General features: G+C 38.1%; 9 protein-coding genes across 15 annotated transcripts; 5 read left to right on the top strand and 4 right to left on the bottom strand.

Moving 5' to 3' along the window:
* Positions 1 to 1,037: 1,037 nt before the first annotated feature.
* Positions 1,038 to 17,109, bottom strand: pgap6 (post-glycosylphosphatidylinositol attachment to proteins 6). Its single transcript, XM_066661610.1, has 13 exons — positions 16,941 to 17,109; positions 16,355 to 16,532; positions 15,082 to 15,292; positions 14,867 to 14,997; positions 12,607 to 12,875; positions 10,840 to 11,165; positions 10,306 to 10,399; positions 9,806 to 9,923; positions 8,699 to 8,838; positions 7,230 to 7,408; positions 6,166 to 6,312; positions 5,539 to 5,655; positions 1,038 to 4,601 (listed from the first exon to the last, which is right to left on the bottom strand). The coding sequence occupies exons 1-13, from the start codon at positions 17,002 to 17,004 to the stop codon at positions 4,308 to 4,310; spliced, it is 2,268 nt and encodes a 755-aa protein (XP_066517707.1). The 5' UTR covers positions 17,005 to 17,109; the 3' UTR covers positions 1,038 to 4,307.
* A 5,745-nt stretch (positions 17,110 to 22,854) lies between these two features.
* LOC136685978 (protein PERCC1) lies at positions 22,855 to 25,647 on the top strand. The gene is made up of 2 exons (XM_066659490.1): positions 22,855 to 23,030; positions 24,653 to 25,647. The coding sequence occupies exon 2, from the start codon at positions 24,654 to 24,656 to the stop codon at positions 25,377 to 25,379; it is 726 nt and encodes a 241-aa protein (XP_066515587.1). The 5' UTR covers positions 22,855 to 23,030; position 24,653; the 3' UTR covers positions 25,380 to 25,647.
* Positions 25,648 to 30,119: 4,472 nt separating this feature from the next.
* On the top strand, positions 30,120 to 39,517 carry pdia2 (protein disulfide isomerase family A, member 2). Its single transcript, XM_066659489.1, has 11 exons — positions 30,120 to 30,617; positions 32,709 to 32,915; positions 33,032 to 33,165; positions 33,629 to 33,766; positions 33,862 to 33,978; positions 34,241 to 34,366; positions 36,388 to 36,582; positions 36,697 to 36,817; positions 37,121 to 37,302; positions 37,452 to 37,697; positions 37,923 to 39,517. Exons 1-11 carry the CDS (start codon positions 30,374 to 30,376, stop codon positions 37,989 to 37,991), a joined length of 1,779 nt encoding a protein of 592 aa, XP_066515586.1. The 5' UTR covers positions 30,120 to 30,373; the 3' UTR covers positions 37,992 to 39,517.
* An 850-nt stretch (positions 39,518 to 40,367) lies between these two features.
* On the top strand, positions 40,368 to 45,630 carry si:dkeyp-75b4.8 (lipopolysaccharide-induced tumor necrosis factor-alpha factor homolog). The gene is made up of 5 exons (XM_066662356.1): positions 40,368 to 40,417; positions 42,142 to 42,258; positions 42,360 to 42,455; positions 43,850 to 44,069; positions 44,941 to 45,630. The coding sequence occupies exons 2-5, from the start codon at positions 42,144 to 42,146 to the stop codon at positions 45,044 to 45,046; spliced, it is 537 nt and encodes a 178-aa protein (XP_066518453.1). The 5' UTR covers positions 40,368 to 40,417; positions 42,142 to 42,143; the 3' UTR covers positions 45,047 to 45,630.
* A 3,810-nt stretch (positions 45,631 to 49,440) lies between these two features.
* On the top strand, positions 49,441 to 60,309 carry rnf175 (ring finger protein 175). 7 transcript variants are annotated; one of them, XM_066661949.1, is made up of 10 exons: positions 49,624 to 49,940; positions 50,448 to 50,669; positions 51,839 to 51,876; positions 53,266 to 53,407; positions 53,934 to 54,088; positions 54,190 to 54,297; positions 54,574 to 54,694; positions 56,311 to 56,444; positions 57,297 to 57,398; positions 58,178 to 60,309. In XM_066661949.1, the coding sequence occupies exons 3-10, from the start codon at positions 51,854 to 51,856 to the stop codon at positions 58,296 to 58,298; spliced, it is 906 nt and encodes a 301-aa protein (XP_066518046.1). In that variant the 5' UTR covers positions 49,624 to 49,940; positions 50,448 to 50,669; positions 51,839 to 51,853; the 3' UTR covers positions 58,299 to 60,309. The 7 variants fall into 7 exon arrangements, with proteins under 7 accessions (XP_066518049.1, XP_066518050.1, XP_066518046.1 ...); XM_066661952.1 differs by lacking the exons at positions 49,624 to 49,940; positions 50,448 to 50,669 and adding an exon at positions 49,441 to 49,466; XM_066661953.1 differs by lacking the exons at positions 49,624 to 49,940; positions 50,448 to 50,669 and adding an exon at positions 49,533 to 49,580.
* A 602-nt stretch (positions 60,310 to 60,911) lies between these two features.
* On the bottom strand, positions 60,912 to 80,905 carry trim2b (tripartite motif containing 2b). Its single transcript, XM_066658525.1, has 12 exons — positions 80,718 to 80,905; positions 74,265 to 74,403; positions 73,823 to 73,984; positions 70,765 to 70,916; positions 69,263 to 69,443; positions 68,225 to 68,987; positions 66,397 to 66,497; positions 65,880 to 66,047; positions 64,100 to 64,268; positions 63,820 to 63,890; positions 63,507 to 63,647; positions 60,912 to 62,671 (listed from the first exon to the last, which is right to left on the bottom strand). The coding sequence occupies exons 3-12, from the start codon at positions 73,925 to 73,927 to the stop codon at positions 62,519 to 62,521; spliced, it is 2,004 nt and encodes a 667-aa protein (XP_066514622.1). The 5' UTR covers positions 73,928 to 73,984; positions 74,265 to 74,403; positions 80,718 to 80,905; the 3' UTR covers positions 60,912 to 62,518.
* A 7,553-nt stretch (positions 80,906 to 88,458) lies between these two features.
* Positions 88,459 to 94,060, top strand: fgb (fibrinogen beta chain). The gene is made up of 10 exons (XM_066661698.1): positions 88,459 to 88,599; positions 89,238 to 89,255; positions 89,839 to 89,859; positions 90,207 to 90,227; positions 90,612 to 90,812; positions 91,480 to 91,663; positions 92,050 to 92,391; positions 92,661 to 92,783; positions 93,068 to 93,353; positions 93,518 to 94,060. Exons 1-10 carry the CDS (start codon positions 88,501 to 88,503, stop codon positions 93,747 to 93,749), a joined length of 1,527 nt encoding a protein of 508 aa, XP_066517795.1. The 5' UTR covers positions 88,459 to 88,500; the 3' UTR covers positions 93,750 to 94,060.
* Positions 94,061 to 95,931: 1,871 nt separating this feature from the next.
* Positions 95,932 to 100,602, bottom strand: LOC136673630 (fibrinogen alpha chain). The gene is made up of 4 exons (XM_066649222.1): positions 100,484 to 100,602; positions 99,060 to 99,243; positions 98,477 to 98,622; positions 95,932 to 96,966 (listed from the first exon to the last, which is right to left on the bottom strand). Exons 1-4 carry the CDS (start codon positions 100,517 to 100,519, stop codon positions 96,643 to 96,645), a joined length of 690 nt encoding a protein of 229 aa, XP_066505319.1. The 5' UTR covers positions 100,520 to 100,602; the 3' UTR covers positions 95,932 to 96,642.
* An 829-nt stretch (positions 100,603 to 101,431) lies between these two features.
* On the bottom strand, positions 101,432 to 106,484 carry fga (fibrinogen alpha chain). Its single transcript, XM_066661604.1, has 6 exons — positions 106,353 to 106,484; positions 106,140 to 106,259; positions 105,840 to 106,023; positions 104,967 to 105,112; positions 103,592 to 104,504; positions 101,432 to 102,320 (listed from the first exon to the last, which is right to left on the bottom strand). Exons 1-6 carry the CDS (start codon positions 106,404 to 106,406, stop codon positions 101,623 to 101,625), a joined length of 2,115 nt encoding a protein of 704 aa, XP_066517701.1. The 5' UTR covers positions 106,407 to 106,484; the 3' UTR covers positions 101,432 to 101,622.
* Positions 106,485 to 110,308: the final 3,824 nt, after the last annotated feature.

Here is a 110,308-nt window from a genome sequence, read left to right as displayed (position 1 = left end):
TCAATCCAGGCTTGTCCTGGTTTAGACATCTTGGGCAGTTTGGGGTGTAGGAAAAGGAACGAGGTGGGGAGCATAGCAGATCACAACTGAAATTAATGGGGGTTTGCTTTACTGAACTGTTTTTAGTGGTCCACTCGGCATTTATTAAAGTGTGGGGTACTTAGTTATAGCAGGTGGGGCACAAAAATCGGAAGAAATAAGCTTTTATATACATATCTTTATTAATAATGTTATGTTTTGCCAATAAAGCTTTCTCAATAAAAAAACAGGCTCATTGCAGTCACTGATGCTTAAAAGGCATAGTTATTTGTTCACTGGCCTCTGATTCACCTCGAGTCTGCTTTATAAAGTTAGTATTTACCAGCTCCAGGGACCTGGAGGTGGCTGTCTCTGAGGAGATTGGTTGTTTACCCTGTGTCCGCATGGGTTTCCTCCGGGTGCTCCGGTTTCCTCCCACTTTCCAAAAACAAACGTTAGTAGGTAGATTGGTGAGTCAAAAGTGTCCGTAAGATGTGTGTGTGTGTTACCCTGTGAAGGACTGGCGCCCCCTCCAGGGTGTGTTCCTGCCTTGCGCCCAGTGATTCCGGGTAGGCTCCGGACCCACCGTGACCCTGAATTGGATAAGAGCTTACCGACAATGAATGAATTAATAAATAATAATATTAAAACAATACATTTCTCCTTAAATATTGTGAACAAAATTTTCAAGTCAGCACTTTTAAGTAATAACTCCTTTATTTTTCCATTTGATCCATAACATACAGCTCTATATATGTTTTAACATTTTTAAATACATGTTATGTGAACAAAACATAAATGAAGAAATAAATGAGGCAAGTGCCACAACTCAAGCAATCAAAAAAGAGGCAATGTGACATGACAGAAACAAATGTTTGAAAATTGTGATAGGAAAACAGACGCTATGTTTTGTTCATTTTTAGTTAAAAAAAAGCCTACTGACCCAGTCTCGTGTGTGTGTATATATATATATATATATATATATATATATATATATATATATATATATATATATATATATATAAAGCCCAGCGCTTTAAGATATATAATGTAGTGACAAGTATTCATGAGTTACTTAGGAGGTATGTAGTAAACAATAATTTATATTAACATACGAGTATAACATATACATAGGTTGACAGTAGTGTAAACACAATATAAAATGCCGTTTCTTAAGCATATGCATCTTGCAATGCTTTCTGAGCTCAAGATGTTGTCATAAGCAACTACACAATATGATCAAAACTTTATGAACATCTAGTAAAAGTAGTAGATAGTCATAGCCATGATGCCATACAGTGTATATCTATGGTGGTATGGGGATGGGGGGAAATAGAAAAGAGTGGTAAAATTGTCTGTTGTTACCAAGTTATTGGCTCTTAAAGTTCCAGTTCAAAGCCCATAGCCGTCAAACCCATAACAACATACTCAGGCACATACAGTTAAAAGCTGAGGCTCTTAAAATGTACAATCTTACTATGACAATCTGTCAAAATAGGGTTTAAAAGAAGGCTGGATCACTAGCTGCCATTTACAGTACTGTGCACCTATCATTTATTTGATTTCCAGTGGGAAAAAAATGAAACAATTTAAATTAATATATATTAAAAGAGAAAGAGACTCTTAACAAACATGAGATAAACAGTAACTCACTTTGACAAAAAAAAAAAGATAAAATTAGCTTGGGACACTTTTAAAACTGAACTTTGAAAATAATTTTTATATCCTCCATTATTATCAGATTTTCAAAGAAATGTGCAGAGAAATTACTCACACTTACAAAGTATATTAACTGTAAAACTTTAAAATGTTTTAATATTTAAGAGTTTGCTGCTACATTTATTAAAAAGTGCTGAATTATTTTCATGTTAGATCAATAACTAAGGCAATTTTAACTGAACATTTATTAAATTAAGGGTAGTCTGATTCTGGCACAGTAATGTATTTAAATGGGGAAAAAAACAAAAAAAAAGATAAACGTGATAAGACCCCTACTAAAAACGAGCATGATCCAGAAGCACAATTACAAATTTGATAAAGACATTCTTCATTGCTGGTACCTTTTAGTTGTCTAAAAGCAATATATTACTAACACTGTACCTGCTAGCCATCAGTTAGCAAAGGTGACTGAAGTAAAATTACAACCTGAGTACGCGTACAAATTAGTAGTTTAGTACATAGTAACTTATAGAATTCATAATGTAAATCTCCAAAGTTAATAATGACATCACAAAGCAGTACATCATCATATTACAACAAAATTAAAGAATGGGAAATTAGTGTGCAACTAAAACTATAATGGAACAAAGTATATTTTAGAATATATCCATCAGCATTTTTCTTAAAGGCAACGTCGATGATTCTTGGGAACTGCTGTTTTCATTTGTTTATGTTTAGAAGCTCTTCATCTTTTAAGGTGACACAATATTTTGTACGTGGGTGAAATTTCACTTGTAAACTTTTATCCACTTTTTAAATTACCACAGAAAGTCATTTGTAACGAATTGTTTTGTTTTTGCCACTTTCAAAAAACCAAAAGTAGGTCAGTATTGCCCACCTATGGAGCAGAAAAAGAGCAATATTCTCATCTGTTTTCATGCTTTTCAATGTTTAGAGGTCTCTGCCATCTAGACGCCTCCATGCCGTTTCTCAGTTGTGGTTTAGTGAGCAAAGCAGAGAGAAATCCTAGCACAGGGGTGTCCAAACTTTTTTCAGGTGTCCAAACTGGATCATATCAAAAGGATCCGTCTTTCTTTCCAAGTATATTATTCATAACAGTGTATTCAAAATATGAAAAACACAAATTTACATAACAGTTTATATTTATTAGCTACTGAATTTCAGTTTAGAGCATTGACTGCTGCAGGAAATCAAAAGAGTGTAAAATCCAACAGTTTACTTCAAATACTTCTCTCTCACTTTATATGTTGTTGTGTTTTTTTTTTTTTTTTGCTGCAGCTATCACCAACGGTCGTTGTGTGAATTACTTTGCTGGCCCAGAGTTTAACGGTGTTTAAGTTTAGCTTTAGTTCATTAACAGGTGGTGTGATATCCTATACATTAGCGCACTGCTGCCACCGTCAGGTGAAAGAAAAAACTGCCAAGTGCCAGTGAAGCCGTGGGCCAATTAAAAGCTTACAGCGGGCCCCATTTGGAAACCCCTAGCCTAGCATATCTGACCGAGAACATTTCCCCTCATTTACTCGCACAAGGCAACGTAAACACTTTAGACCTTTTTTCAGTGCGCAAACAGACTGAAGAGCAAGCAAAGGGTGAGGTAACACCCTGTGGAATTGTTTTAATAAAGTGTTTAAATCGCCTTTAAAGGCGCAAACTGCCAATTAACTGAAACAGCAATATACTGACCCCAGGAGCCCAAATCTATGGCGTGTGGACAAACAAATCAGTCTGATCTACATATCTTAAAAGGAAACAATCTTGTTTGATGATTTTCATAAATATAATCATGTAATGCTCTTTTTGGTACATGTTCTTGTGTAAATGTAAGTAGCAATATTTGTCCTATAAGCATCGAAAACCAAACAGGTATGTCTTTATGCTTAATCACATGCACAGAGAGTCCTACACTGGCAATGCTTAACAAAATCACCTTTTTAAATCAGAAAGTGCTCAAGAGAACAGTGTTTCATTAAGGCTTGTAAAAGCCAATGGCCACGTGCCAAAAATCATGCCCATATCCACAATAAAATAAAATAAAATAAAATACATTCAAACAAAAGACTTCTCACACAAAACCAAACACCAAGAAGTGTTTGTTTTCTCTTTTAGAAAAGTGCATAAAAAGTCACAAAAATTGGATTACTTCTCTCAAAACAATTACTTCTCTCTTTAGGAAAGAGTGGTTGCTGGAGCGAGAAAACATCACATATCCTAACAGTAAATTTACAGCAGAAGGAAAAGTCATGTATAACCTGAATAAAAGGGAGAAAAGCCATTTCGGAGCATTACTATTGGTCCGTTCATGAAATTTTAAAACACTGTAGGACAAATCACATGGTCAAATAAAAAAACAAGTGGAGATATGAGGTTTTATTCCAACACATTAAACAATCTATTAAAATCAGAAGCTCTTGTTTTAAGCCTCTATTTTCTCCATTAACCTGGTAGAGTCTCATACATTTGACTTATGCACTTAAACGTGCAGTAAAGTAGCAAGTACACAGGTTGTCCCAAATTGGGAATGGGTCCCAAATAAAGCTAGACAAAGGATTACATTTGGAAAGCTCTATTGCACGTTACAGAAAGGGTATGTGTGTGTGTGTGTAAGTTTAGGTGACAGCGTAAAGCTCTTCTTTCTGGTTTCGGCAGATCTTGTAGCCACAGAGCTTGTGTGGCCACCCCCAGGGAGGCACGTCTTTCTCACGTGGCGGTAAAAGAAACACGACACTTGTGGCCACCATGATATGCCATATGGAGTGTGTGTAGTAATAGTTACTGTCAGTCTGTGCAAAGACGTAAACACAGACGCCAATCAGTGCTGACATCATACCCGGCAACAGGAAAAAGACCCAGCGCTTCCACTTCGGGGGGTAGCAGTGATGACGTTTCACACCACGACACACCTGTAGATGAAAGATATACATGCAAATCAGACACAGACATTCCAAAAATGTTTGCCGACACTGGCACACACTAAAATTTCTTTTGTAAGGAACATGCATTTGTGGAATGAGCAGTAGAGCAGAGTATTTGTGGGTTGCACCCATAAAAGCTGCCCCAAATCCTCTTTGCCAATGCCAGACAGCTTATTCTGTGTGATGGTGTGGGGCGGCATCTCCCTCACTGGTAAAACAAGGCTTGTCATCATTGGAGGCAATCTCAATGCAGAGATAGAGATGAATTTCTGCAACCAGTGGCAATCCCATATCGCCACAGTCTGGGACTGAACTCTATCCTTCAAAATGACAACGCTCGCCCCCACAGCGCGGGGTTTATCAGAGACTACCTCCAGAATGTGGGAGTGGAGAGGATGGAACGGTCTGGCAGCCCCTGACCTCAACCCCATTGAACACTTGTGAGATCAGCTTGGGTGTGCTGTTGGTGCCAGAGTGACCAACACAACCACGTTGGCTGACTAACGACAAATGCTGGTTGAAGAATAGGATGCCATGCCACAGCAGTGTGTGTCCAGGCTGGTGTCACCATCATCCAGTCACCAAACGAGTCAATGGCATTATAAGCTGTTTGGCATTGGCAGAGAGGATTTGGCAGATTTTTCATGGGCACAACCCACATACTCAGCTCTACTGCTCATCCCACAAATTCATGTTCCTTACAAATGTGGCACCATTCAAAAGGGAAATGAACAGGCTTTCCAACGGTATAAGAAGCATAGTTACAACAAAGAAATACTCTAACAAACACACATTTCCTTAGTTTTTGAGCTGTGTTTATGAGTGAGGGAGTGAATGCATGAGTGTGTTTGAATAAGTTAAAAAGGCATGTCAGTGAAGTACTTTAGATCTAAAAATAGTAAGGTGGACAGACAGGGTCACTTACCCAGGAAGTTACCATAATAATCAATGCAAACAGCACTGGGCCAAGCAGGTTCCACAGGCCCCGGCGGTCCAGCTGCATTGCCATGGCAATAAAGAGAGTTCCTGCCATGAAGAACACCTGCAGGCAAAAAATATACATTTCATAATATTGTAGTATTGTGAATAGAAAAACAAAACCAATAAAACAATACCAGCCAAAAATATAGAAATGTTTATTCAGAACTTATTTAGATGTTTTAATCTAGATTTATTAGTACTTGCGCTTTTTGTTATAGTCTGTTTACAATAAGTAGAGTGTAAAATAAAGCGACAGAACAATTTAGAAATTTTACCCCTTAATAGTCGTGCCACAAACCTTTCATTTAATGGTAGTGTGCTTTAAGTTTCATAACTGATGCTATATTCACAACTTAAGCTGAAATAAGCATACTGAAAGCAATAGGGACACACAAACACTGCCTGATATTGTGCAAGTTTCATGTTTATTGTCATGCTCATGCAATACCCAAGTCACCACTGTTGATGAGAACATTGTGGCCTTAGCAACCAATGATTCAATTACATATCTAATTATCATGTTATTCTCTGATGTCCTCTTTAACCTTTTCAGAAAAAGCACAGCACTTACATATTTAACAGGCTCCGGCATTCGTGCCATGCAGACAATAGTCACCCAAACGGCCACCACCGATCCCAGAAAGTCACAAAACTGGAGTGTGTCGTAGTCCATGATACACATCACTGTCACACCAGGCTGATCACACGCATGATAAAACTGCAAGAGCATACAAGTGGAAGCATTAGTGCTGTCTAACCAATGTCTAGCCAAACATTTGATGTTTACTTTATAACCCTGAAAGAGTGCAGAAACATGTAAAAACAATGCACATATAATGCGTAACACTTTACAGCACAAATACAAGAGTAGAGTGAGCTGAAACAGATTTGAGGGCACAAGTTGGAGTAGTAAATACCCTGCATTGTAACTTTCTTCATGTCTTGCAGTGTTAGTTAGTGATAGGAATGTAATTAGGGTTTTGAGAGTTACTGTGCAATGAGCCAGGGTTTGTGGCTGCTAGCTTTAGCGTGTTAGACATCGCTTATGGTAACAAGTGCTTTTCTGTGGGTTGCCGTGGTTGAAATGGCTAGCGTTACACTTTGTGTCGGTGGAACCCAAGCTTTTTTGAGGACAGTGTTACAGTCAGGTTTTTGAGAGTTAATGATGAACGAGGGCGAGTGCTAGTGCCTGCTAACTGCTAGCCGGATTAGCTAGACTATTCTTACATTGTATTTCTTTAACTAGAAAACAGCTGCTACTTTAGCAAAAGACTACAGATGCAGAGTTTAAAGGGGGAGGGAGGAGGGGTGGTTTCCTACCATCCTAAAAAAGTTACATAGTGCAGTGTCTGCAGTGCTGAGCCTAGAGTAGCAACAACAGGGGCTCTACTCTCCCTACTACAGTTCATTGAAGCATCACAATGAATTTGAAGCTGTAATTTTAAGGTAAAAATTTTACTTAGTATTCTTTTAACTGTAGCAGTCTTAAGCTTTAAATAAAATCAAATGCTATCAAAACTTCTTCCAACTATATGCACACAAGGATGAGACTTTACCTACCAGAAAATAATTGCATGAAAATCTGGTCTAAGCTATTTGGTGTACCCTTTCCCTCTCTCCAGCATATATACATACCGTAGAGAAGAACATGGTGAAGAAGTAGACAGTAGCCTCGACGTGGTAGCCGCGGTACAGTGCCACACATATAGGAGGGATGAAGAGCAGGTTACTGAGCGTGAGTAGCAAAGCTGCACTCAGCTGCCGAGAGAATGACAGAGCAGCCGATCCATCCGAGCAACTCCATCCTAGCCAACCTGTCAATCAACAACCAATATAAGCCTCGCAGTTTACAGGAGAAAAGAACATTAAAAAACAATTCACTATCACAAGTCAGACACTTCCTAAGTTTAGCCCCAAACCAAATGTTATTTGTGGAGTAACTTCTCTTAAAATTCATTACAGATTGTCTGCATTTCTTTTTTTATTCAACTACTATAAACTAACAAAGTACTTCTCACCACAATGGGTTATCGTTAAGTATTATAGTAGGAGCGGTTTTTCTTGGACTAAAATTGCCAAATTGTTTAACTTGTAAGATACAAAAAAGGTTTTGGCTGATTGAGTAAATTTGGCTTGAAAGTTTGTGAACTCTTAAGTAATTCCTATATTTCTGGATAAATGTGACCAAAAATTTCAACATACAAAATCTGCAAGCAATACACGGGAGGAAAATGCTCCGACATTCCTGAGTTGATGCTGTTTTTACAGAGGAATGAGCTAAAATTCCTCCAAGTTGATGTGCAGGGCTAATCAACAATTACCAGAAATATTTAGTTGCAGTTACTGCCGGGCCCGGACTAGCCACTGGGAGAACTCCCGGTGGCCTGGCCTGTCATCTAGTGTACCGCTTGTGAAAACACAAGGTTTTCCATCCAAAAATGTTGCAAATATGATGTGCAATAAAGAAATATTGGCAGAAAAAAACAGCTAAATGAATTGTGTTACCATCCACTCCGTTTTTGTAAATAAACATCAGATGATGGCTACGTGATCAGGGGCGGCGTCGAAATGATGGAGATGAAGAGATTTGAGTGAGGTTTTGCTTGGATCAGAATGGTTTTTACAGAAGTCTATATCAAAAACAAACTTTATATCAAAAAATTTGATATAATATTTACTTGTTGGGGCTTGTTTCTGACGTAAAACCTGTTCTGAATGTTCTGGCAGGAAAGTAAATTAATGTTGTGTGCTCTCTGACTTTAGCGCAGTGCTGTACATATGCACTAAAATACAAATCTCAAGTGGTGCTGGTGTGAAAACAGGGTGGTCCTAAAGTGTAAGAAAAAAAATAGAGAAAGGGAAGGATGGTCAGGGGAGTCAGTTATAAGTCTGTGGACAGCAGCTCAGTCCAGCGCTCCAGCGAACTCAACCAGTCGAAACATAATTCAGAACATACTTAATATGCATTTTAATAAATAAATAACTCAGAGGTCTCTCATAAACATCCCCTGCTCCAACAGCTTCATTATCTTTCCATCCTCTGGGCAACTATCATTTTATTAATATTAATTATTCTAAAAAGCATTAACTAATATTTGTCTCACCTGCTTTACACACACATGCAGCATACAGGTAGCTGTACGTTCGCAGCAGCCTGCACTCTCCGTATGGTCCACAGTCATCGATGCACGCACTCAGACTTACTGATACACTCACCACAGCTGATGTGTTGGTGCAGTTTGCACTGAAAAACAGCACAAGAAAGGAATGTTGTTGTGAATTCTCTGAAAACGTTCACTATATGGCCAGGGCAAAATAATGAAATTTAGGTAGTTACACTCTCAGCGCAGAGAAAGAGAGATCAGATAGTTTACACTGTAAACAGAATAAAAAATGAGTGAAAAGAATACGTGGCATGGGCCTGTAGTGTCTTACGCTCTAAAACAAAACACTAATACAATTACTGAATCTTTTATGTTATCTGTGTATGCATAACTCACAGATTCTGTCACAAGAGCAGAGAAAGGCATTGCAATCTAATGTGCTAACAGTTTTCCATTACATCCTGTAACAAAAATGCTAATTTGGCTAACAGTGGATAACAAGTTTTTTATCCTCGTTATGCAACACAGTGGGGCAGTGGGCCTTTGTACTCAGTGTTTTGAGACTCTCTTTACAGCAGGGAGAGGAGTTGTGTATCTGAAGACAATCTGGCCCTAATATAGTGTCCACACCAAAAAAATTATGCGACTGCAACCCATAGATAGGCTTTAGTCATGATTTAGCCTTATGAATAAATGCAGACAGAAAAACCTTATATGTACCTTATGTATGCAACAAAATAATTGCGATGATTTATTCAATAGATAAAATATTTTATGACTGATTTATTTTAGTTCTGTCAACTTGGACTGACCTGATTTTAAAATAGCTGTTAACAGAAGATTTAATCAACAAAATGTTTCACCTAGCAAGGTAGGGCTCACTTAAAAAAAAAAATAAAAAAAAAAAGACTTGAATATAAATGCTAAAGAATTACTGCATCTTATAACAATGACATATATGTAAAAGTATATAAACAACCAATGAAATATGCTTGCAATGAAATGTAAAGTTTAGATATAATAGAATGAAATAATAGAAGACCTCTATCTGTAAATCATGATCTCGTTGTACATCAAGTGATCCAGAGTTTGTGAACCCTGACTTACCTGCTTTTGCAGATGGTTTGCAGACTGAGGTACCAAAGTGCGGCTTGAGGAAAAGGAATCCTCAACAAAGCCTTTGTCTCATTGCTGCTCACTTTGAGAGAGTAGCCCTTCATGAATGCTTCACACATAAGCATACAAAAGAATGAGTTTAGTCTATGATTTACTTATCTAAAGCTCTGGTCCTACACACCATCACGTGTGTGTGTGTGTGTGTGTGTTTTGGGAAATACCTCTCTCTCTCTCTCTGTCAGAATATATATATATAGTTTGTGAAATTTTTAATTAATAATGTAAAATGTAAACAGATGGTAGGAAAGGGTTACTATTTTGCTAATGGAAGCTTACTGATATTATACTTGTATTAGTAGTAATGTTATTTAATTTGTACATGTGTACTCATTCTGTCTTCGTGAATAAATACAAATGAATAAACAATATATTCTGTTTTACCATTAAATAACCTATAAATGTTTAACACGTTTTATACAGTTGATACACACCTGCATCACATGACTGGCTTGTATTGAGCTGAAGTACAGGAGACGAAGTTGTGAGACATGCTCTGACACTATCAAATGCACCAATCAGAGAGCTCTGTAACAAAATTAAAGACATTAAATAGGCACACTCCTGAGGAAAAGTGATTGGCTACTCATTCAATTATTTTTTTTTTCTTTTTACTCCAGAATGTCATTAAGTACAAGCTTTCCATTTGTCAGAATTTTTTTTGAACGTAACAACTGTGGCATCAACAAGGAACAGACGGTTCTAATATGTTTGTATTTCAGCTTTCTGTTTCCTTTCCCTATTTTTTGTTTTTTTTTTGCCAAATTTCACATGAGTTTTGATTTCTTTTTAGCCAAGAATGGTCTTTCATCGAAGTGTTCATTTCTAATCCATCAACTTTATTAGCTCTGAACTAGTCCATTAACATTACTTGTGAAACAACATCCAGTGTATTTAAGCACTATTATATTATTATTATTATTATTATTATTATTATTATTAAGGTTATAGAATTCTGACACACTTACCACATTGACGTCCAGCTGAACTATAAGTGCCCCACCACTATCCGCTGCTGAATTCAGGTCCAGAGCAAGCATGGCTGGCACATCTGATGCTACTCTCACACTGTTGTTAGCAACAGAAAAACGTACAGAAAGGACATCTTGCTCCTCTCTCATCACTGTGGGGTTTCGGACACAGGCTCCATCTGAGCTGTTAGCTAGTGCCACATTAGCAGGTGAGCTGCTGCCGGGGTTACTGGACGTGTTGCTTGAGGAAACGCTCAGAGAAGAGGGGCCCAGGGGAAGAGAGGTATTGAAATCCGAAGGGACACTTAAAGGTTTACATCCCACTGAGTAGAAGTGACGAAGAGATATAAAAGGAAGAGGAAACAGAAAAAGAAACAATTGAGACAAGGCACACAGCGATTTATAACTAATGACTTAATAGTGCAGGTTTACATTTTGTTTCAAAGTTTGGAATCACTTTCCAAATGAATAACTGTTGTTATTTGTTCAACTATCACTTTGTACAATGATATTTGAGTCATATCAAAATCAGCAGAAATTACATTTATTTGGCATGGGACTGTTGTGTTGTTTTCTCATGTCACACAAATTCATATTTAATGTCAAACTGTGCACCGGAGATTGGTGTTTAGCTTATGTGTGTACATAAAAACCATGAATTTCTTTACAGATTTTTAACTTCAGGAAATAAATGTAACATTTCTTTCTAATACAGTTCCAATTCAAAATGCTTGAAGGGCAAATCAAATGCAGTGTTTTCATTATCAAAATTAAGAAATAACACAAATAAAAGTGGTCAACAATAGTGTGCAAATTTCTCAAGAGATAATTTGACAAAATATAAAAGTTCATAAAGATATTTACTCTGTATTATTTATCATTATATTAAATATTTATTAACAGAAGGCTTCAAATCAGAAAAACATTGTTTAAGTTCATACTAACTTATTTCCATGTGATCTGTCATAAGATTTTATCATAAGATATTCATTCATTCATTATCTGTAACCGCTTATCCAGTTCAGGGTCGCGATGGGACCGGAGCCTACCCGGAATCACTGGGCGCAAGGCGGGGATACACCCTGGAGGGAGCGCCAGTCCTTCACAGGGCAACACAGACACACACACACATTCACTCACACACTCATTTACACCTATGGACACTTTTGAGTCACCAATCCACCTGCCAACTTGTATTTTTGGACTGTGGGAGGAAACCCACGCGGACACAGGGAGAACACACCACACTCCTCACAGACAGTCACCTGGAGGAAACCCACACAGACACAGGGAGAACACACCACACTCCTCACAGACAGTCACCCGGAGGAAACCCACACAGACACAGGGAGAACACACCACACTCCTCACAGACAGTCACCTGGAGGAAACCCACGCAAACACAGGGAGAACATACCACACTCCTCACAGACAGTCACCTGGAGTGGGACTAGAACCCACAACCTTCAGGACCCTGGAGCTGTGTGACTTAATTCTAAACTTAATTTTAAACTTAATTCTTAAAACTCTCATGTTATTTTGTGCTCATCAAAATATACCTTTTTTTAACAGCTTGTGAAGCACCAAGTTCATATTAGAGTCATTTTAAACAGCCAGGTTGGTTTCATATTCTTTAAAATAGTGACCCCACACTTTTAAATAACTTTAGCACATTCTTACAACCAGTTGAGTGTTTATCAAATAAATAACATTAGAGTGTGACATGATCCTCAAGGCATAAAAATGTTTGTTATGTGGTCAGACCTGTATAATTTGCTGTGATGGTGAAGACTGCTGTGATGTTGGGCTGGCTGAGCTGCACAGTAACTCGCACCCAGCTATTCCATGGTGGATTGGACACAGAAGCAGAACATGGTTCCTTCCCTGAGCAGTTCACTGTCATCACAGAGCTCGACGCCAAAGAAGCAGAACCTAAAATTACTGACAGACCACAATCACTCGTCAACCCACCCTTCACAGAACAGCTGAGGATGTACACATCGAATTTGGAGGTGAACTCAGGAACAAAGAACCTGTAAGAGAAGAGGATCGAACTGTATTAGTGCTAAAAATGTTTGAGGAATACTATCCAAAAACAAGATGAAATATTCAAAAAGAAAACACATTCATATACTGTGATTTTTTAAAAGTCTTTCTGATGCAGATTTTCAGTAGATTCAGCTTTTAATGCTGAAACACAGATGGACCATGGGGCATGGCAAATAAAGGTACATCTCAATAAATTAGAATATCATCAAAAAGTTAATTCATTTCAGTAATTCAATTCAAAAAGTGAAACTCATTATATACATTCATTATAAACAGAGTGATCTATTTCAAGTGTTTATTGCTTTTTAATGTTGATGATTATGGCTTACAGCCAATGAAAACCCAAAATCGGTGCTTGGTTTTAAATATGGTGACCATAGTCTCATGTGTGGTAACTCCCGATTGTTAACCATGTTTTCTAAATTAATTAGATATGGACATAATCGAATGCCTATGTAGCAATTGGAATATTTAGGGAATACCTGATTAGTGTAATTAAGTGAATTACAAAAACATTTAGTTTAATAGCATAAACAGTTGAATCATAAGTTTACATACGCTTAGGTCAAAGTCATTAAAACTCATAATTATCCCTTCCACAGAATCCATTTCACGTATAACTCACTATATCAACATTCCCGTATGTCAGGCATTTATACACACCAAGTTGACTGTGCCTTTAAAACAGCTTGGAAAATTGTCATGGCTTTTGAGACTTTTGAAAGGGTAATTGACTTAATTTACGTTAATTTGGAGGTCTACCTCTGGCACTATTTTAAGCCCTAGCCTGCCTTCAAGGCCTACTTGCCTCTTTGCTTGACGTCATGGGGAACTGCAATTTCCAAAAGCCTGAAGGTTCCATGTTCACCTGTTTAAATTATTGTATGTGAGTTTAAATGTGACGGGACCATGTGGCTGTCGTACTGTTCAGGTACGTGAACTCTCTCCTAAAGATGAACATAATTTGGTGCAAGATAGTTGAAATCCGGAACAGCAAATTGCCTTGTGACTACACTAACAAATGTGTATAAACTGTAAAACATATAGTATATTGACATGACCTAAAAGGCTGCTCAGCAAGGAAGAAGCCACTGCTCCAAAGCTGACATAAAAATGCCAATTTACAGTTGCAGCTGAACTTGGGGACATAGATCTTACTCTTTGGAGAAACCAAAGTCCTGTGGTCCTCTGGTCCTAAGCCATAATGGTCATCGTTATATACCGTGGAAATAGGGGAGTAATGCAAGCCAAAGAACACCATCCCAACCGTTAAGCACAAGGGTGGCATCATCTAGTGATGTGCGGATCGATACTGAAATATAGATACCTCCGATACCAGATCTTTATGCTCTAAAATCGATTCTCAAATAAAAATATCGATACTTTTGATACGTCATTTGAGGTAATGTATATCGTTAACAGGAACACAGTGGAATGTAACTAAACTATTGAGATCTTGTCTAACTGATACGCGGTTGGTGGGAACTACTTTTTCTTCCGCCTACTTTGTCTATCCTAATTAAACAAGAAATAACACAGAGCACAAAGCCTGTACTTTCGACTAAAATTGGCGGTAATTATCAGTGTGACATTTTTTTCGTCTACGGTTGTGGGCAATCACAGTTCTCTCTGGTTGTTTACATTCCGAGCCAGTTATTCTTTTCACTCATTTACAGACACAGGGCATTTGTAAACATATTAAACTAGTTTCCAGCACACAGACAGACTGGAGAACTAGCAAATTGTGAAGAAATATCTTGTGAGTTTTATAAAAAGTGTTTTTGACCGCAGGTTTTAAATGTCAGTTAAAAATAAAAGAAATATATAATAATAAATAAGGTTAATGAATGTGCCTAAGCAGCACAAAGTAGTATGTAAACTATGGCTTCAACTTTAGTTTGCTAATAAATCAAGTGTGTGCATGTGGACTGCATGATTGTGCCTCAAATCAATTACACAGGAACACACAACATACTTGAGCTGAGCCTGATTGAGAGGTGCAGTCACTGTCTGAGTGAATGGAATGTTGTTCTGCAAGACTGAAGTGTCAGCTGCTCTTCTTATATATAACTGAGTCTGGAACAAATACGAACAGGAGGGCAGACCCTGGAACACACACACAATGAAAAATATAATAAACTACCTGAGTTAACAAGCAGAGAACCTTAAGAAATGTACACAAGTAAGTACCTGTTGTTCTATCTTGCCATCATTTTTAGGCAGGTGAGCAGCAATAAACCAATCTCCAGGTACAGGATTCGTCACATTAAACTGTGTGATGTTGATGGTCTGTCCACTAGGCACTCTCAGGGTCAGGTTGAATGCCAAGGAGACTGCAGTGGAGTTGGGAAATCCCATGAGGATGGGGTTGATGACAGGGGGAGCACCAGCCCGAAAGTGCCTGGATAAAGACAAGAGAGGTTTCTATCAAACAGGGGCCTAACTGTTAGACACTGGCACCTTTCTGTCCTCAGACACCCAATGCAACTTCTCTGCTTATCAAGTATGATGTACTTGTCTGACCACAACCTGCATGCCCAAGGTCAGCTGCTGCCTCTTCTTACACACTCTACCCCTTCCTTTCTCTCTCTCTCTCATGAGCTGTTGTCTTTTCTTTCACAGACCCTTAGACTATACGCTAGAATATACCTCCCCCTTTTCAATCCATGCCCTCAAGCCATTCCCCGTAATCTACTAGCTAAAGCTACATGATATAGGACCTATATACTCTGTGCTTTCTTCAATAAAGTGGAACTCTCTTGATTCACCACACTGCTGTCATTGTCTCTTCCCCAGATCTGGTTACAGAGGAAGGGGGGGCTGAGAGTAACTTAGAGAAACTGGAACCTGCTTATCTTGGTCAATTTGGACCCAATTCTAACATTAAACAGTTGAGAAACCACAGTTCCACTGCTCCAAAGCCCATATAATTGAATCTTTTTCTATGGAGATTAGACAAGCTGTGCATGCCCAACTGAAAGTCTGTCCTCTCCTCAGTGGGGAGAGATTATACACATTTTCCACAAGTTAGCACAATTCTGTGTTCTTAAAGAAATGTCTGTGACATGATTTAGCCCAAACAACACAGCCGTATTCTCCTGCAGTGTAAACAGCCCTGTTCAGAATGGTCAGTGTCAGTGCCTGTCGCAAACACACGTAGGTGGATTGGCAACTCAAAAGTGTCCATAGTTCCGGGTCATGGTGGGTCCGGAGCCTACCCGGAATCATCAAGCGTAAGGCAGGAACACACCCTGGAGGGGGCGCCACTCCTTCACAGGGCCAAAATTATTACTTTTTTTTCTATAATTATAACATACGGATTTGCTGTGTCGTTCAAACCACTGAAACAGACTTTCACGGACTAATTTTGCCCTCCTAAGAAATAAGGTTTTGGCTTTGTTTGTTGAAACAATGTTATTAAAGAACCACTCCAAATAATGGGCACCGTTAAGTGGTCACTCACACAGCAATGTCCTGGTCACCGCAATGAAAACCTGACCCTCGAATCGCAGTGAGTAGCCACCGGAGCAGGACTGTGTCCTCCGGGACTGTGAAGTGGTAGAGGCGGACATTTCCGAACCAGCTGTATTTAGCCAGCTTCTGAGGGGTCTTCGAGTAGACCTCGTTCACATAGGTCTCTCCTGCGGCACAGGAATGACGTCAGATGTAAACAACAACAACAACAACAACATAGAAGCATAAACAAAATGCACGCACAATATTCAAATCATCCCAAACTGAGCTACTGAGAAACTACGACTTAAAATAATTCATAAAGGTGAATTATTTTTATGTTTTTAATTATTAACGTTGACGCGACGTTACGTCGACGTAGGTGTAGCACCAGCGGGCGGTGTTTTTACAGTAAACTCGTAAATCACGATATAATAAATCAATAAAACTGTGATTTGATCACGTATTTAAATAAACAAACTTTTTGATCAGAACAAACAAGGAAGCGCTAACGTTAGCTGACATTCGCTAAGCTGGCGTTAATGTAAACGTACACTCAGAAGTCGTTAAAACCGTTAAAAACGTTAACAACTCACCGTCCACCGAACAACGGGAGACTGCACAGGACAGCCAAAGGCACAAAAACAAACACTTCGCCATTTTATAAAGCACAAGCCCTGAATCATCTCATATTCGATGTTGTTCAGACGGCAGCTGGTGACATTTCCTAGTCCAGTGAGGCTTTGGTTCCGTCCCAAATCTCGCCCTAAGACCTTAAGTACCTCCTTTAAGTGCACACTACGTCATCTACCTATGTGTTGCCGTCGATGGGGATTTACGTTTTCAAGACATCAGCGTGAAAACAGTTTGAAAGTCTCAGTTCATTCCCCGTTTAACTCTACTATAGTTAAGAGGGTTAAATTAAAGATCCACCCCAATAAAAAGACATTTTTACCTTTCCTACCCTCCTCCAGAAGATACATAGTGCAGTTTCTGTAGTGCTGAGCTTGGAGTAGTAGCAACAGAGGCTCTGTTCTCCCTATTACAGGTCAACGAAGCATCACAAAGATTTTGAAGCTGTAGTTTTAAAGAAAAATACTACATAGGGATACTTTAATTCAGTCTAAATCGTGTTCTTCATTCAGCGTGTTCAACTATATGACATGAGCACAGTTTTAAATGCGTATTACAACTCATTTTAATAGAAATGGATTGTAATTTATTTACTCACTTAGTCACTCACTCACTCAAATACAAGCGTATTCACACACGGTTACAATACAATTCTCTTCAAGGTGTTCTTCTTTTAACAATAGGTTTATGTACAAAATGTCATAGGGCCATGGAGAATTATGGTCAGTAGTCTTCAGTAATTTGTGGTCTGATGTGCATTGTGAAGGGTGAAGGGTTCATTATGCGCTCATGGGTCGTTTAAGAGCACCCCCTGCTGGGGAAAAGGGGTCGCTGTGTGGCCTGTAAATGCAAGTAATATATGGAAGCAAACCTGTCTCATCAGACTTTGAAATATTACCACCTTTGACTTTGTAGCACTGAGATTATGCTTCTGAATATAATTGCTCTTGAATAGAACTTTGAATTTTCAAGAAGGCTAATTGAAGGCTGAATATAACAGACTATTGATATCCTGAAGATGAAGAAATGTTACTGTGGAAATTTTGTAATGGCCCTGTGAACGTAGCATGTGATGAATGTGTGGAAACATGAACTGTGGGTAAATAGTCATGTAAAAATGAGAACACCCCATGAAAGCCTTTGTCTTTTTAAACATATTTAAACATATGGACATTTGACTTTCATTTGAACAGCACTAAGAAATGGAGCTTATACAAATAAAACTGAAGAAGTTACTTATAAACATTAGTTGTACAGTGCAATTGTCTTTGGCAGAGAGGATTTGGCAAATATTTCATGGGTGTAACCCACACACTCAGCTCTACTGCTCCTCCCACAAATGCATGTTCCTTACAAATGTGGGACCATTGAAAAGGGAAACTAACAGGCTTTTCAATGGTATAGAATTTATAGCCAAGAAGCACTGTTACAACAAATAAATAATGTACAAACACAAATTTCTATATAAATATTTATAATAATATAAGAAATAACCACACATTGTGAAAGTACACATACTGACATTCAGTGTTTAAACAAACACTACTTTATGAATTAAACTCTGCACTTTGGGATATTATATTTGTTCTAAACCTTCTGTAATATCAGTTTTAGATTCTTGATAATCTGACAATTAAAAAATAAAAATGCCATAGGACATTTACCCTACAGTTCATGTTTCAACATTCTGTCATATCACATGCTATGTTCACAGGGCCGTTACAAAAAAAAATCCATAGTAAAATGTCTTCATCTTCAGGATGTCAATAGTCTGTTACATTGTGTCTTCATCGAGACTTTCAGATTTTTGAGACACTTTGAAAATAAAGAGATAATATCCGCGGAAGGAAGGTAAACGTGTAGTTTTTCCATAGTATGGAAGTTGTGTTGGTATTTCGTCATCTAGCGGCGACAGAATAAAACTAGTGCAGCATTTAAGGTGAAAGAGAAAATCCAAATGAATCGATTGCTCATCCTTCGTGTCCCGGATGTGTACTCTGACTTTTTTGTAACTCGTATTTTGGTTTCTGAATTTCGTCTACCGAATTTGAGCAACTTCAAAATACATTGTTTGAATTTTTTTGAGCTTACATTTTTTAAATCTGAATTTATTAACCTTGAACAATAACAGTGAAAACATGCTCTTGAAAATTCACGAGTTCTATTCAAGAGCAATTATATTCAGATGCATAATTTCAGTGCAAAAAATTCAGTGCTACAAATTCAAAGGTGGTAATATTTCAAAGTCTGATGAGACAGATTTGCTTCCATATTAATAGGAAAGGATTACTTTTCATTTTCCATACCTAAATGCAAGAATTTTAATCAAAAAACACTTTAAAAAAACTTTTTTTTATAAAATTCTGAGGACGTTTCCTCACCATTTGCTAGCTCTCCAGTCTGTTTGCGTGTTTGAAACAGGTCTAATGTGTTATGAAGCCCCAGTGTCTGTCAATGGGTTAAAAAAAACTTTAACGTTAGATCCGTTATGCTAGGTTTTCTCTCTTTGCTCACATCAGAAAAACTGGATTTCGGATGGTTTTAGACAAGAAAGACACCTCCAACCATTGAAATGGATGCGCCAAGATAAGGATATTGCTCTGTTCCTGCTCCGTAGTTGGTTAATATTGACTTATTTTTGCTGAAGATGGAACTGGTGCTAAATTCAGAAAAGCGCTAACTGTATGAAAGTAAACACAGACAGTAAGTGCTACCAATTGTAACAACTGTTGTAAAATTGTAAAAACTGTTACCTCTCAAAGACCTTTAAGCCTTGTCGTACGTGATGGTATTAATGTCCAGTCCTCCAGGCAGACCTTTTAGCTCAGCAACTCTGGGAGTGGTGACACTTGTGGTGAAACAGAATCCCCCGGAAAACTGAAGATTAACTTTAGTGTATATATTAGGTCATGTGTTACATTCCTCACAGGTCAAATCATTGTATACGTCAATAGCCTTTACCATCTTTACCTCATCTGCTGACTGAAAAGGTCTCTGGGCGTTAATTTAGAATCTCAAAAGGAACCCAGTTTGACAGGCGTGTATTAGGCAATGAAAACTTGTGATAAATAATCATTTAGTAGTCCTTTTGATGCTTTAAGAGACAAAACTGGCTGTAATGACCAGAACACTGACCCCATTATCTCTCAACTGGGACAAACAGATGGAGCATTCTCCTCCTCAATAGACCTTCATCCAGAACTGCCAGGGAGTAGGTAGTAACCTGTTGTATGCTGCGTATAGTCATTTCAGTACTTCATTCAGACTATGACAACACTATAAAAAAATGAATTAATTGTTTGGAAAGTGTATTTTTATCATGTACATTATATTTGCTAAAGAAACAGTTTCAACTTTTGCAGGAAGGCTGTACAGACATTGGAACATTTTAAGAGTTCAACAGCATTCAGTATTAGTGAAGTCAGGTACTGATAACATCACAAACACCAACTAATCCAAAAGGTATACATTGGATCGCCATCACTCCAGAGAATACAGTTCCAGTGCTCCAGAGGCCACCAAGATAGTGGGCACGTTTGGGCCAAATCTGTCTCACTTCTTGTATGGGCTGTATATGGGCCAAATGCTGTGAGCCAGGCTTGACTTGGGTTATTGTATGTGTATTTTGGGTCATACAAAATGTGGCAGATGTGCCATATTTGGGCCATATTTTCTTTGCTATCTGGGCAACACTATGTTGAATTATACACCTATATCTCGGCTTTGAGCATAATGGCCATTAGTAGCTACTCTGCAGCGTCCTATTTACTTTTACGCATTTCTGTGAAGGCTATAGGAACTGTGTGCACATCTAAAAATATGTGTCCAGAGTGATTACACCTTAAAGTAGCTGAAGTCACTAACTGTGAGGAGGGCCTAAAGGTTATTGAGTAAAAAGTATAGCTTAATTTATCCACGCAATACTAAAAATCATATGTTTGAGTGTTTGTGGTTATGTGCAGATTCAGAACGATTGCCTTCAGTAAAGATTCATTTTAAGGGTGACTTAAATATGTGTCTTTTTTTCCTTTGTTTTGAATGTCTTTATCAATACAAACACACTTTACTCTGGCATATGTCGTACCAGATGCTAGCCATTTCTATGGCCTTTTTGTATCTCTCTCTCTCACACACACACACACTTTTCCCTACAGCCTCCACAAATGTTATTTAATTTGTGCGTTTGCTGACTAAAAGAAAAGTAACTCTGTAAAATCATAAAATCTCAAAATGTATTCGCCTTATCTTGTTAATGGGCTTTTATAAAGGGACCCATCCAAAAGTCAAAATGGTGTGAGATCCGATTTCACGCCTTTTTAGGTTCGCCCTTAAGTGTGTAAGCCGAGTGCGATAACGGCGGCGCGCTCCGCGTGTTTGGACAGCGCTGCGGCTGGGGTCCAGGGGCCTGGTTTTGCTTTCCGCCCATTTTCAGGCAAGACACGCCCCCCTGCGTCAGGAGTGGCCCAAAAAGTGCCTGAAAGCATAATACAGAGTATGTACCTTCACAATGAATAAAAACATATATACAATAATTTTTAAAGAACTGTTAGTTTATTGAGTATATTTACTGACTGAGGGGAGCTAGTTGAGGTCCATGAGTGATGCTCAAGAGTTTGTTGTTGTTGCTATGTGTTTTTATTGTTGATAATGTTTGCTGGGCTTTTTTGACTGCTACATGTTTAGTTACTCTCTTGTGGGGTTTTTAAGAGTTATTTTGATAATATTTATTTTGTTGGGCTGCATGTTTAAATTCATTTTGAGTTTTGCTGCTCTTTTGCCTTGCACTGTTCATTCATTCATTCATTATCTGTAACCCTTATCCAGTTCAGGGTCGCAGTGGGTCCAGAGCCTACCTGGAATCATTGGGCGCAGGGAATACATCCTGGAGGGGGCGCCAGTCCTTCACAGGGCAACACACACACACACACACACACTTTTGAGTCGCCAATCCACCAACCAATGTGTGTTTTTGGATTGTGGGAGGAAACCAAAGGAAACCCACGTAGACACAGGGAGAACACACCAAACTCCTCACAGTCACCCGGAGGAAACCCACGCAGACACAGGGAGAACACACCACACTCCTCACAGACAGTCACCCGGAGGAAACCCACGCAGACACAGGGAGAACACACCACACTCCTCACATACAGTCACCCAGAGAGGGAATCGAACTCACAACCTCCAGGTCCCGGGAGCTGAGTTACTGGGACACTACCTGCTACCCCACCATGCCGACCGCATTGCTCTGTTGTGTTTACTAATTATGGGAAACGTCACCAAAGAATTAATAAATAAAAATAAAAGAATAAAAAATGAATAAATATTAAAGAAATAAATCAAACAAACAACCCATAATAGTGCAAAATATAACAGTGAGAATGATAATGAGCCTAATATTTATGGCAGGTCATAATTATAACTTACTAACAGTAATCGTTACTGTAATTATGTGTTATTATGTCATTATTATTCTTTAGAATCTCATAATTTTGAGAATAAGAAAGATCTAATTTTCACTGTTACAATAATGAGATGCTAATTCATATTCTTTAGAAATTAAACGCTAAATCTTAATTGTACAAAACTGGTTTAGACAATTCTTACAGAAAAGTATTTTAAAAATTGTGATAAATACATTAAAAATAACACGTGAAGAATCTTTATTATTATTATTATTATTGTTGTTGTTGTTGTTGTTGTTATTACGGGGGTTTACCAATCCATGTAGACTGCGTGTATAAACCGATGGCCAATCACGTTTCTGTAAGGCGGGGCTTGTCTGAATACGGGTGTGTTTAAAACAACAGCACCGCAGCTGGACCACTTGAGCGTTCCCCAGCACTGCGAGCGTCGCAGCGCGCGCCTCTTTCCGCCCCGCTCTCGGGTTGCCGGGCGCCGAGGCTCGCGCGCTGTTTAAGCAGAACACAATTACAAATAAGCGCAAATATTTACACAGAAAATACACCGCGCGCGGGTATAAATGACCCTCAATGAAAGGAAAACTAGCACAAAGCGGACTGAAGAGTGACCTCCATCTCCATCACTGCGAGGTAAGGAAAGACCATCAGATAATATATAATTTCACTAATATACAAAAAAGCGTTTGTGGAAAATACATACATACTATGTAAATATACTCCATGGTTGCCATTTTAAAGAGAATTCCACTGCTTTCACAAATTATAAAACGAAGACGTTCAGATTTATTTGAAAAGAAATTCCCCATATTTAAATACACTTAAAAAACTCTGAAATGTCCACAGTGCTTTATAAATGAACGAGTCTAAAGTGGTTAACTATATCACAGAAAGTGAGCTATTGGCCTGTAGTAACAGCACGTGTGGTTTCTAAAATCCATGAATAGAAACATGGTGTAATAATAAATAGTGGCAAATGTTAAATTTAATCAGATTTACCCTTCTATTATCAATATTATTACTTATATATCACTATTATTAATATATCTTATTATGAATTATACATCATTATTATTACTATACCTCTCCTATAGACATCAATACCTGATTCCTGTCAGCACCATTGTCAAATAATAGCACAATGCTGCTGAAAAGTATTTAATGTAGTTCATGTCCAGGCAAATCGGTCCTTAAGAGTCCAATATTAATATTTCAGAAATCATGTCACAGACGATAATGTAGTATACATTTTCCATTTATTTATATCTGGTTTCCAAAGAAATCTGTAGAAATGTGCCTTTTTCTAAAGTTCAGTCGTAGATGTTGGTTGCATATTTGTTCCTTTTGTTATACATTCATAATTCATGCTGGTTCTCCTCAGAAATATCTCCTTTACACAATGGCCTTTTAAGCTGTAAATAAAATAAATAGATCATGGCTAAATTCTTTTTCAAGTAAACATTTCAGATTCAACCATTATAAAATATTTTTTAACTTTAATTCAGTTTCAGTATTACAGGACTGCATGGTGGTGCTACAGGTAGAGTCACTTCCACACAGTTCCAGGGTCCTAGGTTTGTGGTTTCAATCCCTGTCTCAGGTCACTGAGGAGGTTGGTGTATTCTTTATATGTCTGCGTGGGTTTCTTCCGGGTGGTAGTCCTGTCTCTCTCATTCCCCACCCACAAAAAACTAAACAAAAACATGTTGGCGTATATACAAATGTGTCCATAGGTGTGAATCACTGAGTGAGTGTGTGATGCTCTGTGATTGACTGTCCAGGGTGTGTCAGGGACCCTGAACAAACTGATAAACTGATTACAGGAATGTTTGAATGAATGAATTAGATCCCAGTATCTATCCTCTGCACTACCATGCAGCCCCATATCCATTCATTTTGTCGTAATATTTATTCATTCATCGTCTGTGACCACTTATTCAGTTCAGGGTTGCGGCGCATTCAGAGCCTACCGGGAATCATTGGGCACAATGCAGGGACACACCAGTGCTTGGCAGGGCGACACACACTCTCACATTCACTCACACACTGACACCTACGGACACTTTCGAGTCACCAGTCTACCTACCAACATGCAGGAGGAAACCCACTCAGACACAGGGAGAACCCACCAAACCCCTCACAGACAGTCACCCAGAGTAGGGCTCAAACCCACAACCCCAGGACCCTGGAGCTGTATGACAACCTGGTGCTTCACCAAGCTGCCCTTCTTTCATTATATATGATCAAATTTGTAGGATGGCAGCCAGCGTGATCAGAACCCTGAGCGGTTATGGATTGGCCAGACCAGTCCAGACCTGCTTTGTTCCCAATGAGGAAGAGGAGGCTGAGGAAGAGTATGAAGAGGACCCGAGGGAGGAGATGGAGGACAGTTTTGAGGAGGAGGATTCTCCAAACGCTCAGTCTCAGAAGGAAGAGCCTTGGGCTGAGGACCCCTCATTTGTCCACACTGAGATGACTGATCGTCTGCTGCGGTTCGCTGAGCTCATCAGCAGTGATGTCCAGAGATACTTTGGATGCAGTCACGATCCTGAAGCCTGTGATATTTATGCAGACAGAGTGTGTCCAGAGATCAGTGGCCGACAACGATACTATGCAGACTTCATGAGAGTGGCATCGTCAGAGCAGGGGCAGGAGCCTGAAAAACTGGGCCCCCTCGCAGAGCTCTTCAAGGAGGCCCACAGGAAGAGGCAGGGTTTACCCATGACCCAGCGTCGTCTACCCAGCAGCTTTTGGACAGAGCCACAACCTTTCCACCTTACGAACACACAGGATACCCTCAGTATCTCCACCGAAACCTCACTTTGTAGTAACAACAATACTCCAATAAGCACACTGAGTACTGCTACTCCAGTGACCACCATCAGCAGCTCCAGTACTCCGGATTTCAGTGACTTGCTCGCTCACTGGGCAAACGACAGAGACAATGGCAGTGAGTTCAGCTGTGATTACCAGCTTCCATAAAGCTGTAATGGAAATACAGAGATGTGTGCAAAAATGTGGGTATGCTTTGTCCATTGACCTGTTTGGATGATTTTGCTGAGGTACACAATCTCTACAGAGAACACTGCTGCTCATTTTAATACACAATAACAGTTTATTTGCTGAATTAAACATCTAGGGCTATGCAAAAGATACATACTTAAAGGGAGCATCTATGATTGTGGGGAAACTCTGTTTTCTGGTTTGTTTATATTCAGAAGCTCCACGTCTTTTAAGAAGGGGGTTTGAAGGGGAAAAAAAGTGTTGACTGTTGTTTGTACAAGGCTGAAATTTATTTAATTTTGTAGCACTTTCGGTCTATGTTTACTTTCTTACAGTTAGTTCTCTCCTGAATTTAGAGTCAGTTCCATCTGACGCAAAAATAAATCAATATTACCCACTTATGGAACAGGAATAGAGTAATAGTTTAAAAAAGTTTGAAGGTCTCTTCAGATGCAGTTTCTCTGCTCAGAGGAGAGTGAGAAAGCCTAGCATACCAGACAGAGACCCTTTGTTTTTTTGTTTGTTTGTTTGTTTTCTTTTAAACATTTACACACACTGGGGCTGTTTTCGAGCACACAAACAGACTGGAGAGCTAGCAACTGGTAAGGAAACATCTTCATTGAAATGATGAATGTCGCCTTTACTGTTTTATTTACCCCATTATGTTTAAACCTGGCAAATAAATATAAAATGTAATTTAACCTGTGGTGTTTAATGTTTATGTACAAATATACACCTCTATTAATGGAGGTTTTTAAAGTCTACCCATATTTTTGTCATCTCGGGAATGTCTACAGACATTGTACATTACAAGACTAGGCTCCCACTTCCATGAACATGAAGGTACCTTTAAAGGAACACTTGGTAAGATTTTGTGTATGGTTTCCTACCCTCCTCTCAAAGTTACAAAGGGCAGTTTCTGCAGTGCAGAGCCTGGACTAGCAAAGACAGAGGTTGAGTTCTCTTTGTTACAAGCCAGTGAAGCATCACAATGGTTTTGAAGCTGTAATTTAAAGCTAAAATATTGCCTAGTGTTCCTTTAAACATAAAATTAAAAACCAACATTTAAAAAAGCATGAATGGTTAACACAGTTTTTGGCTGAAATAATGCCATAAAAATCTTCTCAGCTTCTTCTAGATACTGTGCATGGGGTTCTAGGGTAGGGAATCCCTGCTTAGGGCTTTATCAGGAGGCCAATTAGCTGTTTTTATTCAAGGGTGGGACTTACCCTGTAAACAGAGGTATATTGAGTATTAAAGGGAATATCTATGATTATTGGGAAATGCAGTTCTCTCTGTTTTGTTTATGTTTAGAAGCTCTGCATCTTTTAAGGTGGGGTGATATGTTTAAGGGGAAAAAATGACTGTTGTTTAACTTGACTGTACAATTTTATTCACTGTTTTAAGTTACTAGAGAAACTCATTTGTACCTCGAGCTACAGCAAAAATACCCACGTATGGAGCAGGAATGGAGAAGTGTCTTCATCTCAGTTCATGTTTAGAGTTCTCACCATTGTCTAAAAAACCCTAGATATCTCTGCCATGAGCAGAGAGAGTGGAGAGAAAAAGCCTTGCATACGGTACTGAAACATTTGTTTTTTGCTCATTTACAGACAGGCTTTGTAAACACATTAGACCAATTTCCAATATTCAAACAAACTGGAGAGTTAGCATATGGTAAGGAAACATCTTAACTTTATAAAAAAAAGTATTTTTTGATTACAATCATGAAATTTGAACGCCTTTTAGTCTTTCAATCAAGTCAGGAAAGTAATCAGAAAACAATTATCAGGGAATTTAATTTCTCCTAACTTTGTCTTTATTGATTACAGCTGTCATTAATTTTGAGAAACATGCTTTCAGCTTTCTTATTTTTCAGAAGTAATCTGCAGGTTAATTTTTATGACATCAAAATTAATCTTGGGAATTCATTGAAATTTCTCTTGATTACATGATTCATGATTTTTTCCATGATTCAAGTGTTATAATTTTTTTCCTTTAAAACCCCATTCCAAGTTATTCCTCAATAAATTCCTGAAAAAAAAAGTATAACTGGTATAAAAAAGTATAATCCTTGTACTTTTATGCTATAAATGAATAAATGCTCTCTGAATAGTGTACGTTGTTAAACACATTGTAAAACACAGACATCTCGTTTCACCTTATTTCTTCTTCCTTTAATCGCTTTAAAAGTAAACATGCTCCTAATACTGCTTGAATATTTGGTTTATTGTATACATTGTGGGGAATAAATTACTATATATAAAAGTCTGACTGAAATCTAGTGCCTCATCTGTCTGATGATTCTGTATACACATATTCATTCACACATTCGTTATCCGTAACCACTTATCCAGTTCTGGGTCGCGGAGCACCCGGAGGAAACCCACGTGGACACAGGGAGAACACACCAAACTCCTCACAGACAGTCACCCGGAGCCGGATTTGAACCCACAACCTCCAGGTCCCTTTACACATATTACATATCATCATATCTGATGACAAATCATCTGATGAACATATCAAATATAAGAATTCAAACGATTTCTGAAAACAACAGTTGATTTTTCCAACCAATCAAGGCATAATAGTAGTATTAATAATAATAATATAGTTAAGAAATTGTATCAGCAATGTATATTTTATAGTTTAAATGACGTCACTGGAAATGTATTATATTAAACATGTTTAAATAACTCAGCTTAATTTAAATTCAATGTTAAACCTCAAATAATTTGGACATTTATTATATTTTAGTTTATGTTTTGACCAATTAATCACAGTTTTTAATATAATTCAAAGGACAAAATGGTTCACAACGAACAAAATGAGACAATTGTTTTGATCGTGGAAAATTATGTTAAACAGTAATATCATGTTTCCCTCTTCACCCCACCACATCCTGTCACTGAGTGAATGAAGGCCTAATTATATCTGTGAAATAAGAAAACAGTTCTATATAAATATATGTATTAAAGTCTAAATAAAAAACATTTCATTGTTAAGCTTCAGAATCAAAACATTACTTTTTTAATGTTCCCAGTGAAATATCATTTGATCAGGATTTCACTATTGTGTCTATGTGTGAAATTAGGCTCCAACATCTTTGGGAACAAGAAGGTGTCCCAAACTGAAGACCTAGGTCCAATGGATAAAGGATGCAATTAACTTTGTCAAAAGGTAATGTTTCATGAAGGCCATTTTTTCTTAATACAGCAAGGCAAGGCAGATTTCTGTTAAAGTGGCATTAATACTGTCTCAGAGAGTGTCATGTAATTCAGAGGTGAATAATCACTCACATCAGCCTTAATGCTATAAACCTAGTGTAGTATCTACCTAATATTAAAATATATTTTAAAGGAACAATATGTGATTTGTGCCACCAACATCTAGTAAACGATATGAATGTGATTATTTATCATTTTTGCATCTTTCTACAAAAAGCAACTGACATGAGATGAAGCATTAAATTGCTTTGTAACCCTGAATATATCAGTTATTTCCTTAAATAGTTCCCCCATATGTGGGTGGCCATGTATAAAATCTATTTACTATAGAATCTCTCATTTCCAAAATTAATCCAAACAACTAGGTGTCAAAATATTGGTTTTTACATAATATGAAGAAACATCTTTGGAGAAGATGGCTGAATGCTCTTTTTAATGAGCCCAATGTAAGTTGTTTTAATATAATCAGATTTGTCTTTCCTCGAACAAAGCCCTAGCCAAACAGACAACAAAGGCCCTTATATATAAAAGAAAATAACTCACGATTTGCATATATCCAGTAAGTTATGTAAAACAGCTGGGCACATTCTAACATTTGAATCTGCGTGAGGTTATGGTTAGTTTAATTTGGTGAGTGATAGCAGCCAACAGACAAACATGGCATTTAAAAAACACTTACATACAGCGGCCACTAAAAGAAATAGTTATTGTTTAGAAACATTTATGTTTTTGGGCCAGTCTCACTGAATTACAAAACAAAATATCAAACCAAATGGCATTTATTTTATACACAGTAATGACTTTTATTTTCTTGCAAATTTTTAGGTTTGCAAGTAAAAAGAATAGACCAAAAAAAAGGGACTTGTTAACAAACATAGAAAATGCTTGTTTTCTCATAGCAATATATTGAACACCAGCCCAGACCTCCGCATCTTTGAATATATTTGTTGAGATTATTTGGTCTGTGAAAAGCAGAAAATGCAGAACCTTGGGGGTCTCAAATAATATCCCTGTACTTTTCTGAAAGTCATAAAAATAAACAGAAGTCGCAATTGATGGACACCATAAATACCGAAAACATATACAATCTAATTAGTTGTTGAAGCTTCTGTGTTATACATGTGACATACATCTACATAAAGGCAAATTTCATTGTTTGACCCCTGTATCAGTTGACATCAATGTTCATCAATGTTTTCTGTCGCAAGGTTGTGTCATGCCACTTTTTGGGTGAAATAACAAAGCAGATTAAACAACCGACTGTAGCCCAGTGTATATCCAGCCTTCTGAACACTGCTTAATATAAAATCTAACCATATTCAGTAATAGTTCATGAGATGATTATATAAACAATATCATCAGAATTTTTCTTGGGTACACTTTACGAGTCATATCAGTCATGGGTAGATTTGAATGCATTTGTGCATACTCAGTTTGTAACCCATTATAGATATTTAATTAATACTTCCTACACTTGGAGAGGGTTGGCTTGTGTCCAGCAGGATCTCGAGGGTGGTTTCCTATTGTTCGTTCGTTGACACCTTTGCATATAATCTGACCTTACGATAAACTCTTCTCCCGTCAACGTCTGAGAGAGTGTAAGACAGTTCCATGAGGCCAGTAGATTTGCTCCACGCACACACAACTGTATGACTCGTCACTCTTAGCCCACTCTTATCAACTTCACAAGGCTGAACAACTGCGCCAGATCTCCCGGGACACGCTCCTGAAGAACCTCGCTCCACCATGAAGCTCCTCCGTGTGCTGTTGCTCTCTTTCCTGCTCTGTGCTTTAAGTTCCAGGGCAGAGGATGAAGGGTCAGAAGAGGAATCCAAAGAGGACACAAAAGAGGCCAGTGATGAGACAGATAACGATTCAGAAGAACAAGAAAAGACAGACGAACTAACAGAGGAAAAAGATGTCTTGCTCCTTCATGACAAGAACTTTGCGAGGGCCCTTAATGAGAGCAAATACCTGCTGGTGGAATTCTGTAAGTATGGCCTTGATGTAACGTATTCGTAATTAGTTATTCAAACAGTTAGAGGTCGTTGTTACAATCTAAAAACGTCTTTGAGCCTTTGTTAAAGTGGATTTTCTCAGATTTCTCCATTGATAGTTAAACTGTTCAGTGGTTTGATGTGAAATATTACATCACAGAGAATCGTATTGATATACATTTTTATTTCATGAAGGTGATAGGAAACTGTTGTATATTTGCAATAAATTTATTTATTTACTACGTGTACATACGTTTTTTTTTTTATGAATCTATTTATTTTTAAATGTGGGATTGACTTCTTTTGGCTTTAAATCATCCTGCATGTATCTATCCACCAGCATATGTTTTATGGTGTAGTCTTGAAAGGCACTAAACTCTTCAGACATCTGGTTCCTAACATTACAACTAGAAGCATGTGTCATAAGACAATAATACATTGCAAATCATTAAAGCATTATATTTCAGAAATATTACTTTAGTGTGATCATAATCCTAAACGGATAATGCCCCACTCTTGAGCACAGTCATCCTATTCATTATTGAAAACCTTGTATTATTTGGTGCCATTATTTGAAATTGCCACATGCCCTTTGTGTTGGGTAAATACTTCAAGATGAATGGACTGATAGATATGTATATTTATTGCGTCCAATTTAACCTTAATGCATTAAAATAAATTAAAACGTAATGATGTTTTCTCTCATCCTGGTAAGTGACCATTTAAAAGATATATTTCCACAGCAATGAAAATCAAGACGTGTGCATCATTTGGAGTTGAAAATACTCACGTATGAATAACGTTACCTGACAGCATTTGATCTGTAGGAGATTGTGTGTGGTTTAATATATGTATGTATCGGGATTTCCGTTGTTTTATAGTTTATTATTGTGAATATTTAAAAATAAAAGTGTCAGAAATGTTTTTAAAGCTATGCTTCCACATCATATAAAAATAAAAGGTTTAATACGGTAAATACATTCAGTTGAACATATATACAATTCAAGAACCATCAAAGAGCCTTTATATTTAAGAGTGTAGTCATTTGTATACATAGGTTACTATACACTCAAAAAAAGGGTCTCGTTAACAGTTCTTGACTTGGATTTATCTTTTTGAAGCAGAAGAATTAGTTGCAGGTTTTTAAAGTTTCTACATATTTTACCAAATAGAGGAAGTTCTAAGCCAATAATCACTTAAGGACCTTTAAACACGTAAAACAGAATGTGTAATTAAGTATAATTTGGATTATACATCCTTGAATGCAGGCTAGAAGTGTGTTAGCAGTAAAAGGAGTTAAGTTGCCACAAGAGAAAGTTCAGAGTATGTAGGTAGCGCTTATCACCATCAGCACAGATGCAAATTTTCCCACATTACAAAGGTGCAAGTGTGCTAATTTGCCACGTGACCAAGACTATTTTGGACACGTATCAATTGCAGTTGTGGCCTGCCTCAACATTGTGGCCACTTTATTTGAGCCACATTAACATAAAATATGAACTCTGAACCCATATACTGCATTGAAAATGGCAAAATGGCAACTCTATAGGGTTTTTCAAAATATTTCAAAGGATAAACCATTATTTAACTCTCATTCAAAGTTAAGATTTTGTTGTAATACAGTGTTTATCCAGTCGCGGTGGGTCCGGAGCCTATCCGGGATCACTGGGCGCAAGGCAGGAACACACCCTGGAGGGGGTGCCTGTCCTTCACAGGGCGACACACACTCATACATATGGACACTTTTGAGAAGCCAATCCACCTACTGTGCTTTAGGACCATAGCACTTGGAGGAAACCCGCACAGATACAGAGAGAACACAAGTGCATTACTAATAAAATGTATTATAATTATTATTATTATAATAATAATTAAATATTATTATTCTATCACAATCAATCTGACACAGTTTCTCTAGAATAGACATAACATCTTAAACCACTGTGAACATAATTGTGTACATATAAACAGTTTAACTATTAAGAATGCCTTACTCCTCTAACTTTAGCTGTTTTTCCTCTCTGTCTGGTCCTGCTGACACCTACTTAAATATTCACCACCCTCTTCTTTCTGCTCTCTGAAAGATGCCCCATGGTGCGGTCACTGCCGAGCTCTTGAGCCGATTTATGCAGAGGTTGCTGGGCAGCTGAAGAATGAATCCTCTCCAGTGCGACTGGCCAAGGTGGACGCCACAGAGGAGAAGGAACTGGCCGAAGAGTTTAACGTGGATAGTTTTCCAACACTTAAATTCTTTAAAGATGGCAACAGGCTGGATGTCACAGAATTCACAGGTGGTGTTAGGGTTAATATATAAATATATATATATGTGTGTGTGTGTGTGTCTAAGATTAATCTATCCATCTATCTGTTTGTACTTCTTTTGATAACATGTCATCATGTATTGAAGGGAAACGCACTGCAAAGGGAATCGTACAGTGGTTGCAGCGGCGCCTGGGTCCTAGTGCCACTCTTCTAAAGAAGGCCAAAGATGTTAAAAACCTACTGGATGCACATGATGTGGTGGTGGTTGGGTTCTTTGAGGTAAACGATGTGCAGAAGTCACATGCATATCCATTTTTACTATTTAGTTCAGTTTCCACTGAAGTTCACTGTATATTTAAACATAAAGTTGTCAATGGATACAATGTATCTCTTTCTATTTTTTATTAAATAAGTATATGAAATTTGAATGACAATTTGAAAAATAGTTTAAGGATTAAAGGACCACAGCATGAATTTTATACAAAATAGTTTTTCCTTGCTTTTAAACATGTGAACATTTAATTTAAAACACATCCTTGGCAATGAACATACACACACACGCAAACTGGAAATGTACTAGCATCCAATTTTACCCATCAAACACATTTATTTCTTCCTCAATTCATTTTTTACTAGTGACGTGAGGCCGGAAGAATAAGAAAAACTATTTTACGTCACTCTTCAGGGATTCAGTACCTGTGCACTTCCAAATCTAGTGTTTTATTCTTTCTCTAATCACCAGGACTTGGAAGGAGAGGAGGCGAAGGTGTTTTATGATGTCGCAATGGACACAGTCAGCCTTAACTTTGGCATCACTAGCAGTCCAGAAGTCTTTAAGAAGTATGATGTAAAGAAAGACACAGTGGTGCTCTTCAAAAAGGTGATCATTTGATCATCGTTCAGCCATAAAATATAAAGTACTTGTTTTTGAAACCGGGAATTAAAGCAGTGGGTTTGCTGTTGGTTTGTTTGCAGTTTGATGACAAGCGAGCTGACATGCCCCTCCCTGAGGACAGCAAGCTGGACAAGGACGACCTGATCACCTTCATAAAGAACAACAGTCTGGAGCTTGTCATTACTTTCAGCGAAGAGGTATCGGTATATTAACGTCAGTGGCTGGAGTAGTGTAGTGGGTAAAACTCTTATAGTCCCCATAGGAGACTGGGATTTAGTTCCTAGCACGAGACTTCACCTTGTTACATGATTGAAACTGTATGTTATTCTCGATGAGATCACCTGCCATGTGTCATGTATGTAAACATGTTTGGCTGAATATTTTAGATTAATCACGTGTACATTCCAGGGCCTAAATAATATTGCCAACAACCATTGCTATTCTGTCCTGTTTCTGCAGAACGCTGATAAGATTTTTGCCTCTAAAATTCACAATCACATCCTTCTGTTCATCAACACAACCATTGAGTCCCACAACGCACTGCTGGATGACTACAGAGCAGCTGCCGCTGAGTTTAAAGGCAAAGTAGGTATTACATCCTCACAAGTACACACATATCCTGTCTACTAATGACTCTGTATGTTATAAGACGTTAGAGAAGCACACCAAATTTCATTTTCTAACGGAAACATCTCTCCTTACAATGGTTCTCTTGTTTGAATTTGCATCCACCAAGCAGGTCACTTAGATGCATGCATTTTCTGTGCAGCAAACCTGCCTACATTTTGACGTTCATGACTCTAGGGCGGGTAGTCACACAGTGCACCGGTTTCCTCCCACAGTCCAAAAACACACGTTGGTAGGTGGATTGGTGACTCAAAAGTGTACGTAGGTGTGAGTGTGTGTCGACCTGTGAAGGACTGGTGCCCCCTCCAGGGTGTGTTTCTGCCTTGCGCCCAATGATTCCAGGTAGGCTCCAGTCCCACCATGACTCTGAATTAGATATACAGTTACAGACAATGAATGAATGAATGAATGATTCTAGGGCCACCCTTACCCTGTACCCAGGATTGTTCTTAATATTACTCACTCAGATTATGCCTGTACAGCCCTGGAGCCTGTGACCTTTCATGCTCTGCACTTCTTCACTTTACCTCAGATGAAGTATGGAGGATGCGCTGCTTGTGTCTGGTCCATGCTGTTTGCAGATACATAGATCAATCTTAAGATCGGGCCTTAACTTTTTCTAGTACGATGATGACTCTGTAGGTAGCTAGTTCATTTTCCTTTCCACCTTAAATCAATTACATTCTAGTGCTTGGCATTACTGCAACACTTAAGGAGGAACTGGAAGATTTAAAAACAATAAGAATAAGTAAGTAGAATACACTTTTATATCACAGAAGAGTTAAAAGATTTCTCTGCAACCCATTTTTTTGACTTGCGACTCATCTAAGTGCCATGTTGCAAGGTTTGAAAAACCCTGCCCTAACCAAGGGTTGCTCTGTTTTACCCCATGGTTCACTAGGTGAAGGAACACTTTGTGGGATCTTTTTAAGGTGCTGTCTGTTGGATGTCGGATGACAGTCAAATTTTAATGGAAAAGTCAGTTTGTAATCATGAAATGCTGGCATTGGCCATGCCTTTCCCATAGAGAAATACTGAACAATGATAAAAGGGAATGAAAGTGTAAACATATAGCCCAAATTCACTGAATCACAATTCAGGTATTTAACGAAGCTACCCTTCTTGCATCTCATGGGGGGGAAGTCTCATAATGACTGGAGGATGAGTTGCCCGAGGGTTTTATAAGGGGTGGGCACTCCTGGATCACTGCTATGACTGGTTTGTCAGTCACATGGCAGTACCCTTGGTACTTTCATGGAGGTCATTCAGAGAACAGGGCTATATTATATTTTGGTTTCTAGATATGCAGTGGTTTCACTGGATTAGGAACACCTACCTTGTATCTACACTCATTGTTCATATTATCAGCTCCACTGACCACACAGAAGCACTTTTTAGTTGTACAATCACAATTACAATCCACCAGTTTCTTTACATACTTCCGAATTCCCATTTCACCCTGCTCTTCAAGGGTCAGGATCAGAGAGTGGATCTGACACAGTAGATCAGACACAGCAGTACTGCTAGAGTTGTTAATGCCCTCAGTCACACTGCTGGGCTGAAAATAGTCCACCAACAGCATCCTGTGTCCAAGATGCAGCAATAGATGAGCTACTGTCTCAGACTGTATATCAGGTGGATCAACAAGGTAGGTGTGTCTAATTGAGCGGACAGTGAGTGGACACAAGGTTTAAAAACTCCAGCAGCACTGCTGTGTCTGATCCACTCATACCAGCACAACACACACTAACACACCACCACAACATTAGTGTCATTGCTGAGCAGGGTTTAATGGGGATAAGATAGTACACAGAGAAACAGGTGGACTACAGCCTGTAACTGTAAAACTACAAAGTGCTCCTGCATGGTCAGTGGAGCTGATAAAATGGAGATTGAGCATTGATACAAGGTAGGAGTGTTCCTATTTCAGTGATCAGTCAATGTATTTACATGTACACTGTATTTCTACGTGAATATAGGTGTTGTTCATCAAGATAGATGTAAATGGAGAGGTTTCCCACGTTATGAAATATTTCGGTATCTCAGCCAGCGACGCTCCAGTTCTCCGTCTAATCAACACTGACACTGTAAAAAAGTATGCCATGGAGGAAGAAGTGATCGACAAGGAAACACTGACTAACTTCTGCCAGGATGTGCTGGATGGAAAAATCAAGGTCAGCAAGTACCTCTTCATTAATTATTTTCCAGTCAAAAAATAAATAAGTACATGTTCCTTTTCCGCTTTTGTTTGTTTCAAATCCAACTGACGGCCAACTGTCTTTCTGTAGCCCCATTTGATGAGCCAAGAGATTCCAGAAGACTGGGATAAGAATCCTGTCAAAGTGCTGGTGGGCAAGAACTTTGAACAAGTTGCCTTCGATGAGACCAAAAACGTCTTTGTGGAATTCTGTAAGTATGAAAGAGTGTGTTGGCACACACACAATCCATCTGACAGTTTCAGAAAAGCAGGGTTTCCTACAATTCTATTGAAAAACACCTTAGGAATTGGATCATGTGAAAACTAATTTGACATTAATCAGATTTCTTTTGACCTTAGCTTCAAACCTCCATAACAAACCTCCATAACATGAACAAAAGACTAAGAAATTGTCTTATTAAAATAAAGTACCCTCAGCGGTAAATATTTAGTGATGTATAAGACACAAAATTGTACAAACCCATGTCTGTACGCGTGATATCTTCTTTGCTCAGATGCTCCTTGGTGTGGTCATTGTAAGGAGCTTGCTCCTGTCTGGGAGAAACTTGCAGAAAAATACAAAAACCATGAAAACATCATCATTGCCAACATGGACGCTACTGCCAATGAGGTGGAGGAGGTGTCAGTGCAGGGATTTCCCACACTGAAGTTCTTTCCTGCTGGGACAGAAAGAAAGGTCAGAAAATACTGCATTAACGCTCAGATTCTTAATAAAATTACTGCATACATTTCAATTACAGTCCACACTAGTGACCTCCAGTCTCAGTCCTTGGAAGCTCATGCTCTTTCTTTATATACCACTTCTGTTTTAAACACTAATATCAGGTGGTGGACTACAATGGAAAGAGAGATTTAGAAACTTTCTCCAAATTTCTGGACAATGGAGGAGTGCTGCCAGAGGAAGAGGAGGAGGATGAGGATGACAGCAAACCTGAGGATGAGGATGAGGACGACAGCAAACCTGAGGATGAGGATGAGGATGACAGCAAACCTGAGGATGACGATGAGGACGACAGCAAACCTGAGGATGAGGATGAGGACAAGGATCAGAAAGACAGTGATGAAGATGAGGTTAGTAAAATATTATACTTCATACAAAACATAACTTGACTTAAAGCACTGTTCATTATTGATATAAAATATTTTACTAAAGGGATGAAATATAAACTATTTTTTGGTTGTTTTTTTCTTGGTAATTATATGTTGGACACTAAATAAGACTAAAAATAAACATGGATTTAAAAATGCACTCAATTTGAATGTAGTTAATTATTTGCTTTTTATTATTGCTTTTAGGTCTCAAATGAAACAACAGAAGATTCAGATAAAACCAGTAATGAATCCAGCAGCAAAGATGAGCTATGAGAGACCTACATGAATCAACCTACATTTTAAGATACTAAGTCACATGTTTAAGAAAATAATTATTCATTAGAGAATAATTGGGAAATGGGAAATTGTGATTATTTGGATTAGGTCAATATATAGGAAAGGATGATTATTATTTAAGTACTAAACACTTACACAGTAAACGCACTTACATAGTAAGTCAATTTTTTGAAAAAGAAATAAGTAAATATTCTCAACTGCATTAATCAAAAAGTTGAGAAAATAAGTCAAATGCCAAGATCTTGAACAACCTTCTGCCAGAAACAAAAAAAATAATTAATCTCTTCTTCCATAAGTCTGTCTGAGAAACATACTCATAAATTATTGTAAAACATTTATATAAGTGTAAATCATTTGGCTTTGAAGTAAACAGTATAATATCAAATATATCAAAATATCAAAAATATGTTTCTCAATTAAATAAATACTCAAAAAAGAGCAAGAGAAATACTATATTTTGGCACACACACACATATATATATATATATATATATATATGTCACACAGGAACCCACAACAACAATAATAAAAATGAGCCAAGTGCAGGTTTATTTTCACGAAATCACGAAAGTCCAAATCAGGCAGGGTCAAATCCAGGAAGTCAGTCCATAAATTCATATAAATATCACAAAAACACTGACCAATACTCAGCAACCATAAACAGAAGAAAAGAGTCTTAACCAGGAAAGCAGCTATTGAATATATATACACTCAGACATAGGCCATTAATCATACAAGACTTCACAAAGACGTCCAGCCAAACACAGATCATATAAACACACTAAAATGGCTGCTAATTAGAAACAGGAGAAAGTTCAAAACCTAGAATTCTGGCGACAGTGACCTCTGTTGGTCTGGAGGAGAACCTGCAGCAGCAGATGTGACAATATCCAAGACTGAGTTGCTGTATGGAAGAAAATCAGTTGTATAATGTAAATGACTGCATCCCTGAAATGGACTAAGTCGAAAAGGTGATGATGATAATGAAAATGCAAGGTGTAATGGCCATGAATATCTATATTCATTTTTTTTTTTAATGTTGCATTTTCAATATTCTTTAAATCAGCTTAGAGTGGGGCAACAGGACAGTCTATCTGCTCATCAATGGGATTCCTTAGCTGCCTGAGAGACTAAAAAAGACCTCAGAAATATGACACTCATGAGTTTACATTGTTTTGTTTGTTTTTTCCACTAGATAAGATTACACTAGATAAGATTTTAAAATGCAGTTGTCTCCGCATTTAACCCCCGCCATGCATAATTTAGTATGTATTTGTATGTATTTATGAATATTATGTAAAGTACAATGCAAAATAATTTCTTTGCCATCTTGGATTCACAAGTGTTCCATTTGAAACCTTTGACATTTTTGGTGGATCCACATTTTATACAATTTATTCATCTGCTTTCTATGGAATATTTCAAAACAGTATAATTTCAATATAATTTCTAGAATTTCTTTCCTTTTTTTTTTTTTGCTTTTTTTGTGTTGCAGGCATCAAAATGTCCATTTGTTTATATTAACGAAATACAATAAATTGGTTACTCAAAATATTGCAAGTGTTTGCTTTGTTATTTTGTCAGTTAAATAAAATGAAGGATGAACAATGAACAATTCCCAGATTCTTGATTTTATTTCATGGATATTTGTGACACCACAGAGAAGGATTAGATTTTCAGTTCTTTGACAAATGATCCTCATTATTTTGGGCAGAATATACACAACTGGATATTTAAAAATTATGCCTTAAAGGGAACGTCTATGATTTTTTTCTTTGTTTGTTCGATTGTGTGTGTGTGTGGAGAGGGGGGGGGGGGTGATAGAGAAAGAGAAAGCCTAGCATACCAGACCGAGACACTTTGTTTTCTTAACATTTTACAGACACTGGGGTTTCGTAAACACATTTTCTGAGCACACAAACAGATATGAGAGCTTTAACCTTTAATAGAAGTTATAACCTTAATATGTGTCTGCAGGTTAAATTAAATATTATGTGACAGAAATGACTACAACTGATATGAATTCAGTGTAAATACAGTTCACTACTTCAGCTCATGTTACACAAACATTTGACACCCAGTATTATTATTTATGCAGTGTCATAGTTACTTCAGCATTCCTTAGCAGGCTCTTAGCATTTAGATGTGACGTAGATATTAAACATTCCCCTCCTTTCCACCAAAAACTGTAGCTGCCAATCTGATACAATCACACATACACACTCATACACTAAGAATTCTCCTCTAACACATATACACACAAACATCATGACCTCACAAGTACACACCCATTCATTGAAATGGAATGTACAAACAGAAAAAGCAAACTGGTAAGGTTAGGTTAGAAAAAATGGTGTCACTGAGAAGGAAGATCTTCTCCTACACAAACTGACAACTCCCAGGTAATCGAAGTTTTTTGTATTTCTTTCAGGATACACCTGCTTACTAAAGATTTCTGTACTGAAAGACAACAGGGGGACTTAGAGTGACAGTGGCAGAGCTAGGCAGAAATTTCTAGAGAGAGGTCAGAGTTAGAAAAATGAAAATTGTGAGATGAATGTGGTAATGTGAACAGTAATAAACATGTCACCGGAAACCCCTTGGATGAAAATTTCTGGCTCTACAAGGCACAACAGCACTGCTTTAACACTATTTTAAGTATTTTTTAAAAAGTCTTCTCTTAATTTAGTCAAGTGAATTCTTTCAAATGGTGCAGCAGGTGGGGTCACAGTCACACAGCTCCAGGGACCTGGAGGTTGTGGGTTAAAGTCCTGCTCCGGGTGACTGTCTGTGAGGAGTGTGGTGTGTTCTCTCTGTGTCTGTGTGGGTTTCCTCCGGGTGACTGTCTGTGAGGAGTGTGGTTTGTTCTCCCTGTGTCTGTGTGGGTTTCCTCTAGGTGATTGTCTGTGAGGAGTGTGGTTTGTTCTCCCTGTGTCTGTGTGGGTTTTCTTCGGGTGACTGTCTGTGAGGAGTGTGGTGTGTTCTCCCTGTGTCTGCGTGGGTTTCCTCCGGGTGACTGTCTGTGAGGAGTGTGGTTTGTTCTCCCTGTGTCCGCGTGGGTTTCCTTCAGGTGACTGTCTGTGAGGAGTGTGGTGTGTTCTCCCTGTGTCCATGTGGGTTTCCTCCGGGTGACTGTCTGTGAGGAGTGTGGTGTGTTCTCCCTGTGTCTGCGTGGGTTTCCTCCGGGTGACTGTCTGTGAGGAGTGTGGGGTGTTCTCCCCGTGTCTGCCTGGGTTTCCTCCGGGTGACTGTCTGTGAGGAGTTGGTGTGTTCTCCCTGTGTCTGCGTGGGTTTCCTCCGGGTGACTGTCTGTGAGGAGTGTGGGGTGTTCTCCCTGTGTCTGGGTGGGTTTCCTCATGGGTGACTGTCTGTGAGGAGTGTGGTGTGTTCTCCCTGTGTCTGCGTGGGTTTCCTCCGGGTGACTGTCTGTGAGGAGTTGGTGTGTTCTCCCTGTGTCTGCGTGGGTTTCCTCCGGGTGCTCTTGTTTCCTCTGAGAGAAGCGCAACTGAGTAAAGGCGGAGTGACTCAAAATAGACAATAATATACAGAAATTGTTTGTTTACAAACCTGTTTTTATAACTCTCAATATTAATGACAGTTTTCTCGATTAAAAATGTCATTCATTGGTTATGGATTCTGTTTTTTGGTTCTCAGAAATTTAGAACCTATTTTGAAGCCATACATTAGTGATAAACTGTAGCATTAATGTTTGTAGTGTGTAAATTAAAGTGCTTCAAATTATTAAAAAATCATTTATGCTTACATTTAAAAAAGGTGCTATATCTAACATTTTCAGAGAAAAAATGTAACTACCGAATGTCAAAATCAGTTGGATAATATCTCAACAATAAATAGTAAATTGAAATGTAATTAGTTTATTTTTTAAATTATTATTCAGAATTCAAAAAGACTTTTAATGTCATTCTGCGAAGTTGGATAAAGAATCTTGCTTTCCAGGAACACACCTGGCAAAGTTCTGGGTAGGCTCTGGACCCACACATCCCTGAACTGAAAAAGTGGTTTCAGACAATGAATGAATAAGTGAATTTGCCTCTGTCCTTTATAATATCGCTTATATGCCTACACTTGGGTAATGCTCATTTCTCTCTTACTCGTTCCATGAAAGATATGGATAGCCCGGAACGTGCTGTGCAACCGCCTTCATACACTGAGGCCACTCAGTGTCCAGCTTATACAACAGGGCCAGTGCCTTCAACACCACCGCCCAGTTATGTGGAAGCAGGTAGACTGGAAGACTACTGAATTTTATTGTTCTTATCAGAACTATATTGACAGGTATAATTAATGAATTCACAGCATGTATCTGTTTTATTTTTTTGGCAGTGAGTGGATCAAATGACACTGCTCCGATTCCTTATCCCATTCTGGTCATTCCCAGCATTCCCACTGAAATAACAACAGTCCAACAAACAGAGCAAGGTGGGTAGTGGTGTATTTTGATTATGTTATAGGAGCAACACTTTTTTATATTATGAACAATTACATGACATCTATTGACCAATTTGCCAGAGATACTTTTCTAAATGTATTTTATACCAGGCCAAATGTTGTTAGTGACAAATTGTACCTATATGATCAGCTCATTGTATTAACACACATTACCTATGTATTATTTTTTAAAATTAAATCTCAAGGTTGTATTTTTACTTTTAAATTACAGCTTCAGAATTATTGTGATGCACCAGTAGCCTATAACAGGAAGAGCAGACCCTCTGCCATGGCTACTATGGGCTCTGCAGTGCAGAAACCACACTATGTAACTTTTGGAGGTGGGCAGGAACTAAAGGTCTGCATGAGACCAATTTTTTAATCCCCTTCCTGCCAAGAATCAGAAGAATTTTTCCAGCTCCCGCCCACAATTTATAGGTTTCTGCTCAACCCTGACAGTTGTCCCACATATTTATAATAATCAACATAATATAAATAATAATAATCTTCTTCTGAAATAATATAATACAGCTACCCTAAGGTAACTGGGTAAAAAAAGATTACAGACATTACATTCCCTCATAAATGATACATAGAGCTAGTTTTCAGGTGCTTAAAAGAAACCTCTGTATCAGTAAATGCTAAAAAAACAAAGTGTCTCAGTCCGGTATGCTAGGCTTTCTCACACTCTGCTAACAGCGATGAAAAGGCATCTGTGTGTTTTTTAGACAACAGTGAAAACGGCAAACCAAGATGAGGGTATTGCCATATCCCTACTCTATAAGTGGGTAATGTTGACTCATGTTTGTTGTTTTGGATTACTTAATGTGAAAATATCTCCAAATTCAGGATGTCGGATAACTCCATAAAGATAAACAGTACTGCTGAACAAACAAATTGAGTTACAAATGAGTTTCGGTGTTAGTTCAAACAGTGAGTAAAACTTCCAGACATGTTAACCTTTAGTCAAACAAAGGTAATTTTCCCCAACAATATATACAATGGGTTTATTGCTTTCATTCTGATTATTTAGCTATTTTGTCTTATGTTGATTATTGTGTGATAATTATCGTGTGACTATCATATTTTAGGCAGATTTTTATTAATTTGTGGGATTTTCCTCATGTTGACGTTGTACTGGATTCGTTAACTGAAATTTTGTCCCAAGATATTGTGACAGGATGCATGCAGACCTCTAGTAGGAACTCCTTCCCTTGACTTCAGGACAGAAAAGTAAACTACACTCTGCAATGGGGAGCCCAGAAGCAAAATTTTAATTTTACCAAAAAAAAAAAAACCAAATCTTACCTACCATTGCTTTAAACTCTCACTGTGTTGAGACACAGTGCAAATGTATTATTTTCTTTTCTCTCTCTCTCTCTCAGTCCGTGTACAACAAACATTACCCACTGCACCTCGTCAGGCACAGAGCAGGAGGACCAACGACCAGACGAGGAGACGTCCACAGCAAGGGGTCAGGGTACGTTTTTGGGACAAACCTACAGCAACTCTTTGCCCATACTGCCGTGAACGTATCACCACTGCAGTGGAATACAAACCTGGGGCTACTGCATGGGGTGTGTGCTGCATCTTCACTATTCTTGGGTAAGATTCTGACTCTGCACTACATAGTCAAAGTAATGAGCAGTATGGCAGCAATACATACACAAGACAGTAACTTTCATTGCATGGTGCAATGCACTCTGATATACACTCACTGTCCATTCTCTCAGTTTCACTGACCATAGAGAAGCACATTGTAATTCTACAATTACAGATTGTAGTTCATGTATTGCTCTGCATACATCTTTAGATTCCTATCTCCCTGTTCTTCAATGGTCAGGACCACCACAGAGCAGATATGATTTGGTGGTGGATCATTCTCAGCGCTGCAGTGAAGCTGATGTGGTGATGTTGTGTCAGTGGGTGTTGCACTGATAAGCGTGGATCAGACACAGCAGGGCTGCTCGTGTATTTAAACCCCTCAGTGCTACTGCTGGACTGAGAATAGTCCACCAATCAACAATATCCTGCAAAAAGCATCCTTAACAACACAAGCTGTGCAGCAGCAGATGAGCTACTGTCTCTGACTTTACATCTACAAGGTGGACCAACAAGGTTAGTGTGTCTAAAAGTGTGGACAGTGAATTAAAACTCCAGCAACACGGCTGTGTCTGATCCATTCGTACCAACACAACACACACTAACACATGAACCACCACGTACGTGACACTGCAGCACTGGGAATGATCCACCACCCAAATCATGGATCTTACCATTGAGGAACAAGGTGAAAGGGAGCAAACAAAGCATGTAGAGCAAGAGATGGACTACAGTTTGTAATTATAAAACTACAAAGTGCCCCTGTCTGGTCAGTAGAGGTGAGAGAATGTGTATAAAAATAAGGAGGTAGTCATAATGTTCTAGTTGATCGGTGATAGGTTGCCGACATTTAATGAACCTTTTTCTGTTTCAGGTTCATTTGTGGATGCTGTCTCATCCCATTCTGCTCAACAGCATTCCAAGATGTTCATCACAGTTGTCCACGCTGCAACAGACACTTAGGGATTTTTATTCGCTAAAGGACAATCTAGCGGTGACTCCGAGGTGTATACAAACCCCAGCAACTCTGCTCTGCCTGTTATATTAATTATAACACTCTATTTTACGCTACCTGTTATGTTCATAATAGTCTCTACCATTAAAACGAAATGCAAATCAAATCCTTGGTGACGCCACTGTCAAACGTGGACATAGATCCCACTGGATGTGCTGAATGGCCCTTCAGAACTACAGAACCAAAAAGGTTAGTGTTTTAAACGGTCCAATTCAATTTTGTTAGCAGCAGTTTGAAAAGAAGCAGTGGCTGTACGTATCTTGGAGGAATCATGTGCTAGCCTTCAAAGCCTTTCGGTTTGGTAGCACTGAGCAGATTGAGTCCTAGCTAATAGGTGTAATTCACAAAAAATATGTAAAAACACACAAGCAAAAAATGACAATAACGTGTTTCTAAATGAACTATGTAAATGTGTAATTCTAAACTAAATTCTCTAAATGTATAATACACTAAGACAGAGGCTATTTATTTATGCATAGTTATAAATGTATTTCCATGTTCACTAATGGGTAAGTCATTGTACAGTTATTCTCTCATGTTTACTTTTGTATATAATAAAGTATTTTATCAGAGACCACACTTCAGTAATGTTTCCAGTCAAAATGCTTTTAATTTTACAATTACGAGAGAGAGAGAGAGAGAGAGAGAGAGAGAGAGGAGAAAATTAATACTAGTCACCCTCACAGCCAAGACCCCAGCAATGTACAAACCCCATTTCCAAAAAGTTGAGATGCTGTGCAAAATGTAAATAAAACCAAAATGCAAAGATTCAAAAAATTTAAACCATATATTTAATTATTTAAACATAATTTCATTTAACTAAGCCATATATGGGGAGGCACGGTGATGCAGCAGGTTAGTGTCGCAGTCACACAGCTCCAGGGACCTGGAGGTTGTGGGTTCGAGTCCTACTCACAGGTGACTGTCTGTGAGGAGTGTGGTGTGTTCTCCCTGTGTCTGAGTGGGTTTCCTCCGGGTGACTGTCTGTGAGGAGTGTGGTGTGTTCTCCCTGTGTCTGCGTGGGTTTCCTCCGATTGACTGTCTGTGAGGAGTATGGTGTGTTCTCCCTGTGTCTGCGTGGGTTTCCTCCGGGTGACTGTCTGTGAGGAGTGTGGTGTGTTCTCCCTGTGTCTGCGTGGGTTTCCTCCGGGTGCTCTGGACCCACCATGACCCTGAACTGAATAAACGCTTACAGATAATGAATGAAGTTGAGGCAGGTTTACCACTGTGTTACCTCACTTCTTCTTTTATCAACACTCTGTAAATGTTTGGGAACAGAGGAGACCCGTCGTTGTAGCTTTAAAAGTAAAATATTTTGCCATTCTTATTTGTCATAGGATTTCTGCTACTCTTCTAGCAACAACTTGTGGTCTTCACTAATGAGTTTTTGTTTCATAATTGTTTCCAGTTGTTTTTTTTTTTCAACAAATTGACATTGTCTTACTAACTAAGGCCTTCCCAGAAAACGAGGTCTGAATAGGAGTGTGATGTTCCAAAACCTGTATATATCATTTTGCATAAACTGTGCCTTATGCGTATGTCAGACAGGTCATGTGCATTAATGCTCCCCTATACCATTGTGAATGTTGGCTTTTAAACTCTGCACATTTATACCCATGGTTTTCACAGACAATGATTTTGGAAGTGTTTCTGAGTCCATGTAGTTATTTCTACCAAAGAAACATGATTGTTTTTAATTCAGTGCCACCTTATGTCCTCAAAATCAAAGCCAGTTAATACTGTGTTTTGGCCTTGTCCTTTGCATATAATAAGATTCCCCTGGTTTCTGTGAATCTTCTAATGATATTATGTCCTGTAGATGTAGAAATCCTGTGCAGTTTTACAGAGTGCTGAACCCCTCACCAGCTTTACCTTTGAAATACGTTTTGAGAATCATGTCACTGACCTGTTGCCAATTAACCTTTTTTTATTATGTTTATTGGCATTACATATGGAATTAAATTTTTTGTACATCACTGCATTCTGTTTTGATGAACATTTTGCATCCAACTTTTCTTTAATGGTTTTGTATATGATATTAGATGGATATGGGGAAGAAGAAAGTGTAATTAACTGGTGTCTAAACACGAGTGGTGTGGAAACAAATATCTGCAGAGATTATTTGAATACATCTCCTAAGAAATGATATATTTCTACTATTTTTCAATCTAGAGCATTTAAACACATTGACAGACGTTGACAGCCTTTTAGACTGAAAATTAAACAAATGAAGGTGGGTCTGATACTTCTGCATTTTCTGTACTTATAATGAACACAAGCTGAAAATGATTAAGACACAATAAGGTCATTAATAGAACAAGATAAAACAATCATTAGTGTGATATAAATTATCTTGCTTTCATACATTTGAAAACAGACATGTTGATTCAATAGTTACAATTCATGTATGTGTGTGTGTTTGTGTGTGTGTGTTTAACCTGATGTTTGTGATTATGAAAATCCTGTGTATAGTTTAAGTTGTGTATATAGAAAAACATTTTAATAAAACACCATTGCCGTTCGACTTCACTCTGCCTCTCCATTTATTTGTGACTTACTGCCAATGTCTTGATATAAGTGTCGTAATTTTGAAATAACTAAAATAGTTGGCTGCCATTTGTTTGTTGGCCAGATACTTAGCTTATGAGCTTGAGAACAGACATGGCGTCCCTGCTATGAAGCAAAAGTTAAGCAAATGAGCAGCAAACAAAAGCTAATAATGTTAATTATAGTTCATGAAGTTAAAGTTGTGTTGTTGTGTTGTGTGTTAAAATTCTCATTTCAAGTCTCATTCTTGTGAATGATTGTTACAGTAATCTGAAATTAAATTGTTTTACATTCAGTACGTATTGTAATATCTGAATTATAATACCAGTTAGGAGTAAAGAAGTGTGAATAGTATATCTGTTACTCTGCACACTTTGTTAGCCGTCTTTCCCCCTGTTCTTCAATAGTCTCAGGACCACCACAGAGCACGGCTGGCTGCCAACAGGTGAGTTTGTTCACTGTAATGAGTTGCCCAGCCCCAGAGAATTTCCCCAAATTTACTTCCATGTGACTTTGTTTTTCATCAGATTTCCCCAGTTTAATGAACTATGGACCCTGGGTCCTCCATTGTTTGTTTTTATGTGAATGTTTGTTTTTTTTCTAAGAGGTGCTCGGTCCTGGAATTGTCCATGATTTTACATTTTCATGAGTGTGTTAATGTGTTTTGCACCACTGCTACAACTGTAGCAAAACTGTGAGTGTGTGATATTTTTGTACTTGTGTTGGACTTGTGCTCCTGCAGTGAAGAGTTTGTGAATGTGTAACCGTTAAGTTGTATTTGTGGGAGAGGAAAAATATTCTACATGTTTACAACTCCGGGCAGCATGGTGGCGCAGCAGGTAGTGTCGCAGTCACACAGCTCCAGGGACCTGGAGGTTGTGGGTTCGATTCCTGCTCCAGGTTGACTGTCTGTGAGGAGTGTGGTGTGTTCTCCCTGTGTCTGCGTGGGTTTCCTCCGGGTGACTGTCTGTGAGGAGTGTGGTGTGTTCTCCCTGTGTCCGCGTGGGTTTCCTCCGGGTGACTGTCTGTGGGGAGTGTGGTGTGTTCTCTCTGTGTCCACGTGGGTTTCCTCCGGATGATTGTCTGTGAGGAGTGTGGTGTGTTCTCTCTGTGTCTGTGTGGGTTTCCTCCGGGTGACTGTCTGTGAGGAGTGTGGTGTGTTCTCCCTGTGTCTGCGTGGGTTTCCTCCGGGTGACTGTCTGTGAGGAGTGTGGTGTGTTCTCCCTGTGTCCGCGTGGGTTTCCTCCGGGTGACTGTCTGTGGGGAGTGTGGTGTGTTCTCTCTGTGTCCACGTGGGTTTCCTCCGGATGATTGTCTGTGAGGAGTGTGGTGTGTTCTCTCTGTGTCTGTGTGGGTTTCCTCCGGGTGACTGTCTGTGAGGAGTGTGGTGTGTTCTCTCTGTGTCTGTGTGGGTTTCCTCCGGGTGACTGTCTGTGAGGAGTGAGGTGTGTTCTCCCTGTGTCTGCGTGGGTTTCCTCCGGGTGACTGTTTGTGAGGAGTGTGGTGTGTTCTCCCTGTGTCTGTGTCTGAAGTGTCTGTGACTTCAAATACTGATACACACGTATGACTATTTTCTACAACTACAAATTCCCCTGTCACAGGTGCCCATGTGTTTTCTCCAAATAAATCTCCATAAATATACCTCCACACAAAAACATCATATGTCTACTTTTAGCAGAGGGTAATGTGTGTATTCAGGCCCTCTGTACTCTCACAGAAGAAGAGGCTTCGTTATCTACAGAGAGAATTCATTTAACCAGAGCCGCCAGTGACAAGGGTTCGCGGTCACGTGGTTTGGGAGAGAGCGGAAGCTTACATCTTTTATCTTAATTCCTGCGGTAATTAGAGCGAATGTGTGGCCGTTCTGATGATCACCGTTGTGTCGCGATTGTTTTGAGACAAAAACGCGGATGTTCCGATGAGCAACTTTTAAGAAAAACGATGTATTTAAGGTCCGTTAGGGTCGCGCCCACTTAAGCAGACAGGAACTGTGACTGTCCCATTGACGTGAAGGGGCCTGTCTTACCCTTCGGTGTAACCTTTGCGTTAATGTATCAGTTAGCAGGTTATTCACTATGGCTGGGCTGCAACCTCAGGTAGCCTGGAGCTGCTGTGTGAACAGACATAGCTAAGAGAGCTCGCCTACGTGTCCTTATTGTTTTATTTTCTTCTATGACACGGCTATGTGTCTACGTTTCTGTTACTGGAGCGGCGTGCTCTTGTTATGGCTGTGCACGTATTATGTAGCTAGCTAGCTTAGCATTGCTGCCTAGCTAAACTCACTATTTATCTGCATACGTGGCAACAAGAGCGTAAGCATGCGGGTTTTTTTATTTTTAATGAAACGAACTCACTCTGATATTAATAATAAGGGCTGTAATGTTTTATATCTCAGAAGTATTGGTTCTGTTGTCGTTTAAAAACTAGTTAGCTAGTCCTCTAGCCATATGCCAGGTTAGTTTGCTTAACAGTGGAACAGCTGATGCTTTATAGTGATAATAACCGCAGTGCACACTTTATAAACGGTTTAACAGCGTTCAACCGCATGTGAGCTTTAAAAGTGCAGCTTAGTTTGATGCCTCTGCTTTTTAATTGACGCTACATTTGAAATCTTTCAAACCCTAGTGTTCCATACTAATTATATTATTGTCTTATGTCACGACTTTACTTTATGTGAACCAAGAGAAGTGCAGTTTCAAATATCTCCTTACTCCATATGTAGATAGCCTAACGTTAGTGCACTGTAGGTAATGAAACATCAACTTCTAGCAGCATATATCTAATTATTCATTCATTCATTATCTGTAACCCTTATCCAGGCGGGGAGTACGCCCTGGAGGGAGTACCAGTCCTTCACAGGGCAACACAGACACACACACATTCACACCTATGAACACTTTTGAGCCACCAATTCACCTACCAACGTGTGTTTTTGGACTGTGGGAGGAAACCGGAGCACCCGGAGGAAACCCACGCAGACACGGAGAGAACACACCACACTCCTCACCGACAGTCACCCGGAGGAAACCCACACGGACACAGTGAGAACACACCACACTCCTCACAGGGGGTCACCCGGAGGAAACCCACGCAGACACAGGGAGAACACACCACACTCCTCACCGACAGTCACCCGGAGGAAACCCACACAGACACAGGAAGAACACACCACACTCCTCACAGACAGTCACCCGGAGGAAACCCACACAGACACAGGAAGAACACACCACACTCCTCACAGACAGTCACCCGGAGGAAACCCACACAGACACAGGGAGAATACACCACACTCCTCACAGACAGTCACCCGGAGGAAACCCACACGGACACAGTGAGAACACACCACACTCCTCACAGGGGGTCACCCGGAGGAAACCCACGCGGACACAGGGAGAAAACACCACACTCCTCACAGAGGGTCACCCGGAGGAAACCCACGCAGACACAGTGAGAACACACCACACTCCTCACAGACAGTCACCCGGAGGAAACACACGCAGACACAGGGAGAACACACCACACTCCTCACCGACAGTCACCCGGAGGAAACCCACACAGACACAGGGAGAACACACCACACTCCTCACAGACAGTCACCCGGAGGAAACCCACGCGGACACAGGGAGAAAACACCACATTCCTCACAGAGGGTCACCCGGAGGAAACCCACGCAGACACAGGGAGAACACACCACACTCCTCACCGACAGTCACCCGGAGGAAACCCACGCAGACACAGGGAGAACACACCACACTCCTCACAGACAGTCACCCGGAGCAGGACTCGAACCTACAACCTCCAGGCCCCTGGAGCTGTGTGACTGCAACACTACCTGCTGCGCCACTGTGCTGCTATATCTAATTCACATTGAGTAATTTTCAGGCTTAAACTACACAAAAGTCACGTTTAGTTTTCGCTATTTTAATACTATGTTTATTTCGTATGCAGTGCACTATGTAGGGAGTATTGGGCCATTGGTCAGTACTGACACATCTACATATCTGTAGCAGTTAAATTTGAAAGGCACACAGGATAACGGTCTGCCAAATGCACTAAATGTAAATTAATTTTTGACGGTGACAAATATAGTGTGTGTTACTTTACCTGCTAAATACAGATATTTCTTAAAAGTGGGTGAAAGCTTCACTGGTAGTGATTTTGACTTTAGTGGGCCTGTTATTAACAAGTTCTTGGTATGTTTCCCATACAGGAAGATCCACTCAAAATGTCCTACAGAGAAAACTGGAAGTAAGTATTACTGTCATTCACTCATTTCATTGGTGCAAGGAAACAGGGCTAAGGACATGAAAAATTGCTTTGTAATTGTGTTAGTCTTGTAGTTTGAAGTGTAAAACTAAAATAACAAACTTCAGACACCACAAATGTGTTGGCTAATTGACGACAATTAGAATATAGGCAGCCCGCGGGCCTAATGTGACCCGCAAGAGTTAAACATTTGGCGTGCAGCCAACACAGCCACAGTCACACTGGGTTTGTGTTCTTGAATTTTTGCAGGTGACATTCCAAATTTTCGCCACTGTTACAATACTAGAGCTCTTCAGATGTGAAACTACTGAGACAAAATGCAGGAGGGTTTACAGCGCTGGTTGTTGGACTCACACTCAGCCACGCCCATTTCACCAGGCTAAAGCTGTTTCTCAGTATGCGTTCTTGTGTGGTCTTACGTTCGCATGTTTTTGGGAAATGTCACCAGTCACAGCCGAAGTCCTGTTCTGTTTAAAAGCCCACATCTTGCCATCTACAGTCCATGTACGTAGATGTGTTCAGGCTCGACTTGTATTATCGAGGATACACTGGGACGAGACTTATTTCGACTTAAGAGGGGCAGATATCTCAGAACGTGTTTCGCACCAACCTCAGCGCGATGGTTTTTCTCCACCACTGAGATGGTGACTCATCAATCACGTTGATGTTCCAATAACAGAACGACGATACAGCGTCCTGCCGTCCTCAGAACTTTGTTCTCACAAGTCAAACTTGCAAAGTTTGTAAAAGCAAGTACCGCAGTTCCAACTTGAAGTGCTGAGAAACAGCCAGAGTGAAATGCCAAAACCCAGTGTCACCGGGGCTTAACGCTACTGGTGCCAAAAAGAAAAAAGCAACCCATTCAATGAGCACTGCCCCAAATTCAGGTCTCTTGTTTCAACCCACCCCTGTCACTTCTCTCACTGAATGGTGAGTAAAATCAAATAACTGTAGTTAGGCCTACCTATTAGACTTAATAATCATTATTATCATCTTAATATGATTACTGCAATAAGAACTCTTGTCCTGTACTGTATGATATAGTATGAAAATGGCACACTGGCCCTTGCCTTCGCGATGTTGGTTGGATGTGGCCCTTGAGGAAAAGTTATTGGGGACCCCTGCCCTAGATGGACAACATAATCATAATCCTTTTGCTTCTGTGATTACTTCTGTACTGGTGTTTTAGAAATGTACCTGGCTTCCTAAATTAGAAATGTGGAATCAGTTATGAGGAAGACCTATTTGTGACATCATTCTTTTGATCTTTGAAATGCAGTGTGTTGTCTCTGTCATCATAAAGACGTCAGTCATTAAGACATGTTAGTTGTATGTCTTGGCATATGTGACCCGATGTTTGTCTTTCTGCAGAGTTCAGCATGAAAAGCTGCATGTCAAGCATAGAGGCCATGAAGCCATGCACGCTGAGATGGTTCTGATCCTCATTGCCACGCTGGTGGTCGCTCAAATCGTGCTTGTCCAGTGGAAACAGAGACACTGTAGATCGTACAATGTGAGTGTCACACTTTGGAAAATAAGCATTTGTAGAGAGAGTTTTTGAAAGGACTAGTCATTGAATTCAAATAATTGATCAAAGATTTGTAAGCAGTCAAACGTTCTGTATTCATTTTCTTTAGAACAGAATTTGATCGGTTCATAAGAGTATTTATAGTAGTTCCTGCATTAATGTGTTACAAAGTTGTTATTTTTGATGTTGTCAATACTGACGGTAGATGAATGAATTAAACCACAAATACACACATGTATGTAGTCTGGTTATATATTGCTTTAATCCAACATTGAATTATTACTTGTCAATTATTATTATCTAGCTTTTCTAGATATATACACAGTTTCCTCTTGTTCTTCAGAAATGCCCACCCTTGTGAATAGCTCTGACTGTGTACTTCAAATTTGTCTCCATTTTCAACTTTTATTTATGTGTTTGTTCTTCATCGTTAATTTAAAAGTTTCTAATGGGATCCAGCAAAGTTACAATCATCACGTTAGATCATGCATGTGTTGTGTTTCTTATACAGTTAGTGACACTGCTGCAGATGTGGGTGGTGCCTCTCTACTTCACCATTAAACTTTACTGGTGGCGTTTTTTGTCAACATGGGGCATGTTCTCCGTCATAACCAGCTATGTCATATTCAGAGCTACTCGGAAACCTCTGTCTGGTAGAACACCAAGGTAATTTCAAATAAACGCCTTTTAACAGAATGTTTGAATATTGGTTCTCAACAATAAAGTAATTAAACGATCTTCTATGAGAATGTGTTTATCTTCCACAGAATGGTATACAAGTGGTTCCTCCTTATTTACAAGCTGAGCTATGCTGTAGGAGTGCTTGGTTACCTTGCCATCATGTTTACTATGTTTGGATTCAATGTTTTCTTTAGGTATGTGGATTTGTTTTTCTTTGTACTTCACTTCCATTAGCTGAAGTTTATATTAGTTCAGCTGGCTTTCATAAAACACTTAAGTTAATGTCTTTAATTGTTCCCATACTTTTTTTTGTAGATTGTCATTGCTACGATGCCATTGATTTGTTACTGAAGCAGGAACATAATCATTAGGTTAGAAGAAATAATGTTAGCCCTGCCATTCTTTTTATGATCTGTAAGTGGATTGTTGTGAAAATCCTCATAAAGTGAATAGCTTGTTAATTTCTACAGAATCAAAGCAGAGGACTCGATGGATGTGGGTGTGATCATGCTATTCTACGGGCTTTACTATGGAGTGATGGGACGAGACTTTGCTGAAATCTGCTCAGACTACATGGCATCCACTATAGGGGTAAACCTGTTTTCTTAATGTACTAATACACAATTAATATACACTTTGTATCTTCAGCCATTTGTAGTCTTACCTAAAACAGTCATTATATTGTAGAGATGAATATTTTAGGTTTCCAGTTATTGTAGTTCATTGGTTCCTGTCAGATTTGTCAGATCCAGTGTACCCTGATATCAGTGAAGAGAGACCCCCATAGGTTCATTTTTGATCAAATGTTATTTGGGTATTGGGCCATTCTTAGAACAGCTGTTCATTATTGAGAAATTTCAAACAAAATTTCAAGCCAGCTATGGTCTTGTGCACAAAAGTTGACCACTAATTAAGAGCTGGAAGAGGCCTGAAACAAGTTGACAGTGTCCGATAAAGTGGCCAGTACGTTGTTTGCAGAGGATGTCACGTCACAGCGTGAACTGCAGGAAGGAAGTGATTATGTACACAGGGATCTCTATGAGACGCTCTCATAAAGCCTGCTTGCCATCTTTATGATTGCTCAGTATCATTTCAATGGACAAATCACAAAGAACATGTACATGATTGAGAAATATTCAAGAATTTGGCTGAAAAATGGGTTAACACCACTGCCTGCAGTCAGGACGAGACTGAAACCTCTTCTTGGGGAACAGATATTCAGTGTGCGTAAATGGAATCATTAGTTTTTAAGAGTAGGTGCATGGCTCTTACCAGAGCCTTTACGTGTAACATTTAATGAAGTGAATTATATCCTATTAGTGAAGAACACTGCTTTAACAAAATAAAATCTGTAAGTTTAGCAATATAAATATCTGAATTCATAGGTACCCATCTAGCAGTTAAGATAGAGTTGGTATTGGTACTCGGTATCGGATACTTGAACATAAAATATCAATATCGGCAAAAAGTGGGATCGTTACATCCCTACTTTTAAGTTATAGCGTCATTCGCTATCTGACCGCAGTGGTTCGCTGGCTATTTAAGCAGGGACACGTAAATTCTGACACATGAATTCATGTCATGATGGCATGATGGCAGCGCTGATGGTTTCAGTTTCAAAACGGGAGAAATTATACTAATATTTAATGCGGATTATAAATTACGGTGTTCTGTGGAGATGTGCTACCATGGTGTACTTTTTAAAGTAAAGCAATCTTAATAAAAAGTTAGTAAAATATTTGGATAGGCTAACAGAATTATATCAGAAAATGCTCACAACAGAAGTATAAGCAAGAGATATGCACAGTCTAAATCCACATATGTGGGGAAGGAAATGGTAATTAAGATGATAAATTGTTTTACACCTTTTTTCCTCATTTGTTTCAGCATGTATGCTTTTGGAGCACTGAAGCAAATAACAGTAATTTAAATTATGTAATGCACCAGAGTGAAACAGATTTACCATTAAAACATTTAAAATGCTGTAGGATAGGTATCGATAGGTAGTAAAACTTGTCAGAACACCAGTTTACAAAGCAATTGCAGACAGTGTGCAGCTCAGACACAAGTACCACCACAGCCAACACTCAGCTGCACATTCAAAACATTTTCTCTTTCTCGGTTTTGTGCGTCATCTAAACCACATAGAAAATAGGCTTCTTTCAAGTATACAGCATGTCTTTTGTTGTCCTGTGTGTGTGTTGCAGTATTATAACGTGGGTGGTATGCCGTCTCGGAACCTGAATCAGGACATATGTGCCGTGTGTGGACAAAAGACGTTTGTTGATGTGGATGAGGAGGGCATCATTGAGGACACCTACCAACTTTCCTGCAATCACATGTATGTTTTCACACAGAGATTATTAAGAGGTTATTAGAGAAATAAGTGATTATGTAAATGGATGATTACATTAACATACTAAAAATTTGAAAGTGTTGGGTGAAACCAATATGAAACCTGAGTCATGATTTAGTAAAACATCTCTGAGACATAGACTTTATATCACTCTTACCTTTCTTCGATCAAAGCAAAACAGAATTGTGAAGCAGACACAAGCATTTTACAAAGTTAGGGATGATGAGACAACACAATCAAAAATAAAATATCCACTTCACTAATGCAAAAGTTGTCAGAGGGAGATTTGTCATGGTTTCCGTGTATTTTTCTGTGGAAATCTGCTGTCGGAATGTAGGTTTACACCAAGCAGAGGAATCTAGAGAAATAATGCTGCCATCTTTAAGAAAGCAACATGGTCTGCTATAATATTAGCCATTAATTATGGGCTCCATACATATTGAAAATACTAGTTATGCAATCATGTATAAGCACTGTCTCAAACCCAAAATATTCTTCATCATCATCATCATCATCGATGTCTGTAAGTCCTTATCCAGTTCAACTTACCTGGAATCACTGGGTGCAGGGCAGGTACACACCCTGGAGGGGGTGCCAGTCCCTCACAGGGTGACACACACACACACACACACACACATTCACACCTATAAGATACTTTGGGTCGCCAATCCACCTACCTTTTATATTACCTTTTATATTACTCTATGTCACCTTCTTCTCCCACACCCAACTATCACTTTTAACACTGCTCCGGGTCTGCATTAATTTTTAACTCATTAATGTGTAACCAATTGAAGGGCTGTTCTGTTAAGCAAGGCTTTTTTTGATGATTAACAGATTTCATGAATTCTGTATTCGTGGATGGTGCATTGTGGGAAAGAAGCAGACTTGTCCATACTGCAACGAGAAGGTTGACCTCAAGAGAATGATGAACAACCCGTATCCTTTGAATAAATACCTGATCTAGGTATTTATTATATTAGATTGTCTTGCTATTGGGTTACTAGTAATATAGCTGTTTAATATTAGAATGAGGATTCTGAGGAGGATGTGTTCCCATGGTTACCATTATCAAACCCTGGATCATTTTTGTCTGTGGGCAATATGTATGCTATGTAAAACTGACAGTGTCCGAAGCTGTTGTCTTATCCTATGTGATTTTTATTCTGGATATCTCTGACATTGGAATAGGAATATGTCTACATATACGTTATATAAAGTCCAACACTCTTGTGCATTTAAATGACATCATAAGACTGGCCTTTATAAAAACACCCCTTGCTAACTGATTAAAAATTTTCAAGGGTTATCAAGTAAGCTACTAGCTTTTAGTATTAATATAACAGCATAAAATTGGTGTATACCTATAGCTGTAGCCTTTGTCCGTTGTCACCTATGAAAATGTTTTATCGGTAATTAAGTCCTTAATATTTTCAGGACTTATAAGACATTATCTTATTATATTGAAATTAAAGACATGTTAATCATTCTCCTGCAACGTTGATTGTGTTGGAGATATAAAGTTTTGTTCCAACTTCCACAAAGTGTTTGTTCCAGAGAAGCATTACTATTAAACTTCAACATCTGGGAACAGATGATTTAGCCGCCAAATACGTTTCATCATCGGTGCTTCTGATAATTATGATTTTAATACACAACTCTGTTTTAAACTATAATTGTGCTGTAGGTCACGTCTGTTTCCTTAACATGAACTCCAGCTGGGAGAGAACACACGTTTTGTACGGACAGCTTTTGGATTGGCTGAGGTACTTGGTTGCTTGGCAGCCAATAATAATCGGTGTTGTGCATGGGATTAATTTCTCACTTGGCCTTGAGTAAAGTTGCAATATCATAGACAATGTGCATGTATTTACATTTGGAGTATTTATTTGTAATTTAGGAAGTTTATGAAGCAGACTTTTTTTTTTTTTTTTTTTTTTTTTTTTTTTTTGTACATTTTATTTAATATACAGTAGGCAGCCACATTAATACCCCTCAGCCTTTATCAGCAAGCTGATGAGTTTCAGTGACTAGTATGAAAACACATTCTCTTGCACAGCAAAATTGTTTACTGTAGTTTTTTTAAATAACTCTGATCACTTCTCTCAGATAGGTGCCACATGAAGGCATCTGAAAGTTTTGCCATTAATGTCAGTGCCATTATATACAACTGTAAGCATCCTTACTTTATAACCCCTGTAAAAAGTCTGTCAAAAGTCTAGTATTTTTGTCATTTTGCTGATAGTGAGTGATTATAGACCTGTTTATTTCATATGTGTTGTCTTGTCAAGTTGTATACATCAATTTTTTTGTTTTAACTCATCTGGTAGTTTTTTGTTTTCATTGTTCCTAAATCCAACTAGTCATGAGGGTAGAGGTTGATATACTGCACTAGGTAATATCGTCAGACCAACACAAACATTTATATATAATTATAGTTCTACAATTATCGATAGTCCACCCATGGTCTTCAATGGTCAGCACCACCACAGGGCAGGTGTAATTTGGGTGGTGGATCATTCTTAGTGCTGGCGTGGTTGTGTTTTTTAAAAGTACAGTGTCTACTCACTGTCTACTATTAGATACACCTACCTAATTGGTCCAACTTGTTGATGTAAAGTCAGACACAGTATCGGTTGCTACGGAGTTTGTGTTTGTTTTCCAGTAGTCCATCAGTGGACACAGGATGCTGTCGGTTGAATACCTTTGGTTGGTGGACTATTCTCAGTCCAGTAGTGACACAGAGGGCTTTAAAATCTCTAGTAGTCCTGCTGTGCCTGATCCACTTGTACCAGCACAACACACACTAACACCATCAACACCAAGTCAGTGTCAGCTCTGAGAATGATCCACCATCATACCTGCTCAGTGTGGGTCCTGTTGGGGTCCTGACCATTGAAGAGCAGGGTAAGAGATAAGATGATTACAAAAGCTACCTTTATAAACAGAAAGCTACAAGGGACTGCAAATGGCATCTATGTTCTTGAATACCCTTGGATTTACATTTGAGCTAAATGTATGGTGTTACTGGGTTTCCTTTGAGCAAAGTCTGGTTAACTGTAGTTATCCCTGTTATCCACTGCCAAACATCTTCAGGTAGTTGACCAAGATGCAGCTAATGAATGTGTTTATATTATTTATTTAACATTTATTGGATAAAGTATTTTGTTTTCTGCATTATTCAATCAGTCCCCTTTGGAGAATTCTACCTGGCTTTTCGCCACCAGGTAATTTGAGTGTCAGAGCTCTTCCCATTGATTAGGTGTTAGCAATGAGACCATGTTTGGCTGGTTAAACATTGAGTTTCAAAGTCCGTATATAGAGCTATGAATTTTGTAGGAAGATGATGGAGTTAGGGATATTTAAATTATTCTGAACATTGTGTGTACATTGTGAAAGACTGTAAACCTGGAATTGCACAAAATTAAAAAAGAGATGTGTTACAACTGTTACATTTGCACATTTATAAACAGTTTTTTTTCTGGCTGTAGCAACTGATATGGGCTTAAAAATGTAACCTACTATATTCTGGGGTGTGAAAGGGTGATACATTTGAATTAAAGTGGAAAGTACTGTTTATACGTTTACCGTAATATAGACTTACACTCTAAGTTGTGTAAGTCTATAGGTTATTTAAAGAATATAGAAACCATAATTGTGCCAAAAACCTTTGCCATATGTTCGTGTCATATTTATGTTGCCACTGTTGTATATCAGTGTTTTAAAATACATGCACATTATTGCTGTTGTTACTTCGTGTGAAAGTTTTGGTTCAACACTTTTCTGCTTATTTACATGTGTTTTCAGGGATTAAACTGCCTGGTACTGTCAATAAAGGAAAATCCTAATAAAAAGCAGCTTTTGTGTACGATTGTCAACATCCTATTGTACTCTGCAGGTGTCTTTATCTAATTGAAGTCATTTTCAGAAAGTTCATTAAGTACATATTCATATTTTACATCAAGACTAATGGAAACACTTTTGTGACACTTGCTTTTTAGTTCATCAAGAAAATCTACAGGGATGTCTTTCAGCAGATTACTGCTTCTCTTGAGCCAAGAAATCCCAAGTACATTCAGCGATGTTGAGGTCTGTTTTGAGAACAACCACTGCATCTTTTTTTTAATTTACACATTCTTATTTTTGTTTTATTTTTCCTTTTCTCGGTAATGGCTCAACAGCCTTTCAGATGCATTCTGGTGTGTTGTCCTCTCACAGTGGATGGGCAGACAGAAAGGTGTTTTTTTTTTTTCTTTGTTTGTTTTATTTAAGCCAGAGTGAAGCCTGTGGTTCTGTTATCAGTATTGGTGGTCTACCAGGTTTTGCTCAGTGGTTCAAAGTCCCATTTCCTGAGCTACAGATTTGCAGACCTTGATTTTCACTTTTTTTCCCATTTAGGGAAAGAACAACAAATAGGGTGTTAGAATGAAAATAGCTTGTTTTTACCAAGAAAAAAACCAACAATATTTTCCGCAGTCAATATTTTTAATGTTATTCAGCATCATGTTATTAGTTATTGATAGGGTGATACTAATATTAGAAATCCAAGCAGGCATTTGGTTGACTTTAAACTGTAAACAAGCATACCTCAACAAGATGATGAGAAAGAAATAATTCATTTGGTGTATGGCGTTTCTAGCGATACAAAAGAAAGATGCATATGTTAAGGCGTTTTTGTACAGAAATGAACATTCAAGTGAAGTCTTAATTCAACCAAAAATCATAACATTCATCTTTTTTTTTTTCCCTCCATCATTACAGTACAAATTAAACAATCTTCACAAGAGTAAGTAATCACCTTAAAGAAAATTAGGAACCAATATGACAATTTATTGTGATTGCAAGAATGAAATGACCAGTGATGTACCTTCTTATGTTAAAGTAGTAATGGAAATATTATTGCCATTGAAATGCATAATGGGTGAATGTACCTGTCTTTATTATTCTAGCATTACTAGTGTGAAAAACATGCCTCTAAATAGATCTACCATAAACAACAGAATGATTCGTCAAACATTTAATGGCTTAGCAATATCAATCCTTAAGTAAAAGAAATAGCTTAAGTACAATATCTACTGGCCAAAGAGGAAAACAAAACAAAACAACAAAATATTAACTGGCATACAGCAGGAAACCAAACTAATGAAACTGACCACTTTTTTCCACTCCGTTTCCTCTTTGAAACATTGTTCAAGATAAATACATAAATATAGAGATTCTTTTCCCTTTTAAATATTCTTTAAATAAAAATAGAGGCCTAATATTTTTTGATCAGAGATAGCATAGTCCTATATGTGTAGCACGGGAACAACATTTAGGCTCGCGTCTATAGTCTGCTGATAAGAAATGTAATGTTATTCTAGAACAATTACAAATTTTCCAGGTTTTACATGTGATGCCTCACTTGTTGCTCAACTGCATCAGCAAGGGTATGTAGTACAAATTAGGAACTGCCTAGCGGTGTAAATGTGGACAGAACATTTCTTTGAATTACTTGTTTGTATGTGTACTTACAGAAAACCACTGAAAGCTTTGACTAGTTAATGCTTAACTGGCATCTTTAAACGTCTGTGGCTTGATGGAATAGTTTGAGAAACGATTCACTCAGATGATGTCTAAAAAAAGTTGTCATGGGCTAATTGTGACTTAATGATGATGAAAAGTGTACGAAGAAGTTGTTTGTCACTGAAAAGTGTGTTTGCTTTGATTATAAGCCATTATCAAAAACCAAAACGTAGCAGGTGAAGGTTGTACATGCGTAACTTACAAATGTACTGTTTCCATATGCTTCTATATGTTTCCATCTCGCGCAAAACTCTACCACAATACAAAAAGTATTTGGCAAATGTACCCAGAGGCTGCTAAAGAAATTTGCAAGGTATAGTCATCCTAAATATTTACCAGTTTCACTATACTGGAACATACTTTATCCAAGCCTTGGGAGTCCATTCCAGCAAGAAAGAAGCAGTTACAATCAGGAGAGTGCGTAATATATCTGGAAATCAAGTGCAAGAGCTCACATGGCATGTCTGTGTGTGAAGCGTAGCCTGCTTCCCGGATCACTGAAGATAACGGTACACCTTAAAACAATGATTACCAGAGTCTGCCACAACGACATGGCCATCGGATGTCAGGGCAAGGCCTTGTGGCCCATAGAGTGGATCCGCTGCTGTGTTTATGTAGGAGAGAAAAGAGCCACTGCCATCAAATACCTGAAAGGGGAAAGGTAGCAATACATCATGATTATAGAGTGTTCTATAAAGTACACAATACGACTAAACACCTTCCTATCCAGCATTTCGTCTGAAAATAAACAGGTCGCATGCTGCTGAAACAGCTTCTACTCTTGTGTGAAGGCTTTGGACCAGATTTTTGAACATTTCTGAACATTTGATGGCACTCAGCCACAAGAACATAAGGTATAAACTACACAAACATAAGGTAGATACTGGTTTGAAATTTAAAAATTTTAAATCCATGTAGGTTAAGGCACAAAATTAAGATGGGCTTTTAAAATGCCAGGCTATGCCTGGTTCTCCCTTATAAACTACAGTACATTGTCAGAAATACTGTTACTGTGGTGGTATTCGCAAGAGTACATATGCACTTTTAATTAGCTTACGTAAATGTATCTTTTTTTTTTTTTTTTAATTAAGATTTTAAAATTGTGTTGATTTCATGCACCACATTTCATCGCCAGGACTTGTAATATGTTTTTTTTTTAATTTAACAGTTCTATAATGAAAGATTACAAATATTCACCTCTCCTTCTGGAGAAGAGATTTTAATGTATATTTAGGGAACATTAGGGACTTGCCTTTAAAAACACTACTGTACCTTTGTTTTCATATAAGGACGTTTTAAAACTCATATTAATAGAGGTTGGTGACTTTTGCACCATACACTGCACATACAATTTAATGATATTATATGGATAAACAACAGTAAATACAAGTTTAAACAGGCTATTAGACTGTAAATTAGTTTACTCTGTGTCATTTGTTTGATTAACATTTCACTATTTCTCTATAAATGTAGTTTCAATACCTGTATGCGACTATTTCCCCAGTCCGCGACAATAATATTCCCATTAATGTCCACCGCAACACCTGTAGGAGCATTGAACTGACCGTTCCCCTCACCATTCGAGCCAAACTTGAGCAAGAACTCTCCTTCTGCACTGAAGACCTGTAGTAATAGACACAGCTGACCAGTCAATAAATTAGAACACATAAGAACAGCCTTATGTATTGATGAATAATTGAATAATTGTTAAACTGTTCTGGTGCGTTGTAGCTACATATTGTGGTTGCATCTTCATTCTTTGAGAACACTATTTAAACATGCAAAAGTTGCATACCTTTACTGAGTGATTATGAAAGTCTGTGATGATGATTTCATTATTGTTGTTTACTGCGGCAAAGTGGGGACCTGAAAAGACAGAATAATCAAAGCGGATACTGTACATCTACACAATATTCATGTGTTCATATTATTTACTCGAGGGTCATGGTTTCACTGTGTTCCGTTGTTTACATTAGATATACTGAGGTACTTACTGTATTTTTAGTCAGGTGTCTCAAACCTATGAATATCATTTCTCATGCAGTCTTGCCTAATTTGTGCAGATCTAACTTTACCTGCAAACTGCTTGTCTCCATTGCCTCTACTGCCAAACTTCGTTACAAGTTTTCCACTAGGCTGGAAGATGAAGACCATGCAGGCCTTGTTGTCCACTACAATAACGTGACCGTTCTGATCCACAGACACACCCTTTGGACCCATCAGCCGCCCAGAGCCTAGTTTAGCCTAGAGAAATAGCGCAAGATAACATTAACAATTGTGCCTTAAAGCAGAGCAATGGAATGTATTGTGAGTAAATATTTGCATAAATCAATTTACAATGGGTTTAATATAACTTAGGGTTATTTCTATGGCTCATTTGATAAAAGGCCAGAATCTTTACTGAATCTATAGACTCATTAGAGTCAGGTAAAATTACAGACATGATACATTCAGATGGGGCTCAAAAATTTAAGATACTCTGGTAGTAACAGTAATATCTGTAATTTAGTAGTAGGTGATCTCCTATTTAAGTTCAGAGCAGTTCACTTCAAATCCTATATGCCTTCTACCTGCAGGTATATACCCACACAACTATGCTTTCCGAAAAAAAAAAAAAAAAAAACCTTTAAATGTAGCTGTAAATTAAAAAAAGATAATTACTGTAACATACAGTGTAAAAGAATGTTCAATTTTGTACCCAATAAGCATAATAATACTCTAACGAATAGTACAGTTTTAGACACAATCTCCTGGTATATTTAAAGTGTACATTGGATTCTGAGATTTGTTTAGCAATATAAACAAATATATCAACCATATAAACAAATTAATAATATAGAACAACTAGTAAAAATCATAATCATTCCACACATATTCACATAATAAAATCACATTGGATCATAAAACATTCAAACTGTTGCTCAATTTGACTCAAGTACTTTTTATATAATAGTAACGTTATATAATAATGTGTAAAAGTGTGTTTTGACAGCAAAAGGCTCCAGTTACTTAGCAATACCTTCTCAAGATTTCAAGGATCTGAATAACCATTAGAAAAAAATGATCTCTTTCAAGCGTTTATTTATTTTAATGTTGATTATTTGAAAATATATGAAAAACAAAAAGTCATTATCTCCGAAAATTAGAATAATCAACACAAGGCATGGTGGCGCAGGTAGTGTCACAGTCACACAGCTCCAGGGATTGTCAAGAGGAAGATGAGAGACACCAGACCCAACAATGCAGAGCTGAAGGCTGCTATCAAAGCAACCTGGGCTTCCAAAACATCTCAGCAGTGCCACAGACTGATCGCCTCCATGTCACGCCACAATGATGCAGTAATTCATGCAAAAGGAGTATTGAGTGCATATACTGTACATACTTCTCCCTAGGCCCACGTTTCTGTGTTTAAAAATAATTTTATAAATTGGTCTTATATAATTGGTCATAATATTTTCTGAAACTTTTGGGTTTTCATTGGCTGTAAGCTATAATCATCAGCATTAAAAGAAATAAACACTTGAAAATACTCTTTTTGTTTGTAATGAATCATTATAACACATGATTGTCTATTTTCAAATTGAATTACTGATGATATTTTTAGTGAGATGCACCTGTATGTCTCATACATTAATATATATTCAAATAATGGGTATTAATATGGTGCTTAAACCCATTTTCGTTGGGAAAACCCCATCACAGCTCATACCAAAATTACTGAATTTTGCTTAAACACGTCAACAGTTGATGGTGAAGTTGATGGAGATTATAGAAACTATGTATTCACTGTGGGTTCGCCTGAAATTTAACCCTCAGATTATCAGGGATATACAAGGTATGTATATATCCACTTACCTTATACTTGCCATCACTGGTGAAGATGCTAACCCACTTGTTATCATAATCAGCAATGATGATATCACCATTTGGATGTACAGCTACACCAGTGGGCCGCTGAAGTTGCCCTGGTGACCGGCCACGTACCCCGAATCGGCTCTGAAACTCTCCCTGATTGGAGAAGATCTGGACATCCAGGTAAAATATGAAAGCAGCTCAGAATTTTTATATTTAAAGAAGCAGTGTAATTAAAAAGGAAATTTTGTAATTCCAAGTATGAAAGGTAAGTGGATATGATAGTCTTCCTATACATACATCAATGAATAGTAACTTACTTTGCAGTAAATCAAACCTTTGAATATAAAGGGAAAATGGATGATGAAATGCATTTAAGAATGTATGCTACGCTAGGGTGGGATGTTGTCTTACAAAAAGTTATTAGCCTTCTACCCAAATGTTAAAAGTTTTGCTGAGGAGATAGTAACTGCAAAATCACATTATCAGAAATTAATAAAAGACTAAAAATGTAAAGTACCTGTACACACTGATTATTACTGTCTGCTATCAGGATACTTTCTGATGAGGCTGCTACCCCCTGCAGATTTGTGAATTCTCCTTTATTTCTGCCTTTTGTTCCTGTGGTACAAATAAATCACAAATGTGATATTAACAGTGCAGCATTTATCATATGATTGTCAGATTGTGATTTTAGCAAATTTGTTGATACCCTTTCCTTCATTTGACATTTTTGTTACTGAAAAGTTTGCTAAAATTGTTCATGCAAACATTCAAGTCACTTTGAGAGAAATCACATCCACATTCAGTGCAGGAGGATACACACGCATATCCTGCAAGTCAGTGCAGCGGTCTTTAACTTCCATGAGATAGTGGAGCAGAAGACCCACAAGAGTGCCTGCACTGACTTGCTATATTGCTATATTGCACAATATTGCAATAAACACTATATTGCCAAATGTATTCACTTGTCTGCCTTGGCACGCATATACATTTGAGTAATATCCCATTCCTTATCCATAGGGTTTGTAGCTATATCCACTCTTTGTAGCTATATCAGCCTTAACTCGTCTGGGAAGGTGTTCCACAAGGTGTAGGAGTCTGTTTATAGAAATTTTTGACTATTCTTCCAGAAGCACATTTGTGATGTTGGACGAGAAGGCCTGACACACAATACTCCTTCATCCCAAACTCACAGACAGTCACCCGGAGCAGGACACGAACCCACAACCTCCAGGTCCCAGGAGCTGTGTGACTGCAACACTACCATGTCTTTATAGACTTTATGGGCAGTGGTCCACAGTCTTGTTCGAAGGGGCCATCCCCAAACTATTCCCACAAAGTTGGAAGCATAAAATTGTCCAAAATCTCCTGGAATGCTGAAGCTTTAAGTGTTCCTTTCACTGGAACTAAGGGGCTGAGCTCGACTCCTGGAAAAACAACCCAACACCACAATCCCCCACCCCCCACTAACTTTTTGCACTTGGCGCAATGAACTCAGACAAGTACCGCTCTCGTGGCACCAAACCATAACTTGTTCATCAGAACGCCATACACAGAAGCATGATTCATCACTCCAGAGAACACATCTCCATTGCTATAGGGTTCAGTGGGGGCATGTTTTACACCACTGCATCTGACGCTTTGCCTTGCACTTGGTGATATAAGGCTTGTATTCATCTGCTCGGCCATGGAAACCTATTCAGCCTATCTATAAAGCTCTCTACACACTGTTCTTGAGCTAATCTGAAGGCCACATTAAGTTTGGAGATCTGTAGAGATTGACTCTACAGAAAGTTGCCGACCTCTGCGCCCTATACAGCTAAGCATCCGATGATCATGCTCTTTTATGTGGCCTACCACTTTGTGGCTGAGTTGCTGTTGTTCCCAATTGCTTCCACTTTGTTATAATACCACTGACAGTTGACTGTGGAAAACGTAGTAGTGAGGAAATTTCTAAATGTACTAAATTAGTAATATTACTATATTTTCCATTTGTACAGGGGATATTTTATCACGGTACCACGCTGGAATTCACCAAGCTCCTAAGAGTGACCCAGAAATAAAAAAAACCCTAAATTATCCTGAAAATAATAAGATGCTCTTATTTTCCCACCCTGTTGCTAATTATGGCAAATAGAAAAGTACAAAAATATCATATCAAAGGCATCAGACACTTAACTGATATTTTTTACCTAATTCAATAAATTAGGTCAAATATGCTTTTTTAACAATGCAGAAGTCAATGTTAACACGGTTTGCTCTTAGAGATCTCAGAGCATTGCACTGTCTATTGCACTGACTCTTTCTCTTCAAGAGGAAAAGGGACCCAAACATGTAATGCTTACCAATTTTAAAGATGAGGTCATCCTCAATGGGATTGACCTTCTTCTTTGGAGTGCTGAACAAGCTTCCTCCTCTCCGCACTCCTTTTTGCCGGCTTCTACTGCCTGGGGACTTGGCACTGCGTCTTCGTGCTCCTCCATCACTGGAACCTGTGGAGGCAGCATTGGCTCCCGATGTGGTGGGTGGAGAGTCGTCCGGAGAACTGGTCACCTTTAGGCTGAAGGGGCTTCCTTTGATATGCTGGTCATACAGTCTCAGAGCTAAGTTATAGTCCCCCTCCTTGTGCAATGTGTACATGAACTCATAGGTTCCATTTTTATGGTCCAGGATCTCTCCGTCCATTACGCTACCCTCTGGTGTATAGACCTCTGCTGATAGGGCTGCATTGCCCATCTTGCACAGACCCCCAGACTTGTCTCTGGTGGTTATGATGACGGATGTGGGCTGGCCCACCACACACTGTTCCAAACCATTCCCAGACACATCAGTCTGGCTGGCCACTGCATTAGTGGTGATGATGGCCCCCAGGTTGTGGATGGATTTACGCAGTCCTTCAACCTCCATCACAAGCTCCAGCTGGTCGTTCTCCTCAGGCTGAAGAGGAAGGCCCTGACTGGCCAGGTCACTCAGTCTTTCTCCAATGTCTTTATGGGTCTGCAAAACAACAGCTTCATTTGCTTCTTCCAGAGCTTCTCCTGGCAAGCGACAGTTACTGCAAATAGCAGATTCTTCTTTAAGCAGAGTATCTAACTGTGCCTGAAGGACCTGAAGAGACAGAAATACAGATAACATGACCAGATGTAGGCCCAGATATGTAGTGCTCTACTAGGTCCTGCATTGTTGTAAGGAGCCTCGTTATTTCTTCAAGTCTAGTACTGGAAACTCCTGTTTCCTCTATTGATAAACTGATTATCACAAATGTAAACTTGTCAGGAAAAAAAACAATAGCTTATATTTAAAGGATATTTTGACTGTGAATTAACTAAATAATGGATGGTCTTTGGCTTTTGTACTGTACTGTAACAAAAACAGATTCTCACCTTCTGCTTCAGTCCATAGGTAACCTCTAACTCCATGAACAAGACACTCTTGCGTGTGTCCAGCGTCTTGTGTAGTTCATTAAAGGAATAGTGGATGTCCTCCTCTATTGAGTTTTTCTGAGCGCTCAGCTGCAGCAGAATGTCCCTCAGCCCCTGTGCTGCATTTCTTATCTGGGGCAGCCTGTTCATGAATTAAGTAAATCTGTTGATCAATCATATAAACAGCTTTCTGCCTATCCACAAATTCATACATGTCCATGCACGGGTCCAGAACTAATTCGGTACAAACTCATAAATATTTGCCGTGCTCTTTTGCTTTAGATGTCCAGCACATTGAATATGAAATGAAACCATAACATTTGTAGTACTTTTCTTCAATGTATGTTCTTCATTATATTGGCACCTAGTAGCCTGCATTTATCAGAGATTCTGCACTAAACATAATTTAAATACAACCAGCCCCAGGTGAGAGACCCACTTTATGGAACTTAAACCTGTTTATTCAGAGGGAATTTATTTGTATGTTATGTGAGTTACACTTTATTAAAGAAAATAAAGTAAAAACCCATTAAAAAACATGATTGTTATAGTCAGTGTCTTGCTATTAGGATTACGATGGAGATGAAGCACCAATGAGTGGTCCATTGGTTGAATTTGCTATTAACATAACTCTGCACATTCCTCGAAATCAAAAAATGTAGATGTTCCACAGGTGACAGATCAGGAGAAAACTCTCACCATAACAATGCTTAAAGACTGGAGTACTTGGTGATATATTTAAGCATGAAAATTTTGCCAAATCATCTCTGATGATGACAGGGGCACAGTCCACATACTCAGCTCTACTGCTGATGCATGTTCAAATGCATGTTCCTTACAAATTTGGCATCTTTTAAAAGGGAAATTAACAGGCTTCCAACGGATTCATTGCCAAGAAGCATTGTTACAACAAAGAAATACTCTACCAAACACACATTTCCTTACTTTCTGTGCTATGTTTATTTGTTGAGAGACAACAGCACCAAGCTTTCATATACAAGAAACTATAATCAAATAACACAGTTGGTTTCAGATCAAATAATCAACAATCTTTTTTTTCTCAAAATGGCGACACTATACATAAGATAAACTTTGATTAGTATGTAGTTCAACTAGCACAGCTGTATATTGTTATTAGACTTGCATTAAAGCTGACATTGTGAACTTTAACCTTAAAATCACTGTTAAATTTACAATTCAATGTGCTAGAGCCCAGAAGCAAAAAAATAATAGTAATATTTATACCACACGAAAATTAATTTAAGATTAATAATTTATACATTAATAAATCAATAAAAACAAATCAACGTTACTTAAATAGTTGCTCACAAAGATTATTCGGTATTACAGCTAAATTATGCAATGTTTCGTCAGGGAATTCTTACTATTACTTTGCAGTTATTGAACATATATTCAAATGTAATAAAACAACAAAAAAAGTGATGTATAATAATACAATGGACCTGTTTTTAGCTGCATCCAGTCTATCTTGCAAAGCTACACGCTGCTGATCCACAATCTTTGCCAGTGAATCAGTGGGGTGGTCCACATGCTGCTCCACAATACAGTCCTCACACACAGCGATCTCACACTGCAAACAATATGAAGCTGGTACCTATAAGTAGAACAGTAAACACAATACTGGCATTTATATAAAATAAATACACATAATGTAAATATATAAAATAAAATAAAATAAATATAAACAACATTGATAAAATAATGAATGTGGGCAAGGTATGAATTTGACTGAATACAATTTCAAATTTCTAAGAATATAAGTGACATTATAACATGAAATTAATCTGCTTTTCAAAGCAACCAGCTATTTTCATAGCAACCAGCAATTTTTCTTAATGATGTAAAACAGCCATTATAATAACAACTAGTGGCCTGATTGTATCATAGATTCTGTCCTAAAATTATTCTAAACATGGCCACACCCATAGCGGGGACCCACTGTATGGAGCCTAAACTGATTCCCTCATGGAATTCCTAAAAGTCTGATTCTTAATCTCATGTGAGATTGAGAGCAAAGATTAAAGAATTAAAAATCAGTACTTTTATAAATACTGTTTCTGGTGGTATAAATGAAGCGTAGCTTCTGTATATTATTTTAATATTCTAATTTAAACTTTTCAAATATATTTAGTTTTTGATAACAACATCAGATAATTAGCACATCACAAAATGTCCTCATACACTCATGTACACTCTTTATTTACCCGAGTAGAAGCCCAGCTGAGTTCGGGGCATACTTTGTCAGATTCGTTTTTTTCTGGGACAGTAAGTTTATACGCATGGGAGAAGTAGTGTGAAAGGCATTTTACCCATCTGTGTTGTGTTCTCTTTTCTGAGTGTGTGTATTTAGTTCTTTATGGGACCTAATGCCCTGGGGATTCATTTGATCATTGTGGGAACATTTGGCAGGTCTCCATGAGGTTTCTTCCCAAAGCTGCAGCTTTTATTACCAAAAGTGTCAGAGCGAAATGAGGTTTAGGAAGTGCAGACATAGGCAAATATATCAAGAAGAAAAAAATAAGTACACTAACTACTTTACTTACAGGTGCATCTCAGTAAATTAAAATATTATACAAAATTAGACAACACCAGAAGCATCTCACCTGGGCCAAGAGACAACAGACCCACCAATGCAGATGAGCTGAAGGCCACTATCAAAGCAACCTGGGCCTCCATAACATCTCAGCAGTGCCACAGACTGATCGCCTCCATGCCACTCCACATTGATACAGTAATTCATGCAAAAGGAGCCCCGAACAAGTATTGAGTGCATTTTCAGTAGGCCAACTTTTCTGTATTAAAAAACATCTTTTGGGTTTTCATTGGCTGTGAGCCATAATCATCAACATTACAAGAAATAAACGCTTGAAATAGATCACTGTTTATAATGAATCTATATAATGAGTTTCACTTTTTGAATTGAATTATTAAAATAAATTAACTTTTTGGTGATATTCTAATTTATTGAGATGCACCTCTAAATACATTAAACCTATTTATGTTTTAGGACAAAATTTAGTGTGTCATCCTATTTCTCTGAGTGTCCAAATCCTAAAGTTGAATTTGAGCGTAATTTAGAGGGCACTACAATCTCCCACAATGCATTCATAAGTTTTAGTAAACATTTTAGCTCACTACATGAGCTGAATATGGACCAGAATGCATTACAAGTTTCTTTGTTACTAAGCAACGGACAGTTGAAGCGTCTGAATTCAGAGAACTACACAGTGAATTAAATAGTGACTTACTATACAGCACAATACTAATGAGGTATTTTGTTCAGTTTTGTTTATTCTTTTGTTTTTTTGTTTGTTTGTTTGTTTTGGGGGGGGGGGGGGTCTTTTACCATGTAGCAAGTTTTTAGGGTCAATGTCAGCTAAAGGTCATTTGTACATTTCAGCTTAGGTACAATGAGTTTTGTCTTCCTTTCTCATGAGTGATTTACTAAGACTTCAATCCTCACAAGTACAGTTCTAAAACTTGTGTCCTCATACATTTAGTACTAAGATTGTAGCCCCAATCATTAGAAAACAAGTTATACTGTGGTAATACTTAAGAAGGCATTTCTAATAATTTACTCACAGGGAATTAAGTCCTAGAAAGACACTGGAGGATACAGTTATTGTACTAGACTTAGGTCCCCAAATGTATAGTATAAATCTATGAGGATAGTTCTTAGAAAAGTACTAGTAGTCTGCATATGGTTAGTACTAAGAATTGTATCCTCATAGACCTTTGTCCTCAAAAGTATCCACAAATGTAATACTAACACTGGAGCCTTTAAAAGACTAGTATAAATACTTGAGGTCCACTGAAACTATACTTCCCTCACTGTATACAATGTATAGTACTAAGGCTTGTGTCCCCAAAAGTACAGTACTCAGACTTTATTTCACATCAATACAATACTAAGACAGGTTATATAAAAGGTTATTTATTATGAATGCCATTAAAGAACCACTTTTTTAGTATTAAATAATATGTTTTTATAGAAATGTGAGAGTGTGAAAAACCTTCTAAAAGTTTAAAGTAACTTTATTTAATGTAAAGTTTCTTAACCAGTTTAACATGTATTAGCAAAAATGGCTCTTCTGTGGCCTTTGTCTTTTAGAATGTAGTTTTACTTCTTTGGTTCTTATGAGTAGGAAAGCACAGATAAACAGATGTTTAACATTCACCTGTGGAGGGTTATAAATGTAGAAAATATATATAAATACAATGCAGATATTTCAGCTAAGTAGCCCAGTGTTGTCTAAATATTCTGCTCTTCTGCAGTGAAATAAGTATATTATTAAACATAAGTTTTAAATAGTGGTTATATAAAAAAACATTTGTCCAGAATCTATCATTTATAAGCAACAGTATGCCAATACCTGTGCACCCATATCTGTACATGAGGCCTAATTAGAGTTGAGTCCTCATAAATACACTAATATATTACTAATTCCTTAAAGGTATAGCTCTACACTTAAGTGTGCATGTGTCAGAGTCTGATCCTACTTTTCCTTTGTGTTGAGAGCATATTAGTGATCCTTTGCCAGGCAGAGCCTCTAGTACAGTACATTCCTCACTGCTGCTGTCAGGAGAACCTTGCTGCGTATCCATGTGGTTGGAGGAGAGAATGGCAGAGTACCACAGCAAGTGCAGATAGAAAAGACGAATCTGGAAGGGTAATAAAAGCATGAACTACATGTTACACACCCTGTTAACATAAATTCTGTAGTACAATGCAGTTAACTCCAAGGATGGATCTGATTCTGTGGGGAAAACATGTCACTCTTAACAACAGATAAGAGTTAGGTTTAATAGTTTTTTATTTTAAAGTGCAGTTCGCCAATGTGTTAGTAAAATGGTTGAATAAGTTGAAACAATCCCACACTGCCTCTTTAATTCAACAGTAAATGAAAAAAGCAAAAGAGAGAGATGCTGAGGGGTCTCTTACCCTTAAGATATGAAGCTCAGTGTCTGTATTTGTGCAAGCTTTGGCAGTTCAGAGATATCAGGATATGAATGTGTATCTAATCCACCAGATACAGAGCTGCAGAGGCCAAGTAGAATCTCCCCTCATCTTACACTGGGCCCTGTGGAGAAAAAGGAAAAGAAAATCTGTGTGTGTCCAATCTATAATCAACTACATTAAAACTAAATTGCTCACGTCATTGCAACATAGACCATGAAATTCTAGTTCTTGACAACTCAAGCTTATATAGGCCATAAAAAAAGAAAATACGATAAGTATGTGCAACACAATAGATGCACAGGTGGTCTGAAACTAAGAGTAACAATAACAAGTCTTCTTTTGCCTCAATAACACCTTTTTTTCTGAGAAGGCTTTAGACCAGATGGTACATAATTTCTGTGTGGATCACAGACAACAGTCCAAAGTTAAGTGCTCTAATTCAACAGAGTACCCTTCAACTGCTCCATGGACCAGTGCTTGGGCGGCGATGGGGGATGGGGGTTTTAACCCTCAGATAGACATTTGTCATTAGGCACAGTAACTCATTACATACAAAAAAAAGATCCCAGATCTTTTCATGTTCATTTCATGGGCAGCACCCATCTGGGTGGAGTTTTCACGTTCTCCCCATGTCCGTGTGGGTTTCCTCTGGGGTCTCAGGTTTCCTGAGGTTAGGTGAATTTGTATCTCAAAAAAATCTAAGTAGATTACACAAGCTGTGTGTGAATAACTGAACACCTGTGTCCAAAATGGGAGCTTATTAAAGTAGTCGATTTCACTAAATACTTGTGGACGTTTAGTGTATTTGCATGTAACACGAGAACTACTTTAAATATATTGTCCAGAATGACTACAAAATTAGGTCTTACTAAATTTTACAAAAGTAGGTGAATGTAGCATTAGCAGGGACCTGCTAATGCTAATCAGATTTTACAGGAAACAAACAACAAGGAAATGTGCTGCACTGTAGAAACTGGATAGAAAATGGAACATAATTTCCCTTTTATTTTTATTTTTAGAATATTTTTAAACTGTGTACAATCTTAAATCCTCAGACTGCTCCATACTGAATTTGCTCTAGTTACAGTTCTAATTGAGTGTTCTTTGCTTCCTGACCCATCCCAATTACATCATACACTCTGTGTACCAGACATGTCATCATTCATTCATTCATTTTCTATAATCATTTTACCTTGTTCAGGGTTGCAGCGGAGACAGATCCTATTAAATATCCAGCGGACTCACCCAGTCACACCTATGGACACATTTGCATAGCCAATCCAGCTATTAAAGCGTTTTTTTTTCGGACTGTGGGAGGCAACTGGAGCATCCTGAGGAAACCCATACAGAAGCGAACACACCAAACTCCTCACAAGGAAAGACCAGAAGTGGGGACTTAACCCCAAAAAGTTGCAGCACCACAGTGCAGATGATAGCCAATTAGCATATGTAAAACTACATAGAACTACAAATTAGCTTTATATGACTTATTCTACAAACTCCATTTCCAGAAAATATAGGGCATTTTGAAAAATGCAAAAAAAATCTGAATCTGTCATGTCTTAATTCTCTTGTAGGTTTTTTATTTAACTAAAACAAATTTCACCTGAATAACACCTGAATTTTATTTAAAAAACATGAATACATTTAGAATTTTGACCAAACCAAAATAAGACCTAAATATTAATAGAATATTGAAGATACGTTTTAAAAATAATACATTCCATAATAATGTTTTATGATTGGGTACAAAAGGGGCTTCCACCAAAGGCACACACTTTGGAGCAAAGCTGGGTTGTGGCTCACCAATTTGTGCCAAACTTTGTGAGAGAATTGTCAAACCGTTCAAAAACAAAGTTGCAATGCAACATATTTCACCATCTAATGTATATAATATTGAGGCAATCTGAAGAAATCTCTGTCTGTGAAGGACAACAATGTGCAAGTCCATGACCTTTGAGCACTCAGACAGCATTGCATTAGAAACTATATTGCTACAGTGATAAATATGGCTAAATGGGTTTGAGAGCACTGTGGAAAAGCATTGTCACATGACAAAGTCCAGCACTACATAAAGAAATTCAACCTGAAACTCTATTACACAAGAAGAAAGCCTTATATCAATTTCATATGCAAACCTTAATGAGCTCTCTGGGCTCAAGCTCATCTCAGATTATTCAAAAGACTTTAGAAACCTGATGTGGTCAGAGGAGTCAATTCTTTGTCTTGTTTTCATAAAAATGGATGTTGTGATTTCTGTTTCAGCAATATATACAAAAGCCAGCATCAATGCTCAGGGCATGAGTGACTGGCATATGTGAGAAGTTTCCACTAGTGGAGGCAAACATTGGTTTTTTAGAGACATACTGCTGACAAGGTGATGTCTTATTTTGGGAAGTCCATGGTTATTTCAGCAAGAAAATTCCAAGCCTCATTCTGTACATGTTGAAACAACACGTTTTCGTAAACACAGAATGCATTTGCTTGGCAGCTGTCACATATGGCATATCATAAATATGAGGAGGAGGCAATGATGACCACAGACTGTTGAGCAGCTGAAGTCTTATATCAAGTTAGAATTAAAAGGAAAAATGATGTAACTCAGTGTTAAACTTTAAAAATGGCTTGCAACATACTCCAAAATACAATCAAGTTTTCAGTGCAAACAGTAAAATTTCAGTTAAATAAATTTCAATAGAATTAACAATTCACAGATTTGTGTTTTTATTTTATTTTACAAAAAAAAAATTAATAATAATGAAGTGTTTAATTTAATTAAACATTTTACATAAAAATAATTTTAACCAGAGTGTCAGATATTTCATTATGCCCAAGGTTTAGGCTTTTATTCTAGTTCATAGTAAAGTATCTAAATCGTGGAATCTTCTAAATGAACCCATTTAAAAATGAACAAATCATCACAAGGAAGACTTTGAAATGATAAACATCGACAAATGCTGACCAAAGAGAAGGGCTGTGAAAGTGATGTTACAGTGACAGCAGAGCAGAGTTAGTGTGTTGTTTTCCTCCTCACAGAACAGCATTCTGCTGATGCAGTATGTAATCAGTCTTTCTCACTCTTACACACATGCACTCGCGCACACACACACACACACACACACACACAGTAACTCTCTCTCTCTCTCTCCCTCACAGTCTCTTAATACTTACATCATCTCTAAATCCTCTAACATTTCAGGAGGAAAATAAAATCTAAATATATCTTTATAAAATAAATCCATCCTTCGATTATACAAATAGAAAAATCAATAATACTTTTATTAAATATTATAAAATATTTTACTGCAATGGCCCAGCTTTTTATTACATGACCTCTTTGCCTGGACTGCAATGCAAATATTATATATATATAGCAAAATAACCCTAAATATGCTGATATACTGCTATACAGTCAGACAGTGACTCATTGATTTCATCAATAATTTAGACAAAACCATGACTCTTCTAACCCAGTTTTAGTTCCCCTATGGGGCTGAATGTCTTTTGCATACCCACCCACACACACACACACACAGAAATAGGGGGGAGGCAAAAGCATGTCCACGGGGATTACAGGGTGCTGCATACAGTGCAATACACTATATTCAGTCATATCCTGGTAAAACATTCCAAACGTTGGAAAGGTGATGTGTCACCTATTATTTTAACAACTCTCTGTTATCCTTTGGGAACAGAGGAGATCAATTGCTGTAGTTAAAAGAGGAATGTTTTCCCATTCTAGCTTGATATACAATTTCAGCTGCCCAATAGCTTATGGTCTCTATTTTACTGTTTTTGTTTTAATAATACACCAGTTGTTTTCAATGGGCAATCGGGTCTGGAATACTTTAGCACCTAGACTCTTTTACTAAGGTGAGATGCTGTTGTAATACAGGCAGAATGTGGATTATGTTTATTTCAGTAAAACTAGGCTGTCCCCGAAAAAAGACGTTGTCTGAATGGCAGCATATCGCTCCAAAAACTGCATTTATCGTTCAGCATTAACCTTCCAAGATGTGCCTTCAAAGATGTGCAAGTCACGGATGCCTTTTGCATTAACGTCACTCATCCAGTACTTGTTTTAGGCATTGTCCTTTGCATATAGATATTGAGGACATTATGTAGTGTAAATGTCAAAATACACAATTTCTTTACTATTTTAAGTTGAGAAACATGATTCTTGAATTGTTTCACTGTCCAAAACCTCTTTCACAGATTGGTGAACTCCTCCCCATTTTTTTTTAAAAGACTCACTTGCTGAGTTATTTTAAAACCCAGCCATGTGACTGACCTGTTGCCAATTAGCCAGATTTTTTTGTTCTTGTATCATTACAAAATTTACCACTATTTAGCTACCAAACACCAACATTTTTGGAAGGTTTTGCTGGCTTCAATAGCCAAATGGGCAAATCACTTTCAGACAAAACTAACATTTCTTAGTTTCAAATAAGTTTTTACTAATGCTGCGTTCGAGTGATGTCAGAAACTGGGAAATGCCATTTTTCTGACTTGTAAATTGCACCTGAACGGCAGACAAAGTCATATTTACCACCAGTATACTTGGGATTCTGGATGATACACGAGTTTACGAGATGTGACGTATATATCGTGACATTTTACCTTTTCCCCTAGAGAAAATGGCAAATATACCTTTGAATAGTTTAATTATGCATGTTTTCTGTAAATAATAGTCAGATATTATGATCAGATTTGTTATTATTTAAAAATGTTTAGTTGTTATTAATGATATATCACTTTTTGGGGACAAGTGGTTTACAGTGTGTGGATCTTTAGCGAAGCACCCGAACGCAGTGAAGTCGTATTTACTACTTAACCACGCGGTATAAACAACCTTCCAACCTTCCTGAGCACCCAAATGCAGCATAATTTCAATTAAACCAGGGTTTAAATGACATGCACAACATGGCATTTTTTTATATTTACATTTTGCAGTATCCCAACTTTATTAGAAATCAGGTTTTTATAACCTTTTAGACCAGTCTCCACATTTTTAAAATATATATTACCAGTGTTTGCAATCAAAGCAGTTTTCTTTATGTTGTCTGGTCAGTACCTGAAGATCAAAACCTACTGACCCAAATACATTTTCACAGTACTAAGGCTCAGTTTCCCAAAAACACTTGACACGTATCATGTTCCATGCTCTTTTCACCAAATCATATTCAACAAATTTATCCGTCCGCTGTAACTCACTCAACAACTCTTTTTCAGGTTCCAGATTTGTTTTCACATGTTGTGCAACCTAACAAGGCTTTTTTTTACATCCTCAAACCCACAAAGTGTTACAAGTGCACTATGTTGCAGTTTGCAGTTTCACGTTCCCTTAAGAATTCCCAGTTTTCGGTTTCTTATTTCCTTTTCAAAGATAAAGGAGGCCCAAGGAAGTCTTGAGGGGCAATGGACAGAAAGACCTAATTCTGTGCAGCGATGAGGTGGACTATTTGGACTTATTGAAGCTGAATCCCCCCCCCTGAGGGTGAAACCACCCATGCACATGATCACTTCACATGAGCTCTTCAGAACAGTCTGTTAGCTTTCACTTCGGCCTACAGGCTGCAGCAGTGGGATAAGCATGAACAGAAACGTCACAGTTATCGTATGAGCACAGGCAATATTAGGCCTACACAGCAACTGTACACAGACTATATTGATTTTTAAAAGGCTAGGCTTCAACTGGCATTGAAGTATTTGTTTGGGAGAGAAAAAAAATGTGTGTGAATGAGAAAGAGACCAGTTTTAATCAAGCAGAAGTGCTTTACAGGGGCTTTTATTCAAGACTCACAATTAAGCTAATGGCATATGGAGCAAATGGAAAAGCAAAGCAATAATTGTAAAGGAGGGGAGGTTAAACCATGCATCTTACTTCATTATCTGACGTCTCTGGACGGTGTTACCTCATTTTTATGTATACATATATGATCACAATATCTTCACAATATTTTTTGGATTATTTATTTTCACGTAATAGCTTAGGTCAGCCCTGTTTCTGTGTCTGACATCGGTCAATGCACAGAGCTGCATCTGTCAGACTTGTGATACAGCATTTAGCATTGTAATATTAGCAATAATGGTGCTGATGCAAAGCGTCCATCATGTGTCATGCTATAACATAATACAATAACTTGGCCAAGGGGCTTATGCTAGCCGTCAGTGATAGTTGACAGCAGCTGCCACATTAGAGTGTGGTTTAATCACAGGCTTTAAAGAAGATTTCAGCAACAGTCCTTGTATGTCGACTCCCATCCATCCTTTTCTCCATCTATCCATCCATCCATCCCCGCCCCCATGCGTGCTGCCCAGGGCAACATGGTGCGTTGGCGGATCACAGATGCTGCGCAGCACCAGCGCTCTTTTTCCAGTCCTTTTCCTCATCAGATGAGAAGCGCATTACAGAGATAATGGGAGAACCCTTACCTTTTCTCCATAGCTCCTTCGGATCAAAGGTCCAGATGATGGGGAGACTCGCTTTCTTAATCCTCACACCAAGTCCCATTTCCCTGAGAGGAGGGGTGGAGGCCTGTTTTCGTAACCTTTCGCGTCGCTCTCTCTCTCTCTCTCTCGGTCGCTCACTCAATCTCTCTCTCTCTCTATCTCCTTCCCCCCTCCTCCTCCTGCACTGACAGCAGATAGCACTAGCCAGCGACACCAGCAGCAGCTACGGGAGGAGCCCTGGGTGGAGCCTTCCTCCTGGCAGATCAACCACAGCCAATCAGAACGCGCAAAGCACGGACACGTTTTTGTCGTATGATTCTTCGCTCAATTCAGTTGTCGAACCGATTCTTTTAAACAACCATTGTTTTTGGCTATACCAATGCGTCGAATATCCGATTCAGTGATTCATTTTCCTATACCGTGCAACAGATACTGCGTACCGTCGTCAAAATGTCCTATATGATTCCAGTAGGGAAAATAATTTCTATATTTTTTTTGGAAACAGTCATATAGGAATTCATTTTAATGTCTTAATGGATATCCTATAGGAAACCTACCAGATATCTTCTCAGTATCCTATTGGACATCCTATAATAATCCTGTTATGTATTATTTATGAATCTTGTTGAATATCTTAAGATTTCTTTTGGGAATTCAATAAATATCCGTTTAAATTTCTAGTATGATTCATCTTGAAATCCTATTTGATTTCTAGATTCATAAAAAAGTATTGTATTTGTTACAACTGTAACAACTGTAGATAAAACTGGCATATTTGGCTATCTGTGTGTTCTGGTCACACTGGGATGTGTCTGACACGACACAACAACTACATTTTGTCGTTAGACATCACTCCATGATGGTATACACTGGAAATTGTTGGGTACATCGTCTGTCTGTACACTATATTTTGTAATGCATTATGGGTATTCAATAGTAAATTAAAGAAGGAGGAGAGAAATGGGCATTTGAGACTTGAGAAAAAAAAACACTACAAAATGGCTGACACACTGTAGAGTGCCCTCTGTGTAATAGGAAACGATTCTGAATGCAGCAAGTGTTTTAAACTGTACGTTTTAAAGTCCCTTTGTGTGTCATCCCTAAATAAACGAATGACTTCGTAATATGTGGGGAAGTCAACAATGCGTGGGAACGACTTAACAACAAGTAAGATTTGGGATTTTTGCTCCTGGGGCTCCCCCTAGTGTAACTCATTTTTACAGCACTGTACTGTAATCAGTGGGGATGGGGAGGGAGGTGAGGATGCTTTCCTACCCTCCTCCAAATGTTATACAGTGTAGTTTCTGCAGTTCTGAGCCTGGAGTAGCAATCTATTGTTTACTATTACAAGTCAGTGAAGCATCACAAATATGTTTAAGCTGTCATTTTAAGGTAAAAATATTACACAGTGATCCTTTAGTAGACGGAACAGCTTAGCATGGGAATGACTATCTTCTTTCCATGCTTTCTTAAACTGCCCACACATTGCTAAGCTATTCCTGTTCCTATCAGTTTTTAAAGGGATATCACCAACAACATTGTGTGGAATCTTAAATGGCTGCAAAAACTGTCTATCATTATTTTGCATTTGATTCTTCATGTCAGGCTAGTTGTGAGATTGTTATTCTGTAGGTATATTCATTATATATTATTAATAAATTGTAATTATACTTTGATTTTCATGAACCCAAAGCAATTGCGCAGAACAAAGAACAGCAGAAATCATACGAGGACACAACTGTCCTTTACAGGGCAACACACACTCACACATTCACTCACACCTATGGACACTTTTTGAGTCGCCAATCCATCTACCAACGTGGTTTTTTTTTTTTGGACTGTGGGAGGAAACCGGAGCACCCGGAGGAAACCCACACGGACACAGAGAGAACACACCAACTCCTCACAGACAGTTACCCAGAGCGGGAATCAAACCCACAACCTCCAGGCCCTTGGAGCTGTGTGACTGCGACACTACCTGCTGCGCCACCATGCCCCCCTCATATTTATTTTATTTTTAAAAATATTTTGTACTTTTTGTAACCCGTTTGCCAGTACTCTTTACACAAACATGAAGATTACCTCCTAACAGTTTCATGGAAAGGCTCAAATTTGGTCTCATTTTGAAGAGAACAGCCTAAGGTAAGCATTGGTGGCCCTAGGCACTCAGCAAAATCGCTCTGTAAATTTCTGTGGGCTGCCATTTAGATACCGAGTTCCTGTGGTTCCTAAATGCCTCTATTTTTAAATAATTCCTCTCACATTTAATTCTTTAATACCTATGAGGGAATAAATGTCTCAACATGATTTGTTTCAATAGTGGCATCCTGTTTTTAGGAGCATGCTGGAAGCCAGTGAGATTTTAGAACAACCCACTCTTTCCCAAATATTTCTAAAGGCAGACTGCATGATTAGGTGCTTGATTTTATAGACATGTGGCAATCAAACTGAATGAAACACTTTAACTCAATGATTAGGATGTGTGTCCCAATTGTGACAACTAAAAATATTAATGTCCAGTGTGGTTATGTGAGTACATTAATCTAGATGATCCTAAAATTCTCAGTGTATCTGTGTCAGGGTTCATCCTAAAGTAGATGAACTGACAGTACAGTGTCTGGATGTGACTAAAACCTATTCTTTTCAGACAGAACCAATTAGTACTGTGTGTGGGTGCGTAATTAATAAATGAAAGTTAAGCTTTGAATGTAACACAGAAAATATCACCTTCTGTATTTATTTGATTGACTGCTTTTATTGGGTATCCCACAAACAAACAAATAGGGATTTATAAAACAAGTTGTATATTATTGTATATATGTACAACACTTTATTATGAAGACGTCATGTTGAAAGAAGAGGAATGGAGTCTTGTTTGTTTCTGTTGGTTGTTTTCTTAGTAAAAACATATGTAAAATGTAAGCCTGGTGAGTGTGGGACTGACTGGTACCATCACGGTCCTCTGTCTCTGTCCATCACAGCTGCAGGACAATGCACAAAGGACACAGTCATTAGAAGAGATGACGAGCAAATGAAAACACAAAGTGCAGCATAATGCCATGTCATAGTTAATAACAATGCAAGCGCATGTCATCACAAAGTTTAAGTAAATTTATAGGAGGTGGAAAAAGCCTTCATAAAATTCAGTGAAAGTCAATGTAAACAAATTTTATTCCAGATCATTTTGGATCATTTCTATAAGTTCATTCATCATTAAATTTTCACACAAAGTGAAGGACAGCTGTTGAGTTCAAATGAAGTAGTAAATAAAATATCACTAAAAATGGAGATACGGTGTTTGTCTTTGGACAGCGACGATAGGAAAATATAGAGGTCATTAGTTGAGTGATGTAAATACAATAGACTGGACATCCCTGGTACAGTTATGTATTAGTGAACCAACACCCAGAGCTCAGAATGTATCTTGGATTGTGAGAAGCAGAAAAGTAATCAAATTATAAGACTAAGCACTTCTTTTGAAAAGTACAAGTGACTTGAAGACAAATGGCAGACATGCAAAATGTTTAAATTGGGAAATAAACAAAATGTCACGCCCTTGTCCTCTCGTCTGTTTATCCCGCCATGTGCTCACTAAGCACATGGCTCTGTTTGTTATTGTTCATGTCTCCGCCCTTGTCCTGCCTTTGTTCTGCCTCCTCGTCCGTGTCTCATTTGTAGTCCTGCCTCCTCGTTGTCTGTTCCAGGTGTCCCTTGTCTGTGTTGTGTATTTAAGTTTCTTTGTGTCACTTCCTGTTTGTTGGCTATTCCACCTTCGTTTTGAACTCTCCTGTCTGTTTGTTTCTCATGTCCTCCAAGCCAGTCTTTGTATCTCTCTTGTCTATGTCTTTACTCTGTTTAGTTCTGTGTTCAAGTTTCTCTCCTATCTCTATGACTAGGTCTAGGTTTAGTCTGTTTAAGCTCTGTTTAGATCTCTGTTTAGCTCTATCTGTCTAGGTTTGTCTGTCCAGTTCCCTGTCAGTCCTGTTCTCTCTCTATCTGTCTAAGCCCCTCTGTCCAGGTCATCCTGTCCAAGTCTCTCTGTCTCAGTCTTTAAGTATTTCTGTCTAGTTATCTTAGTCTGTCTCTGTATTGTTATCTTGTGTTGTAAATAAAATTAGTGATTGTGTTTTAGCGAGTGTGTCTGCCTCTGTCAGTCCCTGCGATCCTGACACAAAACATGTTTTGATAGGTACAGGTGCATTTCGATAAATTAGAATATCATTAAAAAGTTAACTTATTTCAGTAATTCAGTTCAAAAAGTGAAACTCCTATGTTATATAGATTCAATACAAAAATAGTGATCTATTTTAAGCGCTTTATGTGGATGATTGTAGCTTACAGTCAATGAAAATCCAAAAGTCATTATCTCCGAAAATTAGAATAATCAACACAAAACACCTGTAATGGTTTTCTAGTGTGCAAGGGGGGGAGCACAACCTAGAGAGGGCGCCACTCAATCACAGGACATCACACACAGAACAAACAAATCTCTACACGGACACTGGAGACTTCACCTTGGACCCTGGGAGAAACCTGGGGCTGTGTAGCAGGAACACTGCCTGTGCTCTCATTAGCTGGCTTATGGGAGAGAAAGGTTCCAGCAGATTTATTTACACTGGGGGTAACAATAAACAGGAATCTTATTCATTATCCAAAATACCCAGGAATCTTATTCATTATCCAAAATACCCATTTGAACATGCCTTCAGAGTCTAAATATGTAATGCTGATACATTAAAATGCATCTACCTATCAAAGTTATTGCTGTACAAGCCACTAGATGACAAGATGTTATTACATACTAACAAATTCAGACCTCATCAGGAATGTGTACAGTGTCCTTAAACTCAAGTGTAACTTGTCCTCCAGAAAGACTTAAAACCTGTGAGGGGAAACCGAGCTTTCTGACAGTAGACATTAAGTTGCATTCCAGAATCTGTAATTTTAAGACTTCATATACAAATTTAATGCAGGCCATATACACAGTTAATTAAGTTCTAGAAGCTGTAAATCAATGCCAAAGCATCTGTGAACCTCTACTCTGCTTGATTATGTGGACTTTGTGCTTTGTTGGAAGGCCTCATTTCATTTTCTGAAAATGGTACAATTGCAGAAAACAAAAATTCTGGTAAACTCCAAACTTTTTTTTTATTGATGCTTTAATGACAAAACAGACAAAAGCAAAAAAGCAACAACAAAAGAGATAAAAGAAATAAGTCAATAACGGACTATTGGTCAAATATACATAACTATGTCTAAGCAGAATTATAATAGACTACGTTCATGTATAATAAAGAGAACAGAGGGAAAAAAACAATTAGAAAATAAAAATAATAAAAATTAAACCAGAGGAGGTGCTTTAAGTAAACATTAAGTAGATATTTTCATAATCATACTATTTGAAAACATTGAAAATATGAGATAAACTTACGATAGCAACTCTTTAATCTTTTTGTGTTTTAAATTAAATGAAATAGTTAGGTTTCAAAATCCGTAAAGATCTACCAAGTTTTTTTTAATTCAAATTAGGGCCTAGTGAATTAATTTTTTGCAAAAATATCTTAAAGTCAGAGCTTAAAAAAGACATATAAAATGGTAGTTTTTAATAGTTTTTAAATTTGTGAATGTAATATTTTGATAGTATTTTAATTAATGATAAGGTTAATAATAAAAGATTCATTCGATTGAAATAGAGGGTAATCGAATATATAAAGGATATGTTGATTTCTAAGGGGAATATCTTTACCTATTTTTCTTACAAATTGTACTTTGTGTTGTATGCATGGTTTTGTAAATGAATTAGAAAAAAGTGAGGACAGTTTGTGATTATGTGATGTATTTATAAAAACAAACATCAGTCATGATTTTTGTTATTCACGTAGGGATGTATGTCAAAAAATAAAAAACCTGGAGGTTGTGGGTTCGAGTTCCGCTCCGGGTGATTGTCTGTGAGGAGTGTGGTGTGTTCTCCCTGTGTCTGCGTGGGTTTCCTCTGGGTGACTGTCTGTGAGGAGTGTGGTGTGTTCTCCCTGTGTCTGCGTGGGTTTCCTCTGGGTGACTGTCTGTGAGGAGTGTGGTGTGTTCTCCCTGTGTCTGCGTGGTTTTCCTCCGGGTGACTGTCTGTGAGGAGTGTGGTGTGTTCTCCCTGTGTCTGCGTGGGTTTCCTCCGGGTGACTGTCTGTGAGGAGCGTGGTGTGTTCTCCCTGTGTCTGCATGGGTTTCCTCTGGGTGACTGTCTGTGAGGAGTGTGGTGTGTTCTCCCTGTGTCTGTGTGGGTTTCCTTCGGGTGACTGTCTGTGAGGAGTGTGGTGTGTTCTCCCTGTGTCTGTGTGGGTTTCCTCCGGGTGACTGTCTGTGAGGAGTGTGGTGTGTTCTCCCTGTGTCTGTGTGGGTTTCCTTCGGGTGCTCCGGTTTCCCCCCACGGTCCAAAAACACACGTTGGTAGGTGGATTGGTGACTCAAAAGTGTCCGTAGGTGAGAGTGTGTGAGTCACCCTGTGAAGGACTGGTGGACCCCCTCCACAGTGTGTTCCTGTCTTGCGCCCAGTGATTCCGGGTAGGCTCTGGACCCACTGTGCCCCTTTACTGGATAAGTTGTTTTAGACAATGAATTACAATGATGAGGTAAAATATTATATAACCAGTTTGAGTACAAGTTTTGATGTAGCAGCAAGTTACACCTGCAGTTCAGCAGAGTGCAACACTCTGTAGGTGCTTCCCCAGTCCCATTTTTACAGCACTGTACTGAAATTACAGTGAATTAGTCTTTTTTTTGTCTCAGATTTAAAAGCCAGGAATTGGCAACTTTATCTCTAGCTATGGATTCAGAATGTTTTGTGTTCAGTCTGCTGTCTCTTGGTAAACTTTACTGGCAATAACGTTATTCCCTTGTGAGCAGGGTTCAGAGTGATGAGTCTGCAAGTGAGTCAAAGTTTGTTTTAGGTCAGTTTGTCTGATAAACGTCCATCTACACCTTTGATCGCCTACACCGATCACTAAGATCCAAGATCAACAAGTGAACACTTTGTACCGATAAATCCTGGTGTTTGTCTGCATGTAATGATTCAGATGAACCGAAAATAAATAGAATAGCCTTTGAAAATCAGTGAACAAAGTCATAAAACAAACACTTTTATTTGTTTTTAAATGAAAAACAAAAACAAAAACAAAAAAAAAATGGGAGAATGAAAATCACATTAAATGACATGTAGATTTGAATCATTTCTATTGGTTCATTTATCAGGAAAAAATGCCAAGAAGCATTTTGTAAATGAGATGGGATCCTGAATATCCTTTTAAAAGTTAACCACCATAAAATTATCTGTATCAGTTAAATTGTTTTCTTGAATATATATATGACTATATTACCATCAAAAATTAAAACAAATTTAAGCGTGTAAATTAGTAATATTTAACAAGCAACCTACTGATCTATTTTTTACTTTGGATTAGTTTACAATTGTTTCTATTCTAGCTATATACACAAACACATTTTTGCAGATTAATCAGTGTGTACACTTTGTGACATTGATTCCACTATATTTCCCAAAAATGAGACCCTAACCCGATTGCTCATACTGAGGTTTCTTGAGTTAATTATTACCTACCTGTCCACTCAGTGTAATAATTACCTACCCATCTAATGTGTGGTGTCGAAGCCTTTTTTTTTGAGGGTGGGACAGGAAATTTGAGATATAAATACACAGACTCAGCTAGAGGAATTAAGTACAGCTTAACAGCAGGAACACTGTTAGCTTTTGAGGGTAATGCTTTCCAAAATGAAGTTCCTCCTGTTGCTTTGTTTGTGTGTTGGTGGGGCACTGGCTAAGCCAGATATAGAATATGATGATGGGGAGGATGATTCGGTAAGTCCATTTGTTTGCATCTATCTATCTATCTATCTATCTATCTATCTATAAAAGTCAAATTTCCAAAAGAGTAGATGCTGAGAAGATATAAATAATACCAGAATGCCATGACGGCCAAATGATTTAACTGCTGTATTTAATTGAAAATAGTACAAAGACAATATTTAAAATGTTAAAAACTGAAAAAATTTTGGCAACACAGTCTAAAAAATATTTGGGATAGAAGCAAGAAAAGTTAAATTAAAGGGTTGTAATCTCAGCTTTATATAATAAAGAATATGGTGATTTTATCAACTATTGCACATAATATTATTAAAAAATTCAGAGAATTCTGATTTTTTCCCCCAGCAATGGACAAGGCCTTAAACAAATATAAAAAATGGGCAGTTTATTTAAAAAAAATTTTTTTCAGTTTCAACATTTGGAATGTTGTCTTGGTGCTGTTTTAAATTAAACATAACGTTTAAAGGATTTGCACTCCATGATTTGTTGTTTTTATTTACATTATGAACAGCCTCCCAATTATTTTTGAAATGATCTATCTATCTATCTATCTATCTATCTATCTATCTATCTATCTATCTATCTATCTATCTATCTATCTATCTAACCTTTTCTATTTTCTTCTGTTGCAGGATCCACAAACAGTAAAAGCAAGTACATTTTTGTTGTTGTTTTTATTGTTACATGAACTAAACAGAGCAGAATAATTCATAGTTAAACTACAATGTTAAAGAGTCCTTTGGAGCGGTACAAAAGTGGTACTTTTTGGTCTATAGCTGTAAAGAAATTAGCTTATTTCTCCTGCAACCCATAAGCTGCATTCAAAATACACTATGCTCAGTACAAAGTGCCGTCATTTAGGGTTTAAACAAGAAGATAAACCTAAAGAAGAAATTTTTGGGGATCTATGGAAACCTTGTTATAAGCGCACAGTTGCATTAGTGCAAATGGCTAACTTACACATCCCTGAAGGCACCGTTAATGCTAAATTATATACGCAGGTTTTAGAGAAACATGATACCACCTCAATGTCTTGTTCTGGGAAGGCCATGCTTATTTAAAAATCTTTTGAAAGTGTTGCTGGCATCTAATTCAATATGGGCAATATTTAAAGAAACAGTAAACAATTTTATTTACAACAACTGAAGTATTGTTTTCAATAAAATGTTAGGTTTAAATAATTTCCACATCTATCTGTGTCTATTTAACATATTCTATTTTTCTCTGTTGCAGGTGCCAAAAACAACCCCAGCAGTAAGTTTATATATTTTTGAGTTGTTGTTGTATGAACAAAACAGAGCTAAATAAGTCATTGTTAAACTATAATCTATAATCTTTGGAATGACATAAAAAAGCAGCACTTTTATGGCTGTAGCTATACCAAAGTTAGCGTTTTCCTCCTCCAAAAGCCAACATACTCAGTACAAAGTGATCTATTTTTGGGTTTAAACATTCATATGAACGCAAAGAACAATAATTTGCCTATCCTTTGCAAATCAGTCTTTTAGTCTTATTGTCTTAGTGCTGTTTTCAATGAAATGTTAGGTTTATAAAATTGACATATCTGTCTGCCTAACATATCCTAATGTTCTGTGTTGCAGGTGCCCAAAACAACACCAGCAGTAAGTATATGTTTTGCTAGTGTTGTTTATGAGATAAACAGAGCAGAGTAAGTCAAGCCAAATTTTATAAAATAAGAATTCTTAGGAGTGCTACAAAAAGAGATTATTTTTTCTGGCTATAGCTCTACAGAAATGAGCATGTTCCTGATACAACATTCAAGCAGTGTCCAAAATGTAATATACAAATGCTGTATTCTAAGGTTTGAATATTGGTTTGTTAAAGTCAACCTCAAATCAGAATTGACCTGATTTTTAAGCATGAATTTTCACGGTACGTTTGTTTAAAAATGTTTATCTCTGTGAAGGTCTTCCGAATACTTTTAAAAACCATGTTTATCATACTCTTAAAATATAGTATTGTATAATTATTATTATATATCTTAGCCCACAGAAAACTTAGGTCCCCGAGGCCATCGCCCTGTTCAGAGAGGTCGTGAAATCTACACACCTGTTGTTGCTCCACCCCCTCCTATTGGTGGGCGTGGCCGTTATGGAGCACGACCCACTACTGCACCAACAAAAGGACCTGAGGAGAGGGAGGAGCAGCCAGACAGTGGGGGATGTACCCACGCATCTGAGACAATGGTAAGATCATTAGCATTTTTTGCTAATGATTATCAGATCACAAAACATGTAGATTCAAATCTTCTTGACAATGTAACATACATTCATAATATTCTGTGATGTCAAATTATTTGAATCATGAATGAGTTTTATACTTGTGTCAAAATGACCTACTGAGAAGGGTTAATCCTGTTGGAGATACAGATTTCCTATTTTTGTTGAGCACATATCTCTATCTCACATACTTTTATTAAACCTCTCTTTGAACAAAACTTTCTGTGGAAATAGAAAGTATACCTGTCTTTAATATTTAATATATCGTCGCTGTCCAAATAAAAACATGTATCTCCAAAGATAGTAAATTTACAGGAGAAAAAAAAAACGTAACTTTCAATAGAAGTGAATGTAAAAGTTTTTTGGAGCATTTCACACAATGTGAAGAACAGCTACTGTGTTCAAATGATGTAGTAAACTAAACGTCGATGTAGATGCATATCTTTAACTGGACAGTGAAGATATATGGGTATAGGTATGCGTGTTATTCTATAGTTTCATCAAGGTACCTGCATATAGACATAATGCAGCCCGTGCAGATAATACAAGAATTAAAGTAAATACAGTAATATGTGCTGATAATCAAAACTCCAATCTCTTATCAATTGTTTTTTTTTCTTCTTTCTTCTTATAGGGGGTGCTATGTCCCACAGGCTGTGAACTGAAGACCGCTTTGATAAAGCAAGAGCGCAATGTAAAACCCACTGTAGCCCAGTTGAAGAGAGAAGTTGACAGCCTGTCCCAGACATCCAATTCTGTCTACAGATATGTGACAGACATGACTGTAGAGGTCACAGAGAGACAGAGAGTCACTGATAGTAAGGACATAACATTACACATGTCTTGGTCAAGGTTTAAGCCAAATAATTTTCCAAATAAATGACAAACTGTGAATGCAAATCTTATATTGATTCTATTGTACATAAGCCAGTATAAACGCAATGATATTTTTTATTCCACAATTACATATTGCACTTTGAATTAATAAGACTGTAGAACTGAGTTTTAAAAGCCAGTGTAAGAAAAGTATCCCCTCTATTTGTTAAGCAAAATTAACACCACAATTGTCACTGATATGTAGTGACCTAAAAATATAATAATAAATACTTCATTTCAATTGTTAGCTTGTTGCATTAAGGCTTTTAATGTATTTAGGAGTAATAATAGAAGTTAAACACATATTTTGTGACTTGTGTCCCCTTAGGCAATGGCCAAATTGTTAGCCAGTACACAGATGACCTGGAGACTCAGCATGCCTATGTGAAGGAGGCTGTGGACATCACCTTTCCCCAGAACATTAAAGTCCTACAGGGCGTTCTGGATAAGATTCGAGAAAATATCCAGCGCATTGAGAGGGCAATCCTAGACCAGAAGGAGAAGTGTGCAGAACCTTGCAAAGTCTCCTGCCCAATTCCTGTGGTTTCTGGCAAAGACTGTGAGGATATTTTCCGTAATGGAGGAGAAACATCTCAGATGTACCTGGTGCGACCAGAAGTCCTTCAAACACCTTACAAAGCCTACTGTGACCAGACAACCCAGGATGGAGGTATCTGAGCTTTAATCTTCTTAATTCTTCTATCCTTTCATTGCCAACACAGACAGTGCCATAGGACGCTTCCTTAACCAATGGCATCTCTCCTGGGCTTTGTAACTTTAAGTGTTTAAATAATGAAGATTAAGAAAATTCAAAAATATTTAAGAGCTCATTGTCTTCAATCATTCAATTCCTTGTGTTTCGGTCAAGTGCTTACAAGTAGCAAAGTTAAAAGGATGACCAACATATGAAAATATGAACCATTGCATTTTTTTTATCAGGCTGGCTGCTTATCCAGAGTCGTTTGGATGGTAGTGTGGACTTTGGCAGGCGTTGGGATGATTACAAGAGAGGGTTTGGAAATATCGCCTTTGATGTCGGAAAAGGTCACTGCGAAACTCCTGGTAAGACCATTTTCATAGAAAATAGCTGGTAAACTCAAAAGTGCTTTGCATCTTAAACTTTTTGCCCAGCTACCTACACAAACAACATGGCACACCCTCCATAACATGCTCTAATCATCTTAGAGTGAATGTAGTGTTTGGAGTCCTGCCCCTGTACTCTTGGTCTGGTTTCACAAAGAGGGAAAAGATCTGTAGTTACCTGCTATGCTACACCAACCACTACACCATTAAACACCATCATGTCCTTTGCTGTAACTTTAATCTGTGTTGTTTTGCTAACTTAGGTGAGTACTGGCTGGGTGGTGACCGCATCAGTCAGTTGACCAAGGTGGGCCCAACTGAAATCCTGATTGAAATGCAGGACTGGACAGGCGCTAAGGTGTACGCTAAGTATCAACAGTTTACAGTGCAAGGGGAGACTTCCAACTACTTGCTGGCAGTGGGCAAGTACTCAGGCACAGCTGGAAACACACTCCTGGAAGGAGCAAAGGAGCTGTTTGGAGAAAACCGTACTATGACCATCCACAATGGCATGATGTTTAGTACATATGACAGAGACAATGACAGATGGTGAGTGTTTAAAACAATAAAACTAAACAGTCATGCATGCTAGTATGTTTTATAATGAAGGAATACTATGGAATATTTTTATCCTAATTACAAGCTTAATATATATTTAATCTGCAAGTTGTATGTATGGATGGACACTGATATATCTCATTTTCTACATACAGGGTACCTGGAGATCCTTCTAAACAGTGTTCAAAAGAAGATGGTGGTGGATGGTGGTACAATTCATGCCACTCAGCCAATCCTAATGGTCGATACTACTGGGGAGGTTCTTACACCAAGTATATGGCCAAACATGGAACAGACGATGGTGTGGTATGGATGAACTGGAAGGGCTCATGGTACTCACTAAAAGCCATCAGCATGAAGATCAGACCTTACTTTCCTGGTAGATAAAGTACTGCTGTTTGTAACTTAAATGAGAGGCCATTCATGTATTTTTCATTATTCATCACAATGCTACTAATTGTCAGAAACAAAAGGGATTTTTTAAATTGAATGTGAAAATGACAAGTAACAGTGCATATAAAAGAGAAAAAATGGTTTTGGAGTAAACAAAAGAAAAGATGAAAAAAGAAGCAGTGCATGAACAGAATATCTTGTACATTGTGTTTGAATCTGATGTGCTTTCAACAAAACATGAATAACAAATATGGTCTGTGAATTTCTCATTAAAGTTACCTTAAATTGCCTTCTCGTATTGAGTTGTATTTCAATATTGCACACAAGTACATTTGAAAGATAAGTTATTTTCCCATCACAAGACGCATCATATTGGACAGAATTCAGAATCTCCCATTCTAATTATCATAATCTATCAGGCGTACAACTTTCTAAGCAATGGCATTTAGTTGGTAGAATGGCAGCAGCTAACCAACACAGGCATCTGTTAGCTAAAGTAGTCCTTGAGTCATCGTATTTGTTAAAGTATGACGGCAGTTTTTGTAAAACGTTTGAAGATACATATCTAATGTGCCATTTCCACTACCTTAAGGCGCACAAGTTGGGTTTATTTATTTTTTTAACCAAATTTGGCCACAACTTCCTCCCATTATTCACTCTTTTTACAGGGCCTAGTTATGTATTAGTGGTTTTATCTTCGGTGGCCATATTTGAGTTTTCAAAATAGAGGGCACATGGGGTTGGTTGGCAGCACATATGCTTCTATAACCATGCAACTATGCTGCTGAAATGTAATACATAAACAGATACTCTGTAACAAGATAAAATAGAAAATGCCTTTTTGGACAGATTCCTTTCCATTCAATATTTGGCCTTAAGCAAAAATAATAAAATAATATTTTTGTCATTTCTTGACAGTTTATTATCACTGAAACCTGTTATTTTCTGTTCATACCAAACTTCAAAACTGAAGCCTTGTATAAAAGCAACTTGTTTACACCAGAAAACTCATGATCAGGACAGAAACTGACGAGTTTACTTTTTAACTGTGTTTTTTAAATGTTACTAAATGCAAGCACCACATTTCATCAACCAGAAGTAATACATACAAAATATGTAAAAAATAAGGCAAGGAGAGCACCCAAGCCTGGAGATATGAAGATGTCTAATGTTTTCTTACTTTGTGGGAAGTTGCCTTCATTCAAAACAAGTGAGAGGAATTAGTTTATGAAGACATATTGGCACCTATGTGTGTAAGAGTCTTCACTAGGATGTGGCAACAATTCATTCATTCATTCTCTATAAGCGCTTATCCAGTTCAGGGTCGCGATGGGTTCAGAGCCTACATGGAATCATTGGGCGCAAGGCAGGAACACACCCTGGAGGGGGCATGTGGCAACAACACCTAACATAAAATAATGAAAAGAAGTCCTTTTATGATCAGATGAATAATATTTTGGAAGACAAGCCCAGTGTCTCTAAGTTTTTCTTGTACTGCCACAATGCCTTTTTAAGAAGTGTGCAAACACAAGCAAATGCAACAAGTCTGAATAGTGTTGTGTTCTCCCTGTGTTGGTATGTGGATTGGCAACTCAAAACTGTCCATAGGTGTGTGTAGGTGAATGTGTGAGTGTGTGTCTCCCTGTGAAAAACTTATGTCCCCTCCAGGGTGTGTTCCCACCTTGCAGGATATATACATCTCTAAATTATACTTTTATATAGTGCTTTTCTAGACACTCCAAACACTTTATATTCTTCAGAACATTAGGGAGTCGCCTCAAACACCATCAATGTGCAGCATCCTCCTGCAAGATGTGACAGCAAACAATCTGCGCCAGTATGCTCACCACACATCAGATATCAGAAAGAGAAGATAAAAGCAGAAGAAAGTGGAGAGACAAAATTACATTTTTCGTGATTAGTGCTTCTACTATTTCTACATATGTGATATGCAGTACTTTGCATACGAAGTATTAACTTAATCACTTGTGAAATAAGCTCTTAGAAAACATGGTCATGTCAGTGATTATCACAGGTTTTCTTAACTACAGCAACAAGGTTTAAAAGATCTGTCAGGCTATGAGTTGAGTCTGGCTGTCAAATACCTAGTCACCAAACAATATAACCAAAAAGAAGCAGGCAACTTGAATATTTTTATTATTTGATCATTGTCTCATATTCCATATACATTTGAATCAATTCAAATATGACTTTCAAAATAAGGATTACTGGCATCTTTCCACACCCCACACTCATTCCCCAAAACTACTTCTGAGTTGATAGCCTTCACTACTATGGCCAAAAGTTTGACAACTGATCATCCAACATTTCTTTTGAAATATTAGACAAATTGCTTCAGCTTATATATTTCTTGGAAGGCTTTAGACCCGACATATTGCACATGTCTTTAATGGTCTTCAGCCACCAGATATTCTAACATAACCTTAGGCTTCGGTGCTATGGAGATATAATCTATGGAGGCTATACAAGTTAGGTATAAGCCATTACATCTGTGTTCACGGAGTGCATGGGTACTTACAGTAGGTTGACTCACTAATTATCAAAGGTGTTGACAAACTTTGGGACATACAGTGTTTTTACACATTATTTATGTTAATGAATAAATATGACTATACTTATCGTCGCTGTCCAATTAAAACATGTATCTCCAGTTTTGACCATTTTATTTTACTAAAATCATTTGGAAAAAAAGCATCTGTCGTTTACATGACAAATGGACCAGTAGAAATAATCCAAAATTACTTGGAAATTGTTTTACATCGACTTTTAAAATTTAAGAAGGTTTTTTCCTTCTCCTGTACAATTGCTATTTTGTAGATACATGTTTTTAAATGGACAGCAGTGATATTTGAACAATGTGATTAATTTATGACTTTGCTTTTGCATCCGAGGTCCACATTTCCTCTAGAAGCTCATCTAAAACTACTTGATTTTGCTCTATGTCCTCAAATTTTGTTAGGAGCTTTTCCCGTACCAGCGGTATTTTTCGATACGCAAGAGACACTGGGGGCCGAACAACAGGTTGCAGTTTGATTTTTTTGTCCATATTGAATGGATTTTGGCTTGTGGAGAGCAAGTCAAATCTGGCCATGTTGTCTTCCAAGTTTTTAAAGGCTTCATGATCAATAGTATGATCAAAGGTCTGCTTGCATGAACCCTTGCACGCACGGAGTTTAATGTCAGTGTCCACCTAGAACACAAACCCAAGACACAAACAAGTTTAATCAAACTGAAAGTTGAATTTTAACTTTGAGTAAACAACAAAAAAACGTAACTTTGCCAGTTCTGCTTAACATTAGTCTAAATCTCTATGCCAAACCTTTAACATTTTTAAAACCAATGCAGGATATTCACAAGAAATTACATCACTTTCTGTGTGTATGATCTACCCATTTTGGAACATATTTGTGGTTAGGGGTTTGTGGTTAATTATATTGATACGGTCAGGATTAGAGTTTAGGATTAGGACAGTTTAGCTTCACATGTGCCTCCCTAAAAGAGATAGCTCAGACAGAAGTTGAATTAAAAAGGAAATTCCCTCCTGTCATAAATGTAGTCAAGCAGCATATTAATGTTTGGTGTCTGAGGATGGCTTTATTTTTAAATTGGATCTTCAACAATCTGTGGAAACCTCTTAATCCAATATCTGTGGGTGATTTTAAGATTATTAACAAGCAGTTTGGCTGCCTTTGTAATCAGTAATAGTCTCTGTTCTTCTGGGAAGTCCTCAAACAAGATGATGGAAGTGTTAAGTGCAAATTAGATTGCATTCAACTAAAAGAACCACTGGATTAGGAACACCTACCTTGTATCTACACTCATTGTACTCATGCTATCAGCTCCACTGACCAGACTGGAGAACTTTGTAGTTCTACAGTTACAGACTATAGTCCATCTGTTGCTCTGCCATCTTAATTAGCCCCCTTTCATACTGTTCTTCATTGGTCAGGACCCCTACCATTTTGAGTTGTGCATCATTCTCAGTGCTGCAGTAACACTGATGTCTTGTGCTGGTACAAGTGAATTAGACACAGCAGTGCACCTAAAGCTTTTAAACATTGTGTCCAGACACTGCTACCTCGTTGGTCTACCTTGTAGATGTACACTCAGATACCACATACCACATCTGTTGCTGCACGCTTTGTCTTGGTCATCTTCTAGTCCTTCATCTATGGTCACAATACGCTGCCCACCAGATGCTTTTGGCTGGATATTTTCTTGCTAATTCTTAGACCAGCAGTGTCACTGAAGGTTTTAAAAGCTCAAGGAGCCATGCTGTGTGTGATCCACTCGTACCAGTGCAACAAACACCAATACACCACCACCATGTCAGTTTCACTGGAGCACTGAAAATGTTTCACCAGCAAAATCATACCTACTCTGTAGGGGTCCTGACCATTGAATACAGGGAGGATTTGGAGCTAACGAATTATGCAGAACAACAGTGAGAGGGTTGAGTTTCTGTCATGCACATCAACTTATCTCATAAGCTTAATAGTTAAGTGTGAACATTTGAAACTTTCAAGTCCATTCAAGATAGCATTCCTGTTTTTTTACTTTTCCTCAAGAGAAACATCATAAAAGATATTTTTTTTCTTATGGGAGCGCACAGCCCAAATTCACACACTAAACTTTTATTTAAAAATCGAATACATCTGGTGGAGCTGCTACATTAACGGAAACCATTTTAAGATGCCTACCTCAAGTCGTCTCAGTTCCGTAATTTGATCCCAGATTTGACTGTGGTAGCTCTGAAGTTCATTGGTGAGCTCTAAGGACTTTTTCTGTAAACGTGTCAGTTTCCTGTGAAGTCTCTCAGCAACCTCAGTATATCTCAGTTCTTCCACTGCAACAAAACAAGCATTGATTTCAGATAAAATATTTTTGTCTTTCAATTCTCATTTCCGAAGATTAATTTTTGTAATTGTTCCACTAAATAACATTTCATCTGCACATCTGCGCTTGGCTTTTGCTGTCATATTATGTTACTTGGTCTTAAAATACAGAGATTCCCCTAGATTCCATTCCCAAGAACCATAAATTGCACTTAAACGGTTGGAATATATGCATTAGTATTATGTTAAACAAATTTCCCTCTATAACCATAGCCAGTGAAAGAAATTTTCTAGCTTCATTTTTTGGAATATGTTGCAGGTGTCAGTTACAGGAGAGTATATTGATTAAAAAACAATATCTGATGAGGTAATTTTTTCATTTTGTTTGTTCACTGTATTTTGTATTTGAATAAAAGTAAAATTCAATAGTAAATAAAAGTTTACGTACTGTATGTTTTGACAATTATCTTTCTTTGTGCTTCATAGAACTGTGCACTGTTAAGCATTGCAGATGAAGTAGCACTCATGTATTGATGAACCTTGTCACAGATACTATTGATGGATTCAAGAATGTCTTCGTCCACCTTATCAAGAAGACCTTGTAATCGACAGCCCGATGGACACTTGTTTTCCTGCAAACAAGGTAAATTAAAACAGTAGTTATATTCAAGATAGATATTTACTTTTAAAATGCTAATTATATATATATTTATGTATAAATTTATATTGGTTGCAGAATTGCATATCTCTCTGCATTGAGGTCACCTCCAATGATGACAAGCCTTGTTTTTCCAGTGAGGGAGATTCCGCCCCACACCATCACACAAAATATGCTGTTTGGCATTGGCAGAGAGGATATGGCAAATTTTTCATGGGCGCAACCCACATACTCAGCTCTACTGCTCATCCCACAAATGCATGTTCCTTACAAATGTTGCACCATTTTAAAGGGAAATGAACAGGCTTCCAATGGTATAAGCTTTATTGTCAAGAAGCATTGTTACAACAAATAAATAATCTACCAATCACAAATTTCCTTACTTTTTGTGCTATGTTTATTTGGCAAAAGTGTGCCGATAGCTGCACATAAAACAAGGATACTAATTAATTAAATTGAATTAAATTAATAGAGGGTTTGCTCCTCTTTGCTGCAGTAATTGTAACTATTAAATGAATATTACTGTGAAAATTTGATTGCACTCATCGACGAGACCATATCATGTCTGATATTTTATGATTAGATCCCAAAGCCACTCTAATTCATCCTAAGTTTGGGTGTTGCTCCATCATTCCAAAGTACACTGTTTCACTGCTCCATTGCCCAATGCTGGGGGTCATTATACCCCTTTAGCTGATAGTCGGAATTGAACATGCTGATCCGAAGCTTATGTACAGCTGTGATTATACAAACTGTTATCTTTAACCCAATAATGAAATGTTTGCTATATTTTGTACATATAACTTGTGGTGTGTATTAATATTTCTGTGTTCACCTTTAATTATTTTTGTTCTCATACCTTATTGCTATTATGTCATCCTCCTATGTAAAAATATATATATATATTTATGAATTAAGCAATTACATATTTCTATTCAAACCACACAATTGTCTGCCAAAGTTAATGCAGCAGACCATGCTAACCCTAACCTTAGTTTCTATGACAAAATATTAATGTGTAAAATACAAAACATAAATTTATACAAATGTGCATGTTCATTTAAATCAAAAACATTAGGAATAAATGCCATCTTGCCTCTAACATATAAGTTTTTAATATTTAAAAAAATGTTCATCTGATCATAGCTGTCTGAAAATAAATACTAGATAAATATGGACCTTAACCTTCCTGAGATGTTACTCTTTAAACTCACCTCCTCCTCATCAGTACACATTGGATATTTGCTCATTGGACACTGCTGAGAACTTCTTTGGTGATCATAGGTCCTGGGTCGTTTGGGAGAATTAATCAATCGCTTTGACTCGCACACTGAAACATACAAAACACAAAGTGCCTTACTAAGTAGCATTTGAAATGAATCCAAAGCATTATTTTATATAGAAATACTAAAGGTACATACACACACACACCCTTTTAGTATTTCTATAAAAAAAGATTGGATCCATTTCAAGTAAGTATTTATACCTTGACTTGTGTAAAACTTTATCAAATAAACCCCTTATTTTTTTCTCAATATCTAATGAGAGGTGTAACATATTATAATAATTATTATTATTTTGTACATATCAAATAAAATGTGATTCTGTCAGTTTCTGTAAGTGTAAAATATGTCAATTACCTGTAAGTTTAAATATGTTTATTTACATATTCAGTAATACCACGTAGTCAAAACTAAATTAACAAGCTGTGGTTTGGTATAACCCTGAGCCAAAACCATATGAGCACCTACCTACTCTGCTGTTGGTGGGAGGGTGTTTCTGGCAAACCCTGCATCTGGGCATTCATATGTGTCATTTACCTAATCATTGTTGCCATCCTTGTACACCCCTTGTATTTCCTGAAGATATAACCTCTTTTAACAGGACCTTGTGCCCTACAGAACTATATATTTAGGGCTGATTTGAGCAACCTGAAACAAACTCTTGTTCAAGGAGTCATGCTCTACTTCTCAAGTTCGATAACATTAAGGATCTATTGCCAGATATCACAGGTCTTGGAAAGTCCACAAAGATTCATCAGGTCAGAACTGATACTTGTGCAAGTGGAGGACCAACAGCATATTAGGCAGGCGGTCATGGTGGTTTAGCTTATGTGTATATGAAAGTATTACATAAGAATATGTGGACGGATGTCTTTAAATAAAGAAATGAAGCAGTTTGCAGTGAACACATTCTTTATTGAAAACATGAGGTCATTTGGTTGTGTGATATTTTTACATTTTACCCTGTGACACTGTGATTTCACATCGACATCAAGCTGAAAAAGGCCCAAGCACAGATCCCGACTGTCATTCTTTCAGATTTTTCCATTGGCTTCCATTTCCTTGGGAGTTTAGAGTGGTCTAATCAACATTCTTACGAATCTTAGGGAATAATCAGCTGGTTTAAAAGGCAGCCACACAACACCATTCTCTATCTCATAGGGAACTTTGCTACCAGGATCATATTTACCTTCTTTATAGTATATACCATTAAGATTGGCTGACTGGCAATTATTGTACCACCAGCCACCTCCATACATCTTTGCACAGTTTTCCTCCCACTTATCATTATCCTTGTCAAAGGTGCTAAATTTCATTCCAGCATGTGAGAGGAAGGAACCCATATTAGCATGTCCCTGCACTAGTGCATCCCCTGCATCTCCCGTATAAGATGAGACACTTAGTTGGAAACCCTCTGCTTCTGTTCCCACTTTGACGTTGTATTCAGCATAAACTTCCTGCCCTGCCCAGCCCTGCAGCTCCACCCTCAGTAGGCTTTCATTCTGAGTGAGTAGATGCAGGATGTGATTACCAATCCAAAACTCACCCCTACCTTGCTCATCTACCTTGCCAAAGCCAACCCGGTACTCCTCCCATGTGCGATTGAAGTTAACTGACCCATCCTCTCTCTGCTGCACCAGAACCCAGCCCCCCAAACCTGTAACCTGGTCACAATAAACTTCCACTACCTCCTCCGACCCCGCTGGCTTTATTTTGAACAGGCCGCTGCTACCACCCGTGGCATGGCTCTGCAGGATATCAACGCAATCTGAAAGAAGATTACACACCTGCAGATTAGTGCAAAACCGCACTCCAAACATCTTCCCATTTCAAATATTCCCTCATATAAATGTATCTGCATTGGTTCCTTAACAGCCAATGAATTTTCTTATTATCTCTGAGCATTTCACCGGACAGAATCAATCCATGGGATGCAGTCACTTGATTTATATATTGTTTTTTTGGCATGGATGCCATATTGGGTACCAAATTTTCTGGTTTCAAAGCACAGCACGAATGTAAACATATAAGAAAGGTGGATATATTTATCTCAGGCACAGCTCCAGTCCCTGCTTTGGAGAAGGTCTCACAATGCAGAAGTGCAGAAGCCCACCACATTTTTGCATTGTGGTAAAGGATCACACAAGAGAAATGTCATTACACTTTGTTAGCCATATTAGCATTTTTGTCATAGGATCTAATGGAAAACTGTTGGTGCGTTAGACTCCAATGCACTTTTCTGCTTTTGGGATTTATTCTTACACAGACCATACACAAGCTTCAGTTATCGTGTTATTTCACTTGTGTTTTGTTTCGAGCACAAGCCTTTGTCTAATTAGTTTCCCCATGAACAGGGTAAATATATGATGCGACTGTGCCTGTGCTCTGAGAGATTCTTTGAAGATGTTTTAGCGCAGATGTCTCTGATTTGGCTTAAAGTTTAATACTATAGCTCTCCCTGCTTGAATATGTGAGATGATTGGTGAGTGATGTATCCACACCGGAGCAAAGCCAAGTCCGAATCTCAGTGTCTGTCAATAAAAAAGGTTTCTGCACTCACATAGTGCACTGTATGTAAAAAAACAATTCTTAATCAACTATTAGGTTTCTTTTTCACAGCCAAATTTGTGTTTAATCACAGTCTGGGTGAAGTATTTCTTTTTTGGACAGAGGGATAGGGCTTCATATTTATATTTCTTTTAATTTTAGCATCTAAATGACTAAACATTTTGAAAGAAAAAATAAAGTCTATTTAAAAATCACAGTTTTTCACTGAGTTCTGTGTTCATGAGTAATGAGCAAGTATTCAATATGGTGGCTAATATACCCAGTGATGTCACCTGCAACCCATGGATTCATTTATTGCTGTCATGGATGTGAAATATGAGTTTTAAAAATCATTTCATATTTGTCAGTGAAGAGTTATACTTCTTTAACCAATGCCTTACTGTTTTTAATAATGATCCTAAATAATGCTTTCATCAAATGGTTCACTTGCATGAATGCTGGTAGAGGTAAAAGGTTGTCACTCAAGTGTACCTCCGCCAACAAAACCGGTCTTGCGCTCATCACGGGACTTCAAACTCCTCGCGTGAATGTCAGGAAGATCGTCTTCTACATCACCCTGAAGGAATGCCCCAAGATCATCCCCAATATCAGGCGAGAATGTGGATAGGATGGACTTTCTGTCTGAGGTGAAACCCTTGCTTCCACTAGTTAAGATGGTTTTAGACGAGGAGAAAGAGGAAGAGGAGGAGGAGGAGGTTGAGGTGGAAGATGACTTACGGTCTTGGTCACTAGAGCCCAGACCCTTAAAGAAATCTCCACCTAAACCTCCAAGTTCTGAATCTCCACGGACAAAAGTTGTAATGGATTTTGAATCTCCACTACTCACTTTTATCGAGAAGCTATCACCAGTCAGATCTTTACCCTCCTTGGCTGAGGCCAGAATATCTTTGTCTGAAACACCTAGTTCTTCAAGGGTCTCACATCCAGGCCCAGTGTTCACCACTTCAAACTTCTCCTGGACACCATCTTTGGTGCGGATCACTGTCTTGCGGACCGTCTTAGTGCAGGAAGAATGTGAACTGGAAGATGAACCTGGGCCTGTACCTGTAGGAACTTTGCTGACGGTGGCAGCTGATTCTGCAGTAGAACCCTCAGCCTCCAGAGACAGGTGCTGTTGACCCACATCACTGAACATGGGTTTCCTCTGCTCAGCTCGCTCTGTTCCAGTCAGCCCAGCCTTGTAGATGGAGGGCAGGACTACATCCTTCAATGGCCTGCTCTTCATGACCCTCAGGGAACTGACTGTCTCCACACTTTGAACACGCATGCTGTCCAAGCGATCCAACTGCTTCTCCAGGGCCACATAGCCATCCTTGTTCACAGAGAACTCAGTATGTTTTGCGCATGACCCTTTGCAGCTGCGCAGTTTGATGTCAATGTCAACCTGTTGAGAACAATGAAGCATGAACATTTTGATCTTGGGTTTACAAGACAGAGTCAGGACAAGTTCATTGTTTATTCTTTGTTACCGTCCTGCTCCACTGAATGATAACACTTTAGTTGAGGCGCTGAGCTCTTTCTAGTTCTTTTCTAGTTTCTTAAGCTTGACACACCCACAAATGACATTCCAGAAAATCAGTCGCTGTGGAAACGTGCCGAACAGTTCCAAACTAGGTTTGTGAATGGGAATTGTTCTGATTGGTCGTTGGTGGAATAGTGCTAAATGTGTGTGGAATAGAAACAGTGAGTAATCCCTACTGATAACTGATGGCACTCCAAAAATCACATAGTTGTATTTTTGTAATAGAAAGGCGGTCACTGTTGTGAGGATTTTTTTTCTCTGGTTTTTGCGGATGTTACTATTTCGAGATACCAGAATTTTACCCTTTCAACCTGGATTTCTTACCTCCAGCCGCTGCATGTCGATGACCTGCTTTTTCACCTGAGACTTCAAAGCATCCAACACTCTGAGCTGACGATCAATTTTAATCTTCATCTCAACAATCCTCTGCCTCAGCTGTTCGGCCAAGTCAGCGAACCTGTTGTCACCACCTGGAAGAGAAGAGCACAACGATGACTTGATTGCCAAGTTTTATTGAGTTTACAAAAACAGTATTTAAATATAGTAATAATAGGAATGAAACTAATGTGCTTTGTATTATATCAGGGGTCACCAGTCTTATCCACAAAGGGCCAGTGTGGCTACAGGTTTTCGTTCCAACCAAACAGAAGCACACACACTTTAGCTGTTTAGAGAGGAGACTAGTTGATTAAACAAGTAGAATGAGGTGTGCGCTGCTTAACTGGAATGAAAGCCTGCAGCCACACCGGCCCTTTGTGGATGATTGGTGACACAGGCATTAAATGAACTGCATATTCAGACAGGTAAGGATAAAACACTCTAAAAAAAAGGTATTCTACTGGTACATTAGTGTTCCTAAAGATACAAACACTGTTAATGTACCTTTTAAAGTAATAGTGATGATTTTAAAATTAAGTTGTGTTCAGTAAAGGTACATTCCATTTTCTTCTCCAGAAGAAGAAGTGATAAATAACAAAATAAATAACCCATAATAAGAGTCCTGGAAATTATTATTATTTTTTTGTAATATAAAATCAACACAACTTAAAACTCTACAAATATTATAGGATATGGTACAATTCAGTTCCCTAAGAAAGGTAACAGAAACTAAGCTAAAAGGTAAAATGTACCCTTGAAGGTACCACAACAGACTCAGCAAAAGATACCACCACAGTAACAATTGTTCGGACAGTGTACCTGCACTGGAGAGAAGCCGCTCTCTCAGGTAGGTGTAAGTATCCTTGGACACCTGGTCAGCAGACCGATGCAATTTCCGTCCCTCATCTAGTAGCTTGCGTATTTTTTCAATCTTGGTAAGTATCTCATGGTCGCTGCTATCTAAGAGGCCTTGAATCCGGCAACCAGATGGACATTTTCTACCCTAGAATGAGCATTAAGCAGAACATGAGGCTGAAACTTAATATTTGATATACAGTAGTGCAGTAGTTTTACTTAAACATATAAAAACCAGAAACATGATATTATCACAATCCGTACCCAGTCATCATCAGTGCAGAAGGGCCATTCCTTTTCTGTGGCACATTTCTCAGCCTTGTAACCGTGCTCCGCGGGACGTGGTCCTCTAGGGCCCAGAACTGAACCCTCCTCATCCTGGGACTGTAAGAGAAGGGCATGATTTAGGACATTATGCTCTGACTTTATTATAGAATGATATAAATGGGCATGTATGCACAGTCCATTTCAACTCACCCAGGCAGTAGAAAATATGACACACAGGAAGAGAAGTGAGTGCTGGAGCTTCATCTTTGGTTTCTCTCAGTGGACTACTGACTCTCCTCAAGCACAGCGCACACCATTTGAATCTGTGCTGTTGATCAACACCCTGAGTCATTATTGATCAAAGACTGGTGAATGATTAACGAGTATGAATAACTTTTTGTTTATCTTACAAAAAAGGGGAGGGTTGTACTGCTTATGCTGACAGGCGAAGTACTGGAACGGTGTGTGGTGTAGAATAGTCCATTACAAAAAAGCGTGGGAGGGGAGGAGAGAGATTCGGAAAAAGACTGATTTTCTGGTAAAATGTATCATGCAACAAGCACTTTATTACACAACAAGTGTGTGAGGAATACGGGAAGCAATGCTACTTATTACCATAAATCTGACCAATTGTGTATTCTCTTTAGGAACAAGGACTACTAGGACATGTCAAACTATTCTGTAGATGTCAGTGTGTCATTTAAATAGACATAATATTAAAGCACAATTCCTTAAATGGAATATATACATGCAATGTATGAAAAAATATAATAACAGCATAGATTTAATACGCTGTTATGCTGTTAATATGCGTTTAGCATATTTTTATTAGATACTACCATTTATTTCCGACACGCATGTACATGCCTTTTGCATCCATCGCCCACTGGAATTTTTTTTTTAATTGCAATTCGTAAAATATTGCAATTTCTTATTGAATTAAAAATGATAATAATAATAAAGTGACAATTCACATTTACAGTGGAATTGTTATGTGACATGAATTATGTATTTCCTTCATTTTCCCTGCTATGCCCTTGCACACTCCCTAGAGGAGGTGCCCACCATTTTGAAAGAAAATGAGGTAAACAGCCATTTTACAGAAACTGTAAACCGATGGTTTTGTATTTTATGGAATCATCCAGTTCACTCTTATGACAAAAGTCAGTCATACATTACATCACTGAATACAGTCAAAAGTAGGTAATACTGTGGGGCAAAAAGGACAACTTTAATTTCTAAACACTGACGTGAATTGCTAGCCAGTATTTGACCGGTGTCTCAGAGCTTTGAGACAACCTAGAATTTTCTTTCTTGCTGCCTCATTGTTGATCAAAATATGTTGTCAGTGACCAAACAAGTTGTTCCTAATCACTATCCCTTAGCTAGCATTTGTTTTCTTTGGAGAGCCTTGCTAAATTTGCTAGCAGTGCTTGGTATGCTTGCAAATGTTCCCAGTGTTTTAAGAGTTAAATATGAACCCATATTTCAGAGGAAATTAAGACAGGCATTATTTGGTTACTTGTTTTTTTTTTCTGGAGGAGAGCAAAGGTCCATTTTGCAGGAGATTCCAAATCCCACACATCTTTTACAGTATACCCATATTTTCCACTTTGCCCACTGCTATACATGAGCAATTTACTGAAACCCTCTCCCACGTACATAACAGCTTCCTGTTTACATACGTCCATTTTTGGCCTCCAGTCATTTCACAGAGTCAACCTCATCTCTCTTTAATTCATTGGTTCATGGAGGAAGTTCATTCATTCATTCATTATCTGTAACCTCTTATCAAGTTCAGGGAGCTTACACCGGAATCACTGGGCACTAGGCAGGAACACACCCTGAAGGGGGCACTAATACTTCACAGGGTGACATATTCACTCACACCTATGGACACTTTTGACTCACCAATCCACCTACCAACATGTGTTTTTGGACCGTGGGTAAAAACCGGAGCACCCGGAGGAAACCCATGCTGACACAGGGAGAACACACCACACTCCTCACAGACAGGTACCGGAGGAAACCCACGCTGACACAGGGAGAAAACACCACACTCCTCACAGACAGTCACCCAGAGGAAACCCATGCTGAGACAGGGAGAACACACCACACTCCTCACAGACAGTCACCCGGAGGAAACCCACGCAGACACAGGGAGAACACACCACACTCCTCACAGACAGTCACCTGGAGGAAACCCACGCAGACACAGAGAGAACACACCACACTCCTCATAGACAGTCACCCGGAGGAAACCCACGCAGACACAGGGAGAACACACCACACTCCTCACAGACAGTCACTCGGAGGACACCCACGCGGACACAGGGAGAACACACCACACTCTTCACAGACAGTCACCCGGAGCTAGTCTCAAACCCACAACCACCTGACCCTGGAGCTGTGTGACTTCGACACTACCTGTTGTGCCACCGAGAATGCAACAAGCCTCTTAAATTTTAATGAAAATCAATGGAAAAATATTTTATTTAAAGTAATTTTTGAGAATTACTATTGGTCCATTAATCCTGAAATGTTCACACAGTGTGAGGGACAGGTGCATTGTTCAAAAAATGGAGATACATGATTTTGATTGGACAATGACAATTTATAACCTACAGTAATATGCCAAAATCAGAGACTACCATTCTAATTATTTAAATTCTTACCTAAACAGACAAATAAAATGACTAATATTCTGGATATTTTGAGAAGACTACAAACTGATAGTCCATATAAATAAAGGATGTGAACTTTTCAACAACAACTAAATGATAAGAGTACCCAGTTTATTAGTGTTAGAAACACAGTAAGTTCAATTTATGGCTCAGACCTTTTTATCCTTTTCGTATGAGAAGACGGCTCATTGCCATGGCTCTGAATGGATGAGTTATTAAGAAGCCGTTACCATGGAAAAGAAAATGGAGAAAATCTATAGATCAAAAAAAGAGCCTACTAGTGTTTTTTAGAATAATGAACAGGCTGCTTCAGTGACCAGACCTTAACATCACTGTATATATTTGGTATTACTTAGACTGTGAGAACATGCATGTTCATCCAACTTACAAATCTAAATAAGGAAGTGGGGAAAATGATCCAAGAAAATTTCTTTTAAAAAATAAAGGTTTGTCTGTTGAAAAGAATGGAAGAAGTATTTAAGGCAAATAGTGAAATAAATATTTTAAAAGCTGTAAAATCTGATCATATATTCTGATATTTTGTTTTGCAAGGATTTATTTATACATTATATTTAAAATTCAAATAGAATTAAGTATTTATCTAAATGGATGTAAAGGGAAAGTGTAAAAATTGTCAAAATAATAATAACAATAAAGTGAGAACAAGATGTGAACATATGAATCACACCAATGACTGTACTCATTCATTCACTCATCTTCAATAACCACTTCATCCAGTTCATGGTCATAGTGGAGCCATCACAGAATGGGTTTAAGGCCCCAGCACACGCTGACCCAGGGAACCAATGCATCAGTTCAGGCCACAGAGCAAAATATGATTTTGTGGAGAGCAAAAGATCAATAATGTTAGTGTTCTAGGAAGAACTATTAATTCGGTATGGAACTTTTCATTTATGTGAATGTGCTTCATATTCACAAACCTCTTTCAATCACTGGTCAGGGACACATCCATTGGGCTACTCTGCCATCTAGTGCTGTGTAAAATTACCACACATGATGAATAAAAAGTATAAATCTCGGGCAGTGAAATAAAACTTTTTAAATCTTTTTAAATCTTATTGATAACTGTTTGCAAATCTTAATAATCTCAATATATAGTTGATATTATTTTGTCATTTGCAACCTGGAATATTAGGCTATTCAAAAAACATTTCACAAACCTACATCCCCTAGAAATTCCACATTTTGCTTACAGTTTTGGAACAAAAAATAATAATAACAGTCAGCTGAGTTTGTATAAATGCGCTCTAGGTAAACAAAACACATGAAAATATACATTTTTAAACGGTGTCTGAGCATGCGCAGAGCCGCTAAGTTAGTGTGACCAGACGTCCTCTTTTACCAGGCCATGTCCTCTTTTATAGACTTAAAAAATGTCTGGGCGGAATTTCACAAACGTCCGGGGTTTTGTTTTTTCTAGAGCTTACATAGAATTTCGAGAAGCGTTTCGTTCACAAACTA

Source organism: Hoplias malabaricus, chromosome 2 (assembly GCF_029633855.1).
Source record: "Hoplias malabaricus isolate fHopMal1 chromosome 2, fHopMal1.hap1, whole genome shotgun sequence".
NCBI lineage: Eukaryota > Metazoa > Chordata > Actinopteri > Characiformes > Erythrinidae > Hoplias > Hoplias malabaricus.
This window is presented reverse-complemented; position numbering and strand designations above follow the sequence as displayed.

Excerpts from the sequence above, each read along its gene's own strand:
- pgap6 (XM_066661610.1), bottom strand. The coding sequence starts at position 17,004 with ATGGCGAAGTGTTTGTTTTTGTGCCTTTGGCTGTCCTGTGCAGTCTCC. Across the intron at positions 12,876-14,866 it reads CTCAATCAGGCTCAGCTCAA|GTTCTTTGTTCCTGAGTTCA; the intron begins GTATGTTGTGTG and ends CTTCTCTTACAG. Across the intron at positions 6,313-7,229 it reads TCACCATGTTCTTCTCTACG|TTTTATCATGCGTGTGATCA; the intron begins GTATGTATATAT and ends ATGCTCTTGCAG.
- LOC136685978 (XM_066659490.1), top strand. The coding sequence starts at position 24,654 with ATGGCAGCCAGCGTGATCAGAACCCTGAGCGGTTATGGATTGGCCAGA.
- pdia2 (XM_066659489.1), top strand. The coding sequence starts at position 30,374 with ATGAAGCTCCTCCGTGTGCTGTTGCTCTCTTTCCTGCTCTGTGCTTTA. Across the intron at positions 36,583-36,696 it reads TGCTGGATGGAAAAATCAAG|CCCCATTTGATGAGCCAAGA; the intron begins GTCAGCAAGTAC and ends GTCTTTCTGTAG. Across the intron at positions 36,818-37,120 it reads AAACGTCTTTGTGGAATTCT|ATGCTCCTTGGTGTGGTCAT; the intron begins GTAAGTATGAAA and ends TTCTTTGCTCAG.
- si:dkeyp-75b4.8 (XM_066662356.1), top strand. The coding sequence starts at position 42,144 with ATGGATAGCCCGGAACGTGCTGTGCAACCGCCTTCATACACTGAGGCC. Across the intron at positions 42,456-43,849 it reads AGTCCAACAAACAGAGCAAG|TCCGTGTACAACAAACATTA; the intron begins GTGGGTAGTGGT and ends TCTCTCTCTCAG. Across the intron at positions 44,070-44,940 it reads TGCATCTTCACTATTCTTGG|GTTCATTTGTGGATGCTGTC; the intron begins GTAAGATTCTGA and ends TTTCTGTTTCAG.
- rnf175 (XM_066661947.1), top strand. The coding sequence starts at position 49,704 with ATGGCTGGGCTGCAACCTCAG. Across the intron at positions 51,877-53,265 it reads TCCTACAGAGAAAACTGGAA|AGTTCAGCATGAAAAGCTGC; the intron begins GTAAGTATTACT and ends GTCTTTCTGCAG. Across the intron at positions 54,695-56,310 it reads ACATGGCATCCACTATAGGG|TATTATAACGTGGGTGGTAT; the intron begins GTAAACCTGTTT and ends TGTGTGTTGCAG.
- trim2b (XM_066658525.1), bottom strand. The coding sequence starts at position 73,927 with ATGGATACGCAGCAAGGTTCTCCTGACAGCAGCAGTGAGGAATGTACT. Across the intron at positions 68,988-69,262 it reads CCTATGGACTGAAGCAGAAG|GTCCTTCAGGCACAGTTAGA; the intron begins GTGAGAATCTGT and ends CTGTCTCTTCAG. Across the intron at positions 63,891-64,099 it reads TGGAGACAAGCAGTTTGCAG|GTCCCCACTTTGCCGCAGTA; the intron begins GTAAAGTTAGAT and ends CTGTCTTTTCAG.
- fgb (XM_066661698.1), top strand. The coding sequence starts at position 88,501 with ATGCTTTCCAAAATGAAGTTCCTCCTGTTGCTTTGTTTGTGTGTTGGT. Across the intron at positions 90,228-90,611 it reads TGCCCAAAACAACACCAGCA|CCCACAGAAAACTTAGGTCC; the intron begins GTAAGTATATGT and ends TATATATCTTAG. Across the intron at positions 92,392-92,660 it reads CCAGACAACCCAGGATGGAG|GCTGGCTGCTTATCCAGAGT; the intron begins GTATCTGAGCTT and ends TTTTTTTATCAG.
- LOC136673630 (XM_066649222.1), bottom strand. The coding sequence starts at position 100,519 with ATGAGCAAATATCCAATGTGTACTGATGAGGAGGAG. Across the intron at positions 99,244-100,483 it reads TGTGTACTGATGAGGAGGAG|GAAAACAAGTGTCCATCGGG; the intron begins GTGAGTTTAAAG and ends CCTTGTTTGCAG. Across the intron at positions 96,967-98,476 it reads CGGAACTGAGACGACTTGAG|GTGGACACTGACATTAAACT; the intron begins GTAGGCATCTTA and ends TTTGTGTTCTAG.
- fga (XM_066661604.1), bottom strand. The coding sequence starts at position 106,406 with ATGAAGCTCCAGCACTCACTTCTCTTCCTGTGTGTCATATTTTCTACT. Across the intron at positions 106,260-106,352 it reads TCATATTTTCTACTGCCTGG|TCCCAGGATGAGGAGGGTTC; the intron begins GTGAGTTGAAAT and ends CTTCTCTTACAG. Across the intron at positions 106,024-106,139 it reads TCTGCACTGATGATGACTGG|GGTAGAAAATGTCCATCTGG; the intron begins GTACGGATTGTG and ends TGCTCATTCTAG.